General features: G+C 39.3%; 4 protein-coding genes across 9 annotated transcripts; 3 read left to right on the top strand and 1 right to left on the bottom strand.

Annotated features, from left to right (window-relative positions):
* Positions 1 to 2997: 2997 nt before the first annotated feature.
* Positions 2998 to 45296, top strand: MIA3 (MIA SH3 domain ER export factor 3). Of its 2 annotated transcripts, none has more exons than XM_083355913.1 (28): positions 2998 to 3222; positions 5407 to 5540; positions 8860 to 8946; positions 9676 to 12502; positions 14105 to 14377; positions 16449 to 16588; positions 22938 to 23069; positions 23963 to 23984; positions 24790 to 24878; positions 25144 to 25224; positions 25328 to 25417; positions 26595 to 26666; positions 26828 to 26932; positions 27546 to 27668; positions 27769 to 27871; positions 30393 to 30448; positions 30538 to 30628; positions 31535 to 31673; positions 34122 to 34223; positions 34307 to 34367; positions 34460 to 34495; positions 34669 to 34736; positions 34844 to 34941; positions 35037 to 35159; positions 38092 to 38160; positions 38254 to 38333; positions 39124 to 39262; positions 39746 to 45296. In XM_083355913.1, exons 1-28 carry the CDS (start codon positions 3069 to 3071, stop codon positions 40060 to 40062), a joined length of 5811 nt encoding a protein of 1936 aa, XP_083212039.1. In that variant the 5' UTR covers positions 2998 to 3068; the 3' UTR covers positions 40063 to 45296. The 2 variants fall into 2 exon arrangements, with proteins under 2 accessions (XP_083212039.1, XP_083212038.1); XM_083355912.1 differs by having other exon boundaries at positions 3003 to 3222; positions 35037 to 35168.
* Positions 45297 to 51720: 6424 nt separating this feature from the next.
* Positions 51721 to 85360, bottom strand: AIDA (axin interactor, dorsalization associated). Of its 3 annotated transcripts, none has more exons than XM_083355990.1 (12): positions 85065 to 85360; positions 74811 to 74880; positions 72220 to 72273; positions 61290 to 61344; positions 60179 to 60242; positions 59537 to 59643; positions 56965 to 56976; positions 55427 to 55549; positions 53678 to 53800; positions 53200 to 53317; positions 52764 to 52950; positions 51721 to 52174 (listed from the first exon to the last, which is right to left on the bottom strand). In XM_083355990.1, exons 1-11 carry the CDS (start codon positions 85172 to 85174, stop codon positions 52809 to 52811), a joined length of 978 nt encoding a protein of 325 aa, XP_083212116.1. In that variant the 5' UTR covers positions 85175 to 85360; the 3' UTR covers positions 51721 to 52174; positions 52764 to 52808. The 3 variants fall into 3 exon arrangements, with proteins under 3 accessions (XP_083212116.1, XP_083212118.1, XP_083212117.1); XM_083355992.1 differs by having other exon boundaries at positions 52764 to 52830; positions 85065 to 85358; XM_083355991.1 differs by lacking the exon at positions 52764 to 52950 and having other exon boundaries at positions 85065 to 85355.
* Positions 85361 to 86867: 1507 nt separating this feature from the next.
* On the top strand, positions 86868 to 110142 carry BROX (BRO1 domain and CAAX motif containing). Of its 3 annotated transcripts, none has more exons than XM_083362824.1 (13): positions 86868 to 86973; positions 93639 to 93770; positions 93868 to 93974; positions 95357 to 95453; positions 96374 to 96469; positions 97316 to 97388; positions 97990 to 98095; positions 100790 to 100879; positions 101230 to 101315; positions 102584 to 102665; positions 104120 to 104270; positions 106858 to 107017; positions 107358 to 110142. In XM_083362824.1, the coding sequence occupies exons 2-13, from the start codon at positions 93670 to 93672 to the stop codon at positions 107442 to 107444; spliced, it is 1236 nt and encodes a 411-aa protein (XP_083218950.1). In that variant the 5' UTR covers positions 86868 to 86973; positions 93639 to 93669; the 3' UTR covers positions 107445 to 110142. The 3 variants fall into 3 exon arrangements, with proteins under 3 accessions (XP_083218950.1, XP_083218949.1, XP_083218951.1); XM_083362823.1 differs by having other exon boundaries at positions 86872 to 86969; XM_083362825.1 differs by lacking the exon at positions 106858 to 107017 and having other exon boundaries at positions 86872 to 86969.
* A 2893-nt stretch (positions 110143 to 113035) lies between these two features.
* Positions 113036 to 120085, top strand: FAM177B (family with sequence similarity 177 member B). Its single transcript, XM_083349150.1, has 5 exons — positions 113036 to 113218; positions 114688 to 114846; positions 115890 to 115956; positions 116450 to 116547; positions 118664 to 120085. Exons 1-5 carry the CDS (start codon positions 113189 to 113191, stop codon positions 118859 to 118861), a joined length of 552 nt encoding a protein of 183 aa, XP_083205276.1. The 5' UTR covers positions 113036 to 113188; the 3' UTR covers positions 118862 to 120085.
* The last annotated feature ends 3102 nt before the right edge of the window (positions 120086 to 123187 follow it).

Genomic DNA, 123187 nt, shown 5'->3' with positions numbered 1-123187 from the left:
TCATTTACGTATTTTTCAGTGATTCTGGTGGTCTCTCGGTACATAACAGAATTGGAACCTAGATAAATTGAAGAAAAAGCAAGATCTAATAGGTTGACAAATAGTTTGTTCTTTTCCCAGGCTTTTTTCTTAGGTTCTTTCACTGCTGTGCAGTACTGTCTTATTTTATATTATGGACTGTAGTTATTTTAATATTGTATTAAAATATTTACACCTAGGCTAATATAAGCGCACCACTTCAGATTCATTTCCAGAAAATGCTTTTTGTAGAGGGACCTTTTTAGATGGTTAAGCCTAGTGAAGCAGGGTCAGGCCATCACCCAGAAATCCCAGGGCTGAAGGCTAAATTAAGAATATTTCAAAAGAAGGCAATGGTTAACATATGCTGGTGTCAAGAAAAGTATGTGAAACTAAACTTGTTTCAAGCAATATACTGTAATACAGATAGAATTAATCTCTCCCTTCAGCTGTGATCCTTGAAAATCCATTCTCCAGTTCCTTTGGGACTAGAATATTAACTAGTTCTTTCTACTAGTATCTAACCATTTATATCTAATCACTGTGCACAAAGAAATTTCTTCCATCTATGATTAAATGTTAATTGGCTCAGCATGTCCAGTGTTAATTGGCTGGTTTTTTACATATTACATGGACTTGGGGAAAACAGGATTGTATGATTGCATGCATTCTTTCACAGAGTATGGTTTCCCTACTGCTTACAAACGGAATTTTATTTTATTGTGATCCAAAGTAATCCAGTGAGTTTCTACCTGAACTTTGGTGTTCTTAGTCCTATGGCAAAATCCTAATCATTATCCACATTAAAAGTCAAACTAGCTTACAGCTGTATAGTAAAGCTTATTCTCTGATTTGGTGAACTATAAAGAACAAAGTAGCCATAGAGGAATTTCATGGATGTGAAAGTCTGCAAAGGAACTTGCATGCCGGGGACTTTTCAGTATACTTACAAAGTAAAATGGATTTGGGACTCAGAACCAGAAACTTTGCAAATAATTCTTTGTCTAATCAAGACCCAGGAATGATATCTCTGCATTCTAAAGCACTCCAGGGGCTTTATTATGTAACTTACTGACACTAACTGTGGATTTGTGTTTTGTATCATGTTTCCACTTCTGTACCATTTATCCAGATGAATGAAGAACCTGATGTACAACAAATATTCCGCTTTGTATGGCACAAAAACCCAATTGTAGATCAAAGATCCTGGATATCAACAAAAAGATTGAGGGCAATAGAAGAAGGGGACGACAGAGAATGAGGTGGCTGGATGGAGTCACTGAAGCAGTAGGTGTGAGCTTAAATGGACTCCAGAAGATGGTAGAGGACAGGAAGGCCTGGAGGAACGTTTTCCATAGGGTCGCGATGGGTCGGACATGACTTCGCAGCTTTCAACAACAAAATCAACAAAAAAGTAAGCCAGCTGAAAGAAAATTACTTTTATACTATATTTAGAAATTACATTTAAGGAATGGAATAGTAGGCAATTTTCATAATGTTCAGGTTCACAATGAAGATTCCCTGGAATGAAATAAAACAAAAAAATAAATATGATGTTTTTATTAGTTAATAATTAAGATTATTTATAGTAATTGCAGGTAAGAAAATAGCAATGATCAGAAGGATACAGTGGAATGCACATAGTCATATAAAGTGTGTACTTGGCACTAGGAACTCTGCCTGCTTTACACATTTTGTTATTTTAAAGGGCTCCTCTGCCAACCAACCAAAGGTGAACACAATTGCATTTCATAGGTAGCAGGCTCTCTGCTTCTTTTATGGGAGGACACAAATCCAACAAACCTCAGCTTTCTTATGTGAGATTCTTGGATGAATATATTTTCCTGTTCAATACTTGTGTACTTTTCCATTCAACCATATCTTCAGAGGTAACATCTTTCACCTGCTTAATCCTTTCAAGAAACTAATAAAATATAGTAAGCCAGAGGAGAAGGCTTTTTTTGTCTTGCAGCCTACTGTCTTGGACAATGTGCAGGAAAATTATTTTTCAGAGGTTAAAAAATGGATTTCTCTTTTCTTTTAGTCTAAGTCAGTGTTTCTCAGCCTTGCCAACTTTAAAACCTGTGGACCTCAACTCCCAGAATTCAATCTAAATTGTTTTACGGCTTGTATCTGAAAAATGATCTCCCACTCCCTTTTCATTTTTTTCTTTTGGGAGAGATCCCTCAGATGTAAAATCCATCTGTTTTGAGACTTTAACTGAAGGAAACAAACAAATCCAAATAAATTGTGGGACTCTGGCTCAGTAAGTTAAGGCCTAAGCTCACAACTATTTGACAAGTGAAAAATCATGAATCTGGTAGCACTTTTTCTGACTAAAACAACTGTGAGCTGCAGTTCACTAATAGAATGCATACAGTGGCAAAACTGATATAGGATTTGAAATGATGGGGGGGGGAAGAAATGGGAACCGGTTGGCAGATGCATCTTACATGTGAGATACATTATAACTGTATAAATTAGTAATTGCAACATGTTAAGTTCTACATCAGCTCTAGCACCTTTAGGCACTGATGAAATGAGCTGCAATTCATAAAAGCTTGTCTTTTAGTAAATTTTGTTCGTCAAACTATTACGAGACTTCCAATTTTGGGTGACTGTGACATAGCTCTCCTCCTATACATGTGTGATTGATGAAAGTCAATGAGATAACTTTTCTTTAATAATAGAGGAAGCTCACCTCACTTTATTTATATGGAATATATAGAGTATATCGATGTGTCTGTCTCTCTAGCTAGCTATCTGGAATACCAATAGCAGCAAAATTTGGGGATGAACAGTTGAATGCCTCTTAGCGAGCCAGGTACAGCGTTCCTTCCTCTGGGCTTTGGTGGGCGTCGGAGGATGCTCGGAGGGGGAAGCCAGGGCGTGGTGCGCCTCCATCCCCTCCGCCTTCGGGAGAGAGACCGAGTCGGCTCCAGCTTCTGCTGCTCCTCCTCTTCGCCATATCCTTCTCTCGGGCGGCTCTGCTGACGTGTCTGCTTTACTTCCCCCTCTCCACCAGCTCGGCAGCCCTCGTCGACTAAAACATGGCTGCGGCGCGGCGGCGGCGGCGTCTTCTTCTCCGAGCGCTCCCGCTCCTCGCGCTGCTGCTTTGCATGCCGGCGGCTCCCAGTCACGCCGGTCGACAGCCGGACCGCCGGTTTGCCGAATACAAGCGCTGCGCCGATCCCGAATGTAGCAGTAAGCGGAAGGGAGGAGGGCATCCGCCGGGTCCCTGCGACTGCCGAGCCGCGGCAGAACTGAAGCAGGCTGGAGACCTGTGGCATCCTCAAGGCCACGTCAAGCGGCGCCGCGATGGGGCTGCCGCCTTCCTCGCGGGCGCTGGGGAAGGGGGGAGAGGGGTGGACCCTAGCCTCTGCCGCCTTTCGTAGAGCCGCGCTTTTGTCTCCAGTGTTGGGGCTATGGGGGAACGGGGGAGGGAGCCGATAGCAGCGGGCATCTCTCCTCTCTCGCCTTGCCTGGTTGAGAAGAGCGAGGGACGCCTCTTGCTGAGCATTCCTGGCTTTTTCCTGTGCTACTTAGTGGAGTCGATGATGAAAGCAATCGAGTCTTGTTTGGGCCGCTGTAAAACTTAAAGCGATTAGGGCCAGGGGTCTTCAAACTTGGCCCTTTTATGACTTGTGGACTTCAGCTCCCAGAATTCCTCAGCCAGCAATTGCTGGCTGAGGAATTCTGGGAGCTGAAGTCCACAAGTCATAAAAGGGCCAAGTTTGAAGACCCCTGGATTAGGGTTTGTTTGTTTGTTTGTTTGTTTGGGTTTATTTGATAACTACAGGATTTATGGCCGACGTAAAACAAAAATCGCTTGGAATTCAACCTGAGAAATCTGCCCGCTGTATTTCTTTTGAGAGACTCTTGGACGGGTTGTCATCTGAGATACTGTGCTGTTGACAGAAAAAGACTTTGGTTAACCAAATGTTAAAAGACTTTTGAGGCTCCATTACCATTTTATTAATGGTATTTTCATGCCACTCTTATCTACTCTGGATGGCTCAGAGCCGCATTCAACAGAAATAAAAATTAAAAGCATTGGAACAGTGATGCAGTATATACAGTATATTGCACTAGTACTAACCAGCAGAGAAAGAGCGTAAGAGGAAATCTTATGTGCCCAAATGCTTTTTTTCCAGAGACAACCTTTTTCCTTTTTCTTTTGGAGACGGTGGAATGCACAATTATTACATGTAGAAGCAAGCCAAGTTGTCGGGGGGGGGGGAGGGAGACCACCATTAAGCAGGCCCTGCTGCAGAGCTCTCTTTCACTAGTAGACCAAACCAGGAAATCAACTTCATAGAAAGGTTATACCGTAACTATTGTGGAAAGTGGTTATAATATCAGAATCTTGCAAGTCTGATTGTGTTGAACCTTCTCCTCATCCAATAAATTAGGGAAGCATCTGCTTGTACCTGTCTCCTAATGTTGTCTTATTCTCTTGATTTAAAATATGTTTAACTCCTTTTCTTGTTCCTGTATATTTTCCTTGAGGATGTCTTGCCTACATGGCAGACCAGTACTCCACCAGGCAGAATTTTTTTTCAGAAATGGGACCCTCAGCAGGGCTGCTTTTCCAGAGTTTACAGAATATGCAGGTTCACTTTGAAGCAGGTAGTCTTGGAGATAGCTGTGCCTTGAACTGTGTAAGGCTTAGAACTAGCATCCTGAATTGTACCAGGATGCTGACTGGCAACAAGCCAATTGTGTTAGTGCTGCCCTACATGAACCTCGGGCATGAATGTGCAATTTTAACATTGGATAGGGGTGTAAACTTCTAATATAACCTGTTTGCCTTAATTCTCCCCCCAGCATTGCTTCAGTGTGTTACATGTATATTTAATAAACATGAATATTTTGTGCCTTTTTTTGTAAACAAATCTGCAAATTCTGCAAGTCATTTTAATGAGAAGCAATTTCAGTATCTAATTCGCATTTCTGTATTCCTTTTCTGTCTCTGTCATGAAATTGCTAAATATAAAAGAACATAAAAATATGTTCTTTGAAAATAAAAAGTAAGTGGGTGGTTCTTTAATTGCACAGCTGAATCTGTTGACAGATTATTCATTTGAACTGATGTTAACTGATAATGTATCTAATATTTCAAGTTCCTAGATGGAACTTAATTGTGGGTTGATTTAAGTTGCAGCTGTGGCTCATTGACTTAAATAGGGATTTTGTCATAAACGTCAACAAATCCTGGACTTGGTTTCATTGTGCTAGTAGGAAATAATGAAAACATAATTTCACTATGTTACTATGGTGGTTTTCATTCTTAGGCTACATGGCATTCTTTTGTGAACATGATGGACTATTTCTCAGTGACAGAGTTCCTTTACTGCCTCTTATTTTTGTCTCTCTTTCTTTCAACAGTGTTAATGTGTCGAGGAAAAGCTGTAAAGGATTTTAAAGGTCCAGATTGTCGTTTTGTAGATTTTAAAGAAGGTGAATCGATATACGTTTATTATAAATTAATTGGAAGAACAAATGAGCTTTGGGCTGGAAGTGTAAGTTTTCTTTCTGTTTTTACAAACATTGGGGAACATGATATTTAATTAATGTTCAATTAGAAACTCAGTTGAGTTCACCAACTTAAAAAAAATCTTATAATACCAAAGTTTCCTAAAGTTGTTGAGAAATAATTGGATTACTGCAACTAATTCAAGGCTTCGTTTGTTAGTATTATAAGGACCCATTCCTTGATTTCTCTGCCTATTAAGACATGATATGAATAGTTCAAAATAGTTAAGGCATGATACAAATTTTGAATTGGATAAAGGAAATGGTTAGAAATAGCTTGCTTTTGGGATCCCATGTGTTTATTTTCTAGGACTTGTGAAAAATCAAGGATGCTGATTTTTTCAAAGTATGACCTTGCTTCTGCTTAGCATTTTTGTAAATGTAAAGCAAACCAGGAAGTCTGTTACCTCTGAGTGGGTTGTAAACAAATTGGGATAGTGTAATGGTATGTGGGAATGACTTAAGGGGGGGGAACGACATGCTGCCTACAGAAGAGATAAGAGAGGCCATAGAGCACATCTGTATAATGAACTATGAAAGAGATTCAGAAGGAACCCCCTCAGATTGCAAAGGAGACAGCAGGAGATTTGTACTTTCAGACTTTAAAAATTCTATTAATAATAGCTTTACAATAAAGTAGAATTAGTTCCTCTGATCATATTTCCTGTTTGGTCTACATAGGAAAACTGACACCAGTGTTGAAAGTACAAATTTCCTGCTGTTTCTTTCACAACCTGAGAACTTGGGGGAGATCCATTCTGAGCCCCTTTCTCTGCCCATCATGCATACATGATTGTTCCCTAAAGTCATTCTCACATACCATTACAGATAGTTACCAGTTATACTTTAATATTTTGGCTTGTTCTGAAATAACCACCATTTTAAAGTTGGGATAAAATGGTAAATTCTTGATTAGACGTATTATGGTTTAAGGAAAAGATTGAAGAACATAATCGCAGAGATAGATGTCTGATTTATGTCTTGATTTATGGAGTGAATACGATTTTCCAAACATAGTCTCTATGGCATTTTCCAAATTAGATAATTGGTTAACAGTTTCCTTTTCCTTCACCCATGCAGATCAATGGTCTTGAATCTGATTTTGTATGGACAAAATTCCCTTTCAGGAAAATATCTCTAATCCCTCTGTGACCAAATATCAATTTATCTGAAGAAACATCTAATTAGGAAAAAGAAAATGCCATTGCCAGTTCATTCTATTTCATTATATTTCTATGACAATTGTAATAACATGGTCTGGCATGGCAAGCTAGATTAGAGAGAGAGAGAATTTTTAAACATCAGCCTGCTGTGACATTGAAGAACACGTTATTAGCAAGTTTAATTTTAACAATTCAAGCATCTGTACTTAATTTCAGTTGAAAAAGTTGATTATAGTAACATTTCAAATATTATTGAAATAAGCTTGAGGATGTAAGTGTAATGATAAGTAAGTTGTAATGATAAGCTTCTTTTCCCCAACAATTTCTTAAAGGCATTTTTATCATCATTGTTATTTCTTAAAGGCATTGTTATCATTGTTATCCATGTCAAATGCTAAAGACTTTTAAAAGATTACTCTGTGACTCATATAGAGGACTTGAGTCCCACCTGTGGCATGCATGCCACCTGATGAGAATGATTGTGCTATTGGACACCATTCTCTGTTGTAAACATGGTATAGTAATAGCCTAAGTGATATTTAAAATAATACTAGTTAACTCAAATTGCTATGATATCTGTGGATTTTCTTCGGTACACATAATTTTTAACTCTAATATGGCCGGTTTTGTTTGTTTCTGGATTAGCATGATAAGCTGTTATCTTAGGCTGGTGCTGGAATTCCTTTCAGAGATGCTACTTTAGTTCAAAATGATTCATCTTTTATTCAGTCCTTTATTTTGCAAGTGAGGGTCAAGGAGATATTAGTAGGCTACTTTTTCTTACTAATAAGTCACTGGTGAATAGATCCGTAGAGGTGGCTATATTAGATGAGGGGATTCACTGTATCACTAAAAAGATTATTTTCCTGTGCCAAAAAATCCTACTGTGCTCTGAGTGCTATCTATATAATATTAAAACTCTTGTTTCTATAAACTTTCACTGGGCAAAACAGAACATTATAGGGCAATAATTTTTGAACTATGGTACTTTAGATTGGCTAATTTACAGAATGCATCCAAAATCCAGAATCTGGGACTCCAGTAGAATTGAAATTTGGCAAATTTTGTAAAATATTTTATGACATAAAAGTTATTATATAGCATTTTATGCCATGTCATAAAACATTTCCTGTGGTCAGTTGCTGATGTTTAATTCTTCCTATAATAAAAGCTATTACCAGAAAAGGACACCATTCAGGAATCACACTTTAATTACACCTAGTATCTGTAGAGAGTGTGTTTACTTTTAATATGCTCTGCCAGCATCTAATTGCCAAGGTTATCTAATCTCAGTGGCAATTCTCCACTGTTAATATTGTCTTCCTGATAACAGTTATAAAATCTAGAGCAGTATTTCCCAACCTTAGCCATTTTAAGGCATGGGGACTTAAAACTCCCAGAATCCCTGAGTCAGCATGCTAGCTAGGGAATTCTGGGAGTTGAAGTTCACACATCTTAAATGGCCAAGTTTAAAAGCACTGACCTAGAGAATATAGTATGAGCATAAGCTTTTTATAATTTTATTGAGAAAAACCTCTATTGTAGCTATGAAATGAATTTAGGATTACAGCTAGTCCTTGACTTACGACTGGTTGCTTAGCAACCATTCAAAGTTATGATGGACCCTGAAAAGGACTTACAATCCAGATTTGAGGTTCAACATCTGTATTCTCCCATTATCACATGACAGCATCTTGGGTGTCTGCAGCATTCCAGTTACATGACCACAATTTATTACAGGAAACCAGCATTTATTTCCAATTTTCCAGAAAAACCTGACCCATAGCGAACAATGGTTTCACTTATTAACTGCATTCACCCACTACTGGAAAAAGGTAAAATTGGGCATAGTCAAATGGTGATCCACTTTATGACCATCACAACTTACTACCAGAATTGTTGGCTCAATTGTGGTTGTTAAGTCAAGGACTACCTGTACAGATTTTGCTGTTCATTATAGTGCTTGTTTTACTAGAAAAGGAATTTTTTCATTTCAAGTAGCAAGCCTAACTCTAAAAGAAATTGTGTATATCAACAAAGAGGGAGGAAATGCTTTTGTAGCAATGTACACTTAGCTCCAATTTATAAATATGCATATGAAGTTTTCTTCTGACACTGTTCTTTACTTTGTTTTTGTGAATAGGTTGGAAATGAGTTTGGATATTTTCCCAAAGATTTACTTGAAATAAATCATATTTATACTCATGATGAGCTAGAATTACCAACAGATGTAAGTTATTTAAATTTGTGTGTTGCTTTCCAGTTACATAATAGAATTGTATGCAGACAATAGATTCAGAGTGCAGAGGAGAATGATTGATGGGGAAAGTAGGAAACTGCTCATCAAGTATTCATCTGTGTTTAGGTTAATCATTAACTGGGTGCAATTAGTTTTGTCAACTATTGGGGAGGAAGGGTGAAGAGAATTCTATTAATTTATGAAGTTTGCACAAAATGCAACTCTGTGATTCAACAACTGTCAGTCCTTTCTTTTTTCACCAGATATGTATGAAACTCTACAGCAGATTCAGTAAACTTTATTTTTTTACCTTACTGGACATAGAGAAAAGGGTGTTGTCAGGCTCCTACTATACCCGATTACCAGATTTTGTGATTTATATTTATGTTAAATGGCATCATTGCCTGCTTCAATGTAAACCAGTGCAGTCCAGTTCCATCATGTACATAGGATTGTATCTATAGCTTGAAGATAGATAAGTTCTGATATAGTCTAATTCAATACAGCTCACGTTCTGTGCAACCTAACACAATGCATAGTTATGAAATCCCAAATAAATTTGATGGCCTTTACTCATAGGTAAATATGAGAGGATTGCAGCACAGATCTTATTTATGTTTTAAAGAGTTTCTGACTGCTAGTATTATTATTTAGACACTAGGGACAATTTATGTAAATTGTAGTTAAGTAGTTAAAATTGAGATTTTTTGTTCCTTTCAGGAAACAGATTTTGTTTGCTCTGATGTAGGCAAAGATGATTTTGACAATTATGATGTTAACAAACTTTTAAAACTATCAGAAAACATGGAAAATAAAGAACCAGAGTTGGAAACAGTAAAGGAAGAAGTGATTGACTGGACAGTGCCTGCTGATCCAGAGACTGATCATGGTTTTGAAATAAGCGTAAAAGGCAATGAAGACTATCGTGAACACAGCAGGTTTCTCCATAAAAAGAATGAGAATATAGAAGAAGCTCTTGATTCCAAGGGGGAGAGCCTTGCTGTAAATCAGGAGGCAGACGTTTCTCAGGAAGACAAAAATGTACATCAGCCTTCAGAAGAAATGCTGCAGGAAACATTAAAAGTGCCAAAACACGAAAGTGCCCAAAATCGTAACTCTCAGGGTGAAACTAAACAATCAGATTATGTAGATAAAAATGATCCTGCTTATACACTTTTACACCACAAAGGATCAGAAGATTTGAAAACAACATTTGGCTCAACTGCAGATGCCTTTGTATCTGATGATGAAACAACAAGCCTTGTTACATCACGGGATGATGACAGCTTCACAGAAGAACTGGATGTCGATTCTTATGATATTGAGAAGCAACAAGAACCAGAGGCACAATCAGAAGAAATTACTTCGTTATCATTTGTAGAAGAAATCACATTGTCAAAAGACCCAGAAGCTGAAAAGCTGACGTCTGATGATGTATTTGAATCAGAAGCCAGCAATGATAGTGATGACGACGATGATGATAATACAGATGATGGTAATAATGATGATGATAATACTGAGGAAACTGCTATAAAACTGCAGCATGAAACAAAAGATGATTCTGCACGCTTAGGGGATAATTTTATTGCAGATGTCAGTCAGGATGAAAGAATAGTTGATAAAACTGATGGTGATCAAACAGGAGTAGAAAGAGGAGAAGAAGCAGCTTTATTTAGAAAACAGCAAAATATTGAGCATGTGTTAACCCATTCACATACTTCATTGGGAGATGGTCCTTTAACATTAGAACGTGATTTTGTTAAAGAACAGATACATGATGTAAATATCAAAGACCTTACAGGTGAAACAGATACAACTCAGTACTATGAAGAAAAGAATGAAAAACATGAAGAAGAGCTAACAAGAGAAGAACAACTGCCAAGCTCTTCTACACATAGTTTGGGTACATTTCCTCATAACTTAGAAGACCAGCAAGCTAAGGCATCTATGAAAACAACAGAAGAAATATTAAGCCCACCTCTAGATATCAAAGTTGATCAAGAAGGCCTTTCTCTAAATAAAATAATGAAAGATAATGAAAGAGGGGAAGAAAAAAGTGAGGACAATAGCTTGGAAAAAATGAGCAAAATAGATGAGAAAGATAATCAGCAAGTGAACATAGTACTAGATTTATCAGAAGACCTAATGAATAAGTCTCTAAGTGATTTGGATGATGGAAAAGCTAAGTATGAAACAAAGAAAGATAAAGCAGATTTTGAATTAAACAGGATTTTCAGTAGTAAAAAGCACTCAAATGTCTCTGCAAAGAGAAATATTTCCAATGAGAAAACTGTCGCACTGCCTATAGAACAGCCTCAACAAGGAAATGCAATGCAGGATTTAAATAGTGAAAAGAATGATGTTACCAGTGTCAAGAAAATGTTTGAGAAAAAAACTGTTATAGAAAAATCTAAGAGAATTACCCAACATAGAAATCTTACTCAACATAATGTTGATTACATTGAAGCTGATTATTTAAATACAGAAAAATCACTCACAGAAGAATTCCTACCTATAGATCTAGAAGCTGAAGATGATGATTTCATAGAAGAAATAGAAGAGGAGTTACTACAAGATGAAAATGCTGAAAGTGCAAAATTATCCAAGGGGCAGCTTATAGATGACCAGAGTTTCAAATTAGATACTGATATTCCAAGTCCTCAGCTGCAAATGCCAAATGATGCTATTTTAAAAACTGCTAATCCTGTTGACGAAACCGGAGAAGAAGCAATGACACTTGATCAGGCTAAGGAAGTTGTTGTTGGAGAAGAAATTGACGAGGCCAGTGATGAGACAGTGCAACTAAATTATAATTCTCAGCAGAGTAAAATGAAGGAAAATGAAGACAATGAGAAGATTAAGTCAATAATATTGTCTGAAATTAAAACGTCTCCACATGAGAAAAAAACTATATACGATAAACTAATACCAAGCAACTTAAATGTTTCGGAACCAGAAGACAGAGATTATGATTTCAGTCAAAGAAATGAACACCTCCCTACAGATTTTTCAGAAAAAGGTCTTAAATTGCCAAAAACCTCAGAAAACCAATTTCAGAACTTACATGATCCCAGAGATATGATGGAAAACACAAAAGAACTTACAGAGCCAGAATATAGTGAGTCTGTGTCCCAGCTCCTTATAATGAAAGAGTTTCTTGATGAAAAACGTATTGCACGTTTAAAAAAGTATCTTGGACAACAGCATCTTTTCAAAATAGAGCATTTATTTCATGACATGGAATTAGAGTTGATGCTTGCTCAAAAACACAGCGATAATCAAGAAGATACTGAAAAAGCTTTGGACCAGATCCTTGAATCTTCAGAATCTAATATTCTGGATATTCTGAGCAAAGGTTTAGATTCAAGGGAGTTGGAAAATAAAGAGGAGATTAAAGAAACAGATTTGTTTGATGAAGAAGATGCTTTAATGGATGATATTCAAGAGCTAATGTATGCATTGAGGCAGAAATACTCTCCAGTTAGCCAGAGTGTTCCACTTGCATCTCTTCCAAAATCAAGGATGGACTTCCCTGATCCAGTTAAAGGTAAGACTTAAGGTTGCAGTTCTGTAACGCTTTGTTGGAAATAAATTCCATTCCCTTTTTAACATATTTTGGATTGTGCTTCTGATCTGGTGAAAGAGCTAAAAAGAGCCAGATTCTCTTGTGATATAAGCAAATTTGATAGTAATCTCAGAATAAATGCTAACTTTTTATATCCCTTGTTTAGATAAAATGTTACAGATGGTGTTTAATAAAGTTGTTGGATTTCACATCTGATTAAATTACAACAATGATATGACAAATCAATTTCTTCCACATTTAAATAACAGAAAATTAGCTCATTTAAGCTGTTTTTTTTACAGTTTGAACTGAGGGCTTGGTGCAAATGTCTTTATTTCAGTGCAAATCCTAGTAAGATAAAAGATATTTTCAATTTTTATACTTTTGGGTGACAGTCGTTTTTCAGACTTAACCCTAACCCTAACCCTGAGGGATGGAGACATATTTTGCTACTCAAATTAATATATTAAATTGCTCAGGTGAAACTATTTTAAAGATATGAAGTAACTATATTTAAGCACAGCTCTGTAATTGTTTACATGTTGGGTAATATCCCAACATAATCATTCTTGGAGTTTAAATTAATGGAACACATTAATCCCAATTATTTCAGGGCCACCAGGACTGCTACTAGCATAAAAGATGCCATTATGCAGAACTCCACTTAGCTCCCCATATTTTTTTTTAAAAAATTTCAAAATGTATTAAATATTGCACTTGCTTCCAGCTCCATTCATATGCAGTTGCCTGCTGGTCCCTTCCCTCATGTGGCAACCTTGTGTGGTGCACAGTTTGCACCTGGATTGCAATGGTCCTGAGGGCTACTTTAAGCTTATGTAAGTTGGAGGATCTATTATATACTTTTACAAAAGGAACGACACTCCTAGCAATAAATTGTGCATTACTCTGGAACTCAGTATTATATTTTCCTAAAAATGAACGTCCAAGCGAATGTCCACCAAATGACATTTTTACAGTAGACAATCATAATTGGAATCTGCTTTACTAAGGCAGTAAAATAAGGCTAGAAACTTGACCAACCTCAATAAAAATAATACTGCATATACGTCAGTTTAATATACCTATATACCTTGTATATTATTTTAGAATTAGTGTATAACTGATAAAAAGTTTGTACCAATTCTGTTGAAAACAACAATAATAATGTGGATAAAATCCTTGTAAAAGATTATAAATTCGGAGTTTTATTTTGTTCCCAAAATTTTAAAATATGTAATTAATATTTTAGCAATCTGGAATATAATCTTATTGGAAAGAATAAGAAATGTGTTATAGCTGAATAAGGTCTGGTCACTGCCTGCTTCAAGGACTACTTAGAAATTTGCTGCCATGAGTTTTAAGGTAAAAAAACGCAGGAGAAAACAGAAAATGTAAACAATAAAAAGAATCCACTTCTGCAGGTTTCTTGCAGGAAAAAGTACTTTTAATATCTCTGTGTGTATTCTGCCTAACTTCAAATGCTAAGTTAGAGATAACTAAAATACATTTGCAAGAAAAATGTATGTAAATAAAGGTAAGTAAAAGTGTGAACTTATAACTAACAGAAATCTCTTCTTACTTTAGCTAATGGGAAACAAACAGAATATGACAGACATACTTTGGAAACCCTGGTGGAAGACACAGATCAAAAGTCTGTACTAGACACAGAACAGGTATTTGAAAAAGAAGAAACTGTTCACATGGATCAATCAAAAGAGGATGAGAACATTTTGACAGACACTGGAATGGTGGTTAATATGGAAAACAAGGACATTCCTGTGGGTGACAAAAACCTGCCAGATGTGGATGATGTGTTTGGATCAGTTGCGTCAGGAGCTAAAAAGGATTTCATTACAGGTAACTTTCAGTATAGCTTGTTTCTTTATACAAAAATGTAATATAAAAATATCTGCAAGATTATAATTCAGGAAATAACTATTTTTAAAGATATATTCATTACGAGAGACATCCTCTTCTGTATGTACATTTTTAAAGAGACAAATGCTTAGAGCACGTGTGTCAAACTCGATCGCATCACATGTTGTATTGTGACATATCACGATGTTTTTTGCTTTGTGGAGCCAGGGTGGGCATGGCCTGCACATGATGCATCTGGCCAACAGGCCACCAGTTTGACACCCCTAGCTTAGAGGGATAAAAGTTGTTACTATGAATCAGGTTATATCAAAGTCATAGAGCTGTTTGATTTCAATTTAGCAGATTATGACAACCTAGTTAGTGTGGTTTATTAGCCATGTTTTATGGCTTAGGATATGGTACAAACCTATGAATCTGTTCTGTTCCAGCCTACGACCGGCCCTGTTTGAATGTCAGAGACAACCCCTTTTTATAGTCAACAGGCTGGAAAATACCCAACCAAATTTATTTACAAAGAGTTCAAACAAAAGTTAAATGAAAAGTTCAAGAGTTAAACCAAAAGTTCAAACAAGAGTTAAACAAGAATAACAGACGAGGACTCTAGCAGATCTTCAAACGGTTACCTTCAGCAACCAGCACCTCCCACACCTTCCCCTTTTATCAGCAGTCCCAAGGCGTGGCTTCTCATTGCCTTCTCCCGAGTTGCCTCATTGCCTTCCTCTGTTCTGCTCTGCTAGATTGCCTCCTGCTCCTAGCGTCCCTGAACAGAGCCAGCTGTGGATCATCTTCCAATCCCTTGTGCTCACACAGCTGAGTCTGATGAAGAACAAGACGGGAGGGGCCAGACTGAGAGTCCTGCAAAGGCTCTCCAAACCCTTCCTCCTCCTCCTCTTCAGAATCATCCGACTCAGCTGCCAGAACCACAGGCTAACGCTGAATCACAACAGAATATAATGCTTATAGTTAAATAAATAATAGCTAGGGACAAGTACAAACTCAGCAGTGAAATCAAAGCATTGTTTTCTCTAAATAGTGCTAGGTGTCCGTTGTACTTGCCTCATGATAGTGGAACAAGAAATATTTATTTTCAGGTTAATTGACTGGTTATGTGCCATCAACTTACTATCAACTCCTAGCAACCATATCGTTAGATTTTCTCTCTGACAATCTCTCCCTGACCTGGTCTTCCAAGGATGCAATGATAGCCTTGCTGTTGGTCATCCTCTTCTCTTTCTTTCCAGCTTTCCCAGCATTGGCCTTTTCTAGAGAGTTTGTCTTTGTATAACGTCCAAAGTAGGATAATTTGATTCTAATATTTCAGTTGAATATACATTTAGATACACTTCTAATTAAAAATGATTTAATGAGTCACTCAAATCTATTAAAAAGTCAGTTCAATGAGTTATGGGCATTCTTTTGAACATAGTAAATTACAATTTCTAGAATTCCTCACCACCTATTCTGATTAAACTGTTAAAACTGAAATGTACAGTTCAGGATACAGTTAAAAAAACAGCTATGCAAGCTTCAGAATACAAACAGTGAAAATACAACTTCAAAATAGGTAGCGTATTTTTTATATTTTATGTGTCTGCTGAACTAAACTTATTTTATGAAAACATTTATAAACCACAAGGTTTTGGTTGGCTTCTACATACTAACATGATTAGTATTATAAGTTGTGTCAAGATGCTCCCAAATTATTCTTTAATAAAAATAATTTTTTAAAATTCCATTTATATCCCGCCCTTCTCCGAAGACTCAGGGCGGCTTACAAGCTTAGCAGTAGCCTTCATTCTATGTATATGCCTGCTTATTAGGGCTTTCGGGCCCCCCAAGCGGCATTATTACAAAGTCAGCTTATTGCCCCCAACAATCTGGGTCCTCATTTTACCTACCTCGGAAGGATGGAAGGCTGAGTCAACCTTGAGCCTGGTGGGACGCAAACCTGCACTAATTGCAGGCAGCTGCTGTTACTTAAGGAGGCATTAGCCCACTGCTCCACCAAGGCTCTTCATTAAAAGATTCAAAATCTTTGTTTTAATTTAAGGTCAAATTAATGCTGAGGATGATGCAATTCAAGAAGATAGTAATCTATCAGAAGGAAATTCTGCTGCTCCAAACATTCTATCTATCTTGGATGATGTAGTCCTGTCGGCCAAAGAAAATATGCAACCCATCACAGAAATTGTAAGTATTTTATCTTCTTGTTGTTGTTAGTTGCGAACTCATGTCCGACCCATCGCGACCCTATGGACAATGTTCCTCCAGGCCTTCCTGTCCTCTACCATCTTCTGGAGTCCATTTAGGCTCACGCCATCCAGCCACCTCATTCTCTATTGTCCCCTTCTTCTCTTGTCCTCAACCTTTCCCAGCATTAGGCTTTTCTCTAGTGAGTCCTTCCTTCTCATTAGGTGGCCAAAATATTTGAGTTTCAACTTCAGGATCTGGCCTTCTAAAGAGCAGTCAGGGTTGATCTCCTCTAGGACTGACCGGTTTGATCGCCTTGCAGTCCAAGGGACTCGCAAGAGTCTTCTCCAGCACCATAGTCCAAAGGCTTCAGTTCTTTGGTGCTCAGCCTTTCTTATGGTCCAACTTTCACAGCCATTCATTGTAAATGGGAAAACCATAGCCTTGACTATACGCACTTTTGTTGGCAGGGTGATGTCTTTGCTTTTTAGTGTGCTGTCTAGATTTGCCATGGCTTTCCTCCCCAGAAGCAAGCGTCTTTTAATTTCTTGGCTGCAGTCCCCGTCTGCAGTGATCTTGGAGCCTAGGAAAATAAAATCGGTCGCTACCTCCATTTCTTCCCCATCTATTTGCCAGGAATTGAGAAGGCCAGATGCCATGATTTTGGTTTTCTTAATGTTTAGTTTCAACCCAACTTTTGCACTCTCCTTCACTCGCAACAAGAGGCTCTTTAGTTCCTCTTCACTTTCTGCCATTAGAGTGGTATCATCTGCATATCTTAGGTTGTTGATATTTCTCCCGGCAATCTTAATTCCAACTTTTGATTCATCTAGCCCTGCCTTTCTCATGATGTGCTCTGCATATAAGTTAAACAGGCAGGTTGACAGTATACAGCCTTGCCAGACTCCTTTCTCAATTTTGAACCAATCAGTGGTTCCATGTGCAGTTCTCACTGTTGCTTCTTGACCCGCATATAGGTTTCTCAAGAGACAAATAAGATGGTCTGGTACTCCCATCTCTTTAAGAACTTGCCAGTTTGTTGTGATCCACACAATCAAATGCTTTAGCATAGTCAATGAAGCAGAAGTAGATGTTTTTCTGGAACTTCCTAGCTTTCTCCATGATCCAGCGTATGTTGGCAATTTGATCTCTAGTTCCTCTGCCTCTTCGAAATCCTGCTTGTACTTCTGGTAGTTCTTGATCCACATACTGCTGGAGTCTAGCTTGTAAGATTTTAAGCATACCTTTACTAGCATGAGAAATGAGTGCAATGGTGTGGTAGCTTGAATATTCTTTGGCACTGCCTTGCTTTGGAATTGGAATGTAAACTGATCTTTTCCAATTCTGTGGCCACTGTTGAGTTTTCCAAATTTGCTGGCAAATTGAGTGTAGCACTTTTCCTGCATCGTCTTTTAAGATTCTGAATAGCTCAGCTGGAATACTGTCACCTTCACTAGCTTTGCTGTTGCTCAGCTTTCCTAAGGCCCATTTCACTTCACATTCTAGGATGTCTGGCTCGAGGTCAGTGACAACCTTATCGTGGTTATCAAGGACGTTAAGCTCATTCTTGTATAGTTCTTCTGTGTAATTTTGCCACCTCTTCTTAATCTCTTCTGCCTCTGTTAGGTCCCTGCCATTTGGTCCTTTATCATGCCCATTTTTGCATTAAACGTTCCCTTCATCTCTCTAATTTTCTTGAAGAGATCTCTAGTCCTCCCTATTCTATTGTTTTCTTCTATTTCTTTGCACTCTTCATTTAAGAAGGCATTCTTATCTCTTCTAGCTATTCTCTGGAATTATGCATTCAATTGGGTGTATCTTTCTTTTTCTCCCTTGCCTTTCGCTTCCCTCCTTTCCTCAGCTATTTGCAAAGCTTTCTCAGACAGCCATTTTGCTTTCTTGCATTTCTTTTTCTTTGAGATGGTTTTAGTTGCTACTTCTTGTACAATGTTGCGAACCTCCATCCATATTTCTTCAGGCACTCTATCAGATCTAATTCCTTAAATCTATTTGTCACCTCTACTGTATATTCGTCAGGGATATGATTTAGTTCATACCTGAGTGGCCTAGTGCTTTTCCCTACTTTCTTCAGTTTAAGCCTAAATTTTGCAACGAGAAGCTCACGGTCCAAGCCACAGTCAGCTCCTAGTCTTGTTTTTACTGACTGTATAGAGCTTCTTCATCTTTGTCTTCAGAGCACATAGTCAATCTGATTTCTGTGTTGGCCGTCTGGTGATGTCCATATGTAGAGCCGTCCCTTGGGTTGTTGGGAAAAAGTGTTTGCTATGACCATCGTATTCTCTTGACAAAATTCTATCAGCCTGTGCCCTGCTTCATTTTGTACTCCAAGGCCAAATTTGCCTGTTATTACGGTTATCTTTTGGCTTCCTACTTTAGCATTCCAATCCCCCATGATGATAAGGACATCATTTTTTGGTGTTAGTTCTATAAGGTGCTGTAGGGCTTCATAGAACCAGTCAATTTCATCCTCTTCAGCACCGGTGGTTGGGCATAGACTTGGATTACTGTGATATTGGTTTGCCTTGGATTCGAACTGAGGTCATTCTGTCATTTGGGGGATTGTATCCCAGTACTGTTTTTCTTACTCTTTTATTGACTATGAAGGCTACTCCATTTCTTCTGAGGGATTCTTGCCCGCAATAGTATACCTGATGGTCATCTGAATTAAATTCACCCACTCCTGTCCATTTTAGTTTGCTGATTCCTGAGATGTCGATGTTCAGTCTTGTCTTCTTTTGTTTGTCCACGTCCAGCTTTCCTTGATTCATGGATCTTACATTCCAGGTTCCTATGGAGAAAAAATCTTTACAGCATCGGACTTTTCTTTCACCACCAGATACATCCACAGCTGAGCGTCCTTTCAGCTTTGGCCCAGTCGCTTCATTCTTTCTGGTGCTAGTAGTACTAGCCCTCTGCTCTTCCCCAGTAGCATATTGGACGCCTTCCAACCTGAGGGGCTCATCTTCCAGCGTCATATCTTTTTTTCTTTTGGTACTGTCCATAGGGTTTTCATGGCAAAGATACTGGAGTGGGTTGCCATTTCCTTCTCCAGTGGATCACATTTTGTCAGAACTCTCTGCTATGACCTTTCCGTCTTGGGTGGCCCTGCACGGCATAGCTCATAGCTTCATTGAATTATGCAAGCCCCTTCGCCATGACAAGGCAGTACTGCATGAAGGGATATTTTATCTTACTTGACATATATTAGTCGTAAAAGCCCAAAATTTCCCATATGCTTTCATAGAATTTGTTTCCATGGTTAAGACATCAGGGTAGAAACCAGGAGACTCTTGAATTTTATTCCTTCCTTAGGCACAAAGGCAGCTGGGTGAGTCTTGGGCCAATCACTTTCTCTAAGCCCTATTGAAAGGATGCAATAGCAAACCATTCCTGAAAAACCTTGCCAAAAAAACTTAAGGAACTGTCCGAGCAGTCTCCAAGAATCAAATATTGAATGGAAGGGGAAAAAAACCCAGTCATCTGGTCATCCTCTTCTCTTTCCTTCCAGCTTTCCTAGCATCAGGCCTTTTCCAGAGTGTTATAGAATTAAAATGCACACAATATTTGCAGCCTAGCCTGTACACTATTCAAATAGTAAAAACGGCACTTCCTTTGAAGAAAATTATAAACATGTAGGGGGAGAAAAGCAAAGTACAGTGTAGTATTTTTCAGTTTTAAAATCTAGTAGGAGATTGTTATGTAAAACAACTTGATATTTTCTTTAAAATTCCGTTTTGGAGCTTGCTTGTGGGTCTTTCTGTACAGCTTACTGGGTTTTTAAGCACATACTTGAAAACGTCCAGGTAGCTTTGCCTTCTCACTTTGGGGTCAATAGATCTGAGCTCAGAACATGGGAACCCGGAGATTATCTGGAACCTAGAATCAGCATTGTAAGTTCCCTTTCCTTATTTTGCTGGCTAGGTCATAAGGAAAATGTATTATTTTTCAGGAGCTCAGAAGAGTCCACATAACGCAGGAGTCTTCAAACTTGGCCCTATTATGACTTGTGGACTTCAACTCCCAGAATTCCTCAGCCAGCAAAGCTGGCTGAGGAATTCTGGGAGTTGAAGTCCACAAGTCATAAAAGGGCCAAGTTTGAAGACCCCTGACATAACGTATGATGGCTCTTCTTCTATAAAAAAAAAAGACCCTTCCTGTCATCACAGCTTACAAAAACAGAAGCCTCCACCCCCCCCACTACCAAAACTCTTTAGCAAAGGCTCGTTAAACTTAGCGAGCTCAAACGCTCCTCCCTGCCCCCTTCTTCCGGTCAGAAGCCGGCTGAGCTTCTCTGCTTCCGGGACCTTACAACCGTGACTTGCCGGCACGGGCCGATGACGTCGAGGGGTCGCGGTGGGGTCACGGTGAGGTGACGTGTCCCTGTGGAAACAGAAGCCGGGAAGGTGCGCGCGCGCGCGCGCGGGGGGGGGGGAGGCGTGCGCTCTTGCACCAACGGGAACGGAGGAGAGCTAGAAGGGTCGTCGCGGGCTGCTTTCTCCATGGCGTCCGTTGTTCCTTCCAGCAACAGTAGCGCCGCTCTGCTTCACGGGCCGCTCTCCCGGGGCTGTGCTTCCTTTAGGGACCGTCTTTTCTGGGTGAGGCAAGGGAAGCGGGAGCGACCGAGAAGGGACCAAAGGGTCTTTGCTCTGGGAGGAGCGGGGTTGCCTGCCAAATACTACCCGCGGCTACGGGCGGCGAAGGACGAGAGGGGCGTGTTGAGGGGCCTGGCGAAGACAGCTGTTTGTCACGATAGTGAGCTGAAAACAACCCCGCTCTCGGCGAGGAAATAAGCCAAAGTCGAATTGGGCTGCTGGGGAGAAGACGGGGTTCTTTGTCTTCCGAAAGAAATAAGTCATTTTAAAAAACTGCCAGAACACATAGGTCAGGGGTAGGCAACCTCGGCTCTTTTATGACTCATGGACTTCAACTCCCAGAATTCCTGAGCCAGCTTGGCTGGCTCAGGAATTCTGGGAGTTGAAGTCCATGAGTCATAAAAGAGCCGAGGTTGCCTACCCCTGACATAGGTAGTAATTAAAAAAAAAAGACTGCCAGAACAAAAGGCTGGCTTCGTACTTGGACAGATTGTGCCACCAAGTCGCTTTCCGCTTCTAGCCACAACGCAGCCAGATGTCCTTTATACTTAAGGGATAGATTTGTGGCTGTGGGTGGCCCTGAGTAAATAGAAGTGCTAAGGAAATCAAGCAGAGGTGGGATTTTTTTTGGGGGGGGGGAGGGTGGGGGAAGAGTTTGTATCCTTCTTTGCTTATTTCCAAATGCTGAAGGGAGTCAAAGGTTGTTAGCTACTGTGGTGGCAGAAAAATAATTTACTTACTTACTTATTGATTTGATTTGATTTGATTTGATTTATATACCGCCCTTCTCCTGGAGGACTCAGGAGAATTTCTGTGCTGGTAATTTAGTTCTAATTTTTAATGTTGGTGGAAACTTGATATAATTGTAGCTTGACTTCAGATAACGAAAATGGAAACGCGTAACCATCTGGATCGGAAAATGTTTGTAGCATACAGTGTAGGAAGCTGTCAGAGAATGCAACCGTTTTTAAGAGTACACATATCCACCTGAAAGCATAGAATGTAAGCATGGGAAGTTCAGGAAAAAGTACTTTAAATTAGTTCCATCTGTGTTTTCTTAATTACGTTAGGTATAGCATTAACATTACTTAAAAGTAAATTTGTTTGGCTGCAGCAGTGTCTTATATTTCTGTTTTAGTCTTAAAACAGTGGTAAACTAATTAGCTGTGGTATTTTTAGTAGCATCTTATGGATCAAAAAGAAAATATTACAACAAATTTTTTTTGAAGATTGTGGATGGGGGAAATAAGGCAAACATGATGCGCTATGCTAAAAAAAACCTACTTACTAGATTACGTGCACATTTTAAAAACTTAGTGTATTATATAACAAAGATGAAACAATACATTCAAAATCTGTGAAGGGTTAGATTCTAAATGTGAATCATCAGGAATAAAAAAACTAGAATGTAATTGACCTTAAGTTGTTACCATTAGCTTCTGATCTTCTGACTATAATTAGAATAATAATAGTAAAGAATGTAAACAAGAATTGTTCTAAACAAATTCAGAGTAGGAGAAAATTCCTTGTGTTGCTTGTTGAAACTTGTTATTCAACAGAGCATTGTGAATACACTTGACTCTGGCTTTATGGCTTTGGGGAATAAGAACATAATGGAAAGTTATGGAATTAATTTGAGTGAACCTTCTTAAATGAAATGTTCATAGTAGTATCCTGTATTTCTAAATGCATATTTAAATTATTTTAAATGTAGAGACTTATCCCCCTTTTTTTAGCTGGTTTCAACACTACCTGAAAACATGCAGCCTGGCCCTGACTTCCATGGATTTCCTTGGGAGCCCATTATCATCACTGCCTTTGCTGGAATTGCTACACTTGCTATTTTCTTCTGGAGAACCTGTCTATCTGTAAGTAAATTTTCAGCACTGCCTGTTTATAAGTAAACTAAATTAAATAAGCAAACCTGGTATACTAACAATTAGAGTAGATAATTAACTTCAGCAGTGAATTATAAATCTTTGCATATCAGTTGATGCCTTGTTTTATCATTAGAAGCAAAGCATAAAATATATTCAAAATGTGCTGTTACTAAAATACTTAGGTCATCTTTTTCATTCATCTGAAAAATGTGTTGTTGATATTTGCCAGCTTTGGTGTTGTTGCTTTTATGATTAAGTTTGAAACAGTAATTAAGCATATTTAATTCATTCATTTTTTATAATTTGGGCATTGGTCTGAATTTTCAGGATAAACTGATTTGGGTGAGTGTATTATCTGTGGAAACCAATTGTTGTAAGGAAGAGAACAATAACATTGAGGTTGTAAAATCATAACAGTAAATCATGGCTATTTATAAGACATATTGATGTGAAAGAGGATATCGGTATGCATGCTGCTATTAAAGTCAGCTTGAAATTACGATATAGGCAGTGACAAATGATTTGATAGGCAACAAAATTTGGGCAATCATTTAATCTTTATCTTGTTTATTATATCATGTGGACAATTCTCTAATTAAGCTTTGAAATTCTTTGTGTATGTGAAGAATTGTTGACTGAATTGTTTCTATATAAGAATTGAGTAATCAAACCTGTGACTTGTTTTTCTAGTAAGACATTGAACTTGAAACTAATTAGAATCAGCTTAGATGTGTTATGTCACTTGATGCTTGTGCTGGAAGCAGTTTATTTGAACTTGTCTTGGAAGCAGTATATTTGGTCAGCACTTGATTTTTATTGTTGAAATTCTATTAATAAAATGACTATTTTTATAACATTTTTATTCTTTTTATTCCTTGTAGGTTAAGAGTAGAATGTATCAAGGTAAAAAAAATTGCCCTTAAAAATTGTACTGTGACTAATTTGGGGGGCGGCGGGAATTGCTTGCTTAATATAAGTATGTGCTCTTATAAGTAATAGAATATGCCGTGCTGTCATGTGTACTTAATGCTATTTGGGCACGATGAGCTTCTGTTTCAATGTTGTGGGTCAATGACAGAGAAAATTTAGGATTTCAAAACATCTTAACTCTTTCTCAATTCTCTATTTCTCAAATAGCACTGTCCTGTTTATTTGAGTTATATTGGCTTTCTGCACTGTATTAATATCACTTGGGGAAAACACTTTTTCTTCTGTAGAGTTTTTGGACAGCTGAGCTGAGAATAGGAGACTTAAGAAACATTAATGTAATTTCAGCATTTTGACTACTGAATATTATTTCCAAAATTCCATTTTTTCCTCTCTGCCTCAGTCTTTCCAAATAAATTCCTAAATACACTGTCTTCACTACCTCACTATAATTTTGGCCAATTTGTTCTCACAGTGAGAAGTACCTTCCTTTTGACTCTGAAAGAAAGCCATAACAGGAATGTTTATCAGTTTGAAACATTACTGTATTATAAACTTGTAGAATTTTCCCCGTCAGTATTTTTCATCTAAAAATGCCAAACAGATTTGTACATTTAAATGATATGCTCCATAGTGGAAAATTGCCTGTTGTTTTCCAGTGATGAAATTAATGCTGTGGGAGAGGAGTACACGGGAAATTCATTGGTCAGCTTTTGTGGTATTACAGCAAATATTCCAGTTCTGCAACAAACTGTTCCACATTTGTCTTTTTTTTTCTTAGTGACAGAAGCACAGCTAGCAGAAAAAATTAAGACTCTTCTGAAAGAAAAGACAGAAATATTAGAAAAGTTGTCAGAATATGATCAAAAGGTATGTATGCATTCATATCTTTGAATTGTGACATGAGACAAATATCTGGAATAAGTATAAATGTCTTTCTGTGTGAATTTATTTATTTTGATTAATCTAAAATTTATCATAATTTGTAATACTGAGCAGGTAAGTAAACTGTCCTAAAAACCTTAAAAGTTAAAAGAATAAAATAAAAATAGTAGAGACTGTCAAGTAACAAGGAAAACTTGGGATTATAGGCAATTATTTGTTATTTACTACATTATTTTCCCATTGTGATTAGATAAAGGAAAGGGTAAAAGAAGCTGTGGAGGAAGGCCAGAAAGAAAATACAAGTCTTGCAGAGGAAATTGCAAAGCTTAAGGTATGTAGGATTGATGATTTTTGTTGTATGTGCAATGTGAATGTTGTATGTGCAATGTGAATTGGAATTCAGTTCAGTTCAATTGATATCACATATGTTACAGGACACAAATAACTTTCTGGATAACAGAATGAAAAATGTAAACACCATGCTAGAAGAGGAGAAAAAACACAGTTTGAAGAAACAGAAAGAAGTAAGTAATTTATTTGCCACAGAGAGTTTAATCAGTCTTGGAATCCATTAGGAAGAATAATATCCCAACTCTTATTTTTGCTCCTGCTTCTACTCTATCCTGAGATCTAATATTCACATATTTACTCAATTCATATATATATTATTGTAGTTACCGTATACTGATTTTACAATCTGCTTTTGTACTGTGGTATATTCTTTTGAGGATAACATAATTTTCTAGACATTTCTTTTTCTTTGCAGATTATTGATTTGTTATAAGAATATCATATACATTTTGTTAAAGCATAATATATATTATGTTTACATACTGTATTTTAATATGCAAAGTGTTTGTTGGAATTTATATAATAGTCCTGTCAAGTAGGCAGTATTATTTCTGCTTGGCAGGTGCTGTGAGAAAGAGTAAGAAAACAGGGCCATTCTTGTTTGAAGCTATTGCTAGTAAAAAAATAATACAAGTAGTGCTCAACTTGCAACAGTTTGTTTATTGACCATTCAAAGTTACAACGGCACTGAAAAATGTGACTTATGACCATTTTTCACAGTTACGTCTTTTGAAGCATCCCCATGATCATGTGATCAAAATTCAGTTGCTTGGCAACTGGTTCATGACCTTTATGATCTTTGCTGTGTCCCAAGCTTACTGTATGTGATCACCTTTTGTGACCTTCTCACAAGCAAAGTCAATGGGGAAGCCAATTCACTACACAACTGGGTTACTAACTTTATCAATTGCAGTGATTTGCTTAACAACTGTGGCAAGAAAGGTTGTAAAATGGGGCAAAACTCACTTAACAAATGTCTCAACAGCAGAAATTTTGGGCTCAATTGTGGTCATAAGTTGGAGACTGCCCGTATCCAATGCTCTATATTAACTATGTTATCATTTTTTACACTGAAACTAGTCAGTTCTTAGGCATATCTAAGAGCCTTTCTAAACCTTTCGTTGAGGAATTAAGGATGCTCTTTCTAAAATGATCTATATTGGGGATTTATAACCATTTTGATTTTCTGATTTAATCTAATAAATAATTGGGAATTTGGCTGATATTAATCTAAAAGATTGCTTAACTCTTCCCAAAAATATGTGCACAAAAACAAATCTGTTATTGCAATAACTGAATTTGACTTTATGTACAATCTACATAATAGTTTTTTTATTTCTATTTGCATAGATTATGGAAGCACATAAGTCTTTGGAGAAACTCCAAGAAGTCATTACTTTGCATTCTGTAGAGCTCTCTGAGGTAAAGCATCTGGATCTTTAACTTAAAGCAGCTTTTATGACTATTAAAAACAATATCTATAAACTTAAGGTTTGGGCAGATAAAATTCTTGCATAATCAGTGCTTGGTAATATGATTTTTAAAAAAAGATTTGTATCACAGATGTGCAATTATTGATACAGGTTCAGATAGCTCTTAATGAAGCTAAATTAAGTGAAGAAAAGGTGAAGTCTGAACTGCATCGCATGCAAGAAGAAAATATGAGGCTGAAGAAGAGTAAGGAGCAAGTGAGTTGTGCTTACCCAATTATTCCTAATAAATTACCTTTTTGAATATTCTAGCCTGTGTGTTAGGTTTGCTGAAGACTTGAATGTTATATATTTCATTGAGGACACCAGTATTGCCATAAGGCAATTAAGAAAAGGTGAGCCTAGGATGGTAATTTAAGACATGTTGAGGAAGCAAACTATTGGATATACAAAAATGCTGTACAGACATTATGTCCAAGTAACTAAAGGCTACTGCAGTTCAGGGCAGGCCTCTATGGAGAATTGCAGTTAAAGGAAGACATGGTTTTCTAATGCCAGCTTGATATTTCTTTGGAATTATACTTTAAGAATGCTTTTGCCGCTAAACACTCTAACTGGCCATTATATCCATTATTTTCCTCTGCTTAGTTTATTGTATGGTATATTGTTTATACTCACAAATGTTAAACAAATGCACATGAGTGTATGCACACCCTTAAATACGAGTGAAAGAAAAGCATTTCAAATCTGATCTTCATTTTAAACCATGTGAATATTTAGATGCCTGCAGTAGTTCACCGAGCACTTCATGTGAACCATGTAGGATTGTTTTGAAAGATACATTTTGATAAATTTTAACTTATTTTTTTAGCTGCTGCAAGAAGCAGAGGGCTGGAGCGAAAGGCACGCTGAGCTCAGTGAACAGATAAAATTATATCAGAAGTCTCAGAAAGACACTGAAGAAGCACTTGCCTATAAAGAAAATGAAAATGAGGTAAATTCAGTTTAGCTATCCAGTAGTTTATTCCATGGTTGCATCATTATATTGCTGTATCAATATTCTATTTCTTTTGGTTTTTTCCCTGCTGCTTTAGGTTTTGACAAACTGTGTTATGCAGCTGAAGCAACTTGATGCAGATTGTGAGTTGGAAGATAAGAAACAGGAAGGAAATGATCTGGCCAATGGAGAGATCTCAGGTACCTAAAACTCAGAAGACAGATTTCTTGTATGGTACTAACACAAAGGCCAATTTTGAACAATAGTTGAGCAATAGTTAAAGTAATAGTGGAGCCTACCACTGTATGAACAAATCTTATATTAATTATAGTGATTTTATTTAAAGGGAAAAACTTGTTCTGTCTCTCAAAACAATATAATTTCTGCCTTGACTTGAGTTCCTTACACTAACTGGCTCTGATAATCATCATTCCACTTTATGTGATATGTCTGTTGGAGCAAAATAACAAGTTGGTTCAAAATAATGTTATAAGTTGTTAAACAACTATTTTTCTCTTTGACAGATATGACTGTAGAAATGATGGCTCTTGGGTAGGAGCATGGCTTGTTCTCAGAATTCCAGATTTCCCTACCATCCCCAAAAGAATGAGGACCCAAATAGAGAGCATGTTGTATTAGCAATAGCACTTAGATTATATCATATACTTTATTATATATTTAGTGTTTTTATTATACTTTACTACCGTGGTCATAAGAACCTTTGGCGGGGGCTATAAAGATAAAAGCAAAATGATCATAAAACCACTAATAATGAATTATTAGATAAGCGCACTTCTTACATTCTAGTTTGCAATGTAATTCACAAGATAACTAGCTGAATTTTTAATTTTACCTTTGTATTTAAAAAGCAACATGGTGGCTGGGTTAATTGATAATTCAATAACATACAAAAGTCTTTAGTACAATTCTCAAGTTACCACATGAAATAATTCCTCCCTTTTTCCCTTAATATCTACTGTCTCATATTTAAACTGATACTGTTCTTATTATATCAATTAAGTAAAGATAGCATTGTTACATTTATCAATAAATTTTTAGCTTACACATATAATAACAACAACAACAATATAAGTTGGAAGGGACCTTGGAGGTCATCTAGTCCAACCCCCTGCTCAGGCAGGAAACCCTATACCATTTCAGTCTCATGGCTGTCCAGTCTCTTCTTAAAAACTTCCAGTGTTGGAGCATTCACCACTTCTGGAGGCAGGTTGTTCCATTGGTTAGGCAGGTTGTTCCACTGGTTGCAGGTTAGTTTATCCTAGTTACTTTGACGTTCAATCTTTATAGACAATGTCCTATAATTAGTTTTTCCCAATTTTTAGTTTCCCATCAATATTTAAATTTAACATTTGATATTTATAATTTCCAAGTTTTAAGTAACCAGTTTTCTTTATCACAATTCATAACAAAGTCTAATATTCAAAATATACATCTTATCCATTTGAATATATTCTATTTCCCACCATCTTACATCATCTAGTTAATAATACAGTATAACATCCTTATTTTCAACTAATTTCCAAATGTCTTAAATTTAATGACCAAAACCTCCCCTATTTCAACATCAAATATTTCCCCTTTTTCCCTTATCTACTGTCTCATTTTTAAGCTAATACAGTTCTTATTATATTAACTAAGTAAAAACATGTTTATTACATTTATCAAACAATTTTTAGCTTATACATATCTTAATTACTTTTGCATTCAGTCTTTATAAACAATATCCTATTTATTTGTTTTCCCCAATTTTTAATTTCCCATCAATATTCAAGTTTAACATTTAATATTTATACTTCCAAATTTTAAATGACCAAAATTTTCTTTACCTCAATTCATGACAAAATCTGGTATTCAAAATACACATCTTGTCTATTTGAATATATGCTGTTTTAATTAGTAATATAAAATCCTCTAATAAATCAAAAACAATAATTTTCTTCAGCCTTATTCTGGCTTTCTTCCTTAGCCAGCTTGCCTTCCATGTCAATGCTTTTAAGTCATCAAATAGATCTCCCTCTGTTGTTATATATATTATTTGAAGTAAAAGAGACCATCAGTCGCCATTTTTTTGGAAGGGCTAGCGAATCATCTCTCTATTATTCCAGATCTCCATAGTTCTCCTCATATGTCTGTCTTCCCTTCGGTCTGTTCTTCTTCTTGGTCCTCAGGTTTCTTCTGGTTTATATAGAAAGTCTTTTCCATTTTCAATGTTGTCAGTCCCTTTCCTAAATTTTCCATTGACTCTATTTGTTCGTCAGTTGAATCCTCTATCATAGTATTTAATTGTTCTAGTTCTTCTGTTATGTTCTGCGTAGTTGATTCTTTAATTGTAGTTAAAGTTTGAGTTCGTATATCTAGGCTGACATCTTGTTCTTTTCTGTAGCATCGTATTTCATCACAAGCTGAAAGAATGGTTTCATGTATTGCTTTCAACATAAAAAGAATCTGTTCCATCCATATCCATAGCTGAATTTCTATTGCCATAACCCTTTCTTACCTTAGTAGAAATGTTTAATTTGTATGATGATTGTGTGTGTGTGTGTTTGTGTGTGAGTGAGATGTGTATATGTGTATATAAATATATGTATATAAAATAAATTGGCTCAAAATGAAACTTTTATGAGAAATTATCTGTGAGCTCTCTTTTGAAAATATTATTTGCATGTTAAACACAATGAAATAATGTCTTTCTTTCCTTAGATTCCAGGAATGAAAAGATGAAGGCTCAAATTAAACAAATGATGGATGTTTCAAGGGTATACAACACATTGATTTACCTAATCAATATGACCCATGTTTATATTATAGCATAGTTCATCACTTGCTATTCACTAATCTTTTGCAGGTTAAAACAACATTATCTATCATTGAAGAAGAAAGAGATAACTTACGTTCCAAACTAAATGATGAAGTAGCAGCAAGACATGAATTAGAAGGTGTGTTCAGCAAATAAGAGTTTAAAATTATCATTTTAAATCAAGTATTATGCTTCATTCTGGAGACAAACAATGTCTATCCTGATTTTAGATTTTGATTTTACGTCTTAGCAATTCATAATATTTTGTGACAATAGAAGTTATAGCTTGTAGGTTAGCTATCTCTTAGCCTTGACTTCATATCCAGTAACCCAGAAAAATGCAGTTCTTACCGGAGAGCAGTTCCGAGTGAGCCTTGATTATTTGTTTCAGGTCCTGCATTTTGATTCCACAGAGGGAGTGCAAAACGTAGGGAGGAAACAGATTGTCTACCCACTTTTTTTCAAATTCTCAGGTTTTCAAGTATGCCCTGCCTGCTATCCTGAAACTAGAATGTATTCTGTGCTTTTGAGCCAGTTTTTAACTCCTGGCAACTGCCTAGACTAGTTTCTGCAGTTTTCTTGGCAAGGTTTTTCAGAAGTGGTTTGCCATTTCCTCCTTCCTAAAACTGAGAGGAGTAATTGGCCCAAGGTCACCCAGTTGGCTTTGTGCCTGAGGCAGGATTGGAATTCAACCTATTTCTAGCCTTATACCTTAATCACTATGCCAAACTGGTTCTTCAACAAGAATATGGGCCTAGTAAAAAGAAGGACTGTGCATAAGTCAATTTTATATTTTTTGTCTACTTTTAAGATGTGCATATGTATATATTGACTAATATAAGCCTCATGTTGCCTCTCTGCTCTCTTCCTCATTTCCCTGATCCATACTTTACTTCTGAGGACTGCTATCTTTTTTAAAAAAAAAATCTGCTCCTAAATGGCTTCATTCTCCGAGTAATATTTTGTGTTGCTACATCAGTCCACATAAGAAGTGTTAAAAGCATACAAAGAATGAAGTAATACTATTCAATTTATTTTATTGCAGAGCAAATCAAGAAGCTGGAGCATGATTCATGTTCCACACAGACAGTAAAATCTCAGCTGGAAAGTGAGTGTAAAATGCTCCACCAGAAAGTAGAGATTCTCAATGAACTTTATCAGCAGAAAGAAATGGCACTTCAAAAGTAAGTATTTTTAAATCACCATAGGGTCTATAATATAATATAATTAAGCTATAATATAATGCAATCAATCTAGCGGTCAACTCCTAGCCTCGTGGGTACAGCAATTTTCAACTGGTGGCATGAGTGATAATGTTAAGGCGTACCTGCTAGCAGTCCTGGAAAAATGGAGGAAACCTCACATGGCAATTGTTAAGAAAGCAAGCACACTCTCCAGTCCCGGTCATCATATGTAAATATTTACTTATCCATTGAAAAGCTATTTTATGTATGGCATCCTGCAGGATAAACAGTTTATAAAATTAATACATTCAGTAGAACGCTTACATATTCATGTTACAAAAGGAGAGTGTTTTTTTTTAATCCCATTTATATCCCGCCCTTGTCCGAAGATTCAGGGCGGTTTACAATCTAAAGCACAAATCAATGTGCTTAGCAATAGCCTTCATTCTATGTATATACCTGCTTATTATTAGGGCTTTCGCCGCCGCCCCCCCCAGCAGCATTATTACAAAGTCAGCTTATTGCCCCCAACAATCTGGGTCCTCATTTTACCTACCTCGGAAGGATGGAAGGCTGAGTCAACCTTGAGCCTGGTGGGATGCTAACCTGCACTAATTGCAGGCAGCTGGTGTTACTTAAGGAGGCATTAGCCCACTGCTCCACCAAGGCAGTATCATGAGAAAGGAAACCTAATGAAGTAGTAAGAATTGCTAGGTGTGCCTTCAAGATGTTTCATTAGGGAAATCGTATCCTGTATATGAAACCCTCTGGCGTCTCAGGGGGTTGGGAGTGGGAGGCACCGTTTTACGGTGGTTCTCCTCCTACCTCCAGGGCCGCTCGCAGTCGGTGTTGACGGGAGGGCAGAGATCCGCCCCGAGGCCTCTTATTTGTGGAGTCCCTCGGGTCGGTTCTCTCGCCTCTCCTGTTCAACATCTATATGAAGCCGCTGGGCGAGATCATTCGTGGTTTCGGGGTGGGGTATCATCAGTACGCTGATGATACCCAACTTTTTCTTTCCACCCCGAACCAACCCAGTGATGCCCTCGCCGTGATGTCCCGGTGCCTGGAGGCGGTTCAGGTCTGGATGGGGAGAAACAGGCTTCGTCTCAATCCCGCCAAGACTGAGTGGCTGTGCATATCGGCATATCGGGCTAACCAGACTATTCCACCTCTAACGATGGGGGGTGAGGTGTTACCCCCCGTTGATAGGGCTCGCAACTTGGGCGTCCTCCTGGATTCACGACTCAATTTTGAAGACCACATAGGAGCCGTGACCAGGGGGGCTTTTGCACAGGTTCGCCTGGTGCGCCAGTTGCGTCCCTATCTGGACCGAGACGCCCTACGTACAGGTACTCATGCGCTCGTGACCTCCCGTTTGGACTACTGTAACGCTCTCTACATGGGGCTGCCCTTGAAGACCACTCGGAGGCTTCAACTGGTGCAGAATGCGGCCGCGCGAGTTGTAATGGGGGTCTCCCGATACTCCCATGTAACACCTCTACTCCGCGAGCTGCATTGGCTTCCGGTTGCCCTCCGGGTGAAATTCAAGGTGCTGGTTATCACCTATAAAGCCCTACATGGCCTGGGTCCGGGGTATTTGAGGGAACACCTGCTGCCGGCATCAAATACCCTTCGCCCAGTGTGCTCCCACAGGGAGGGTCTGCTCAGGGTCCCACCGGTAAGAGATTGCCGGCGGGTGACACCCAGGGATAGGGCCTTCTCAGTGGGGGCGCCTGCCCTCTGGAACCAGCTGCCAGTGGAGCTGAGGACTGCCCCCGACCTCCGGTCATTCCGCCGGGGCCTGAAGACCTGGCTCTTCGAGCTCTCGGGCCCAGGCTGAGGAGTAATTTATTTTAATCGGGGTTTTAATTGCACAGGGTTAGTTTAATCTTTTTTAAATGGGTTTTAACTTTTGTATTGCTGGTTTTTAACTCCCTGTAAACCGCCCTGAGTCCTCAGGGAAAGGGCGGTATATAAATGTAATAAAATAAATAAATAAATAAATAACCCAAAATTTGTCCATACCTTTATTGCATTTAAACAGGGTTGGGTTTTTTGGCTAGTGGGTTTCTTTAAGCACTGTGCTGTTACCATTTCTTCAGTGACAATCACAGCTCTGAAGTTTTGTTACAGAAGTTTCAGTTTTCTAAAGTAAGATGAGGTGTTTTCTTAAGGGATGTATTGGCATTTTAAATGAGCTTGTCTTTGCTGGTTTCTCATGCTGATGTCCTTTTGCTGGAAAGTAAAGTGCCAGCATATTTGATAATACTAAATGGAGAAGGGCACGCTCTTACTCCTTCCTTAACAAGAGGCAGTGCTCTTGTATCTTTCTTCAAGATTACTTCGACTGTCTTCCTACCACCTCTCTTCTGATTACTTGCTTTTTGGTATTAGCAGTTGAACGTAACTTGATGGTGCTTCATTATGCCACTTTTTATTTTGTCCTAGGAAATTGACACAAGAGGAGTATGAACGTCAAGAGAAAGAGCAGAAGCTCTCTGCTGCAGATGAAAAGGCAGTCCTGGCTATTGAAGAAGTGAAAGTCTACAAGTAATTCTCATATATAAATAGTCGACTTTTGATTTTGAGGGAAAGCATTGTGATTAGAAAGAACTTTTCATCTTCTTTAACAGGCAGAGAATTCAGGAAATGGAGGAAGAATTGCAAAAAACAGAGCGGTCTTATAAAAATCAGGTCTGGAGCTATTTCAAGACATTCTGAAAAAGAAAACTTTGGAATATAAGGTGAACTGCAAATTAAAACATTTTTTTCTTTCATATTTTAAGATTGCTGCTCATGAGAAGAAGGCCCATGACAATTGGGTAAGGCTATGTTTTCTTTTAAGAACAGCATTTCAGCTTTGAATATTTTGTTGCATTACACTTAATTTACTATAGCCTCTTGATATTCCTGGAAGCTGTTCTAGTAGGCTTTGATTTCAAGCGATATTTGACTAACAGTTTCTGATTTATGTACTTCTATCTTTTTTTTGCAGCTCATAGCACGTTCTGCAGAGAGGGCATTAGTTGAAGAAAAAAGGGAATCTGCCAGCTTGAGACAAAAGTACGCATGTTTTATACATGTGATCACTATTTCTAAGAGACAACATTAAGAAAGAGTTATTTTTTAAGCGGCTGGATTGCATTAATAATGTTCTTTTTTCTTATTAGAATCATAGAAGTGAATCAAAAACTAGCTTCCCTTCAGAGACCAATAATTGTGAAACCAACTGCAGGCCGGCCAGACCATCAGACTTTACCTCGCAGAGGTATAGTTGTTTCCCATGTCTTTAAACTTACCATTTCAGAAGAGGAAATAGATACTTTGCCATATTTCCTGTGTATTATTTCTATTTCATAACAGGTCCATTAAGTCAAGATGGATCTTTTGGCCCCTCGCCTGTGAGTGGGGGAGCTCCTTCCCCACCACTGATGATGGAACCACCTGGACGACCTCATTCTGCCAACCCAAGAGATGGATCAAGAGGTGAACTTAGTAAGCAGTCTTTTTTTTAATAATTATTCTGCAGCAAGAAATTGATACTTTTCTATCTTTTAAACTAACATACATAATTTAATATTTACTGTTTATATATTTATCTTTTTACTATTAGTAAGTAGCCCAGAGTTGCCTTATCATTGAGATGGACAGAATTTAAAAGTAATAAATAAATAAATAAAGGAATTTTCTGGGTTAAGTATAGCACAGGTAGTCTTCATTGTAAAACTGCCACTGGGACAGACAACTCACTCATTAAGTGACATAGTAAGTGGAAAAATTACATGCCTGCGACTGTGTTTACAATTTTATTTCAGCTTTCCTTTGTGGCATCAGAAGGATATGACCCTAAGCAGCTGGGTGAGCTCAATTGGCAGGGAAGGTTTCTGAAACTTAACTCATGAAAAAATCTTATACTTCTTCTCTCCCACTCCCTCGCCCTTTGGAATGCTCCCCCAGAAGAAAATCGTATTTATATTCATTGGAGAGGAAGGGATTACCACAAAATAAGCAGCACACACAGGGGAATACACATTGAAAAGAATGCACTACTGTGTTTTTCCGGAAATAAGACCTATCCTGAAAATAAGCCCCAGCTTGATTTTTACACGTGCGCCTAATATAAGCCCTACCCCAGAAATAAGCCCTAGTTTTGGGGTGAGGCAGACATGTAAAAATCAAGCTGGGATGCGGGGGTGGAGCTGCCCACGTGCCCTGCACCTGCTTACCTTAGGACCGTGGTAGCCAGGTCTCCCACGCCCAACACTTGTGCCACTGCCTGAGTTCTGCGGCCGCTTGTGGCCAAATGCCACTTGGCATATCGCACCACTGCCACCACTTGCTGCAGGAGACAGTAAGGCTCATTGCACTGCTGCTGCCACTCGCAACTAGAAGCCGCACAATGTGTCATGCTGATTGCACCGCTGCTGCTGCTCACAGCTGAAGTCTGCAAGGCTCATTGCGCTGATCTCCCTGCCGCCGCCGCCGCTCACAGCTGAAGGCTATGAGATCTGTCGTACCGATCACGCCGCTGCCACTGCTCGCAGAAGGAGGCCCCACGGTTATCGTGCCGATTGCATGCCAGTGCCATCGATCGCAGCAGCTGCGCAATTGGCATGCTGAGCCTTGTGGCTCCCTGCCGCAAGTGGTGCCAGCGGCACTATCAGCACAATGAGCCACGTGGCTTCCTTTGAGAGGCGGCTGGTACACAGTGTGCCACGTGGCGTGGGAATGCAAGCAGCCACAGAAGAACTCAGACAGTGGTGCAAGAAATATCTGGGCATGGGAGGCCTGGCTGTGGCAGTCCTAAGGTAAGCAGGTAAGACATTCCCCGAAAATGAGACTTGGTGGCTCTTGGAGGCCCAAAAAAATATATTTTCAGGGAAACACGGGTAGTGCCAAATGTTTGCTTATCATGCAGACCAAGATAATATGCACATTGGTCACAAAGTTACTTTTCATCACTGTCGTAACCGTGAACAGTCACTAAATGAGGACTACAACATGAAAGTGGACTGTCACTTGCACAGTGGGATTTGCTTTTTTTTTCCTTTTCCCTTTATTCCTCTTGAGGATATCCCCACTCATTTGAAATAGTCGTGGGGAATTTTGGTAGAAACAAACCTTGCTCCACTAATGATATTTGTTCAGTTGGATAGACCTGGTTAATATTTCTCTCATTTCTATTACTGTCGCTCTCCATTATGTTAACATCACCTTTGTATCTTGGAGGAGCTCATATCTGGTTAACCTTCTGCACTTCAGTTACTAAAGATTGCACTTTGGCAATATCTATTTTACACCATCATCTTAATCACCTGAAAAATATTAAACATTCTTCCCAGTAATCAAAAAGCTGCTCACCTTTGGCTTAGCACAACATATGGATCTACCCAGTGGTGGGATTCAAATACGTGAACAACCGGTTCTCTGTGTGGATGCCGCTTCTGGAAGTCCATTCTGGGCCTGGGCAACAAAAAAATTAGCTACCGGTTCTGTCAAAGTGATGCGAACTGGCTGAATCTCACCACTGGATCTGCCCAGTATGGCAGATGCTTTTCTTGAATTGTTAAATCCACTAACTAAATCAAGTGGTTCTTATATTTCTACCTCGTGTTAAGTCAAGATGAGAACTGGGTAGGAGATACTTGGAATCATTACAACTTAAAAAAAACAAGCATGATAATTTTTTATTTGAATTTGTGTGAGAAAGAAATTTGCCTACGAGTCTTCCAATGCTAAATCATAAAAGACCTTTACAGGAATACTTGGCTAAACCCTATATGTGAAGCTTCCTGCCACAAAGTTTAGATTATTTCTCTATCATACTGTTGATTAACTTACTGATTTTTAGTTCAGATCTTTTGGTTTTTGTTGCTAAACTTCATCAAGCAATTATGTACTAGTGATGAATTCCTTTTATAACACCTGTCGTATGTTTTAATTTGAATATCTCATGCATGAAAGGAAAAATACACATTTCTGTATATTTACTTAAATGTATATTCTACATTTTCTTTTCGAACTCAACTAATGCATAATGCTGTCTTTTTTTCATAAAGCAATCTTATAAGATGGTTTGGACAGAAAGATGATTAGCATAAAATCACTGCATTTTCAGAACTCATCTTGAATTCAAGCCTAATCTTTTCAATCCTAGACTAATACTTACTTCCTAAGCCACACTAGTTTAAAAATATATGTATCACTTTTTATAAGGCAGGTATAAGATATAAAGAAATGTAGAGTGGCCTCGTGGTGTTTTCCAGGTTGTTTTGGACACCCTTTGTTACTTCTATCAGTTCAGTTAATGTGAAGAATAGTCAGAACTGGGAGGTTTTTGTCTAAAGTATCTACAGGGCACTGTATTGCATAGCCGTTAATTGGCGACATAATAGCAAACTGCATTGTAATCCTTCAGACACTATGACTGATGGCCCTCCAGTCCAAAAAAGGCATTCTGAGCAATCAGGAAGGATATCTGCTCCAGGTAAGAATGGCAAGAGATTCCATCTACATTTTGAAAATGTAGCATCTTTTTTCAAGCAGTATTAAATGTGTCATTTTTCCCCCCTCCTTCCAGACCTTGGTCCTCCTGTAACAACACTGATCAACTGTGGGCCAAGAACATCTTCTCCTTCAACTGCAGTTCTTGATGGAATAGTAAGTGGGTAGTTGCTATTTCTTTGGGTGAAATGACATACTATACAGAATCTTTGTTTTGTTACCTTATATGTGCCATATCATCCCTTACTTATGTAACAATTTCTATTTGTCTGTCACTCATCTTTATATTGCTGGGTGGGAAAAAGCAAAATCTTACCAAAGAGCTTGAAGTCCCCCATGTTTCTGCTGCCCCACCTTCCTCCGGTGAAGCAACTGCAGTGAGTACCAAGAGGCTGGGAATGGTGCCTTTCTCCTGCATTTGATGGGGAGGATGTGAAAAGCATGGTGCTTCATGACTCGGCATGAGAGATGCGGTGCAGAACTCACTCTGGGTTGCAGTTCTTTCTCTTGGTTTTGCATTTTGTTAAAGCTACATGCATTGTAATAGCATTTGGGAAAACCATATTTTAGTTGCTTTAAGGAAAACATAATCCCATTGCTTCATAAATGGTGGCGCTTGACACTTAAGGCTTTTCTAACCCCTGAGGTCCTCTGATCATTTTCTTCTGTAGATGGGGTGGGATATGCTGGTATTATAAAGGAATGCACTTAGAAGAGTGTCTAGTTCAGATCTGGGTGGCCATTTTGAGAATGCTTTTATAGGATAATACCTCTGATGCCTGAAGACGGAAATATTCTTGAAAAAAGAAAATTTCCATAAAACACAGCTAAATTTGGAAATTTGAGGTCTTTTCAGCAACAATATTTCTTAAAGTACTTTTAATCTACAGTTCTCTAATTTCATGAATAATGCCGTATAGACAACTAACACTGCAGTCTTCTACAGGTTAACCTTGGTCCTAAGGGCCCACCACCTTTCCTGGGAGCTCCCATAATGACATCCCCAGCAGTTGGGCCTTTGCCACCTCCTATTCGATTTGGACCACCACCCCGCCTGCCCTATGGACCTCGGCCTATTCCTTTAGGTATGGACTGTATTGTACATTGTGCTTTTTTTCAGATTATTTAGCTTTATTGCTAAATAACTTTCGCATCAGAGTTTGCTAAAAATGCACTTTAAAAGAAATTCCGTTTTTAGTATTCCAAGAAATGTTATTTTGTAAAGAATATGAAGTTGTGTTATATATGGAACCTGCAAGGATTGGATGAGAATAGTAATACCAATTTTGAGTGTTATAGGCTTCCTTGATGGCATGTTCAGTCTTGTACTAAGTATAATTGATTTTTAGACAAAAAAAAAAAGGAAAATGCTTGGAAGCGTCAAAAGGCTATAAAGAGCCCCGATTCTTTATCCTTACAACCCAGAAATCTTTTGCAGCCTATTTTGAATATTTATGTGTGGGCGTAAAGATTAGAAGCGTGCTTTCCTAAAATGAAAAGGATGACAAATAATAACTTGATTTTGAACCACCCAGTTTCTTTTTTTTTCTTCCCCCCCCTCCTTTCAGTTCGTGGAGCTCCTCCACCGCCACCTATTCCTAGAGATTATCCACCTGGTCCTCCATTTGGAATGCGAGATTTTCCTCCTGTTCCACTGCCACATCCTGAACAGAGATATATCCGTGGGCCAGCTCCTTTCCAGCCACCTCTCCCCAGAGATTATCCTCTAGGTCCACGACTACCTCCACAAGGTTTAAGGGATTATTCTCCTCCTGTTAGAGACTTGCCACCTACAAGGCCCAGTGACTACCGAGAAAGCCCTCCGTGTTCTCAGTCTCCATCTAGCTCACAAGACTCTGCACATCTTCCCGAACAGAAACCATGACTTCAGATTTCTGGACTGATTTTGATCACGTTTCATGTGGTGAGGATTTCAGTGGCTTCAGCAGGACTCTTCCTTCTAAATTTGGTTTCAGCGTAGCTTTTTTCTTTTCTTTTCTTTTCTTTTTTTTGCAAAAAAAAAAATAATTTCTATAGTAATGTGCATTTTGATAAATCTTTAAATCGGACTTGTTCATCCTCTTTGGATGTACTTAGAATGTTTCTGTGATAAGCCTGAAGCCTGCTTTTACAGCTGTGAGCAATTCGCAGCTCTCCACGTGCAATATATAAGAAATACCTGTATAGTTAGTTTTTAAATAATGTAACCTATGTAAATGATGTTGTTAAATGATTTAAAATTATAATCTGAACATTTCCTGTGGAAACAGCTTCAGTAAGAAATGCTACCATTCATATATAGCCTACAGTCACTGTAGACAAATGGTTTACATAAAGAGAGATTCCAACTCATACTTTTTAAAGCATCTGGAATAAAAGTACCAGAAGAAACCTACATGCTATATTGGAAGGACAAATCTACTAATAAAGCAAGATTCTTTTTTTGCTATATACAAAATTATTTTAATGTCTTAACAAGTTGAAAGTAGTTATGAAGAGTAAGTATCCCAGAGTAAACATTGTTCCAATTCAGTGGATTCTGTACTAAGAAAGAATCAAGGTTAAATATACATGACAGAATCCTCTGCTGCTTTAGGAAACACTAAATCAAATATATACAAAGTCTGTTAATTTCAGCATAATTTACAGTGAATTGTAGCAATTAGTTTGTTGTTTTGTCCCAGCTAAAGGCTCAGGTAGAATTATGTCATTATTTTTATACGAAATAACCGGGCAATTTATTTTAAATAATTATTGAATCAAAGGATGCTAGAAACTGTTTTCTAACTTAATACTTTTTCATTATATCTGTCTTTAAAAATTCCTATCCCGTTGTGTAAGGGCAGATGTATTTTCTAGGAGTAGTATTGAATTATGCAGTTTTCTTGAAAGTAGGAGGGTGGATAGAATGACAAAGTGTGAAAGATAAGACAATCTTCATTTCACAAAACCTCTGAATCAAACCCTTTCTGTTTGTATGCTTATTTTGATTTATACACACATCTACGTATAATGATGCATATACATATGTGCCTGCATACATATACATATTCTACTTATATCTACTCATAATACTATTTCCAGATTGTATCAGTAGAAAAGATAGCCTAACTACAATTCAAAAACTAATTGTAAGTCCACCTATTCAGTGATAAAGCCTACAGCGGAGAAATTAAGAGCTAAATGTTGTTGGAGGCTTGGAACAGAGCCTAAAGTATACGTGCCTTTCTCTCAACCCACAACTGCCAAGACAAGTGATGGTTTATAGACAGTAAGCCAAGGAATGCCAATTGTTAGTCCTTATAGAATTACGGTGTGGGATTTTCAGCCTAAGAAAGACTAAACCATGATTGGAAGATTAAGCAGAAGTTCAACAGACATTATTTACCTTGAAACAAAACTTTCACTTCCTTTTTATGAAATGGTAATTGAGTGTATCGAATAAGTGGTAATCTTGAAAGGGCCCTTCTAGAACAGAGCATCTCTCTCCCTTGAATATAGATATTCTTCCCTATAACTTAAGAGTGATGACTTTTGAAAGATTTCTTAGAACTTCCTAATTTAATAGAAAGGCTTGATTATTTTGTAAGGTGGCCTTTTATCTTTGGAAATGCATTATTACTATTGCAGGCAGTTCGAGATTTTGAAATAAATATGGGATGAAATAGCTATGCAAATTTTCATATACATGTCTTTGAGTCAGGAGTATCAGAAGAATGAAACACTTAAATGTTTTTTCTTTCCTGACAGCATCTTCTCCCCCTCTCCTGCCTCTTTTTAGATTTGGTTTCATATTTTTCTTTCATACGTAGAGGAGGACACAATAGGATAAGGTATTCTTGATTTGATATTAGAATATTCAGGGAAAGTGACCACATAAAGTTGGGGAGAGTTGATTTTAAGAGAAACAAATGCTGGTGTATAATTGTGTATCTCTAACTCAGAAATCAATGGAAAAAGAACTTGAGACAAGTGCTAATGCCAGAGAAGGCCATTAGCACATCTGGTACAACATTTGAGAAATTCACAAGGCCAAACTGAAGGCCATCGACCTTCTATCATATTGGCTACAAATCAGGATGTTGAGCATACTGTTTGTGGTTTAAGAAATAATATACGGCCATTAGTGTTGTAGCCCTCATGATCCTTCATGAGATTATGCAATCCCCCTTTAAAACCATTGAAATTACCTGCAATTATTGATTTGTGCTTGAAATTGTAAGCCGCCCTGAGTCTTTGGAGAAGGGCGGGATATAAATGGGATTTTTTAAAAAAAATTACCATAACTATAACGAGGGAATTTCACAGTTTACAGAGTGTGGAAAAAATGTTTTATGCCATTTCTGAATTTCCTTCAATTTAGTTTCATTGGATGTCTTTGAGTTCTAGCATTGTTAGAGAAACAAGCTTGTCTCTCCACACTATGCAGTGTTTCTCAACCTTGACAACTTTAAAATGTATGGGCTTCCTTAGCCAGTAACATCTGAGCATCTCAAAGTTGCCAAGGTTCAAAAATTCTGGGAGTTGAAGTCCACGCATCTTAAAGTTTCCAGGGTTGAGAAACTATTGACCCTCCCTATGTCTTCCCTTTGTTCCAAGTGAAAAAGTCTTGCACTCTACAGTCTACCCTTGTGGGGAGTTGCTGTAGTTCCCTAACTACTACTTTGTATACTTCATTTTGTAACAAAAGTTTTATACAAAAATGTGGTTTCACCATAGATATTTTTAAGGGCATCATTATATTTGCAAGTTTTAATTACAATTTTATTTTACTTTTTTTTTCAATTTCCTTTTAATTCAAAGTATAGATTTTTTAAAGCAGCAGCTGCCAATTAAACTGGCGTTTTCGTCTACTGGTAGCTGTTCACTGTAACTCCAGGATTCTTTCCCTGGTCTGGGCTCTGCTACCTGAGATCTTTCAAATGCATAATTGCAAATGAAGGTTAGTGGTACATAACTTTGCTTTTACTATTTTGAAGCTCATTTGCCCAATTTGGAGGTCTTTTAGTGCTTTTTACAATCCATTTTTGATTGTACCATCCTGAATAGCTGATACCATCAACAAATGTGCCCACTTCACTGATAAGCCTCAACTCCATTTCATCTCTATATAAACTGAGGTTGAATACTTAATGTCACAGAGCCCCCAAACAAACCAGAATAAAAGCACTAAAAGTACAGTAAAATAAAAGAACATGAACACAGAGTAGAAGCAAGATACCGTAAAATCAGGTAAGATTGATACAGAACTTCAAAATTACAGAATACTCTGTTCTACACAGAATAGCCCCAAATCAATCCAGAATTCATTTGCTATTAGCAAAGCACACATTTTGAAGGCTGCAACTGCAAACTTAGCAATGGCTTATTTTATCTGGGGTCTTTGTTTTCCAGAAGGTCATTTATTGCAAATTCTGCTCATCCAGAAAATTACTAACAATGAAAGACACTAAGAATTCATTATGCATATCTGTACAGAAGTCATAAGAAGTTAACACATGGCCCACAGATGCGGTATTTCCAGATAGGCAGGGGCAAGTCCTTGGGTTTTCTGAAAGTTGTCCTTCAATGTAGTTGTTGGCGGGATATCAAAGAGCCTCAATTATAATCTGGTTAAAATGTTGATCTGATTGAAAGTAAAGTTTACTATCCCTCAACTGCATTCTATGTAGTGCTTTGTATTCAATTGCAATTCTCTTTATCTTTTTGTCTAATAACAGCCATAGCCTGTTTTTGTCCCAGCAACAATAGTGCCTCTGTCATAAAACCAGTTTCAGAACTGTCTCCAACGTCTTTTTCTTTTTCAAGATGGAATGAAAGTTTTTCTAGCAAGATCAAAATGTCAAACATTTAAGTTAATGGAGATCATTCTTTTGCCAGTATATGAAAATTCTTAACCACCCTTTTGTCTGAAGCCTCCGTTAGGGATACATATTGCTACTTGGAACAACTTTCATAAGTAATTAAGTTTTTTCTCTTTCACATTTAGTGTAATTGATACCTGGTAACAGACACATAGCACAGTTGAAATGAACCAACTGCCTTTAAGAAAAAGAAAAGGGTGTTGCTGAGCTCTGAGTATTCAACAAAATTTGGTTGTTATGAGCATTTCAATTACCCGTGTATTGCAGCATGAATCCTAATTCAGAAAATGCCTTCTGGAGAACTATATCCAGGAGGGTTGATTATTCAAATTATTGGTAAGAATCAGATCAAGCCAGCGCTTTGATCTAAAGTGATTACTTAGCCTATTGCCATATCTGAGGTAGAGAACAAGTGGACCTCTTCTTGCAACCATTCAACCATTCATTTAGTGATCATTCAGAGTTACAATGGCATTGAAAAAAGTGATTTATGACTTTTAAGTTGAGGTCATTGAGACACCCACATGATCACCTCACTCAACCACATTTTCTGCTTCCTGCATTGTGGTCATTAATCGGAACATAGGGTGCCAAAGTGGTGGGGGAGGCCCTGTGAGGCCTAACACAGGCCCAAACTTGCACTGCAGCACCACCCCAGCTTACATTTATTTTATTTTATTTATTTTAATTCCATTTATATCCCGCCCTTCTCCGAAGACTCAAGGCGGCTTACAAGCTTAGCAGTAGCAGTAGTACATGTGACCTGCCCAGGCCTACCTCACCGAAGCAAGGTGTTGGGCCTGCTTCCTAACTTGCTACATCCAACACCCTCCCGGTCGAGGGGTGGGGGACAGAATAGACAGGAAAAATGCTACTGCATCTCAGTCATAAGGTGGAAAAATTGACAAGTGCCCAATTTTGTTTATGTGACTGGGGGCACTGCAGTGGTCATAACTTCAGGCAGGGGTCTTAAGTCCTTTTATCAAGTACCACGAAACGTTTGTTGAATGAATAGTCATAAGTCAAGGGCTACCTGTATTTTAAGTGGGTGAAATCCAAACACCCTTTCAGAGTTGTGATCAGGGCAAGAGATTGTTCTGCTATTGTTAAACATTGGATTTCTGTCATCTTAAGTCTTTTCACCTTTGTGAAAATGGCCTGTTTATGATGCGAAGGACGTATTTGTTAATACAGTTAGCTAGACAAAAGCTAGCATAATTATATTGTCCATTTTTAAATAAACTAACAATGTGTCTCTAATGGTGGAAAATCACTTTTTGGAAGTTATCTAAAGTTATTTTAGATAAAGGGTCAAATCAATGCGGCCTAGTTTTGCAATAAAATATCTTTAGAATAACCTAAGATTGAGCATGATTGGTTATCACTTCACCATATAATTTTCTAAGCTTTACCATATTAATTTGCTTTGAGAGGTTATCCTTTGTTTTGAAAAGAACTCAACAGAACAGTGATTGAGTCAATCTCTGTCAAATCATTGTGCTATAAAGCCATTGTCAATTCTCAGTGACCACACAAATAGATTACTCTTAGTGAAGTTAGGTAAATGAAGTGTGAGAACTATCAAAAAGATAAAGTCAAAATTAGATATAAATCTTGTAATATTTGGATCTCTTAACATAGCTTTTCATGTGACAGCATTCTAGGATAGCATGGAAAGACAGTAAAATGAAAGTAATCGTTTCCTGTAATCTGCAAATGATCTGCCTCTTTTCCTAGTAATGATTTTTCTTCTTAGTATCAGCTGGCCCTTGTTACAATATTATATTCTTGTGGAGAGTATTTCGTTTGATATGAAATTGATATATCCAATAATTTGTCTGGGTGGAGGCTGTCTAATTTCAAAGGAAGCCTCTGAAATCTACATGCTTTATTGGCCCCTGGTCCTTCTTTGTCAGCCTTCATTCCTAGTGCCAACCAGGTTTCTCTCTTGATACTCCAGTATGCTACCCCTTGCTGGTCTGTCCCAGACTAAATCCCTTTGGATCAGTTCAGGAGAGACTCAGTATTTGCAAGGAATTGACAAAGTAGTAAAATCTCTTGTAATTGCTCCAAAGGACTGCCATTCCCATGATCTCAGAAGAAGAAGAAGAAGGACTTCTAGTTCCAGATCCCCTTCTGATATATTATTCTTTCCTGCCAACTCCAAAGCTAAGGCGGTAAATTATTCTTTTTCCTGTCATCATGAGCAGAGGATTTGTTTATGCCAGACTTGACTTCTTTGGAATATAAGATTGGTAATAAGTTGTTGTTGTTGGTTTTTTGTTTTTTTTTAGTGTTTCCAGTTGGTAATTTGTTTCCTTGCTAGTTTAGGGAGGGCAATAAAGGAGTTAGTCTCTCATCCTCACCAGGATTTTGACATTCATCTCCCTCCCTTTTCAGAGAATGTTTGCTTAAAATTGGCCTTGATGGAAGGACTTCATGACATTGAGCAGATTTCTGTTCCTCTCTCTAATTTAATCTGTGTCATAGTTACATTTTGTTTTGGATCACAAAATGTTCCTTCTCCTTTCAAGGTAAAAGTGATAAGGTTCCAGTAAAAATAGCCTCAAAAACACTTAATTGGTGTTATATGGAATTCTCTCAATACTTGCAAGGTGGATTTTGTACATTTATTCATTATTCTATCCCCAGAATAATAAGGTAGTAATTATTCTATAATGCCCGTGTCATCAGAGTAAATTTGATATTGTATCAGCTCTCACAGAAAATTTAGTAATCATTTATGTGAACATCATTTTTTCTCTTAATGTTGATCCTTGAGTTGCCCTGACATCAAATTTGTTCTTACTGCTTGACATTGGGTTTTGCTGATTATAACTTCTTGTTATAGAAATGGCTAGTACATATTAGTAGGTAAAAGTAAAATGTCGAGGCTATAATGTTGCTATCTTATTCTACTACGTTAAAAGGAGTCAGAATTCAATGTTTTTCTTTCTTTTTTCCCGTTTCCCCTACACCTTTTTTCTCCTTTTTCCTCCTGCATTTTCCCATTTTAATTTTTTTTATTTTATATCTTGATAGACTTAATAAAATTATTAAAAATATTCATTCTTATTGCTTAAAGAGTGGAATGGAGCAAGATTCTTTGGGGCTTCATTTCCCTTTTGAATTTATTTTGTTCTTTCTCTATTATGTCCAGTTTAATTGAAGATTTTTTTTCTTTCTACAGTATATCGTCAGCCAAATTCTTTTTCTAAACCAGTTTGGTTAGCTTCGATGTTCTGTGCCTTTTGTGGCCTCTGAACAGTTATGTGTAAACCAATTAAAAACTTGTTTTCATTTTTTGTTATAAACTTTATCCAGTTGGTTAAAAATAGAAAGCACAGTTTGAGCAGCTAAAGGTATTGTTTTAGCTATAAAAGTCTGTTGGTATTTTGTACTCACTCATACTTTCTCTGAATTAGCTTTAAGCCTTATTTTCTGATCTGTGGTTGTTGTTGGAAATAGTTTTCTCCCCTGGCATCTAAATTTAGTTTATACTTCTAATAAGGTTAATTGCTTATATCTGTTATTTAATGGTAGTAAATAAAAAGCATTCTGAGAACAAAATGAGCTTTGGATGTCAGCAGGTTGTCAATTTTCAGTTGTTTTGACAGTCTGTCCTATGATTTGTACAGAGCATATCCTGTCTTGTTTTTTTTAGACTACTTTATTTTCATCTCTGGATTATCTCCTTTTGAATCAGGTCTGAGAACAGCAGAGGTTGTACATCCATTGTTTTCATAGCAAGGTGATATAAATTCTCATTTAACATGTTGGGTTAGATCAGAATTAAGACAGTATTCTGCTCCTTCAGTCCTCTGGATGATCAAATTAATGAATTTAAATGATTTTTTCTATACAAATTAATGATTCCAGAACCAGAACCATTTTTCTGGGGAACTCACTTTGAACATCTCACCAATGCAAGGATTGCCCATTTCTGCTCATTTTCTGTTTTTAACAGTTGCCAATCTATGCAACCACCCCTCTTTTTCTTCCATGGTTCCTGAGTTTGCAAAGGACTATATCCAAGGCTGTTTTAACAGTCCAAATGTATCATATTTTTAGAATAGTGATCCAGCATGGATCATTGTGTAAGACATTTTCATTCTTTTTCATCAAAGACATGTCCCATGTTTGCTTATTTTCCTTGTAATAGTATTATCTCTGTGTTAGGGGGAGAGAGCACAGGGGGAGGCTCAGCTAATCTCAATGTACACATGTTGTACTTTGACAATAAAGGTTTATTATTATTATTTATTATTAAATCATTTAGCTGATCATAAAAAGTTCCTAAGAAGTTAGTAGTAACAACACAGTTCCAAAGAAATCCAACAAGATGAAAATAAAAATGAACAGAAAAAGCCAGTGCTGCTGCAAAAAAGTTCGTCAGAGAGGTCATAATGAGGAATATGTATTAAGTAGCCTGGAACTGTAGTTAGTATTTAAAAAAGTAACATGCAACATGAACTGACATTGAAAGGATACTAAAAACAGCGGCAAATGGCTTCTTCAGAAAGATTAAAAATAAAGATTCACTTGCTCAATGAAGATGACCTAATACAAAAGCGCTATTGCCAATTTTTTATTTTGGCTCATTCTTCCTCAAGAACAAACTACACATCCCACAAAGCAAATGCAAAAAGTAGGTTGAAGGGACATAATGGAAGCCTGAGATAAAGAAACATGGTATTTGAATTTTGATATCTGTCCAGATTGCACTTTAGAATACTGAAGGAGCTTGCTGATAGTTTGGCCAAATTATCATGTATTTGAGAAATACTGGAGACCATGTGAAGGTCACAGCCTAGGGAGGGCAAATGCCCTTGGAACTACAGTACAGGGTAATTAATCTGCCATTTCTCCCCAGTAAAGCTATAGTAGCTGATTTTAAAAAGTGATTAACATGTTATTGCCTTGAAAAAATGTCAACAGATTACTGACCAGATCATTTAAAAAAAAATAATCTCACTTCCTTAATACGATGTGGACATTTTGTAGATAAAATTATCCTGTTTGCAAGGTTCAGTCTCAGGATATTTACTCTTAAAAATGTTATCAGTTACTTGGATGAGAACAGGATGAGAATCCGCATCACATTTGCACACGATACAAATTTGGATAGAATAGCTATGACTATAGAAAAAAATCAAAAAGATCCTGATAAAAATGAAAATAACCAGAAAGTAGAGACCTAATAGAAAAAGCAGTTAGATGGAGAGGTTAGGTTGGAGGATGCTTAGCTAGTATCAATACTCTGGAAAATAATTTGGAATCAATTTCATTTTGGGTAAGTTTTGCTTTATGAAAACAAAGATGATGTGATGGCGGTATCTCATCCTGTTCTATATTCTAGAGTGGCATTTGTAAACTTTGTAAAGTAATGGATTTACCTTATGGGAATACATTTCTGGTGAATGTTAAAAAAAATGAGATAGAGCTGTTTGATGGAAGAACCAGATACTACCATGATGAGTTCAAACAGCAGCAGTATAGTCACTTGTGGGTGCCTTAATTTGGATTCTTGCATGGAACAGATTTGAAATTGATGGTCTAAATCAAGTGTTTCCCAACCTCAGCAAGTTTAAGATTTGTGGGTATCTTAAACTTCCCAATATTGCTGCTAAGCATGCTGACTCAGGAATTCTGGGAGTTGAAGACTATGCTTATTAATCTTGCCAATGGTAGGAAACCTTTGTTTGTAGTAAATGATATATTACTGTTAAGAATCATCAGTCTACTATATTCCAATACACGTAGTTAATTATAACCATGAAAGATACAGCCTTTAAAATGGTGATGTATTAGATATTAATAGCCAGAAATAAGATGCATAATTCATGACATTTGTACATCCCCCTAATATAGATAGCATCTTTAGGCACATAATGTAGTGTAAATTTAGAAACTGGAAGCAGTGTTCAGCTTTTTTCTTAGAGCAATTTAGGATGGATTCATTTCTTTTATAATCACCCAGTTTGTCTTAAAAATAATAATAATAAAGTTAGAAGGGTCCTTGGAAGTCATCTAGTCCAACCCCCTGCTCAGGCAGGAAACCCTATACCATTTCGGACAAATGGCTGTCCAGTCTCTTCTTAAAAACTTCCAGTGTTGGAGCATTCACAGCTTCTGGAAGCAGGTTGTTCCACTGGTTAATTGTTCTAACTGTCAGGAACTTTCTCCTTAGTTCTAGGTTGCTTCTCTCCTTGATTAGTTTCCATCCGTTGCTTCTTGTCCTGCCTTCGGACGCTTTGGAGAATAGCTCGACTCCCTCTTCTCTGTGGCAGCCCCTGAGATATTGGAACATGGCTATCATGTTCCCCATCGTCCTTCTCTTCATTAAACTAGACATACCCAATTTCAGCAACCGTTCCTCATGTTTTAGCCTCCAGTCCCCTAATCATCTTGGTTGCTCTTCTCTGTAATCTAGAGTCTCAACATCTTTTTTACATTGTGGTGACCAAAACTGGATGCAGAATTCCAAGTGTGGCCTTACCAAGGCATTGTAAAGTGGTATTAATACTTCACGTGATCTTGATTCTATTCCTGTTAATGTGTTCTGTACCAGCCTGCTACCAGCCCTGCAGAAAAGGCAGGGACAATCCCTTTTACAAGAAGGCAAGAGGCTGGAACTAAGCCTGCCAAATTTATGGACACAAAAGCAAACAGAATGAGACACGAACCATGAAACAGGAGCTATTCAAGCAGTTGCCTTCAGCAAACCAGCCCTCCCACGCATTCCCCTTTTATACAGTTCAGGGCGTGGCTTCTCTCTGCCTCCTTCCGAGGTGCCCCATTGCCTTCCTCTGTTTACTCCTGATTGACTGCCTCCTGCGTCGGGCGTCCTTGAACAGGGCCAGCTGTGGGTCATCTTCATCCACACTGTCAGGCTCACACAGCTGGGTCTGCGTCATGACCAGGTGGGAGGGGCCTGGCTGAGGGCTCTGTGGAACCTCAATATTATTCTCAGCAAGCTCTTCAACACCCCCCTCCTCCTCTGAGTTGTCCGACTGCCGAACCCACAGGCTGACCCTGAATCACAACATAATGCAGCCTAGCACTGCATTGGCTTTTTGGGCAGCTGCAGCACACACATAAAATTAAACCATTAGTTGCAGCCTATTCCCAACAGTAAAATTCTATAGCCGTTGAAATTATCTGGAACAAGTGTACAGGTAGTCCTTCGGTTATGACCATTCATTCAACTACCGTTCAAAGTTATGATGGAACTGAACTGAATGAATGGCACTTAACTATATGATGGACCCTTGGAGTTCTGGTCATTGCATTGCCCCCATGATCACGATTGTGATCCAGGTTCCTGGCTCATGATTATGATGTTACAGTGAGCCAGGTTCACATGGTCATAATTTCTCACATTCCTGCTGGCTTCCAACAAGCAAAGTCAATGGGAAAGCTAGCAGGAAGTTGGAAGTCAAGGTCACATGAGGTCCTCCCTTTAATGACAACAACCAGGATGACTTGGATTGCCATCGTTAAGCAACATGGTAATGTGACGTTGCACAACTATATGACCAAGTCATTTAGCAATGGCAATTCTGGCCCCAATTGCCGTTGTAAGCTGAGGACCAACTGTAATGCATTTACTAACTTTCAGAACAAATATAATGCACTTATGAAACTGATACAAACAAAATACAGTAGAAGCGTAAAAGTTTTTTTGATACTGGCATATCTTTATTGCTGTATCAGGTTTGGCAGACGGGGATTCCTCAACTGCTTTAATTAAGGGTTCTGATATATCTGTAGAAATCAAGTTACAGAACTGAACTTAATAACCGGCCCATTTATGAAAAACTTGCAACACACTTTGGAACATCTGAATTAAAAATATACATTCCAAAGAAAACTGGGCTTGGATGCAGAGCGTGGCTACTTGATCCACTGCTGTGCAGCATTGATGGTCATTTGTGACCACAAGGTAAATGCATCCATTCTTCCTTCCTCCTGAAAGACAAGTGCTACATACGCAGCTACTATGAATTTATGGCAAGTGGTTCAGTTCACAAAAGTCACTCTTTGTGCAGTGTTTGATGAAGGTGAAGATAAAGTGGCTTCTTGGTCAACAACTGAAGTTTCTTCCTCTTAAAATCAGTGGGTTTTTTGTACCTATAATGATAAAAAGAGTAAATATCAGAATTAATCTTAATGCTGTTTAGGAAGCGACCCCAGATAATTATTTTCTTACTTTAAAGGATTTTGTACAATTTGAAAAGCCAAGTTAAACCAATAGCTAGAACTCTTAATTCTAATTTCTACCACCACAATAATTGTCCCATTTAAATTCAGTGGTACTTGTTTGGTATAAAACTGTCTCTAGAACGACTAATTATTCAGATAATCATTTAATCATTCTTTCATTTTTCTCTCTACTGGTTTTCTTCTAAATTAAGCCAAAGTAGTTAAAGTGGTTTCAGAATCACAAACACATAATCTAATATCTATTCTGAATATTACATTTTGGAGGGGGGGAAAACCCTTCAGATCTTTTAAACATGCACACTTTTATTTGGGTTCAAAGCTAAGATATACCTTAGCCACCATAAAATAATATACAAATGAAGCATTTTGGAAACTTAGCATTTTTCTTTGTATTCAGGAAGAAAATTAATAAAGTACACTATTTCCAAGCATAACTTTCAACCCTAATTTGTATAATAAAGATATGGATGCCTATTTTATGCAAAAGTTTACTTACATTTAGAGATATGCATAGAATTTTTGTTTTTGGACAGTCCATGTCTCAACTAAAACTCAAATTTTGGCTGTACATGGAATAAAACAGAAATGTTTTGTTCTGAATATGGATTGAAATACACAGCTCTGGGGAAATACAACAGCATGTAAGGGATTTTCTTGGCAACGGGACATGTAGATAGCAGCAGCTGGAGTGGAGAGAGAAGGTATGGAGAAGATAGGAGGCAGGTGGATGGACCCATGCAACACTGATGATCAGAGAAGATGATGCATACTCATTGTATCATACTTGCACCATAAAATCATCCCTAATTTGTTTTGCACCAAAGTCTGGGACCACCAAAACATTCCAGATTTTGCTTCTGACTGAACTGAAAGAGTTTAGCAGAAGTTCTGGAATGCATTGTTTGTTGTGGTTCATGCACACACTTACTTACAGTTCTATAACAATTGGTCCAGCTTTAATTTCATCCATCTCCATAAAGGCAAAGCACTTTGTGCTGGTGAACCTTTTCTTGGGTTTATAGTGTTTAAATTCAAAGAAAATAGCTGCACCTGAAAGGTAGAAGAGAGAAAAAAAAATCTGAAACACTCTTCAAATTACATCACTGTACTTCTTTATAGACAACATAGTTAATACAAAATTGTTAGAACTGCCTTGAGGAAAAATGATCCTCATTGAAGATTCTGAACCTTTGCAAAGAACCAACCTAAGAAGTCTGAAGGCACTATCATTTGATCTGCTCCCATTCCAAATCATAAATAACATCTTTAAATTTTTTTGAGTAGTTTGGTTAAGGTAACCAATTTTCCTGGGGATAGCATATCTGCCTCCTATCCAAGTTATTGATCTAAATTATACTTTGTCCTATTGATCACAGTTCAACATGATTTTCAAGTCTTCATGCAACAAACCTTTTGTTAATTTTTCAACATGTTTCTGAATTTCAATGTCCACATTAAAATGAATGTAAGTGTCCTCCTTTCTTGAAGCAACAGGGGTGTCCTGCACAGGTGTAAGATCTATCCCATTGAGATCTGTCCGAGAATAAAATTTAAGCATTAAGTAGGGGGAAAACTGTTGTGACATTTGGTATATTGAACAAGGAGTACTTTGATCTGTTCCCCTAGCGTCATTATATTCATGATCTAAAAGTCTAAGGAAAAGATTGTTTCTTTTTGTAAGCATTCAAACAATATCTTTTTACACAAGATTCTTTACAGGACTGTCACTTCCAAAAACATGGCAGTAATCATGAGTAACCAATACTGAGGTGTGGTTATGGTAAAGTAACTTTACTTATTTGGCCTTCTCAGTGCACATTTTCTGAGAAAGGTGACACATGCTTTCCAAATTAGGTATTAATAGAAAGTTGATCCATATGTCCAGTTTAGGGGAACATTTATTGAGCAGAAACAAAATAGACTTAGGACAACACTAATTTTAACCAAGTGTGATGGAAACCCATCAATACAGATAGCCTTCGACTTACAATGGCAGTTCGGACCAGAATTTCCAACATTAAGCAATGCGGTTGTAAAGTGCAAAGGCATTGCTTAGTAATGACAATCCCTGAAGTCCCAGATCCCATGGTCATTAGGTGAGGCACCTTCCTCCCAGCTTTCCACAAACAAAATCAGGCAGGAAAGGGCACAAGGCTGGCAGACAAAAAAGTGGGTGCTGCCAAGCGGAGAAGGAAATGAGGCACTACTGAGAAGGGTGCACGAGGGTGTGAGGGGTGTGGGGGAGGTAATGCCCAATCAGGCAGGGTACAAGTGGGTATGTGAGAAGTGCCACACAAGTTGAGGAAGGTGCTAAGGGGTACAACGCAGGTGTGGGGACAGTATGTGTGAGACATGGCAGAAGTGTACAAGAGATTTGGTGCAAGCTGAGTGCATGAGAAGCACAGATTGGGGAAGGTGCGCAAGAAGTGCCATGTGGTTGGGAAGGATGTGTGGTTCTAGCATGAGTGCAGAAGGACTGTTGAAGGATACACAGAGTAGCATGGAGAAGATGCACGGAAGGGCTAGGGGAGACTGCACAGGTGGGAGACACTTATCCAGCAACTTCCCCTTTGACTTTCTGGGCAAGCCAGTAGAGAACACTGCCAATGGTGATCACATGATCGCATAGTGCTTGGCAACTGATAAATGCAAATGGGTTGTTAAGCATCCAGATCATGATCACGTGACTGTGGGTGTGCTGGTAACTACTCACCATGACCAACATTAATTCAGCACCACTGTAACAAGGAATGTACTCTAACTGAATGGTAATAGATTGAGGACTAACTGTACCCTTTCACTATCCACCAGAAGTTAATCCATAAAAAATTGTTTTAAATTAGCTGATATGTAAATGGCAAATTAAATTTCAAGAACTCTGTATGCTAAATCAAAATGACTCATTATAAAATTAAGAAAATACAGGAGTTTTCATATGTTAAGACTTGCAAGGAATCAGGATAAGGCAGTTCTGAAAGGCAGCATATTGAAGAGTTTCCGTGGGGGAAAAAGAAATCCAATATGACAAATGTCAACATTTTAAACTCTAAATGCTGATTACCTAGTGGTATATTTTGCCAATTCGGTTCTAGCTAATATTGGATAAAAAAGGATCAAAATTACATGCCTACCCAAATCAATTAAGAAAAATATACCTACCTTTCACACTAACTGTGATATAGGGATCAATGCACTGCCCAGCATCTTTAAGACCAATTTTTTCTATTTTGATAGTTAGTAACGTCATCCCGGGCTCAGATGGTAATCTGGGTAATAAAGTACCTGAGGGAAAAGCAGACCAGAATAACAGTCATTCAGCATACTTTCGTTCTCTCTTGCTATTAATTCTGTCAACAAAAGATAGCTGATACTAACATCGTAAGATAAAATATCTGGCATAATTTATTAATATGACCTGATTTTAAATTACAGCATCTTGGGAAAAGTAGGATCCTTTTCATAGTAGGATCCTTTCAGTTCCTGCACAAATAATTTGTCAACTGTACTCTACGAGCAAATAAACACAGAAACATATGCTTCATGAGGAGACAAGTAGTTAACAGTTCGGATAGAGCCAAAACTAGACATAAGGCTTTTCTTTTTGAATATTAGTCTAAAACCACTTGCTAAATACCAACTTGGGGAGGAATCAAACCCAAATGCAGAATTATTGTCAAAGTCAAAGTCTATAGCACATCAAGATCCAGAGATAAACATTAACTTCCAGATATTTTAGACTTGTGGTTTTTAACTTATGATACATATATTCAGAGGTGAGGCATGGGTGAAGACATTGAAACTTAGTATGTTTAAAATTTACTGTAAAAAATAAATGCAGCAAAATTCTGTTGCCCTTTATTTATTGAAGGAGACATTTGGTGGAACAGTGGGCTAATGCCTCCTTAAGTAACACCAGCTGCCTGCAATTAATGCAGGTTCGCGTCCCACCAGGCTCAAGGTTGACTCAGCCTTCCATCCTTCCGAGGTAGGTAAAATGAGGACCCAGATTGTTGGGGGCAATAAGCTAACTTTGTAAAAATGCCGCTTGGGGGGCCCCCCGAAAGCCCTAATAAGCAGGCATATACATAGAATGAAGGCTATTGCTAAGCACATTGATTTGTGCTTTAGATTGTAAGCCGCCCTGAGTCTTCGGAGAAGGGCGGGATATAAATGGGAATTTAAAAAAAATGATTTTTTTTTATGATGTAACCCAAATTCTTTAGTATCATCACTGCTGGAATATAAGACATAAAAGCCAAAATTGGTCTTCTAGATTATAAGTCTACAATCCACTGCCATTGGCTATGATGGCTGGGGCACTGGGAATGAAAGTCCAAAACACTGCTCACTCTTGAAGTAAACAGTATGTCACATACAGGAGTAATCTGCATAAACTATTATAGTGTATTAAAGTAAGCTTACATTTCTGATAGAAAAAACTTTCTACAATCTTCACACATGCCAACTGATTTTTTAAAAGATGGATTTTCTCCATATCAAAAGCAATTCAGAAACCTGTACAATTTGATTCTGTGCATATAGGATGGACATTCATCGTGTACTATTTATTTGGGGAAAAATAAGAGCTAGATGGCAGATGTTAGCAATGTAACATATTTACAATGTTAAATAATAAAACAACAGCAATATGATTATCTTAATAAACAGCAACTATTAGCATTAGAACATTATCATACCTTCATTGGCTCCTGGATTAGATGAATGATGTAGCACATGGTTACACAATGGAGCCATGCAAGTAGAAGATAAGACAAGACCATGAATGATTAGGCAGCAAAATAATGCAATATGGGATCCGTGAAGAGAAATAGATTGTACAATGAAGTACGTACAATGGAAGTTACACTGTCAGCAAAACAGTCTAGTATCATATGTGTAAGCTATTTCAAACTTCATCTGCACATTTTTAAATGGCATCATCTCAGCACTATAGTATTTCAACCATTAGAAAATTCTATTTATCCACTTTAGTCAGCATACAAATGTCAGGATTGTACCCAATTATTCTCATCTGGAGAACTGAATGATGCGTGTGGGTTCATGGCAAAGTCTACTCATATAATATATGAATATATCCCCAAAACAGGATTTCTTGGGACTTAAGCTTGTGTTGGAAGTTTAGCTGTTTCATACATGACAATGAACATACTGTAGAAAATAGTAACTATCATTTATTGCAATAAAGGGGATTATTGCGCTAAATCTAGTATTGCATAAAAAGACTTTCAACAGAACTAGTATAAAGTTTATCTACTCTTCCTCTTTTAGCTTCATAAGATCTTAAAGATCTCACCAGTTCTCTAGAATACATTTGGTCAGTGGAAAGCCAATTGCAAGGGGTGTTGACCTCCACTAGTGCTGTTTCACTGTTGGACTGATCTATGGCACTTCCGAAAAAACATTTACTGTTGTTCAAAATTGGTCCAATTTTAGTGCTTTCATCTCTGCCCCCCCCCTTCAAGATTTTAAATCGAGTCTGAAAACCTCCAGCTACTGGCTACATATGACCAAAAGAAATATGCAGTTCCAGGCCACATCAGGCTTTTACTTCAAGCCTCTATTTTTTATCAGCAACTGATTGCAAATAACAGTTTTTCCTTTCCAGAGCTTTTATAAAATTGTTAAAATGCACAACTGGGGCTACTTTGAAACCATGATTGTTGCATGGAGTATGTTTTGGGGTAAAGTGGGAGAATTGTAGAAGAAAATCTTTTCACCAATACAGAGCCCCTCTCTTAAAAAAAATCACCCATGCTTTTTTGCCTTATCTATGCAAACATGTAGCCCTGATCAACTTTCTTGCAATCCATTTGGCACTTAAGCCAAATTATCAGAGATCTGTATCCAAAGAGGAAAAAGTACTTTGGAGTGAGTGTAGGGTGCATTCATTGCACCTGTCAGTACCTCTCAGAGAAGCAATGCACATTAGCCATGCTTAAATCATACCCTTTCATTTTTTTGTGCTTAGCAAAGATCTATAATCAATAAACTTATTTAATCACTGGCTAATAATAATTATGAAGCACCAATTTCCATAAAGACTATGCATTGATAAAATGGTAAACTTCAAGTCCTATCTGAATTTGAGAGCTGACAAAATATTAGTATGGATTTTCATAAAGCAAGCCTTCTTGATATTGGGCAGGTTTTTCTAAAAAAAACCTCCATGATTTCTGCTTTGTTCTCTGTCCTTCACCTTACCTCCAGAAGATGAAGGACAATAGTTAACAATAATGGCATGTCATACAATCTCAGCACATAGGCATTATATCGTGTTTTCCCCAAAAGTAAGACCTCCTCCCAAAATAAGCCCTAGTTTTATTTTTTGGGGTGAGCCTAACATAAGCCATACACCAAAAATAAGCCGTAGTTTGGGGGTAAGGCAGATGCCTAAAAATCAAGCTAGGGTGGGGGGTGGAGCTGCCCCATGCGCTTTGCACCCGCTTACCATGGCAGCCAGGCCTCCCATGAATCGACACCTGCATGCCGGTCCACTTTTTCTGCGGTGACCCCAGGCCTGCATTTTGCTTCTAGAAAGGCCTCTGCTGCCATGAACCGAGCTACAGAGTCAATCCTCTGTCGATCTGGAGCTCCATTCTCAGCTGCAGAGGCATTTCTTTCGGCCACAAAAGTGGGCTGCTTGGGCGGGGCTGTTGGTGCCGCCACGGCAAGGTGAGACTGTGGAAAAGACATCCCCCAAAAATAAGAGCTGGCACCTTTTTGGAGACCAAAAAAAAAATAAATAAGATTGGGTCTTATTTTGGGGAAAACATGGTAGCAGTGGCATGCTGAGCTTCTCCTTACTCAGAAAGAGGTTTAGCTAACAAACATAGAGTTGCAGATTCCCCCCCCCCCAAATAACTCTTGCATATGGTTGGAGAGACAACAAGATGAAAAGAGGCCCGGAAAAGAAAAACTTATGAGAAACATTTGAAGGTACTGGGTATTTTAACCTGGAAACAGAAGACTTTATAGAGAGTTAACAGCTATGTTCCAATATCTGTAGAAGATGGGGCAAAACTATTCCAGAACGCAAAACTAGAAACAATGGATTTAAAGTACAAGAAATAGATTTTAATTGGACAACAGATAAAAACATTGTAACAGCAGGAGGTAGCTGCGGCTAGAGTGAATTCCTGCACCAGTCAGTGATTGGATTAGATTATCTTTAAGGCCGCTTCCAGTCCTTGCATTTTCTGTTTCTAAAACTGTAATTCCAACATTCTCGTTCTCAGTTTGGCCTCTTACCTGGGACTCTGGCAGGAAATGCATCTGGAGATCCTGCTCCAGCTCCACCTTCCTCCTCATCTTCTTCAAATTCTAAATCTTCCTCTTCACCAGGTGCTAAGATTTTCCTTTTTAAAAAGAGAAATTGAGTTAGATAGGAATCACCAGTATATCTGAATGTAACACTGGGAATATTTATGGCCTCCTATTCAAATATTAGAAGCTTAAAATTGAATGGCAGAATTTTTACATTCCACAAACCTGTATTTTGCAATTTTTTAATATAACTTTATTTTTTTATAGAACATAAAGACTGAGTCCTTTGGGAAAGGGCGGTATATAAATGTAATAAAATAAAATAAAATAAATAAATAAATAAATAAATAAAGACAAAAACTAACTTATATAATTGGTCAGAAAGAAGGCGAGACAGAGAAAGAATAAAGAGAAAGACAGACTAGGAGTGCAGAAAACAAACTATAGAAAAACAGTATAAAAGCAAAGTGACTTCTAACTTCTACAAAAGATATAAATAAAACTTGAAATTCAACTTTTAATATAGAGCTATAGGATTCAGTGATAGGTAAAAACTATTGATGCTTTAAAAAATGGAAATTTTGCAATTTCTGACACTGGTTCTTTCTGCATGCAATTCTTCCATACCTTGGTGGAACGGGCTGAACATCAAAAGGAAATTCTTTATTATAGGTAAGAATACTCTTTAAGACTGTAAGAAAAGACAGTAATAATTACCATCAAAATTCTGTATAATTATATAAAAAGAGTAGGGCTTAATCCTTGTAGTCACAGTAAGAAAGCAGTAAGTCCTTATTAGATTTTCCATACATTAACACGATTACTTAAATTAGCAAATGTTAAATATGAGACTTCTATATGAGCCGTAGTGGTGCAGTGGTTAGAATGCAGTGTTGCAGGTTAATTTTGCTGACTGCCAGCACTTCAATTCTGAACAGCTCCAGGTTGACTCAGCTTTCCATCCTTCCAAGGTCGGTAAAATGAGGACCCAGATTGTTGGGTGCAATATGCTGACTCTGTAAACTGCTTAGAAAGAGCTTTAAAGCAATGTGAAGTGTTATGTAAGTCCAAGTGCTACTGCTATTAAGTAAAAGTGATTAGAAAAATATTAGATGTCTGTCCTAAAAGGGTAAATTTAACTTAGTCAATATCTATGACTAATATTATGCAGGAACAAATTAGTTCATATGCAATTAAGAAAGTCAGAGAATTATAGTTCTCATATATACTAAGTACATTTGTATATACTAAGTATATAATGACTGTGTGTGTGTATCAAATTAAGACCATTCACCTAAAAAAACCCAAAGCTATATAATGTCACAGCAACAGTAGATATCCAATGCATCAAACACACCAAGATCAACAAGGAAGCAATTATGGTCTCCTTCGTCGTTACCACCCTCTTCACCTCGATTGACATTGACATTGACCTGGCTAAACAAATCATAAACCAACTACTCACCAAACACCATACCCACAATGCGGATGCCTTTATAGAACACTCCATGTCCACAGAAACCATGTACAGAAATGTAAAAAAGATACTATATAGATTGAGTTTCATAAAGTATAATGTAATTATTTGCAAGGGAAAGGCACTCTGTTGTATAAAACCTGAAGTTATACAGATTGGTAAAATCCATTTTTCTGGTGGGGGGTATTTCTTTAATACTTTTTCCATTGTAACTATTATACCACCATTTCTTAGTGTAATTAAAAACATGGAAATACTTACTTGATTCTAGTTTCTTCAGATCTTCCAGCTTAAATTCTTCCTGGGACTGGGTAGACTATAAGAAAAACAATATTTAACATATGCAGTTATTATTAATTGCTATATTGTAGTGAGTTACAACAGTTAAACAGTGGCAGTTTTGCAGACCTCAGGGATAAAATGTGAGACTATAAACAATTAAAAATTCCATCATAATTGAGTATAAAACATCACACACACTGTTCGCCTATTAACCTAATCAAGGGGATATCATGGTTCAGAGATCCTCAACATGAATTTGATTTGAACTGAGGAGGCATTCCAAAAGACCACCTGCCTCCAAACTTCATTTCTTTTCACTGCCCTAAAACGGGGAATGACTAGCAGCTTTTTTTCAATTAGATCAAATATACTAGGCCAAATGCAATGGAAGAATGTGGTCCTGCAGATAAACTGGTCCCATATCAGAGGCCCATAGCACCAGTATAGTGGGCTCCCACTGGGGAAGGCACAAGTTGCCTCATTGTGAACCAAGTACCACTTCCAAGTTGTCTTTAAAGGCAGTGTCACATAGAGCACATTGCAGTAGTTTTAACGGGGTGACAAGTATATGAGTCACTGTAGCAATGTCCTCCTGCCCCAGATAGGGCTACAACCGATACAACAGCCAAAACTGGGCAAAGACTTCCCTGGTTATGACTTCTGTCTGCTGTTCCAGCAGAAACCACAAGTTCAGGAGGACCCATTTAGAGGTACTACTGGAACAGATAGTGTCTTGATGGACAAAGAGTAATCCTGAATCTCAAAGTCTCCAGGAAGACAGTACTTAATTACCAGCCTGATCTGGGATAATGATGTAAAGCTGAATATCTTCAGTCCATTGATGATGCTGGATTCCAAACCATTAGATAACACATAGTGATAACTTACTATATAAATGTTAAAACGGGAGGAGGGGGGGGAGTCATCCCTATGGGATTCCACAAGAGTGCAGCCACAGACTCCTCTCCTCTCCTCCCCTTCCCACTGACTGGAATAATGTATTATGAAAGGAGCAGAATAATCGCAAAACACTGCTCCAGTTGTGCCTTTCTGGAGTTGGGATACGGTAAAAAAGATTGCCGGCGGATAACACCCAGGGGAAGGGCCTTCTCAGTGGGTGCGCCTGCCCTTTGGAACCAGCTGCCAGTGGAGCTTAGGACTGCCCCCGACCTCCGTTCATTCCGCCGGGACCTGAAGACCTGGCTCTTTGAGCTCTCTGGCCCAGGCTGAGAATTTTAATTTTAATTTTAACTGGGGTTTTTATTTGTTCAGGGATTGATATAAATTTTTTAATTGTTTCTAACTCTTGTATTTTTCGTTTTAATCACCCTGTAAACCATCCTGAGTCTTTGGGAAAGGGTGGTATATAAATATAATAAAATAAATAAAATAAAAATAAAAATAAAAATAAAATAAATAATATACAGTCAGAGCCGAAATTGTTGGCACCCCAGAAATTTTTCCAGAAAACAAGTATTTCTCACAGAAAAGTATTGCAGGAACACATGTTTTGCTATACACAGGTTTATTCCCTTTGTGTGTATTGGAACACAACAAAAAAAGGGGGGGAAGCAAATTGGACATAATGTCAAACAAAACTCCAAAAATGGGCTGGACAAAATTATTGGCACCCTTAACTTAGTATTTGGTTGCACACCCTTTGGAAAAAATAACTGAAATCAGTTGCTTCTTATAACCATCAATAAGCTTCTTACACCTCTCACCCAGAATTTTGGACCACTCTTCCTTTGCAAACTGCTCCAGGTCTCTCTTATTAGAAGGGCGCCTTTTCCCAACAGCAATTTTAAGATCTCTCCACAGGTTGTCAGGACCCACCCCAAACCATGTCTTAGGAAGACAAAACTCTTGGAGCCAATTCCAGTCCAAAAAGAAATCTTTACTACGACATGCTTGGCTGTGGGAATATAAGACAGGATCTAATATTGTTCTACAAATTGAAACCTTATAAAGAGTTCCCTGTTCAACCCCTCTTCCCTAACCCCATTTGGTCAGCCCCCCATCATTTACCTCGTGTCATCCCTTTCGTGGGAAAAGGAACTTTAGATTTTTATGGTTATTGCTCTTTCCTTACAAATTCAAAAGGAGACACAAGCCAGATACCTCCTATCCTAACCCTCCCTTTTGTTCCCCCAGTTCAAAAGGCTTCTCTGAATCTTTGAAATGCCTAAGGCAGGCTGAATCCACATTCGTTCCTTCCTCCTCGGGAGATGGAAAAATGCATGGAATAATGTTTTAAACATACATTTATGAATATGATCTAAATGGATTCTGACACAGGTGTTCAATGGGATTCAGATCTGGACTCATTGCTGGCCACTTCAGAACTCTCCAACGCTTTCTTGCCATCCATTTCTGGGTGCTTTTTGACGTATGTTTGGGGTCATTGTCCTGCTGGAAGACCCAAGATCTCGGACGCAAACCCAGCTTTCTGACACTAGGCTCTACAGTGTAACCCAAAATCCTTTGGTAATCCTCAGATTTCATGATGCCTTGCACACATTCAAGGCACCCAGTGCCAGAGGCAGCAAAACAACCCCAAAACATCATTGAACCTCCACCATATTTCACTGTAGGTACTGTGTACTTTTCTTTGTAGGCCTCATTTCGTTTTCGGTAAACAGTAGAATGATGTGCTTTACCAAAAAGCTCTATCTTGGTCTCATCTGTCCACAAGACGTTTTCCCAGAAAGATTTTGGCTTACTCAAGTACATTTTGGCAAACTGTAATCTTGCTTTTTTATGTCTCTGTGTCAGCAGTGGGGTCCTCCTGGGTCTCTTGCCATAGCGTTTCATTTCATTTAAATGTTGACGGATAGTTCGCGCTGACACTGATGCTCCGTGAGCCTGCAGGACAGCTTGCATTCCTTTGGAACTTGTTTGGGGCTGCTTATCCACCATCCGGACTATCCTGCGTTGCAGCCTTTCATCAATTTTTCTCTTCCATCCACGACCAGGGAGATTAGCTACAGTGCCATGGGTGTTCTGAACCAGCCCTCTTCTCGCACCCCTAATCAAAAGAAGAGTCTGGAAAGCGTCCAAGACCAAAAGGCTTCTGCCAAGTTTTAATTACACTGTTACAAGAATACAAGAGCTTGACTTCTCAAACGGAAAAGTTGCTTTCAGCAACCAGCCCCTCCCCAAACACTTCTTTTATAGAGAGCTCAGGGCGTGGTCTCCCTGTGCCTCCTCCCGAGGAGTCCCATAGCCTTTCTTTGTTTGTCCCTGCTCGTCTGCCTCCTGCGTCGGGCGTCCTTGAACAGGGCCAGCTGTGGGTCATCATCCTCCGCACTCTCGGGCTCACACAGCTGAGAAGAGGTTCCCAGCTGAGGACTCTGCAAAGTCTCCAAATCATCATCAGCCGGTTCGTTTCCCTCCTCCCCCACATCTGAGTCCTCCGATACATCGGACCCGGCTGTCGGACCCACAGGCTGGCCCTGAGTCACAACACTATCCCGCACCGCAGGGCCCTTCCCCCGGGTCTGCCGATCCGGATGCGGTCGGGATGGGAACTGTTCGTGAAACGCAGTCACCAACGCAGGGGCATGAACGGCGGTCGCGTCTTCCCATGTGAAGTCCTCCGGCCCGTACCCTTTCCACTCGATCAGGTACTGGAAGCGACCTTTCAGCCAGCGGGAATCCCTGATGCTGGCGACCTCGTACTCGGGGGTGCTGTCGCCATCACGAGGTCCTGATGGGGGAGGTTCCGCTTGGCGAAGTGGACAAGCCGGTTGTTCGGGGACCAACAAGGACCGATGGAAGACGGGGTGCACGCGCAGGGAACGTGGCAGAGTTAAACGATAGGCGACCGGGTTGATGACGGCCTCGACTGGGAACGGTCCAAGGTAACGGTGGTCCAGCTTCCTCGCCGGCCGAGTGGATGGTAGGTTCCTGGTGGACAGCCAGACCCGATCCCCCACCGATAATGGAGGCGTATCCCTTCTCGACCGATCGGCGAACCTCTTGTAGTCGGCCTTGGCCTTCTCCAGCTGCCGTCGCACCAACCGATGGATCGCCTGTAACTCCGCCATGAATTCGTTCGCTGCCGGCTCCGGTGAGTCCACGGGAGAAAGGGGGAAAAACCGAGGGTGATAACCCACATTGGCCAAGAACGGTGTCATCTGCGTGGAGGTGTGCTGCGAGTTGTTAAAGGCAAACTCGGCTATGGCCAAATAGTCCACCCAATTGTCCTGCTGCAGGTTAACGTAGCAGCGCAGATACTGCTCCAAAATGCCGATGACCTTCTCGGTACCCCCGTCGGTCTGAGGATGATGCGCGGACGAGAGGCAAACCTTAATGTCCAACGCCCGCATCAACTCCTGCCAGAAGCGGGCTGTAAACTGGGCCCCCCTATCGGAGACGACTCTATCGGGAAGGCCGTGCAGCCGGAACACCTGTTGGATGAACATGCGACTAGTGGCGCGAGCTGACGGTAAGCCGCGACAGGGGATGAAGTGCGCCATCTTGGTCAACATGTCCACCACCACAAACACTGTCGTGAAGCCGGAGGATGGGGGTAGATCCATCAGAAAGTCCATGGACACAGCCCCCCAGGGTCTCTTGGGCGTTGGCAAAGGCTGCAGTAAACCAGGCGGGGCCCCTGTCGCTGACTTGGCCTGCCTGCATGGGACGCAGGAGGTGACATAAGACTGGACATCGTGTCGGACTCGGGGCCACCAGAATGTACGGGAGACCAGGTTCAGAGTCTTGAACAGGCCAAAATGCCCCGCAGCCGGGTTATCATGACATTGGCTGAGGACGAGTCCCCTGAGTGGCCCTCCTGGAACATAGAGCCGGTCACGATAATACAGGAGTCCATCCGTGACCGACCAAGGCGAATCTGGCCCCACCTCTTCCTTCCGCTGAGCCACCCACGCCTCCTGCTGCTGCGCCTCCCGGATCCGAGCCCGTATATCCACCGGCTCCCGCACCGCAGCAAAAGACTCGACGGGGATCACGGTCCTGGGCGGAAGCTTGTCTTCCACTCGGGTGTACTCGGGCTTCCTGGACAGAGCATCCGCTCTCTGGTTGTGCCCGCTTGGTATGTACCGCACCCGGAAGTCAAACCTCGCAAAGAAGAGGGACCACCGGATCTGGCGTTGGTTCAAATTCCGAGCGGTCTGCAGGCTTTCCAGATTCTTGTGGTCCGTCCGGACCTCGATTTGATGCCGCGCCCCCTCCAGATGATGCCTCCAAGCCTCGAACGCCGCCTTGATGGCCAGCAGCTCCTTCTCCCAGATGGTATAGTTGCGCTCCGACGGATTCAATTTCCGTGAGTGATACGCGCAAGGGAAAAGGGTACCGTTGGGCGTCGCTGCCTGGAGTAACACGGCCCCAATGGCAATGTCGGAGGCGTCCGCCTCCACGACAAACGGCCGTTGCGGGTCAGGATGCTTCAAGATGGGCTCCTTCATGAAGGCGTCCTTCAAAGCTTGGAACGCCTGTTGTTCGGGGGCGTTCCACTGGAACCGAGTCTTCTTCTGCAGGAGCCGGGTGAGGGGGGCTGTCAAGGCAGCAAAGCCAGGGATGAATGTCCGATAGTAGTTGGCAAATCCAAGAAGTCGCTGAATATCCTTCACGCGACGCGGGGGTTGCCAACTCTGCAACGACTCAACTTTACTCGGTTCCATGGCGATGCCCTCAGGAGAAATGCGGTGACCCAAGAAATCAATGGTCACCTGGTAGAACTGGCACTTCTCCAACTTGGCAAACAGCCGATGTTTCCGGAGGCGCTGCAGGACCTGACGGAGATGCTGATGATGCGCTTCACGCGACGGGGAGTAAATCAGGATGTCGTCCAGGTAAATCACAACAAACTGGTCCAACAGATCCCGAAAGATGTCATTCATAAAATGCTGAAACACAGCGGGGGCGTTGGTCAGGCCAAACGGCATCACCGTGTACTCGAAATGTCCATAGCGAGTACCAAACGCCGTCTTCCACTCATCACCCGGCCGAACCCTGACGAGGTTGTAAGCTCCACGCAGGTCCAGTTTCGTGAAGATCTTAGCCTCCCGGAGTCGGTCCAAGAGCTCGGGGATGAGGGGCAGCGGGTAGCGGTTACGCACCATGATAGCGTTGAGTTTCCGGTAGTCACAGCAAAGCCGTAACTCGCCCGACTTCTTTTTGACGAAGAGCACGGGCGCAGACACTGGCGAGGACGAGGGCCGGATGAAACCACGAGCCAAGTTCTTCGTCAGGAAGTCCCGCAATGCAGCCAACTCGGGCTCCGACATGGAGTACAAACGCCCCACTGGGAGAGGCGCATCAGGGACTAGGTCAATGGAGCAGTCGTAGGGCCTGTGCGGGGGTAATTGGTCCGCCTCTGACTCGCTGAACACGTCAGCAAAGTCGGACAGTTCGGGAGGCAAGGAAACCCCTGGGGAACCCTCCACCTGGCCGGCACAGATATGGCGGGTGTGGTCCACGCACTGCAAACTTGGGAAGGTGACCAAGTTCTGAGACCAATAGATCTGTGGATCATGCGCCCGGAGCCACGCCAGTCCCAAGACCACGGGGAAGTGCAGATCCGAAGTGACGTAGAACTGAATGGCCTCCACATGGGTACTGATGGCCATACACACGGGTTGCGTGGCGGCCGTGATAGGCCCGGACAGGAGCACTCGACCATCGATGGTCTCCACAAGCATGGGCGGATCCACTGGACACTGGGGAACAGCCCATTTGGCCACAAAGGCCGAATCCATAAAGTTAGTGGTAGCCCCAGAGTCAATTAAGGCATGGACCGGAATCCCCTCTGGCTTGCCAGGAAGGATCAGTCGTGCCTCCAAAATCAAATGCCGTGGAGGTTCACAGGCACCGGCGGAACAACGTCGCTCGGTGTGGATGTTGTGGGTCGCCCGATCTTTCACACCGTCTAGATCGGGCTCGGGCCGTTTCCCGATAGCAAAGCAGGGGACTTTCTCGGGGCAGGCTTGGTCACTGACGCCCGCTGACGCTTCTTCGGGCAAGAAGCAGCCAAATGTCCAGGGTCCCCACAGTAAAAACACAACCCCTCTGATCGTCGTCTGTCCATTTCCGTCACCGATAGACGGGACCTGGCGGCACCCAGCTCCATTGGCTCCTCCCTCTGGACTGGGGGCTCACGCACAACAGGGGCGGCAGGGGTCTGTGGGGTGGCACGGCGACTCTTACGCTGCTGCAGCCGGGCATCGATCCGCAGACAAAGATGGATCAGCCCATTCAGGTCTGAGGGAATGTCCACGCGGGCCAGCTCATCCAACATCTCCTCTGACAAGCCATCCTGAAAGGCATCCACGAGCGCAGCCTCATTCCAGGCGGAATCCTGGCTAAGCAGCCGGAAATCGCTGATATAGGCCTGTAGAGGGCGCTGACCCTGCCTCAAAGCTTTCAGGCGTCGGGTGGCCGTCTGCGCCTTAATCGGGTCCTCGTACATGAGGCGCATATGGTCACAAAACCCCCCAAAGTTATCCAACAAAGGGCTAGGCTGTGCCAACAGAGGCGTGCCCCAACGAGCTGCATCTCCCGACAGAAGGCTCAATACGAATCCCACCTTATCTCGGTCAGTGGGGAAATCAGCTGCTCTCACGCTGATATAAAGCTGGCATTGTCCCAGGAAGGCAGGAAACAGTTCTGGTTTACCAGCAAATTTATCCGGCATAGCTATCTGACATTTCCTCCTGGGTGGGGGGGGCAGCATGTACCTGAGCCTGCAGTTGTGCCACCTGAGTGGCCAGCAAGGTGAGTTGCTGGTTGAGCTGGTCATTCTCGGCAAGAAGCTGCTCCATCGTAGTATTAAGGGGTGGGTGGCTGAAAGCAAACTGTTCTGAACCAGCCCTCTTCTCGCACCCCTAATCAAAAGAAGAGTCTGGAAAGCGTCCAAGACCAAAAGGCTTCTGCCAAGTTTTAATTACACTGTTACAAGAATACAAGAGCTTGACTTCTCAAACGGAAAAGTTGCTTTCAGCAACCAGCCCCTCCCCAAACACTTCTTTTATAGAGAGCTCAGGGCGTGGTCTCCCTGTGCCTCCTCCCGAGGAGTCCCATAGCCTTTCTTTGTTTGTCCCTGCTCGTCTGCCTCCTGCGTCGGGCGTCCTTGAACAGGGCCAGCTGTGGGTCATCATCCTCCGCACTCTCGGGCTCACACAGCTGAGAAGAGGTTCCCGGCTGAGGACTCTGCAAAGTCTCCAAATCATCATCAGCCGGTTCGTTTCCCTCCTCCCCCACATCTGAGTCCTCCGATACATCGGACCCGGCTGTCGGACCCACAGGCTGGCCCTGAGTCACAACACTATCCCGCACCGCAGGGCCCTTTCCCCGGGTCTGCCGATCCGGATGCGGTCGGGATGGGAACTGTTCGTGAAACGCAGTCACCAACGCAGGGGCATGAACGGCGGTCGCGTCTTCCCATGTGAAGTCCTCCGGCCCGTACCCTTTCCACTCGATCAGGTACTGGAAGCGACCTTTCAGCCAGCGGGAATCCCTGATGCTGGCGACCTCGTACTCGGGGGTGCTGTCGCCATCACGAGGTCCTGATGGGGGAGGTTCCGCTTGGCGAAGTGGACAAGCCGGTTGTTCGGGGACCAACAAGGACCGATGGAAGACGGGGTGCACGCGCAGGGAACGTGGCAGAGTTAAACGATAGGCGACCGGGTTGATGACGGCCTCGACTGGGAACGGTCCAAGGTAACGGTGGTCCAGCTTCCTCGCCGGCCGAGTGGATGGTAGGTTCCTGGTGGACAGCCAGACCCGATCCCCCACCGATAATGGAGGCGTATCCCTTCTCGACCGATCGGCGAACCTCTTGTAGTCGGCCTTGGCCTTCTCCAGCTTTACCAAAAAGCTCTATCTTGGTCTCATCTGTCCACAAGACGTTTTCCCAGAAAGATTTTGGCTTACTCAAGTACATTTTGGCAAACTGTAATCTTGCTTTTTTATGTCTCTGTGTCAGCAGTGGGGTCCTCCTGGGTCTCTTGCCATAGCGTTTCATTTCATTTAAATGTTGACGGATAGTTCGCGCTGACACTGATGCTCCGTGAGCCTGCAGGACAGCTTGCATTCCTTTGGAACTTGTTTGGGGCTGCTTATCCACCATCCGGACTATCCTGCGTTGCAGCCTTTCATCAATTTTTCTCTTCCATCCACGACCAGGGAGATTAGCTACAGTGCCATGGGTGTTCTGAACCAGCCCTCTTCTCGCACCCCTAATCAAAAGAAGAGTCTGGAAAGCGTCCAAGACCAAAAGGCTTCTGCCAAGTTTTAATTACACTGTTACAAGAATACAAGAGCTTGACTTCTCAAACGGAAAAGTTGCTTTCAGCAACCAGCCCCTCCCCAAACACTTCTTTTATAGAGAGCTCAGGGCGTGGTCTCCCTGTGCCTCCTCCCGAGGAGTCCCATAGCCTTTCTTTGTTTGTCCCTGCTCGTCTGCCTCCTGCGTCGGGCGTCCTTGAACAGGGCCAGCTGTGGGTCATCATCCTCCGCACTCTCGGGCTCACACAGCTGAGAAGAGGTTCCCGGCTGAGGACTCTGCAAAGTCTCCAAATCATCATCAGCCGGTTCGTTTCCCTCCTCCCCCACATCTGAGTCCTCCGATACATCGGACCCGGCTGTCGGACCCACAGGCTGGCCCTGAGTCACAACAATGGGTTGCAAACTTCTTGATAATGTTGCGCACTGTGGACAAAGGCAAATCTAGATCTCTGGAGATGGACTTGTAACCTTTAGATTGTTGATATTTGTCCACAATTTTGGTTCTCAAGTCATCAGACAGTTCTCGTCTCCTCTTTCTGTTGTCCATGCTTAGTGTGGCACACACAGACACACAATGCAAAGACTAAGTGAACTTCTCTCCTTTTTATCTGCTTTCAGGTGTGATTTTTATATTGCCCACACCTGTTACTTGCCCCAGGTGAGTTTAAAGGAGCATCACATGCTTGAAACAATCTTGTTTATCCACAATTTTGAAAGGGTGCCAATAATTTTGTCCAGCCCATTTTTGAAGTTTTGTTTGACATTATGTCCAATTTGCTTTTTTCCTCCCTTTTTTGTTGTGTTCCAATACACACAAAGGGAATAAACCTGTGTATAGCAAAACATGAGTTCCTGCAATACTTTTCTGTGAGAAATACTTGATTTTCTGGAAAAATTTCTGGGGTGCCAACAATTTTGGCCATGACTGTATGTTGGGATATGGTAATATCTCCCTCTCTCTCTGTCTACCTATCTAATATATCTATATATCTATATCTATATCTATATCTATATCTATCTATCTATCTATCTATCTATCTATCTATCTATCTATCTATCTATCTATCTATCTATCTATCTATCTATCTATCTATCTGATGGATGGATGAATGAATGAATGAAAGGAAAAATGAAGCCAGATTTCATATTCATTTTTGACCAGCTTCTTGGTAACAAAAAACAACAACATTTGGTAACAAAAAAAACCCATTATTCTCTGGTGCAGGGGTAGGCAACCTCAGCTGTTTTATGACTCGTGCACTTCAACTCCCAGAGTCATAAAACAGCCGAGACTGCCTACCCCTGCTCTGGTGGATACAACTGAGAACAGTATTTTTGTGAATATTACGACTTGATAGAAGATGGGAAGAAGATAACCATTATAAACTTTCAAGTTGTTTGAATGAAAAGATTAGAGAAACCAGTATAAACTAGCATTTTATATTGTTCCAAAGTCAAGTTCTTTTTAAAGATTCATATTATAAACCAATGTTTAATTTTTCTATTCTCTTGGACCCAGACACTGTAATAAATCACACACAACAGAAAGATGAGTGAGACTAGAATACATGCCCGAGTCAGATTTTTTTACAAAGAGTGTTTTTAAGCTTTTAATATTTAATGAAATCCATAAAGAAACCAGAAAACAGAATTATACCTGCAAAGCTGCACTCCTGAGTTCCAAGCATGTTGCAATCTTAGCTAAAGTTTTCTGCAACACAGGAAAGACAGATTAATTTGATGCTGTTGTATTAATATTTTTATATGAAAAGTAAACAAAAATAACTGTTAACGATATATGCTGAGGGAGCAGCAACTCAATAGGTAGAACAGAAACAAGAAAACCAAGTCCTTGACATAGCGTCTCGAGGCAGCAAACAGAAAAATCAAAAGTGCACACCCAAAAGCTGCTTGTTACATTAAGGTTTCCTATGGGTTCCCATACACAGGCATAAATACGTTCATTTTTTTAATGCAACTTCAGCACTGCGATATAAAAGATCTGGAAACAGAATGCCATTATGGAGACATACATATTCATACATTACTGCGAATCTATATATACAAAAGCAGAAACTCTCATTTATTGTACAGTAAGGATGAAGATACTATTTTTCCTCTATCATATTCTCACCTGCATATCCCTTACAATGAAGCAGAGGTAAATGAGCTTTCAGCCCACTGTCCTTTTCCAGTTTAGCAAGTATGCTTAAGAGATTGTATGTTCGCCTTTTTTAAAAAAATTACTGCTCCTTGAATTTGGCAAATACCCTTTGTTGTGAACCAGAAAGTTTTAGGATATATTAAAAGGCACTTGGGAGTTGAAGAATGAAAGTATTCTGAACAGATTTTCTTGAATGTTTTAGAGATAATTTTTTAAAGTAAAAGCCTCTTCTGAATTGTGGCAAGATACCAAAAAGTATTATTCACAACTGTTTCTCAGGAACCGCACCCAACACAAATATTAAAAAAATTAAAACACTACAGCTAGACTTGGCTACAGTAATGTTTTTCTAAGTGATCCTATCCCCAACAAGGCACTTTACTGTTCACCAATAAAAATATCTCATTAAACACATCAAATTAACAAAGTGAATCTTTATACCCACTTTATATTTTTCAAAAAAAAAAACCTTAAAAATTCCTTGATCACTAGATTTGTTAGCCATCACCAAACAAACACATTTCTCATTTCATGCAGAATTTTGTAGCTCCAATGAAATTCTATCTTTTCAGAAACTTAAATAAGTTTTTAAGAATAATCTTCTAAAATAAAAATATTTTCTATACTTTCTATTTTTATGATTTCATATGGCCAGAAAAAGAAAAAAAACTTTTTTCAGGTGCCAAAAACACAAGGTGTCAAAATTTAGCATGGAAAAAGGAAGGAAAGAAGGAAGGAAGGAAGGAAGGAAGGAAGGAAGGAAGGAAGGAAGGAAGGAAGGAAGGAAGAGGAAGGAGAGAGAGAGAGAGAGAGAGAGAGAGAGAGACAGAGAGAGGGAGAGAGAGAGATATCATAAAATTATCCAAATGTCAGAAGTTTTGCTACTCTAAAGAATAAGGAGCATTTCCTGGTCAACCCAACATATACATCAGAGATTACATCTTAACATTAACACAAGAGCTATTGCCTCCAACTATTTCATAAAACAACTCCCATTCCCCCTAAGAACAAATCCATGCCTTTGTAGGATGTACTTTGGCAAGGCAGGGAAATCCTCTTCCCTATGCCTCATCATATACTTTTTACATGAAGGATTCATTACTTAATGGCAGAGATCCAACAAAGCCTGAGAATAAGTAAAAGGCATTTTCCATCCATGTTACAGAGAATGGGGAAGAGGGGAGAAAAGAATGTCCACCTTCCAGCTGCAGCTTCCCAATCAATAATGTCCTCAAAGCCTCCAAATTCACAGGTTTAGATTTGGGTGGAGTAGGAGTTCATAGGATGAAGAACAGGCCTGAGTAAAATTCCACCAGTAATTTTTAATATTTATCAGAGCAATCTGATTAATGGCAAAACTCAACCACAATTGAAGAGGCAGAATTTTAACTCTCTCTTTATTCTCGAACAGCCTAACGTAAGAGGAATAGCGTAGCAGAATGTGGCAGCCTGTGGTTGAAAGAAAGATGCTTTTGAGAAAAAAAGCTGGTGTTGAATTCCTGATGGAAGAAACCTGTGGAGAAGAAGTATAGTGTTTCTGGTAACCTGTCCTCTGAAATATTTGGCTTTGAGCTTTCAGGACAAGAAACCAGACTGCTCTTCTTTAAAAAGTGTAATAATCCAGCAAAAGTGATATATCTCTTTGTTAAATTGATATAGAACAGGTATTTCAGAACACAGTTGTCCGCATTATAATTCCCCCCACCACACACACACATATTCACATTTAACTATGCTAATGTATTATCTAATGTAGTGGAGGCATGTATAACTAGTATACAGGAAAAAAATGTTTAATAAGATAAACATGTATACTCTATTATGATAACTTTCTTAGATAATTTATATTACATATAAATGCAATATGATAGGTATTGTTTCTTAGCAAGCTATTTTATTTCTTTAAAGAACTGAAGTATTAAGTTTGCTATCTGAACTTGGTGTATACAGATCAGTGCTACACGACCCCAGCTCTTGTAAACCATAGCCCAGACAAGCAAATTATCTCAATGACTGCAAGAAAGAGATTAAAAATGCCTTCTAAAAATAGATTCACCATGAAATGAACATACACCATCGTGTACCTTTTGATCTTCTGAGAATTCTGAATTGTTGGGCTGAGATTGTGCCTCTTTCTGTAGATGTCTTGCTAATCTGGAGAGAGATAAAGAAAACAAATAATTTAAGGGCTTTAAGGAGTCTCTAATTATAAAAGTACACTCAATGAGATATAAATTGAATAGTACGTTAAGCAAATTACAGGCAGAATGTACTTTGTGATCCCAAGAAGCCTATAAAATAAAAAAGATATATAAACCAACGTATCTATTTTCTACAAGAGTTTTAATCTTTAGCGATCTAATAGCCCTTTTGTTTATGCATGGAGAATGGAGCATATTCATTCATATTGACTATGAGGGAGATTCTGCCCTGGCAACCTTGCCTCCTTGCCCTCACCCCAAAGTAAAAATAAATAAACTACTGCAACCTATGACAAACCAAATTTTCCACATCTTCTCCAATTCTCTCAAAATAAACAAAAATAAAACAAAACCCAAAAACACCAGCATTTTTATAGCATCCACTCTCTTTGTAAATCTGTATCACATTTACATCTTCTATAAATTTAAATCCATCCCATAATATTTTAAAAAGGACAATTTTCTGCATTAAAGGTATGTAGAGAATTCAGGGGTGTCAAACTGCCGGCCTGCAGGCTGGACGCGTCATCCGGACGCCATGCCCACCCCATTGCCTGCAATGGCAAAATAGTCCCGATATGTCTTGCGATGTCATGCGACGCCGCAAGTTTGACATGTCTGATCACTAGTGTCAAACTCGCCACGTCACGTGACTTGTCGCGAAGTATCGTGACTCTTTTTGCATTGCCGGCAATGGGGTGGGCGCAGCTTCGGTATGATGAAACCGGTCCACGGGCCGGCAGTTTGAACCCTTGATATAGATGATCAAATCAACAATAATGCTTTCATTATTTTATAGAGAAACTGCTTCCCCCCAATCTATGCATCTATGTGATATTGGTACAACACTTCCAAGGGAACAAATAATACTATACAACACATTTGTAACTTTGTAATAGTATTCTTTCATGTAACAGGCAATGCTGACCCTAGATTGCTTTATACAGAGTTGCCAGAAACACATCTGGATAAGTAAATAAATATCTATACTTCCAGACTTTCCAAGTCATTTACTCCCAATATCAACAAATTGCATTATCCAAAAAAATCTCTGCCTCTTCCAAACTGAAACCTTTACAAATGTATTCAGATACCTGAAAAACTACTGGGTGAGAGGAATAGGAAGCAACCAGTGGCATGACTAGATGTGATCTTTCAAACCTAATATTTAACATGCATAGACTGGGTTGTTTGAGATTCACCAAAACACTAAAACAAATATAACTTCAGCCCCTTACCTGAAGCTTAATAGTATCTTAATATATAAAAATATATTTGCTACATAAAAACTGATAGATAAGTTGAAGTAATTTTTCTCTTACGAGATCCACGTAAGAGCAACACACATCACATATCCTTTTACATTTGGCTTTCCAGCTGATCTCCCTTAGTGCAAAGAGTGAAGCAGTGCATCCCATTGATTTCAACAGAATTTGCTTCTAAATATACATTTGGCATAAACATCTTAAGGTAATCTAGAGTTTTGTGCTTTCTTCAAGAACTATATAAGCAAGAATTCAATCTATTCTGAGGGGTTTTAGGGCACTTTTCCTTTTTCATCATATAGTTAACCATTTTATTTCCCTATTGCCACTTGTTTGATGCATCAGTGAAGTAATCTCTATTTGCTTGCCTCCTGGAATAAGCTTCATCTCTCCACGTTTTCAAGACTAGAAAAAAACAAAGATTGATATCCATTAGCTAATCACAAAGAACCACTTTGGTGTAGTGGTTGAGAAATCAGGCTAGAAACCGGTTGATCATGAGGCACAAAATCAGCTACATCACTTTGGTCACTCTTTCATCCCTAGGAAGTAGGCAAATAGCAAGCTACCTCTGAAAAATCTTGCCACAAAAACTGCAATAACTAATCCAGGCAGCCAGCAGGAGTCAAGACTAACCTGACTTTACACACACACAAACAATAACCACAGACAAATATTCACTTGTTTGTATGTTCAATTACTTTAATACCCAGTAATGAGACTTTCAACAGTTACATGTATTACGACCATCCAAACAGAACATCAATAAAGACAATATTTCATAAAATATAGCTATCCACCATTATTGAAATTTACTAACATGAGTTTTATACATGCAGAACAATGAATTATATGATGTTTTGGCCAAATGACATTATTGCTTTACATCTTTCACAATCCTCTATAACAGGGCTTTTCAACCAGTGATATGGGTACCACCTGTGGTACTTTGGCACCTGGCAGGTGGTACACGACCATCCTAGAAAAGTGGTAGTGGGGAGGGGAATGAGCTGAACCGGTGGCAGCACCGCACAAACCTGAGCGAGAGATGGCCGGAGCTGCAGGGCTGTCAGGGCTCAGTGGAAGCGCCAGGATCAGTGCTTTTTCAGGGCTGTCAGGGTTCAGCGGAAGCGCCAGGATCAGCGCTTTTTCAGGGCTGTCAGGGCTCAGCGGAAGCACCAGGATCAGTGCTTTTTCAGGGCTGTCAGGGCTCAGCGGAAGCGCCAGGATCAGTGCTTTTTCAGGGCTGTCAGGGTTCAGCGGAAGCGCCAGGATCAGTGCTTTTTCAGGGCTGTCAGGGTTCAGTGGAAGTGCCAGGATCAGTGCTTTTTCAGGGCTGTCAGGGCTCAGCGGAAGCGCCAGGATCAGTGCTTTTTCAGGGCTGTCAGGGCTCAGCGGAAGCGCCAGGATCAGTGCTTTTTCAGGGCTGTCAGGGTTCAGCGGAAGCGCCAGGATCAGCGCCAGGCTCTAGCTTGCTGAGCCCAGAAGAAGCACCGATCAGCTGGAATGATGCAGCATCTCCAGGGTCTTCAGATTCATATTTATGACGGGCACAGTGTCCCAGGGTCATGTGAAGTGACCAAAACCTGCTGCAACCACTCAGCAGAGTGAGGGAAATAAAAACTAAACACCCCCCTCCCACCCCGGCTGCCAATCCTCAACAGAAATGCTCACAACAATGAAAACCTTGGACAGGAGGAAGAGCGCCGCCGGGCGGGCAGGCAGGTGTCTTGCTTGGCTGTGGCTTGAGGGGCACTTTTTTCAGTGCCATTGTAACTTTGAACAGTCACTAAGCGAACTGTTGTTAAGTACTTCATCACTTTTTTCCTTTTTTGGGGGGTTATCCAAGTTTTTGACACCTTGCTAGGCGACTGGTGATACTCGGATGTTGCCATATCCTAAAAGTGGTACAATGCGTGAAAAGGTTGAAAAGCCCTGCTCTGTAACACAAATGGATGGCATAACAGAAAAGCTGATGAAGACTTCTCTAAAGACAGAGATTTGAAAAACTACTGCTACAGTATTCCATGTTGACCATAGGGAATTCCTAAATTTTATCTTAATATTCCTTCTAAACTTCATGTGTAGCAAGAAAGGTAACTGGTAGGATTAATACTAAAGTTATAGGTCAAGAAGACCCATAACAATAATGACATACTTTATAATTATAACAAATAATTGTCTGCTGCTTACTGACATCACTCTAGGCAGCTTACAATAAATGACAAAGAACACAATACGCTTTAAATGTCCCAACAAGCTCAGAATACTAAACGATGGGAAACTAGTTGATAAGTCACCAGGTATATTTAGGGAATAAACTCATATCACAGTAACTACTTTATGCAGATAAAATAAATGAAGGAAGAATAGAAAGAACTTAGAAAAATCCTGTTAGGTAACAGACCATAATTATTTCAGTTACTGTATACACAGTAATCTACACAAACACAAGTTATAAAAGTATCCAGGAAACATGAATATTTGTTATTCACATTAGTTTCTGAGCTGCCTCTAAACAAGAGATAAAATATTGCAGAAGATGCTGGGATATACTAAAACTATCTTTTAGTCACATAGATAATTATGATTTCAATAAAATAGCATTACTTTGCTAGTACAACATGCCTTTAAGGTAATAATAAAATGTGCTTCTTGAAGAAATTACACACCTGGTTTACACCAATGCCGACAGATATTGTAAACCAGAAAGAAAGAAAAAAGCAGCCAATTCAGGTTGCCAAACCCAATTCCATATTCAATGCAATACATTTTGCATAATCGGAAATGATCTCTATTCAACACATTTATTAGTAGACAGTACTAGAAATAGAGACACTTTGTTTTCAGATAAACTTAGAAATAAAAATACATTTTTCAAAAAATGGATTTTAAATAGTAAACATTTTTGTCCTCAATGATAACACAGAAAATGCAATATGAATATAAAATCTTAACAAGTTTAAGGAAGTTGACAAAGTACAGAATAAGTAAACTTAAGAGTTCTCTAAACGAGGTGTTTCCATTAGCAGCTGGCCTAAAGAACTGAAGCCAACGAGGGAGAATTCAGTGGCTTCTACTCTTCTAAGGAAGTGACCATCTCAATTTCTGTTTGTATCCTCTAACTTCAAGAACAGGCACTCAGGATTCCAAACACCATCTTTAAAATAGCAATAGTAGTTAGTGATCACTTAATTTTGAACATAAAAATGAACAATTGGGAAAAAATATAATTTTGAGAAAGAAAACTTGTCCTCCTTCCATAATACATTTTTAATACAGAAATTTCCACAGAGAATAGGATATCCATACACACTTTTATCAATTTCAAGTATATTTTATTGCATTTAGACCGCAGTATCATTCCCACTAAGCAAGTAACCCTTTCAATTTCAATGGGATCCACTTCTGAGTAGTTAGGGGAAAAAATCCTATAAAGATATAAAATGCAATACTATGTAATGTAAACGTGCCTTAATTTTATTTGAACATTTACAGTTATACCAAAAAGTTTTTAAAAATAAACAGCAAGCAACGGGCAGCCAAGAAACAGATTTTTAGTGCCTAATAGCTGCATAATGGGGGGGGGGAGAATCTTATCCAAAGTGTTCTTAATCATTTCAATTTAGACATTTTCTCCATAAACTCAGTCATGAAAAAACATATCTATGTATAGAAAGCAAAAATTATTTTTTTCAGAAATTATTTTCAATTTTCTTATACAGAAAACTCTCTGGCCTAATAGAAAAATGTTTGAGTTATAGATTGACAGTATTCAAGTGTTGTAATATTTTAATATTATAGAATGTTGCACTTGTAATTCTAAGGGAGATGTTAATACAAACATGTTAAATGTGTATTTCAATCATATATCAATTATACAGAAATTTGGGAAAAAAATCAGAAAATGTGCTTTAGAGTATGAACGTAATGCTAGTCTGCAACACTTTACAGCAGGGGTGTCTTTTCTTGGGATTGTAGTTATACTCTGCACCTGCTACACGATCACAGAAAATAATGCACCTACTTTAAAGAACTGCAGGAAGACGCTACAGTCATACTCCATAAACATTCCAAATATTTTGTGGAACCAAATCTGAAGCACTGTCACCCATTTTTTCATCATGTTTTCAAAAAATGTTATAAACTTTTCCACTAAAAAAAGTCCCCCTTCCTCCCCAAACTCTACTTAGTTAGCAAACCTTGAGAAAAATCACTGATCTTTTTTTTTAAGATGTGAAATTGATGCTGAAAGATGGCAATTTGTGCACGGCCATACAATGAATCAAACTGCAAAAGTGTAACTTGGAGCTAGCTTAAACTCCAGATCTGCCCACTTGATCGCACTTCTTGGAAATGGCTAGATTTACAACTTCAAGCTTATCATTTCCAAATTTCACTTTTCTTTCACAAATGTGTATATCATATCAACTAAAACTAATTTTGAAAATAGTTTTGCGTGAAGTTCAGAGGAAAATGATCTTATGCTCACATTTAAGTTACTTATAGTGAAACTGTTGAGGGTCCTAGCATCGTATTCAACGAGGTAGTCCTCAATTGCACTACATCCACATGGAAAGAAGTAAGCAATTGGGTACCACAAGGTTGTGTCTTAGGCTCAGTACTCTTCAATATCTTCATCAATGACTTAGATGAGGGAATTGAAGGAGAACTCATCAAATTTGCAGATGTCACTAAACTGGTAGGAGTAGCCAACACCCCAGAAGACAAACTCAGGATCCCAAAAGATCTTGACAAACTTGAACAATGGGTCCTATTCAATGAAATGAGTTTCAATGTGGAGAAAAGCAAAGTTTTACATTTAGGCAGGAAAAATCAAAGGTACAACTACAAATTGGGCAAGTCCTGGCTTAAAAACAGTAACTGTGAGAGGGACCTTGGAGTCCTAGTGGACGATCACTTAACCATGAGCCAGCAGTGTGCAGCAGCAGCCAAAAAAGCTAATACAATCCTGGGTTGTATAAACAGAGACATAAAATCAAGATCATGTGAGGTATTAGTACCGCTTTATAAAACCCTAGTGAGACCACACCTGGAATACTGCAGCCAATTTTGGTCACCATATCACAAAAAAGATGTTGAGAGTTTGGAAAAAAATTCAGAAAAAAGCAACTAAGATGATTAAAGGCCTGGAAACTAAAACATACGAAGAACGGCTGCAGGACTTGGGTTTGGCTAGTCCAGGGGTGTCAAACTGCCAGCCCGTGGACCAGTTTCATCATACCGAAGCTGCGCCCACCCCATTGCTGGCAATGCAAGAAGAGTCGCAATATGTCACGACACATCACGTGATGTGGCAAGTTTGACACCCGTGGGCTAGTCTAAAGAAAAGACATGATAGCAGTATTCCAGCATTTGAGGGGCTGCCACCAAGAAGATGGGGCCACAGTTATTCACCAAAGTACCAGAGGGCAGGAGAAGAAACAATGGTTGCAAACTGATCAAAGAGAGAAGCAACCTGGAATTATGGAGAAACTTCCTGACAGTAAAGACTAACTAACCAGTGGAATAACTTGCCCCCAGAAATTGTGGGCCCTCCATCACGGGAGATTTTTAAAAAGAAGCTAGACAGTCACTTGTCTGAGATGGTATATATTTTGGGGACTTTATTTAATTAATTGTTTTTAATCTGATTTTAATTTTTGTATGTTTGTTTTAATCTTCCCTGTACACTGCCCTGAGTCCTCCGGGAATAGGGCGGTATATAAATTTAATAAAATAAATAAATAAAAATATAGGTTCTCTTGCTTGAGCAGGGGGCTGGACTACAAGGCCTTCAAGGTCATTTCCAGCTCTGTTCTATTCAAACTATTCAATCATAACTAGGCTTTCTAAGGACACAGCCTTTAATAATAATGAGAATTGTTATTTTTACTGTTTGGACCAGTCTCTTTTTTTCACTTAAGAAAATGTTGAGAAGTAAGGGAGGAAAAAACAGTTAAATAACACTAGCTCAATCATTAAAACTACAAAAATCGCTGGAAATTATGCATAATTTGCAGTTTTGCACAAAAACTTCTTGTCACCTATCTTTACCATAACATTAAGTTTTATATTAAATCTATATAAATATGACATCAAATACATCTATCGTCATAGACATATTATATTGTTATTAATGTGCTAACTGGTAAGGTACTCTTCGACTTACAACAGTTCATTTAGTGACTTTCAAAGTTACAATGGCACTGAAAAAAGTGAGTTATGACCATTTTTCACACTTACGACCATTGCGGCATCCCCATGGCCATGTGATGCTTGGCAACTGACTCATATTTATGACTGCAGTGTGCCAGGCTCATGTGATCATCTTTTGCAACCTTCTGACAAGCAAAGTCAATGTGGAAACCAGATTCATTTTACAACTGTGTTACTAACTTAACTGCAGTGATTTACTTAACCAATGTGGCAAGGATTGTAAAATGGGGCAAAATTAACAAATGTCTCATTTAGCAACAAAAATTTGGGGCTCAATTACGGTCGTAAGTTGAGGACTACCTATGTTTCTTCTGTTTTTATATTGAAAACTACTTATTTGCCATCTTTTTTCAGAAAAAGCATGCAAATTAACATGTGATCTCTAAGCTCACCTTTATAAAACAATAGTGTCACTCTTTGATAAGGCAATATAGTTTAAGAAAATGTAATGGGCACCATACTTTAAATCTAAATATCTATAGATGCTAAGTATCAGATGTGATAATGGCCAGCAGTTACAAGCAGTTTAAAAGGGATTGGATAAATTCAGATACAGCTTTCAATGACTACTAGCTGATGCAAATACCACTAAAATAAAAATGCTTTAAATTCCAGTTAGAGATCAACAATAAAAAAGAGAGATTACTAACTGGCTGATTAGCCATATTATGAAACTATAAAATGGAAGCCTAGGCCTTGATCCGTAAAGCTCTTAGAAATGCATACAATTATAGATCAAGACTTCAAAATGTTGCACATTCCAACTGGATGGGCAAGGGAAATGCTATAAACATTTAAGCATTCAGTAACCTCCCTCCCAATGTAATCTTTCAACAGTTTAATTAAAGCAACAAATGACATTTTTGATTCCTAACTGCTCAGGTTAATCTATAAAAGTTAAATATAAATGTCTGATCTTTTATTAGACACATACAATATAATTTTACAATTCTGAACCAACAGGCTATAAGTGCACTTGCTAAGCTCTAGTCAGAAGTAGATATCATGATGTTGTAGCATAACATATGTTAGTCTTGGAGGTCTTGGAATAGCTTAATAGCAAACAAAAAATAGTATACAAGTTCTCCTTAACTGCAATTTAGGGAGGGACACTTTCGTGTTGGGAATAAAATTAATTTGTATATTCTGAAAGCAAAAAAAGTTAATGGATATCAACTACTCAATATGATATACAATTGTCAGAAGCCAAAGAAATGTTAATTTCCTCTCAAGAGCCAAGTTCAGAAATTTCTCTCAGCTAGATTCCTTCCCCAGCCAGGAGGTTTCTGAAGCCATGGGAGTTTTCAAAAGCAACAATTGGCCAGACAATATATTAATTGCTTCCTAACAAGCTATTAATATTACAAAATATCCTCTTGTGGCAGTTCAATAAAAAAATTAGCCAAGTACTATATGGAAACCTAGCTGGTTTATGAGGAATGGACTAGAGCTGCCAAATACACAATTTTAAATCCTTAAAAGAGAAGCAATCAATCCACAAAAACTCTTTTTTTTTCCCATTTCGACTACCGGTACATTATACACCCGGTAGTGCAAGTGATGACCCTGAAAAAGAATCCCACGGTTCAGATGAATGATCTAGAAACAACAGGTGGCTTCCAAGGCCAAAACTTCCCTTAGATATCCCAAAGCTGCCCAACCTAAAAAAAAAAAAACGTTCAGAGCTTGGGTGGGGAGGGGGGAGCCGCATATACATTAGCGGAATCATTTTGTTGGCATTTTATCTTTTTTTTTACAAAAAGAAAAACCCCAATACATTTCCAAGCACCAATCTTATGCAGATCGACAGCAAGAGCCTCAGCATCTTATATTAGTGCAGGTTCGCATCCCACCAGGCTCAAGGTTGACTCAGCCTTCCATCCTTCCGAGGTAGGTAAAATGAGGACCCAGATTGTTGGGGGCAATTAAGCTGACTTTGTAATAATGCCGCTTGGGGGGGGTGTGTGAAAGCCCTAATAAGCAGGCATATACATAGAATGAAGGCTACTGCTAAGCTTGTAAGCCGCCCTGAGTCTTCGGAGAAGGGCGGGATATAAATGGAATTTAAAAAAAAATATATTTAGACACAGGCACGGGGCAGTGGTGGAAGCGACGCTGGCCAGGAGGGCTTCCCCAATTCTGTAGCCTCGACCGCCAGAGCCCCCTCTTCGTCCCCTAGACCAGGGGTCGGCAACCTCGGCTCTTTTATGACTCGTGGACTTCAACTCCCAGAATTCCTGAGCCAGCAGAGCTGGCTCAGGAATTCTGGGAGTTGAAGTCCACGAGTCATAAAAGAGCCGAGGTTGCCGACCCCTGCCCTAGACCCTTCGCGCCAGACAAAGCCTCCTTAGCGGCAAAGTATTTACGACCAGAGAGACCCCTGGCATAACCTCCTCTCCCCTTGGCCGTCTTCTTGAAGCAGCCCTTCGCCCCTGGTCGCCTGCAGCTGCCCTTCGCCCCACCCAGAGGCTTTGTAGCGCCTGCCTGCCCTCCGGGTCACCCCCTTGGGGCTCCGCCCAGCCCCGCGGGTGCCTGAACCCCAACTTCTCGCCCCACCCGGAGGCTCTGCCCTTCCCGCGGCAGCTCCCTTTCAGCCAGCCCGACCCTTTGAAGCCGCTGCCGCCGCCGCCGCCGACCACCCCCCCCCACTCACATCTGATACTCGTCGATCGCTTCCACCAGCTGCCCCCAGGAGTCGAAGTCGGTCCCTTTTCGGAAGCTGGCGCCCCAGCGCTGCAGAAGGCTCCGAGTCGCTTCCGACATGGTCCCAGCTGCTAGGGCTCCATCTTCCTCCGCGCTGGCGCCGCGGAACGGGGGCCGGGGGAGCGAGGAGAGAAGGGCTCTCGCCGGGCAACGGCCGCTCGCTCCAGCCCAGCAACGCCACCGCCGCTCACTCCCCGACCAAGCCCATTTGCTCTCTCATCCAAACCTGGCAGTGGCTTCTAAACGAGTCCCGCCCACCAGCATGGTCGGTTGTACCCAAGCCGCCGCCTTCTCCTTGCCCTGCGCAGCGGAACTCGGGACTCTTATTGGTTCCCGACGGCGCGTGCGTAGATCAAACTCAGGGGGTCTTCAAACTTGGCCCTTTTATGACTTGTGGACTTCAACTCCCAGAATTCCTCAGCCAGCTTTGCTGGCTGAGGAATTCTGGGAGTTGAAGTCCACAAGTCATAAAAGGGCCAAGTTTGAAGACCCCCCCTGATCTAAATTGTTGTAAACTTGCAAAGGCCTCCTCGGGAGAAGGAGCTTCTTGGTTACTTTTGAGATTCTATTCCAGCGGGCGGCCGCTTGTAAAATACGACAAGCCGCTTCGGCAGAAAACTGCAGAACTTTCTAAACGTCCCAAGGCGGCAGAAAACACCGCCCTGTTAAAGAAATGTGGCTTTCAATGTGCTGCACCCAGAAGCACGCTGATTACGCTGTTACGCATTGTATGTCCCAAAGGTGTTTTTTTTTTCCAAAAGTAACTGGACTTTCTTGCCGTTGCCTCTTGAAAAAAGCACCTTTGGGACAACCATGACAGAATCTCCATAGTCACGGAATGTATGTGCAGTATGATCTTGAAAGAGGAGTAAATTCTGCACACTTGTTACTCTCTGTATTTACCTGAACTTTGGAAAAAAAAGCTTATGCAAATTCGAAGTTTGCATTCGGATGGGTAAATCAAACCTCAAATATTCTTGGGAGTATAGGTGCCTCGACTTGGCAGGTGAGGAAAATATTTACGTTTGCATTACGTTTTTCTGCGCGCTAGCTTTTACGACGTCCCTTGCCTTTACTCCTGGTAAACGCATCAAGAGGTGCTTTCAAACTTTCTTGATGTTCATTTGCCGCCGCCTTACATCATCACAAGCCAAGACAAATCAGATCGTCATCCCTTTCGGTGGCCCTCTGGCTTTGCACGCTCACGGCACTTTCTCCTTCACGCCTCAAACTGAGCCAGGAAAATTGGGGGGTATGGTTAGTCACCGTCCTTCTGTATCTATCTATACCAGGGGTCGGCAACCTCGGCTCTTTTATGACTCGTGGACTTCAACTCCCAGAATTCCTGAGCCAGCAGAGCTGGCTCAGGAATTCTGGGAGTTGAAGTCCACGAGTCATAAAAGAGCCGAGGTTGCCGACCCCTGATCTATACAGATGTAACAGGTGCAAAGAGGGTAGTTACCCGATTTCCATCATTCTCCAGCTCTTTTATGTACGGAATTTCAGTCGGTAAAAAGAAAAGGGAGACCCCGAGAGTCGACTAGTCCCACTCGCTCTGGTTTGTCGAGCAACTGAGCTGCATAGAAAGCCATGGCACTCCTTCGGGGGCATTCATGCCTTTAGCTAGCCGAGAGCTGCCCGGCCCGATTTCGATGCTACCATTACGTGAAGCGCTTCCGCCCGGTTAGCGAGACCTTGCCAGGTCCAGGAAGGCCACGTGACTTTCGACTATTGGTGCCTAGGGAGTCGGGCGGGTTTTTCTTGGTTTATTATTGCCGAGGTCACCCTACAGAAGTTATCCTTTAACTCCTCCACAATTTTTGGATCTCTGGGATAGAGTAGAGAATCTTCCGAGGTGGGTGAGTGGTAGGAAGCTTCTATTTATTATATCGTAGGCGCTTGTATTTTTTTTTTCTCCTCTCTTTACCGCACTTGAACGCTGGCAGTGATGACTCGTAGCGGCTTCCTGCTGCTCTTGGATTGTTTTCCAAGGTCCAGCCTTGCACCAGACGGTTGATCATGGAATTAAATGCATTCAGTATAGTGATTACCTTTTATTCTTTTGTGAAATATGCTCTGTTGAGAGTTAATGCCGAAACGATTGTTTTCCCACCTCCTTGCATTCCCAAGCTTTATTTCGTTTAGTCTTATGTATACACGATCAGTTGGATATTTCCGGGCCACTTAAGGAAAAAACCGTGTTTAAATAGTTACTACTTCTCGAATGAATCGTTCCCCTTTTCCTTTTTAAGATTTCTTAGCCTTATTTTACTATTAACGATCCACAAATCTCTGGACCTCCAATCACAGCGCAATTTCGAGAATGGAATAGAATTAAACCAATCATTTCCGCCTTTGTTGCAAGACTTTATTAACCTTAAACGATTTGTGAATATCGTTATTGTTTTAACTCAAGACTGCTTTTGTTTTTTCGTCCGCTTGTTCGTCTCATCCTTTACCTATTGTCTGGTGTCCTCAAGACAGGGATAAAGTTGTGGAGGCTCTGTAAAGACAAGCCCTTTAGGAAAATAATAAGAGAAACAGGCTTAATGTCGTTATAAGCAGAGGTGGAGGAAATGTGAATCCTTTAAAGTGGACGCAGTCTTAATTGACGAAAATAGGATGGTATTTTCAGGGAGGGGATATGAACATAGTAGAATCTCAATGCGTCAGGCTAAACAGCCCACAGAGAGTGAGAAAATAGAGGATTATTCCCGGGCAGGCTCCTCGGGATGTTTACAGCCCAGTTTGTACTTAAAGGAGAGAACAATGAGGCTTGCCAGCTATGAGTGGGCGTGGCCTCTGCTCTGTTAACTCAGCGGGTCCTCCTTCGCTATAATCAGTGAGACTACTTAGAGGTGCAAACAATCATTATCAGAAAAGAGCCTGACTTTGAGGCTTGAGGAAATCCCCTTAAGGCCTCGGCAAATTAATAAGGTTGGGGTGTGGTTTTAAACGGTGGATGAAAACCCCCCCCCAAAAGCGGTATTGTATATCCGATGGAAAGCCCATTCGGATTAGCATACTGTTTCTTATTATAGTCAGTTGTGCTTCGGAGAGTTCAGCAGGGAATTGCTACAAACCCGTATCAATGTGCTCACTGTACCGCAGCATCCTTCAAATATATAGACGCTAAGGCCTGTCGGTCCCTGTCAGTGACATGGGACTACTGATCCGAAGCACGGGGAGCACCAGGGTTTCCAACAGCCGAACATAACTCGAACGACCACTTTTCAAAGTAATTGAAAATAGCTGGAGAAAAAGAGAAGAGACCGGATTTAATCGAGGTGATCCTCCAAACCGAAAAGCTTGTCGATTAGAAATCATCATAGTGTCTTCAGCAAATGGGTTCAGGCGCGCATTTCCCAGTCGAACAGAAGACTGGAAGAGGCGAATGCTCTTCCCTGCAGTGAAGCTGCCCGGGCTTACTTTTCAGCAGAGCCACCGAGAGGTGGACTCGGGCCTTGCCGCTTTCCTTCCATAGATCTGGGGATGCGGCTCCTCCTCCTTGAACTGATTTCCGTAGATCTGTACGGTAGTGGCTACTGCTGGCAAGAGTCCGCTGGAAATCGAGAAGGTAAAATAGAGCAGCCCCACTCTAAGGAGAAAAGGCGGAGACAAAGTATGTGCTGAGAGAGTCTTGGATTTATACTGTTCGCTTTGCTGTCTGCTAGGAAGGAAGCGCAATTACTGTAGAGCCACAGAAGGCCTGTGTGTTGCAATGATGGGCAGAATTTCCGAGCACTGATGCAAGCTCTTTTTAATGGTTCCGGGTTTTTTCTTTTTTTTAAAAAAAAAAAGTTCAATACAGGTAGCCCTCGACTTATAACCATTCGTTTAGTGACCATTCAAAGTTAATAGCCCTGAAAAAGTGACTTATGACCAGTTTTCACCATTACCACCATTGCAGCATCCCCCTGGCCACATGATCAACATTTGGATGCTTGGCAACTGGCATGTTTTGGATGGTTGCAGTGTCCTGGGGTTACGTGGATTACCTTTTGCTACCTTCTCACAAGCAAGGTTAATGGGGAAGCCGGATTCACTTAACAATGTTACTTAACAACTGAAGTGATTCACTTAATTGTGGCAAGAAATATTGTAAAATGGAGCAGAATTCACGCTGCCTTGCTTAGCAACAGAAATGTTGGGCTCAATTGTGGATATAAGTCGAGGACTATCTGTATATGAAGGAGTATTTACCTTGTCTCTTTTAGATGAACATTTTGGCTGTTACTGTGTTTAAGCCAGAACATGGGAAAAACTTGATTCATTACATGTAGTGGAGGCAGGATAAATAAGGGAAACCTTTGTCTTGCTCATTGTTCAACTTTCTGTCCAGGACTAATAAGCAATGCGAGAATTTTCTTATGTAAAACTTGAGAAAGGAGTTGGTCTTTTTTACTATGTTGCATTGGGAAAATATCTAAGGTTACGCAGTACAGGTAATCCTCAACTTACAAACATTCATTTAGTGACCGTTCAAAATTACAATGCAATGTCCTGAGGTCACATGTTCATCTTTTCTACTTTTTGACAAGCAAAGTCAATGGGGAAGCCAGGTTCATTTTACTCACTTAGCAACTGTAGCAAGAAAAGTAGTAAAATTGGGCAAAGTTCACTTAACAACCGTCTTGTTTAGCACAGAAATTTTGGACTCAGTTGTAGTTATAACTCAAGGACTTGTGTAAGTCTTGCCCTGGAGATGCAAAGAATCCATTCCCTTCTTAAGAAGTCTTCCAATTTGATGCAGTATAATAATATACAAATCGGTCGTTCTTGAAGGACTTTTTAATCGGCAGAGGTTTAAAGGATTACTGAATAGAAATTACACTCTGCTTTGATATCAGACTTTGACCATGTTCCTTCAAGATTATTAGATAAAGTTGGTGTCCTAAAAGATAAAGATGAGCTAATTTAGGAGGGTAACACTAGCAGTTACGAAGTCCCAATGGCAATTCCAAAAGCAATCCTCCTGCAAATTCTGAAAACAGGACATGATACTGTGCCAAAAACTTTTTCGCCATTCTGTATTAGATGTTGCCAGTTGCCAAGCTCTCAAATTGTGATGACATGACCACAGGTGGTATGGTGGTTGTAACTTCAAAGATGGGTAGCAAGTTACTTTTTCAAGGGTGGTTGTAGTTTCAGATTGTCATTGCAGGAAGGTTTGTAAGTCAAGGACTGCTATAATTATCTTTAGTTCTTTCTGGTTGCTTCTAGTAACCAGCCTTCAGGATCTCCTCTTATGTTTTTCTTTAATCCACAACATTTTCCCAGGGAAAGATTTCTTATGCTTAAATTCAAATTATTCACATAATTTTAATAGGATTTTAAACAAATCACAGGAAATATTTTTACAGTGTAATCATTTCGTCTTATTTCTAGTCAGTCTGGCTCCTTAGTTTGTTTAAAAACTTTCCAAAATCAGTTCAATTCCAAATAAAGTTTTTAAATATACATAAAACTTCTTTCGCTAAGGATTGAAAGAAAATCATCCAATATAATAAAAACATGTCTTTCTGGAGATTCTTAATACCCAAAAGCAATATACAAGCCATATCCAATGGCTAAGAAACAATTAAGAAAGGAAGTAGGCAAATCCAGTGCCTGTATAGAAGATTCCAAACTGTAGCTCGGGCAAAGCTGACTCTTCCATCTTCAGAGCTCTAAAACAGGGGTCTTCAAACTCCGCCCTTTTATGACTCATGGACTTCAACTCCCAGAATTCTGCAGCCAGTGTGCCTGACTGAGGAATTCTGGCAGTTGAAGTCCATGAGTCATAAAAGGGCCAAGTTTGAAGACCCCTGCTCTAAAACATGCTGGAGACCAATGTTTTACAGTCTTGTCATAGGGAGCATTTGTAGGAAGCACTTATAGGCGATCCCAGATTATCGCTATAATCTCAGTTTGAGACATCTTTTTTAAAACCCCTCACAAAACAGCTAAATCGGCTGCTCAGTTATTGAAGAGCTGAAACAAATTAACCAGAAAGGTAACAGTGTAAATGGAAATAAAGAATGTATTGCGGGAATCAAATCAAGCAGGGACTAAAGTCTATTTGGAGCAATATTCCGTGGCAATGAAAATAATAATAATGTCTTATTTTAGATCTGCACTGTGTCTATATAGAACATGCCAACATTGTTTTTCTGCACTATGCAGCTTTTCTGCAATAGAATGATGGGACTGGAGATACGTAGCAGTTGAGGGTTTCTTCTGGCAAATTTACTGTGTTCTTTGCAGATAAAAGCAAATTTACTCAACCTAGAGTTCATGGTTGTTGTTGTTTGCCTCTTGTTCAATCTGTCTTACAGAGGGGGACTACACTCATTTTATTCTCTCGAGAACCATCTATGCTGAGCCTAGAGATTGATTGGTTCCAAACTCTGTGGAATGTGCATTTGAGTCTGAATCCCTTGTTTTCCAATAGTACAGTATACTGGCTCCTTCTGTTCTCTTGGAACAGAAACTGATGATGTAACCATGACAACTGCTTCTGCAGTTCTGAATTCTCATCAGTTTTTGGATCTCAAGGATGCAAAAAGTATATCTGAAGAAGTGAGGGCCAACCTCTCTTTGCTCAATTCTCTTGGCCTTTCCTGGCTTATTAAAATGTTCAGAAAGAACTGGTTCCATGTTTATGGAGGTAATTAATGCTTGAAGGTATAGGTCTTCCTGATTAAAAGAAGCAGTGATATGTCATTAACAAAATGTTTCTTCAATCTAGAAGAGTTAAACAAATATCAACCATTTTCAAGGAAGAAAGAAGGAAAAAGAACTTTGTCTCACATGTGTATGAAATTATTTTTGTTAAAAAACAATTTTATTCAAGTTTTAGTAAACTAAAACTAATGCAAAGTAAAGTAGAAGAAAAAAGAAAAAAGTTCAAAATCTTCAGAAAGAGAAAAGAAAAAAGCAACAAAGATAAAAAAGTGGCTTCCAATTTTCATCATACCAAGCATAAGACAATATGCTAGCTTTTCACTCTCTTTTAAAGTTACAAATAAAAAAACCCTCTTCTTCCCTTAGCCTAATTTGTATACAATGCAGAAACCATCCTCTTTCATCTTCATCTTTCACAATCCTCGTTCAGCAAAAAATCTATTAGGAGATATCAGAAATAGCAATAGTTGTATCTCTGATCAAATAGTCCAACTTTGTATTTTCCTTTTGCTCTGCACAGTCCTTTTACATCATTTCTATGGCATTGCAGGATTTGATCTTTCACCACCTGTCTTTAAAGAAGCCCACATTAAACTTTTCTACAACTTTAAAAGGAGTCTTCAAAGCTTTCACCAGCCTAATGTGTAACTCCCATAAAAAGGCATCATCCAGGACTGTTTGTCACAGCTGTTCCATCTCTATATAAAATTAAAACTTTTAAACATAAATAAAATTAAAAACGAACACGAATATAAAGAAAAAAGGAAAGAAGAAAGTGCAAGAAGTAAAAAAGTTGAAAAAGAGGAAAGAGAAACATAAAAAGAAGTGCCTTCCAAGATTCTTCACATAATGTTCTTATGAAAGGTTCCACCACTTCTGACAGCAGTGATGTCATCTACTGGTGTTTAAATCCGTGGGAGAAGCAAAACAAAAGTATTAAAAGAAACATGACAAACATAGTCATATTAAAAAAAAACACTACACACAACTGCACAGCATTTAAGAACTTCCTTGTTCTTCATGAATGACATTTTGTCTCCCCCATCACATATCTGCATTCATTTCTGACAACTCAAAAGCTCCATTTTGAAACAGTTTTTCTTCATAATCATAAGACATTTTACAATATTAAAGGATGCAAAGACTCTGCGGAAAACAGCTTTAAACCCATTATTTTATTTCTTTTCAGCAGGCTAAAAGGAAGAGGCAACAACTGGCTCTTAATCATGTGAAAATAATGTGGCCCAGAGCAGGAGTGGCCTGCACCCTGATCATATCCACAGTCCCATTCACCATTCATAAACTGAATGAAAATTAGCACTTCCCGAAGAGGAGCAAATGCTTTCAATCTCTGGTCATCATTAGGAGCATCTACAATGACCCTCCAAATTCTATTGAGACTTGCATTTACTGTACTTCTAATTTTGATTTTTTAAAAAAAAAGTTTTAGGTTTTAATTGTTTTTTATATTTATTCCTAATATTAATACTAAACAAGGTGCAACAATTATAATGCTGCCTAGAGTCATGCATCTGAGAAAGGCAGTTTTATAAATTGAATAACTATCTTACTGATTCTTAAAAGAAGTGATTTTCTTCCACAGTTGTCATGAGTTAGTCTAGAATATCAGTGTTGTACATCACATCTAATATAATGTTTCATATAGGACAACCCTTTGCATGTTTATTCAAACATCTGGCTAGGTTTATTTTCTTTCTGACTCTTTCTGTAACATAAAAATATATGCATATGTGTATGTCAATGTCTTTCCATAGAAAAGTGAAATGTATTAAACAGATTTTAAGTGTTATGTTTGAAGTTATATAAAATCAATAATTTTTTCTCCTCTTTATTTTAGTCTTGCTGTAATCTAATCTTTTAGGAAGAGAATGACTCACTGGTTTCATCGAAACCCTTTAAAGGCTACAGCTCCTGTTTCATTCAATTACTATGGAGTAGCCACAACTCCAGCTGCGACAAAAATCTGCAAGTAAGTGATTGTAAGAACATACACAAATGTGAGTTAATATGAGAAAACAATGCACATCTGAGAAGTATCTTTTTGTTTTATTTCTCCTTTAATATAGTGATTTAAGGTTATCAAGAGCACGGCTCCTGGAACTTTTTACTGATTTAAGTTGTAATCCAGATATGATGAAAAATGCAACTGATTCCTATTTTTCACTCTTGAAAGGTAAAAAGAAAAGTTCAATTATTTGGGAAAGTGAATTGTGGAAGTTGTTTTGACTGTGCTGTTAAGTTTTAGTCACACAATTGCCAAAACCTGACAGCAACTTTTAAGAAGCGTGGACTTTAAATTCCCAGAATTCCCTAATCAGCATGCTGGCAGTTGAATTCTGGGAGTTGAAGTCCATACTGTTGCTGAGGTTGAGAAACACTGCTTTAAACAACATCAACAGAGAGTTGCTTCTATTTTTATCAAGGTCTCTTCCACTGAGAACTTTCCCCATTTCCAGCCCATTGAGTTTATACTGCTCATTTTTATGTGTTTCTTTCCCCTTTCTTCTTTTTTTAACAAACAGATCTTAGTTTTTAAAACCATGAAAGCTATCTGCCACACGATATTTCAGTGCCGTATTCCTGTTCAGGGTACCATGCCATGCCTTCTTTTTCTTCTACAGCCATTGTCTCCGTGTACAGTGCAGTGCTCATTTCCTATTAGTCTGTCAGGGAAATCCCTTGAATTTTTTTGCACATGGTACAAATCGTGAAATTTACTAAAATTTCTTTCTTTAATTGATTTATCTGGCCACCTGCCTTGCAAATGCAACTTCAGGATGGCTAACAGCCTATTAAAACATTTTTTAAAAAAACAGCAGAAGGATAAAAGCCTCTTAAGGTTTGCCAAGGAAAAGCCAATAATAGTTTACAGGCTGTCTAACCAACCGAGTCCTATGGGAGAGCACGTTGAGATTTTCCAAAAGACAAATGGGGTCTAGATAATGCAGTTTTTAGCTACTTAAAGATTGTCTTTTGGAACATAAATTTGCAGTTAGCACGTATAGAGTATATGTTCTTTTGTTATAATATATAAACTGAATGTCTTCCTTGTGATGAGGCTTCACCATCTGTTCCCCCTTTCAGAAGCCATTTGGGGGAGGGCTTCTGGAATGATATAGGATAATGTAAGACCCCTCACGTGAGCAGAAGGACTTTCCATTTGTATCAATTTCTTTTGACATGAGGGGGCATCATTTTCTTCTTTTTCCCCCCTTTTTCTCCTATACTTAGTGCATTATCTTACTTGGCTCGTTTCCTAGCATTTTTTGTCTGGTGTTGCTGTGAAATGGAATGTCAATTACTTTGAATTTAACTAAAGAAATGATAGAATTGATCTCTAAATATAGTATAAAACTGATCCCCAATCAGCCAAGTGAAAAGGAACTCTGGGGCTAATTTTGAATACCAGGCATTTTAAATATTAAAAAAATTATACTGTATTAACAATCACATCATCAATAAAAAATATAGGAAAAAATGAAAATAAATGATTATTTAAAGTGCATTTTGATTTGTAGGGGATGTACTATTTTAATACTGGCATTATTTTAACAGGCTTTATAGTTCCACTGGATAACTCTTCACAGGATAGCAAACTGAGATACATTCAGAATTTTAAATGGACCGACACGTTGCAAGGACAAATACCAAGGTATACATATAGTATGATTTTCAAATCTTAAGGTAGTTTTTAGTACAAAGAGTAAATAACTTAATGGATTACTATAATGATGTTATGGAATTTTTTTAAAAAAATGCTCTTATATTTCTTTCATACGTTGAAAGAGCCATCTTATGACAGAACATATTTCATCAGTGGGATTACTTGAAACCTTGGTTTGCAGTTATCTCCATGTGTGATTTTTGTTATAACTTCATCTTTTTTCATTGTCTAATGGACTATACTGTACACACAAATACAACAGATTTCATAAAAATATTGCCCACATTACTGGCAAGATAATGACATTTAGAAGTGAGTATATGTTTTGTAATCTTTTATGTGGTTAGTTCTTAACATTATGTCTCCTCGGGATTTGTGTAATTAAAAACAAGCCTTTGTGTGACAGTATATGCTTAGATAAATTAATCTTAGTCAAGATGAAATTTATTTTTTCAATGTTATTATATTGGGTGAAGCAAAGTTTCCACTTCTATAAAAAAACCTGTTGTCTGTAATTTAATAGTAGCGCTCAAATAAATATTTTAAAAGAATGGTGGTAACTTGATTGACCGCTACTTCGATATTTTCATTCTGAAGGGAAGAACTGTAAAAGCACCACACTCTGGACATTCCTGACCAGTCTAAAACAAAACATGAATTGTTTCAGTCAGAACAAAGTTCTGCGTGAACATTTCAATACTTCGGAAGTTTGTTCTCATGATTTGGGGTAGGAAGGAATGAAAAAGAATTAAGCAAGACTCTTTAAACTCAATGTGACATTCCTGAAAATATATTTTGTAGCATTGTGCCTTATGTCTAAAAGATAAGTGGAAGCGTTGCAATGTTTTGTACTTCAGAAGTGTTATAAACTCTGCAAAAGACAAGGTTTTTTTCCTTTCTTCCCTTAGTGCCCAGCAAGATGCCGTGTTTGAATTAATTTCTATGGGATTTAATGTGGCCTTGTGGTATACTAAATATGCATCAAGATTAGCTGGAAAAGAAGAGTAAGTATTTTCACTTTAATTAGAGTAATGTCAGAAAGTTAAAAACATACCTTAAGCCCATATGAAATTGGTGGGTTTGGTTTTGCTAAACTGTTCATAGAATTGCAGCTTAAATTGCTATTTAGAGTAAAGTCATTTACTCTATAAAATTCATCTAAAATATGAAATCAAAAGAAAAAAATTAATATAGTAACAGTAACACCTGATATCACAATTAATGACAGAACATGATATGGTTCCATTAATAGTGTATATGATGAGTGTATGCTTCTCTCTTAGTTGGCTTTTTTTTTGTAAGATACCTTTCAGAAGCCTTGATTTGAGTGAATTCTGATTAGCTATAGGATCTTTACAGCCCAGACTAGTTGCAGGAAACTTGGCTAGCATCACTGTCTTAGTTTTTAGATGCCAAATAAACCATTTGGATTAGTAATGGATACCTTATTCAGTGATTTAATTAATTTGATTAAATAATGAATATCTTAGCCAGTAAAACATTAGCCAGAGTGATATTTGCTTAAAGTTACTCCAATTAAAGTACAACAGTGTTGTGATAATCAGATTTTTATTCAGCAGTGTGCATCATAGTTCTGCATCCAATAGTAGAGAGTAGTGGGTTAGATGAACCAAGGAGCCTGATATTTGTTCCCTGTACTACTTAATTTTTTTTATTCCTTAGAAATATGGTATATTATTTGCTGAGCAAACATGAAATAAAGGAAACAATACTTGGCTAAGCAATATTATTAAGCAAAAGAACTTGGCTAGCAATAATATTAACAAATTTGATGGATGATGTGTAAAATTCCTAAAGCATTTCAATACTAATGAATTGCTAATGTTTAGCATAACAGAAGATGAAGCAAAAGATGTCCATCGCAGTATGAAAATAGCAGCTGGGATTTTCAAACATTTAAAGGTAAAATACATATTTTTTCCAGAAAAGTTGCATTTTCTTTGACTTCAGTGCAAGATTCAAATGACATTTTAAAGCTGGCACAGAAGTCTGAATGAAAAAAGAAAGGCAGCATTAATGAATAATGGATAGAAATGTGCAGTGCATACGTGGATTCTGAAATACTTCTTCCAAAACATTTCTGAAGCATGCTCAACTCATTATTTCTCTTATTATAGTAGCTCATTAGGATCCACATATTATTATTAAAAGACATTTAATTTATAGGGTTAAAAATAGTTCCAGATTTTCAGGTAGAACACACAGACTACGTTCTTAGAATTGTTCCACTGCAAAATTTACATGGGGGATGCACACGTTTCCCATTATTCCTTGCGTAAATAGAAAGTTTAAAAAATTATTCCCTAAACAAAGTGGCTCAATGAAGGAGATTTTAAAATATTAGATGCCATTCTTAAATTGATAAATGTCTGGTAGAATGGTTGCAGTTTTAATATGGGTATGCTTGATAGTTATTAAGTTCTCATATATCTTTAGATGCTTCATTAGTTAATTAAATGCAGCCACAGTTTCCAATCCTAAACTGCGTGTTGTTGTTTTTTAGGAAAGCCATATTCCTAAATTGATCACTCCTGTAGATAAAGGAAGGGATTTAGAAGCTCGACTAATAGATTCCTATATTATCCAATGTCAAGCTGAAGCACAAGAAGGTATTTATGCAATAAATACAACAAAGATGATTGGGGGACTGGAGGCTAAAACATATAAGGAACGGTTGCTGGAATTGGGCATGTCTAGTTTAATGAAGAGAAGGACGAGGGGTGACATGATAGCAGTGTTCCAATATCTCAGGGGCTGCCACAGAGTCAAGCTATTCTCCAAAGCACCTGAAAGCAGGACAAGAAGCAACGGATGGAAACTAGTCAAGGAGAGAAGCAACCTAGAACTAAGGAGAAACTTCCTGACTGTTAGAACAACTAATCAGTGGAACAACCTGCCTCCAGAAGTGGTGAATGCTCCAACACTGGAAGTTTTTAAGAAGAGACTGGCCAGCCATTTGTCTGAAATTGTATAGGGTTTCCTGCCTGAGCAGGGGGTTGGACTAGATGACCTCCAAGGTCCCTCCTCCTCCTCATTATTATTATTATTATTATTATTATTATTATTATTATTATTATTATTATTATTATTATTATTATATTACTAACTTTGCATCTGAGAAATGTTGGGGACTTCCTCTCTGAGGATTTTAAAACAATTTGTTCTGCTGGAGAGCTGAATGGTAGAACATAGTCCAACATAATGTATTACATTGCCCCTTATTCCTTCCAAAACCAGCATTCACGGAATTATTAATAAAAAGCAGGATGTAATAAATTGCCTAATAACAGACACCTCATGAATTTTAGAGGGGAAAAAAATCCTAAACTGCAAGCCTGCCCACCTATAATAACAACATAATACTTATCCGGTACAAGTAGCAAAAGTATCTCTGATGATCTTAAAAATCTAACAGGGTCTCTGGCAGTGATGTGGTATATTAGGAATTATGCTCTAATTTTTAAATGCCCGAAGCAGAACTTTGGCTTAATAACTAATTGACAACCATGCATTTGCTTTGACAGAGATTAACCTGTGTATAGGTGCTTTACTGAGTACCTCGCCGTATACACCTGTTGCAGTTTCCCAAATAAGTACAAGCACATAGTCTCACATAGTAAACAGAAAAAGTTATTTATTTAGGATGGGATGGATGGGATAGTGTCATAGAAAATGGCATATATAAGTAGTCCTCAGTTTACGGCTATAATTGAGCCAAAAATTTCTGTTGTTAAGTGAGATAGTTGTTAAGTGAGTTTTACCCCATTTTATGACCTTTCTTGCCACAATTGTTAAGTGAATCACTGCAGTTGTTAAGTGAATCTGGCTTCCCCATTGATTTGGTTGTGAAAAGGTTGATCACATGACTTTGGGACACAGCAATAGCCGTAAGTATGAACCAGTTGCCAAGCATCTAAATTTTCAGCACGTGTTTATGGGGTACTGCAATGGTCATAAGCGTGAAAAAATGGTCATAAGTCACTTTTTTCAGTTCATAACTTTGAACGGTCACTACATGAACTGTTATAAGTTTAGGACCACCTGTACTACTTATGATTTAGGCGTCTTCCCATTGTTTAATTACTCAGTGTTCACCAAAGTATTAAAAAGAAGTCTGGAATCCATAGCACTGGATAAGGGCAAGGGTTTCAATGGCCTCTTCCATTTCCCTCCTCCGTAAATCAGTGAAGTCACACAGCATCATCGTTGATTCTAGTGCAGGGGTGTCAAACTCAATTTCATTGAGGGCCGCATCAGCATTGTGGTTGCCCTCAGGGGGCCGGGTGGGTATGGCCTGGGTGGGCGTGGCCTACTGCATGGGCGTGGCTAGAGTGCATATGGCCTACTGGGTGGGCGTGGCCAGCTCTACATCGTTTGCATCAAGGGTGCCTATAGGGGCCTGGGCAGGAGTGGGACAGATCTGAGGGGCTCTGGCAGAAGGAGGGTCTCTGGGCCAGGGCCAAGACAGTGGGGGCTGTTCCCTCACTGTTTCCAGGATGGCTTCGTGGGCCACATGAAACCACTTCGCGGGCCGGATCCGGCCCCCGGGCCTTGTGTTTGACATGTCTGTTCTAGTGCCTAGACCAGGGATAGGCAACTTTGGCTCTTTTATGACTCGTGGGCTTCAACTTCCAGAATTCCTGAGCCAGCCATGCTGGCTCAGGAATTCTGGGAGTTGAAGCCCACGAGTCATAAAAGAGCCAAGGTTGCCTACAGCTGGCCTAGACATTCCCTGTGAGCATTTAAGAACATCTGTCGTCTCAATAAAACCCATCACCTGTCCAATAAATATGCTTTAAGACCAAACTTCACCAGATGGGGATCTATATCACGAGGTTACTGTAACTATCCCCCTCTTCCAAATATCCATCCCCTATCAGTGTGCCAGAGCAAATTGAAGTCCTGCCTTGCATGCTGGCATAGTGGCAACCTGCAACAGAGCCAGGTCTGCCATCAAGATTGTAAATTCCCATGCCTTTCCCTTCCCCTCCTACTATCAGTCTGCCATAGGGATTTCCTATCCATACATATGTACAATGAAGATGAAAATGGAATCAGTTATAATTTCACACACAAAAATGTGCCTACACAACAATCTCTTTGAATATAAATTCAAGGACGGAGACTCAGTTCTCACAGAGGCTAATATCCCAACTCAGTTCTCAGAACATTATAAGTAAGAAAAAAGAGAAAGGAATATATATTGCATTCTGAGCAGGTTTTAGGCATTTAGAGACGCATAAATTAGAGAAATAAATGGAATACAAGGTGATATTTATAGTAGTTTCTCATTTCTGTCTTAGTGACAATTGCCAGAGCTATTGAGCTGAAACACAATCCTGGTCTAATAGCAGCCTTGGCCTATGAAACAGCCAATTTCTATCAAAAAGCAGGTATGTTAATATTATTTAATTAAAAGTTGGTGAATGTTTCATGCAGTTTTAAGGCACAGAATCTTATCTGTGGACAGAGCACCAAGGAAGTACGATGGATAAAAAAATGAAATCTGTATACAGGTAAACTTGCTTGATTATTATTTACTTTTCTTTTTATGGTGACTGAGGGCAAGAAATCAGCATAAATTTTTCACTTTTGAGGCTTGGAATATATCTGATTCATGGGCAAATGTATCTCTACAGACAATATTTTGGTTTAATCAGGGCTTTAACACTGAATTAGCAGATATTGCAAATAGATAAATTAATGAATAGATTACTGTTTTAAAAATATTATCTTTTCCTAGATCAAATGTTATCTAGTCTGGATCCATCATATACAATGAAGTGGAGAAAATACCTACAGTTGAAATCATGCTTCTATATGGCTTACGTGAGCATTCAGCATTTTAAAAACAAATTTAAAACTATTTTCAAAGGGCTATGAAATTGTTATATAAAATAGCAATCTATGTTATTCAAGCAATCTTTTGAAAGTCTTTTGGAGTTCATGTATTTATAAATCAAAGGCAGCTCAACTCAGAATGATTCTGAAACAATAAAATCCAAAACAATAAAACAATGGTGATAGCAGAGGATGAATATTCTCAGCATTTTAATACAGTTACATTCAGAAGGCACTCCGTCCCCTAAATCAGAGCTTGGGAGGAAAAGCCAGGCCTTCAAAACTCCTTTAAAAGACAGCAGGATCCAAACTACTCTTATCTTCAGGAAGTTGCTGTTTTTCCAGAAATCAGGTCCTAGGACAGAGAAAGCATGCATCTTGGGACCTATCAAATGATATGTTTTAAAGATAGCGCCTGGAGCTTTCACCTTTGTTGTATCTTATTGGACAAATAGTGGAATACATGTCGTCCATATACTACATCTTCCCTTCTTAATTTATTATACATACAAACTTTTCCTGATCTTGGGATTAAGAGTGAAATGATATGTAGTAGACTTTTGATTTAATGGACTTCAGGATAGTGGACTTTGGATTTGATTGATCTGCATATCTGCCAATCTGCATATCTGAATTTTAATCTAAATTTCAGGCAAGCAGACTTTTCTCCAAATAGTGAACCAAGCCAGTTGTTTGGTAAATCAGTGTTTGTTGCTTTCTTTCAAAGAATATTCCCTGTTATCTGTAAAGTATACTTTCTCATGTATGTTCTGTTTGAAAAATCCCAATTAATGGTAAATTCAACAGTCAATGGTAAATTTAAACCTTTTGAAGTAATGCACATTTCTTTGCCTCATGTCTGTTCAGCAGAGGGAGCAGTATATTGTCTCAAATAAAACATGGCAGAGTATAATTACCCATTTTTATGCATAATTTTTTTTTATTTTGCTCTGTGCTGGGATAGCTGAGAACATAGAGCAGGTACTTGTCTTTTTTAATGGATTTAACTACCATATATCAAAATCCTTCTGTTACTGTAAGTGTGTTAGTGAACATGTTTAGCTGGAACAGCCTGCCTTTATTTTGCAAAGTACTTTAGTAGTAAGAGCTATAGAAACAGCTAATTGCTCTCTCTTAGCTCTATGCCTTCCAAATCTTGAAGTTCACTCTTCTGTCCTCACTTCTAAAGTAAATAAGAAATTAAGGTAATTCCCAGAGCATGCCAAGAATATTAAATAAAGTCTTGTTTCCCCCAGGCCTATTGCTACCATGGTCAGACCCTCTTGGCCAGCGATAAATGTGGAGACTCTATTAGGTCTCTACAAGAAGCAGAAAAATGTAAGTGCTTTTTCATAGTTTATAGAATAAACTGCATTTCTCAACATTAAAATTAGTAAATACTCAAGAATTCATAAATTTGAATAATCAAAGCCTAACTTTAATTCTTGAGATGTGTAAGGATTACTGTGGTAGAATTGCTTGTGACAGTCTAGTCTGCAGGGAGAAGATCATATCCTGTTTTTTAAAAAAATTCATATAGGAGTTATATGTCATGGTTCCAACAGATGAAACCCTTCAAAAGAACTTTGAGGCATTGTTTTCCTTAAAGAATCTTTTATTTGGGAAACAAAGTATCGGCACTACATAGTTGAACCCAAACACTAAATTCCCTTCCCCCTGATACAAAGTAACAAAGTGCAATTCCCACCCCCAATAAACTGTCAAAAATTAGCTTAAAGCACCGACTTTCTCCTTAGCTCCACAGCCCGCCAAAATGTTATCAGCTTGTCCTTGGTTTCCCACCACAGCGTTATGTTATGGCTAGCTGAGCTTACATTCCAAACCCCCCACCCACCCACGATCTCTGCTGCACACAATTTCTAAAGCAAGAAAAAGCATGTTAAAGGAATAGAGAAAATGGCTGCATTTTCATCAGTTGTCAAAGCGGGAACATCCAGTGTTAGCAGCATTGACACTATATATGCATAAAAAATAGTGGTTTTGTTTTTATAATCAAGTGTGGAACAAAAAACATAACATAAAACAGTACTTTTTTTTCAAAAATTGTTCTTTTCCGGTGTAATTGTAGCTGCCACCCTACGTCCCTGAGTAGCTAATATCCTTGTATCTATCTTAACATTTTATTGACTGAATACAGCACCGTGACTGAATACAATAGACTATGAAGTGAAGTACAGGTAGTCCTAGACCAGAGGTAGGCAACCTTGGCTCTTATGACATGGACTTCAACTCCCAGAATTCCTGAGCCAGCTGGCTCAGGAATTCTGGGAATTGAAGTTCACGAGTCATAAAAGAGCCAAGGTTGCCTACCCCTGTCCTAGACTTACAACAGTTCCTTTGGTGGCCATTCAGAGTTACAAAGGCACTGAAAAAAGTGACTTATGACTGTTTTTCACACTTAACAACCGTTGCAGCATTCCCATGGTCAGGTGATCAGAATTCAGACACTTGGCAACTGATTCATATTTATGGTTGCTGTGTCCTGAGGTCATGTGATCAGCTTTTGGGACCTGACAAGCAAAGTCAACGGGGAAGGCAGGTTCACTGTGCAGCCACGTTACTAACTTGAACAACTGCATTGATTCACTTAACAACTGTGGCAAGAAAGGTTGTAAAATGGGGCAAAATTCAGTTAACCAATGTTTCACTTAGGAACGGAAATGTTGAGCTCAGTTGTGGTCGTAAGTCGAGGATTGCTTGTAATGCACTTTATTAAAACTTGTATAAAAAAGCTGCAAGAACGCAGACTGACTCTTTGTTTTCTTGTAAAGTTTATGCCAAGGCGGAAAAGCTATGCAAAGAATATGGTGAAAGCAAAGGGCCAGGGACTACAGCGAAACCATCTGGGCATCTCTTCTTTATGAAATTAGGAACTGTAGTGAAAAATGCCTTAGAAAAATCTCAGCGAGAAAATGGATTCATGTAAGTATATTTTTTTCAAACAAATACATTTTAGTCTGTTGTTTTTGTAACCTGCATTTAATAAATTAATAGACCACTTAACTTTACCATGTTTGTGGATGGCATAGAATATCATACAATGTAAAAATAGACATTCAGGAAAAAATACCTCACAAACTCTAGGAGACCAATTATTTTGGGAAATGACATTCATTCTAGCCCAAATCCTGGGGAAAGAGCCAGGTTTTAAGGGCTCTCTTAAATAAGATCAGAGCGGAGGTCATTCTAGAGCAGGAGTCCCCAACCTTTCCAGCTTGGCCCGGTATGGGGAGGGGAACGGCAGGGGGATAGTTCCATGCAAATGATAGGCATGCGCACACAGCCCCATTTGTCTGAGCGCAAGCGCCAACCACTTATGCAAGTGGAGTGCACGCACACTCTCTCTCCCGCTGCTTGCACGGCCCACTTCCAAACAGGCCATTGGCTGATAGTGGGCTGTGACCTGGGTGTTGGGGAGCCCTGCTCTAGAGGATAAATGTGTTCTGTACCAGCCTGCTACCGGCCCTGCAGAAAAGGCAGGGACAACCCCTTTTACAAGAAGGCAAGAGGCTGGAACTAAGCCTGCCAAATTTATGGATACAAAAGCAAACAGAACAAGACACGAACCATGAAACAGGAGCTATTCAAGCGGTTGCCTTCAGCAAACCAGCCCTCCCACGCATTCCCCTTTTATACAGTTCAGGGCGTGGCTTCTCTCTGCCTCCTTCCCCATTGCCTTCCTCTGTTTACTCCTGATTGACTGCCTCCTGCGTCGGGCATCCTTGAACAGGGCCAGCTGTGGGTCATCTTCATCCACGCTGTCAGGCTCACACAACTGGGTCTGCGTCGTGACCAGGTGGGAGGGGCCTGGCTGAGGGCTCTCATCAGCAAGCTCTCCAACCCCCTCAGCAACCTCTCCAACACCCCCCTCCTCCTCTGAGTCGTCCGACCCAACTGCCGAACCCACAGGCTGACCCTGAATCACAACAAAATGCTGAGAGAGAGTTGTCATTGCTAATAAGTGGGACTGGAGAATAACAATTCTGTGTGATTGAATTATATGAGCAGAAACTATAGAAAACAAATGGTGTCTCGTATAATCAGGTTCTGTGCCGTGAAGGGCTTTATAACTAGCACTTGGATTGTACCTAGAAACCTACTGGTACCCACTGCAGCTCATGAAACAACTATATTATGGGGGCATACAACGAGATGCCCATAACTGCCCCTGCCCCTGAGTTCTGGATTACCCGCAGCTTCCAAGTGGTCCTGAACGCAACCTTCTTGCAAAAGTGGGATAGCACTTTTACAGGTTTTCTCAAGCCAACTGGTTTTTATGATAGAATTGCCACACTGTCTGCATAAAGCTGTACAGATACCTGCCTGCGTATTGCTTTTAGGGAGTTACGTTCTTTATTTAAGTACCCCATTATTGGACTGTCTCATCAAATTATTTTAAAGGGACTGTAGAAGGAAACCTGAGGTCTAGTCGTGAAAGCCAGTTGGGCAGCCCTGAGCTAGTCACTCGCTCTCAGCCTTAGGAAGGAGGCAAATGGCAGACCACTTCTGAAAATGCCACCAGGAAAAACTGCATGGAGTTGTGTGGGAGGTCACCAGGAGCCAAGCGTGACTCAAAGACAATGTTCCCCTCACTCTACGAATATGTCTTAAGGGAATGCTGCTCTTTCCTTTCATTAGAATTAAGGATTTAGCCAAAGGTGGTATTGCTGATTGCAAACTGATGAGATTTGCTTCAAGTCTATTGCCTTGTAATGGTGCAGACACACAGTAAATATTTGAAGATGCCACTGGAAAGTGGCACCTTCCTGGCCCAGATGCACAATGTTGTTGAGGTTTGCTATTGGCTTCAGGGTATCGCCTTAACAAATTGGTCTTGGGAAGCTTGCAGAACGTAGTTTTTCTCAAACCAGGCACTAGCTTCACTGACAACTGCAACAAACCACCATTAAAAAGTGATGACAATATGCATCATAATGTCAGAATGCAAATGTAATGATAAGATAATATCTGATATATCTGATGTACAGTTGTATTATGATGCCCATACATATTTCTCCTTCTTCCCTGCGAATTCTTCCCAGCTTTTCTCCCTTTTAAAAAAAAACGAAAACATGCAACTTCTTCACTGAACTGTGTGTGTGTGAGTGAGTGAGTGAGAGAGAGAGACTTGCATTATTATTCAGTTCTAAATGAGACAGTTCTGCCTAGAGCAGAATAATTTTTAATCTACAATTTACATTATTGAAACCATAACATACAATGGAAGGCCACAATGAAGTAATTTGGGGAATCAATTTTCCATTCAGCCAGTTGGAGTGCTAAAACTCTTCTTTGTCTTGGATTCTGTTTTGACTTGTTTGTACATGTTGTTATAAAAATAATCTTTAGTGTGTTTAGCACCTGTCATATCTGTGAAAGTGGAGTATAGATTGTGAATTCCATGCAGTTAAGTTATGCAAGCAACATGTAGCTTTAATAGGTGCTAAACTATATGGAATTACATTGAAAAGAACTAGGACTGCTAACATCCAATTTGATTTTCTTTTAGTTACTTCCAAAAGATTCCTCCAGAGGTTCCCCAACTTGAGCTGAAAGCAAACTATGGTCTAGTTGAGCCGATTGCTTTTGAATTTCCGGCTGTGCATGCTCAGTGGTCCCCAGAATCCCTTGCTGCATTTGATCTCACCAAAAGGCCAAAGGAGGACAGTGTAAGAACACACATAGGTTACTTTTTTCACCAATATTCTCTGTAATGTTTTATATTGGTTCTTTCTTACTCAGGAGAAGAGAAATGCTGGGAATAGAGGGGAAAGTGAGAACATCTTGTGAAGGGTGGGGGTTTTACCTTTTCTCAAAGGCTATATTTATTTTATTTTATTTATTTAATCCCATTTATATCCCGCCCTTCTCTGAAGACTCAGGGCGGCTTACAATTTAAAGCACAAATCAATGTGCTTAGCAATATGTTGCCAAATTTTTAAAAAGTCTTTAACTTTATTGTAACCCCAATGCAACATCATTTGTTTTCTACTTTACTTTTATTAATAGGCTAAACCAAAGCCAGAGGAAGAAGTGAAACCTATGAAAGAACCAGATATAAAGCCTCAAAAAGACACCGGCTGCCAGATCTCATAAGATCCTCAATTGCAAAGAAGTACTCTTTGTGAACTCTGTTCTGTAAACTTTAGGATTATTGTTGCCTATCCTGTGCTAGTTCTTCTGGCTGCCTATACTGTAACAAATACATTCCTTTTCAACTTTGTGTGTGTGTATGCATGTGTGCACACGCACACATATGCACACACACACGCATACATACATACATCTTTTCATTGACTGGATTGAATGGCTTTCTTTCAGAAGAAGAAATTGAAGAGATTAAAGCTAGATTGAAAAAAGTTTGGGACCATAGTGGAAATTAGCATTTAGATGAGCAGGCATTAGATTCTGGAACAAATAAAGGTGAATGCAAGGGATGAGGTTGAGGCTCTGCGCAGGGGTTTTTTAAGGTCTGCACGACAATGAAGGAAACAAGAGAATAACGTATTACTTTGTTTTAAAGACAAATTATTCAAGCCTCGAGTTATTTAGAATAAACCACATTTTAAGCAAGAGTTAAATACTGTTGAGCACAGGAAAGTTCTAGACAGTATAAATTAAGTCCCTGCAGGTATACAGATTTTTGCACTTCAAATTTTACAAAGGAAATCATAGCAAAAGGGATTTCAGATCTAATGGTTGATTTTATGTGGGCACTTTCTAGGGAGTTACTTTTAAGTACTGCTGTGTCAAATCAGTAAGCATATTTTCCTAAATAAAGGAGGCTTTCCATAATAAATTCTATTTATTAAACATTTAGATTTATGACACAAGGTAATAACTGAATATGTGAAAAAAGCCCTGAGCAAAAAGTATTAAAGCATGTTAAATTAGAGAAACTGGTACACAAGAGTGAGTTTTATTGATGTAATTGGAAAGATAGATACCAGAAGATTCAAAAAGATGATACCAAGAACAAATCTCGTTTGGGAGTAAAAACTGAAATTCAAAGCATGCTTTTTATCTCTGCTTATGTCACTTGGTTTCCACCTCTGTTCACATGTGAGAGATTTGTCCTGTAAGACTTCAGTAATATTGTTTCATGGTATACAGAACTACAAACAAGGCTGTTTTGAGTATTTTGTGCAGTTACATTACTATATATCTTCCTTCTGTATGTACTAACTAGAAACCTGCAGTATGCAGTTTGTTGGCAACAGTTGTGTACTTGCTGCCAGCAGAAAACATTGCTGTTTTTCAGTCTCTGACATTAAAAAAAATCAATAATAGGTAAGTTACAGCTAAGATATTTAAGGACTTTTCACATGGAATTTGATTTCATTAAAATTTTAATTTCAAAATGGAGAATTCCAGATAATGTGTACTTGGCATAATTGACATCAAATCTGGTAATTTATATATTGGATTTGTTTAAGTTTATGGTAACTTCTATAAACTTCTCTGACTTGTTTTTTTTGGACCTATATTTGAAGACAGTGGGCATATTTAATGTAGTTTAGGGATATCACCTTGCACCTTTGGGAATCCTAATATCAAAATGTTTAGGCATTTATTTTGCCCCATTTGTGTTTATTCATTGAACTGATGTGTTTGTCCTATTACAATCCTATGTTTTGACTGTCACCAAAAATCAAGTCAATATTTTCCTGCTTACTTGAAATAAACAAGATAAATCAGTCACAAGAAAATATTTGAATTATGAACATAAATATGTTTGTACATATTTTACTAGATACGTAAAGATCTTGAGGATATCCAAGCACTTCTCAATAGTGATCAAATGGATCTGAGCTACACAATGTATAGTAAGGAACTGTAGTCTTGATAAACCTGGTTGGTAATACGTTGTATGATGCATTTCATTTAGAGTTATTGTACATTTTGAGAGATTTTATTCATTCAGTTCCACATATTTGCGCAGCCATGTTTTGTTTCTTTAACAGTTGGACAAAGGTTACAATATTATCAGTTTCACTATAAATATCTTAAAGGTTTGCAACAATTAAATAAGTATTACAAAATATAAATGATCTAATCTGCAGACATCAGGTTTTTTTTAATGTATTCATTTTTTGAGGGAAGGATTCAGAAAGTCATCTTGCTGTGGTAAAAAACATTTTGTTGCATCATTGTTAAGGTTTCCCAGGAAATTATTGGTTAACGATATGGGAAATAACATACTGTCAGAATTGCTAAATTTTAAAAAGCATAGACCTAATCAATAATTAGGATGGAAACACTGGGAAGCTTACATAAAATTGGAAGTTGAAGTAATGTTTATTTTTAAAAGGCTTCCTAACACATCTACAATTAGAACGTAATATTTGTGACGATTCAACTATTTTAAATTATTTTGGTTGCGTGTGCATGCATACACACATGGTCACACAAATCCAGACATACCCTCCCCCCACACACAATTCTGTCTTTTTCTGAAAACTCCCCAGTTATATTATGTTTGGAATATGAATAAATTAACTTTAATGCTTGGCCATTGCAGAATGCAGACAAATGCATCTTCACATGCTGTTTGATTGTTGTTGCATTTTGTCCTGATCCTGGCCTTTAGGCTTTAATTATATCAATAAAATATAAATTAAAGTACTCCTTGTTTGATTTTTCAGGATAAAGTATTTACCATTATTTTGACTCCTATATATTACAGAAAATATGATTTTGAATGAGACATAACATTTTACACTCTTAAGATATATGTATGTGTATATATAGGTTTACTTTCAACAAATGTACTTTTCTCATTAAAATGATCAAATTATTCACTATCAATATGTTCCATGTTCAATATTTTAAAATTGTTTCTTTGTATATTTGCATATTTTTAGATGAATTAGAGCTGGGTTTTCTATCTATACAAGATGGAAATTGGACGTACTGTTTACATGTTGAGTTGCTTTGTTTTACACCTGTGTGCCTGGGAGGCCGCATCCTGGGCTGCTGATCAGCTGGCAACTCTGTACGGCCAGCCCCAACCTCCGCCGATGGGCTCCAGTCCACAGAGCTCCCGGCGGGTCGACACAGCAAGGCTGGGCACAATGCCGGGAGGCCACATCCGGGGCCGCCGATCAGCTGGTGACTCCATACGGCTGGCTCCGACCTCCGCCGATGGGCTCCAGTCCACAAAGAGCTCCTGGTGGGTTGACGGCTTCCCGGCAGCAGCCCCGGATGGTGAGGCTGGGAGGGAGGTGGCAGCCCAGCGCTGGGGTTCCCCCCCTCCTTTGTGTGTTGGGCCCAAGGGGCTCGACGTAACCATGGGCCCATGGGGCTCGACGCAAACAAGTGAGCTGGGCAGGAGCCCAGGCAACACCGGCACTTCCGGCTTTTCTGCAGCGCAGACCCGAGGGTTGCTTCGTTCCTGCTTGGCCTTTCGCAGGACCCAGACTGCCTCCACTGGTGGGAAATGCGGTGCTTCTTTTTCCGCAGCGGTGGAGCGCAGGCGTCTTTGCCTCTGCTTTGTTCTGCTGGAGAAATCCTTGTCTTTCAAGAGAGGCAGAGGATGAGTCCTCAGGGAGGGCGCACGCCATCTGGCTACTTTGCTTTCCCCTCTGTAAAGCTGGGCACCTCGGGAAGAGGAGAGTGGGAAAAGTCTCAAGCCCCGGGAGGCAACATGAGGGCTGTGAGAGGTATCGCAAGCTCGCGAGGGGGGGGAGAGGAAAAGAAGATGGAAGAGACTGAGGCCGCAACAGAGAGAATGAAAGAAGGGGGAAAAAGGAGGGGGCGGTTGTGAGGTTGGCGCTCAGGGCCGCAACACAAGTGGTTTCAAACACCTGCTGAGGGAGTGGATGGCTCTGTCCCCTTCAGGCTTGTGCTTGCTTATGAAGTAAGAAGAGGGGGGAAAGGGCGACATGGATCCTGCATGAGAAGAAGTCAATCCGGTTGCTGCACAATGAGTCCTGGGGATGGCGGGGCCTCGCTCTGCGCCTGTGCTCTTCGCAGCGCCCTCGGTAGGGTTCCTGCAGGCCACCAAGCAGCATGTTTTCTGCGAGATGGGAAGGAGCGGAACGGGGGGGGAGGAAGGCGACGCCGCGTACCACCAGCCAGGTGCTCGCGTACCACCGGTTGAAAAGCCCTGTTTTAGAGAGTCATTGAGGCCACTTGGGGGTTTGTCTGTGTCCTCAGGGTCACCTGAATAGTGCAGATGGGTGTGGAGCCTTCTTGCAACTGCTGAAAGGACTGTGTTGTGGAGCTGTACTTTCTGCAGGATGTTTTCTGACCTGTGTCCCTTCACAGTTGAACAGAGGTGTAGGCTGTTGGGGGTTAGTCTGTGTTGTCTGCATCTCAAACTGAAGCGCAAATGGTTCCTGTAACCTGCAATTTTTCTGGGAATTCATTCAGTTAGAGCTAAAGAAGCTTTTTGGATGAGAAAAACAAGAAAGTCTAGTTGCCTTTTGAAAAAAACACCTTTGGGACCTGTGTTTTGTAATTTCTGATGCTGCATAGTGTTCTTTCCAGAACTGATGTATTCTTTTCACATAAACCATTCTCATTGGACTTGATTTGTAATGCTAAATCATTTTTTTCATTTTCAATCTTCATATATTTGCAGTGGGTAACCAATTTATGGTTGGTCATTATTACTATTGAAGGGCTATAGAAGGGAGAAAGAATTAATTGGAGGGCTATTGAAAAATCAAACAAAACAAATGTATACTTTTAGTTTCTCCACAGGGCACTGTTGCACTGTGAGATTTGTTTATTAAAACCCAATGTTTTGGGGCACAAGCTGCTATTATTATTCTTTTTGTTATTATTATTACAGCATAAGCTTTCATGGATCAAAGTCATAATGTGGAGAGAAGAAGAAACAAATGATGTTACAGAGAGACAGAATATAGAATGGTTTAGAACTGAAGGGTTTTTTTATTTCATGACACATATCTGGAAATAAATGCAAAGAGATTGGTAGAAAAACTTCAACAAGTCCATCTTTATTTGCACCTGCATCCAAAATTCTTAACTTTGCAGTGGGGTACCCCTTCAATCACTGCCCTCTATTGAAAATATCAAAAAGGAAATATATATGAAGACACACGTGTCTTATTCTCAAACAGTAACATGTTGTTTTCTAGGGTATTTGCAGAGAGGGGTCCAAAAAAATCAATGTGGCAACCCCAACCATATGATTGGAGCCCTGCTACATATCGTGCCATATTGTTTTTTTTAAATTCCTCCCCAGCATCCTTGTTTTCTCTTCTTATATTGTTCCCTCACTCACGTTAAGAAGTTAGCACGCAGCAAGTTATGTCACAATGTCTTAAAAGACATGGCAATGCTATAAAGCAGCCCATAGATGGCATAGCATCTACGGTTCCAGGTAATATGGCTTTTCAACATAACTGCAGTGTTTGTTTGTGGCTGATTAGACCTGTTGAAAAAGAATTGTACTCCCGGAACTTCTAAACCACAAAAGCATTTGACTTAAAAAGGCTGTGGCGGTGGGGAGGGGGGGGAATGGACCATAGAAAACAAGGTGCTGAAGATAGCTCCCCAAAATGGGAATGTATTGATTGTAATCATGTGTAGCCATTTTTTAAAGTCTCATTTTACATTCCTTTAGCTTTCGGGTTATCACTATAAATATTTAGATTTGGTAATTAAACTACGGAAGAGGAGAAAGTCCAGCCCACATTTCAAACCTGACCAACCCTTGTTGACAAAGGGATAGCCTGGTCTATTATACTGCTTTTTTACAGCTGGCCTCCTTTGAAATGTTCTTTTTTTCCAAAATTTCTCTGCATGGACTGTCAGTGATGTGTTACACATCTCCTATCTCAGCATTATTTTAATCAGATATTATTTCCATGATGGACAATACCAAAAAAACTCTGAAGGTGAGTTCTTGTTCTGCTCTTTCAAATCTTGATTGCTTTAAAGTCGATACAGGAGGAAATTCTTTGTGTTTTTCAAAAACTTTATAATCTTTGGTGCAACAATGACTTGAAAGATAATGCTGAAGAATACATTTGCAGTTTGGGGAAACCTGTTATTATACAACAAAAATGCATAAAATTATTAAAATGTGTGCTGATGTGCAATCTTCCTTCTTAATGGGATTGAAAATTTACTGCTGATAGTTAAGCATTGTTTTGAAACAAGCTGAATATAGCTGAAGGATGGATTTAGAGATGAAGAATCAAGCATGCTTCATTTTCTCTCGTTTCCTTTGGCCTTCAATCATAAGGAAAGTTAACTGGAATGCTTACAATTGTTTCTGTGTACTGTATATGGGTCATATTTATTTTTTTATTTTAATTCCATTTATATCCCGCTCTTCTCCGAAGACTCAGGGCGGCTTACATGATGGGTAGCAAGTAAGTACATATTAATCATAAAGACACTATTTGGCTTAGGAGTATCTGAATAATCCTTTGGCACAAGCTTTTTCAACATTGTGCAAAGAACAGAATTTACTCTTGATTTTTTTGTGGGCTGTGTGTGAGAAATGAGAGAGCAATGGAAGTTTTATGTGCGTGTATTGATTTACCAGCCCATCTGGAATGAACAGTAAAAGTACATATAGCTAACCCTCCTTATTTTCAAGCATTATTGTACATAATATAACAAATCAATGCCAAAATAGTAAATCTGATTTTTGGTTCACATTAAAATGGATAGTTTCATCTTCTAATGGTCATAACAATTGATGATATTATTATACCAAAGGTTCCAACTTATTTCAAAGGAGTATCTCTTTGTTAGAGGCCTGAAAGAACAAATGAATACACATAAATCTCCAGGAACAACACATATAAACACACCCTAAAAGAGAGAAAACAGCATGAAGAAATTGGGATTTATGATATAATAAAGCGTATATTTTGTTCATGCTAATTTCTTTGTTATTTCTCACCTAATTGGTTAATGTGTTTCCTTTTTTCATTGCTCAAATGTCCTCAACACAATATTTACAAAATTTAGATCAGACTTTCCTCACTTGCTTCAGAGGTTTTGGTTTAATTTTAGAAGCCGTCCAATGAAATTTTCAAAGCTGAACACGTCTGTTTTCATTCTGTGAGGTCCCTGTTGGTCGCTGAGCTTGGTTGCTTTACTTTTCTTTTTGGCAGACGTTTCATTACCTAACTAGGAGATAGGATAACATCATTGATGATGTTACCTAGTTTGGTAATGAAACATCTGGAGGAAAATAACCAAGATCAAAGAGCCCCAAGGACCCCACAGTTCAACCCTGAGCTACAAATATGATGTTTTTATTCTATTTTTAGAAGATGAAATAAAAACCAGAGTTTTCATCTTTTCCTAAAATTGTTTTGGCTGAGTTGATTTTCCTTTTCATGAACAGGAGGAAGTGAATGACAGAAAGGAACTGGGAGATAATACTCGAAAGGAAAATGAATCTCCTGGAAAGATCATCTATTTTGCAAATGGTGAAACGATGGAAGAGTGCAGTTCAGAAGAAGAAGATGTTGAGGAAAGCAATCAGAAGCCATTACTTGACACTGTGAGTTGTTGATGATGATGAGGAGGAGGAGGAGGATTAATAGTAGTAGTCAGGGCTTTTTTTCTCATAGAACACTCAGAACGGTGTTCTGGCACCTTTTTTGGATGGAACCTTGTAGGATAGGCAAGGCGGGTTGTATGACGTGTGAGTTCCGGCACCTTTTCCTTATACAAAAAAGCACTGGTAGTAGTAGTAACTATTTGAATGGCTGCTGAGACATTAGTGCAACTATGGATCCTCCTCTTTTTTATCACTGAAAATCAACAGCAACACAATTGCTGATCATTTCAGCAGCAATCACCTAGGAAATAAGTTTTTCCTGTAATCTGGGGTTTGTTACTGTCATTTGAAAAAGTTAAGTTTTTTACTCATTCTTTAGAAAGGGAAGAAAGAAAAGAAAGGAGCAGACCAACCCCAATAACACAAATGCTAAGAATTTTTCATGAAGTAAATGAGATGAACTTCAGAAATATTTTAGAATCAGCTCGTGGACCTTTCACATATCGTTTCTAAGTACCTCACTAGATGATAAATGATGTGCATGTTTTCAAATATGTGAAAAAAAACTATATGAAAGTATATTGTCTGCAAAAATCTTTATGTCTTCCTGCTGGATTTCTTGGCTGCTGATAAAGGCAATATATTTTACTCATGTAATATTAAATATTAAGTCATAGCCTTGAATGTTTTGTTTTGGCCCCACTTACCTTTCATTAGAAGCTCTGCTATTTTATAGACGTTCTATTTCATGGGCACAAGGAGGCTATTGTTTATTCATGAAAAAGGATAAAAAGGGAAGATAAGCTAGACAAATAATGTTGGTAGGGTGGGAGGAGGGGAAGGAATTGCCCTATTACTACAGTATTACTTTTTTGTTCAGGATTTTTTTTCAGGAAACTGATGCTTTTCTTTATATAATGTAAGAGTGAAATTTCAGCAAAAGTGATCTTGATCTGAAATGCATCCTCACAGTATGATTGCTTTATAGCAGCTATGGATGAGTCTCCGTATTGTTACCAACAGACCTCTGGCTTTATTCACAGGCCAATCTCTCTTGGGGTAATTACCTACAAATTTGGGTACATCAAATTGTAGCCACAGCACTTTTTGGTAAGTATATTGTTGTGTGTGGGGGAGGGGGGGTTTAAGTGTAAGTGATAGGCTGGTAAGATAAGAATTTTTAGTACGTCATCAGCAATTCCTAAGAAAACCTATGTTCTTACACCTTTATAAAGAAATTAATAATGGACTGTGCCCCAGCCATAGAATTTATTTTCTTCTTCCAACAACCATAAAGTAAACTGCATGTGATAGGAAAGAATTTGTGGACTAATACAGCAGCGTTTTCCAACCTTAGGAACTTGAAGATGCGTGGACTTCAACTCCCAGAATTCCCCAGCCAGCATAGCTGGCTGGGGAATTCTGGGAGTTGAAGTCCACGCATCTTCAAGTTCCTAAGGTTGGGAAACGCTGTAATACAGGACACTCTCTACTACTAGATGCTCTGATTATATCCATACTCCACATACACATTTGCATATCTGCACACACAAAAATCTATGACTTGTTCAAATTACTTTTTTTCCCCCAATATCCTTAACAGCTTGTGAATTTCTTGGTGGGAAATTTGTCGCATTCCTTGGACTCAATGAATCTAAATATCAGTATGCAGTGGATGAATACTATAGGACACAAAACAAGGTAAATATAACAAATGCAATGTAAGGGCAATTTGTTGACCACCAAGATTTGGGGATTAAATTTTAAGTTGTGTTATACCCGAAATATGAAGTATTGGGGCTCCCAAAATCCTGGAATGAAACAGAAGGGATGATGTAATGATTTTTAATTTTAGCTCTATTAAGAGGCTGACCCACCTAAATAACGTTAATGCTTGCACGTCATATATCACATTGCTCGGTTTGTGTCTGGGTGTTTTATCCTTGGGGTGGACAAGCTTCTGCCTTAATGTATTCTTGGGTTTAAACTGTCCATATTCTGGACAGAGGGGACCACTAGTTTGAAAGAGGGGTCAAAGAGGCCATCTATGTTAAAACTGGACAGCCCTCACTCAACCGAGGGGGAAGAGAAGGATCATTCTAGCTGTCTGACTAGAAAAAACAGAGAAAACGAATGAGGGATTGTGCCCTAAATTTCTAATATATTTTCATTTTAAAAATAGATTTGCTAGAATTCTTGTTATCCTATTTTCCATCTAATAAATGTCAGAGCTGTTATATTCTCATTCTCGGATTAACTGTTTCCCATCCAGTTTTCAAGGGGAAAAAAAGCCTGATATTAATAAAACTGTTTAAATATATGCTTCCTGTTGTCCTTAAACTACTCATCAATCACTGAATTGAAATCTGAGCTTAAATTCTATCATTACTAATCAGGTATTTTGCAAAGTACTACATAGTACTTTGATTCATGGCCCAGAATCTTGATCCTTGTAAGCTAAACTGTACCTTGTGAACAATTTTTTCTTTTAATAACTTTCAGAGAATTCAGAGCAAAATTACTGTTTAGCTGGTCATGTTGAGAAACCTGTTTGCTCTATAAAGTTGGTATTTTATTGGAGGCTCAGCTACTTAAAATCTGATCATGTGATAGTTTAACTAGAACCATATGCCACAAATGCAATTAGCTTAGGAAGAGTAAAGTAAAACCTGGCTTTAAAAAAAACAGTGAACGTGGATCCTTGAGTATCATAACATAGAAACTTTGGCTATGTTAACAGTAAAACCCAGAAGTATTTGTACAATCAGACAATAACAATGGCCCTTTTTCCACAGATGACAGATAGAGGGAAAATCCATCCTATTTTACCAAGTGGGATAACCGACACTGATTGTTCTATATTTTTTTTAAAAAAGAGCTTCTATATTAATTCTAGTAATCTAATAGAAGATCGTTCCACCCTCACCACACCCATAAGATCAACCCCCATAGAGTAGCCATGGTCAATGTTCCAAAAATGTAATATATGGGATCAGAAAAAAAATCATATACCTAATTAAGGTGACTTATGAAAAGAAGACCTTTGATGGAGAACACTAATGCAGACATACCAAAAAAGTTGTGTGTTCTTTCTATAACAGGGGTGTCAAACTCAATTTCATTGAGGGCTGCATCAGCATTGCGGTTGCCCTCAGGGGGCTGGGTGGGTGCAGCCTGGGTGGGTGTGGCCTACTGGGTGGGTGTGGCTAGAATGCTAATGGCCTACTGGGTGGGCATGGCCAGCTCTACATCGTTTGCATCAAGGGTGCCTATGGGAGCCTGGGCAGGAGTGGGACAGATCTGAGGGTCTCTGGCAGGAGGAGGGTCTCTGGGCCAGGGCCAAGGCAGTGGGGGCCGTTCCCTCACTGTTTCCAGGATGGCTTCGCGGGCCACATGAAACCACTTTGCAGGCCGGATCTGGCCCCCGGGCCTTGTGTTTGACATGTCTGTTCTATAATGTTCATACAGTATTATTAAGGCATTCTGTATGCTTCATTTTGAAGGAGCAGAGAAAATCTCGGTGCTGATACTTTTTTGAGTGCATAGTCCACCCTATTCCACTAAGTTCAAGTCTTTCCACATTAATTAGACTATGGATTGATTTGGTTATCTATGCATAAATCAAAAGTGTGTTCAGTTTCATTTTAAATCAGCATTGTCTAATAAAACACATAATATAAATTCTACAAAAGCATCCTATTAAAAACATATCCGAAAAGAAAAGTAATGGGAAACCTGTGGTTATCAGTCATTCTTGCCTCCCTCCATCAAGACTTTCTAGAATATATTTTATTTTTACAATGCACAATTTTTTCAGAAAAATGAAAGTGATGAAGATGGTGAGGAGATGTCAGAAATGAAGGAGACAACCACATCAAATGAAACATACCACCTAGAAATGAAGCAGCTAAGATATGGGTCTATTAATTGCAACAATATCCCATTCCTTCCTCAGAAAGACACTGTTGCAAATGTAAATGAACTTGAAGAAAGTGGGCTGCAAAATCTAAAATAAATCAAAATTACAGGATATAAAATGTGCATGGTTACTTTTGGCTGGATCAAAATATCTAATCCTCAGGTACATGTACTGAGAGGTTAAATCAGTTCTCTTGGTGGATTGTTTGATCTTTGTGGATTAAATTGGACTGTTTTAGAACACACTGCCATATATATCAACATTACTACTGTTATTATTTCTGGATTGTGCTTGGTTAAATTTTGTTTTTGGTTCTACCACTCAGAGTCATGTTATGGGCTGGGTAGAAATATAAATTGGTTAAATAAATAATCAATATATAAACCAATCTTTTTAGGGGAAAATCAAGAAAAAATACCATAGGAGGCTCTATTGTATAAGCTAATACTAATATAACAAACAGTGAAACACCTTCACTTTAATAGTCTGTTTATGAATTGAACTGCATTTGTTTTATGTTGTAACAGTTCAATCATTACACCTTCATGATTATAAATATATATCTTTCATGGGCATCTCTAGGCTAAGATGGGCTATATACCAAATAAATAATAAAAGGAACTAATGTTTATTGAAAACTCCAGTAATTATCGGCAGGATTCCCTGAAAGATTTTTCCAACTGCTGTTCCTGAAGCATATTGTTCTCAAGCAAAAGAGATTGTGGTCTAGGCCCTGCTCACATTCCAATGGGCAAGTGGATTCTGTGTGAGCTTCATGCATTCCAGAATTTATTTATAGTGTGGAAAATGAAAATATTGGCTATTGCTTTTTTATGCAAGGTTTAGGCCCAGGTAGACTGAATCAGGCCTCATGGACAAAGTATTGAACCAAAGTCTGTGCTATGCTTAATTTTGCAGTTTGCAATTGTATTTTATTTAATATGATTTTGCTAAGCTTCCTTGTTTCAAATATATTTAGAAGATAAGGACTGGAACAGTAAGAAATAGGGAACTGAAAGTAGCTGATGGATGCAGGTTCCAATGTACATGGAATATGTGGAAAGTTATGTTCAGCAGAAGATCAGCAGGAGGTCAGTAAAAAGTCAGCAAAAGTCAGTAAAAGTCAGTGGACCATCTGACTACAGTCTTAGAACAAGAAAGGGTATAAAGGGTTGGGACTGGACCTGATTGATTTGCCATTGGCCTATAGCTGTCCTTTTGGAATCTGCTGTGCCATATGGTCCTCACTTATTAATGTAAGTGACGTTGTGTTATTATGCTTGCCATGTTCCAAATCATTAACAAAATAAACCTCTGAATCTTAAAGTAAGAATTATTGTTTTGTGTTGCTGTCTCTTGTCTTTTCCATTGGGTTTTTCCACGACAATAGGTATTCCTCAGGTTATGGCTCCAATTGGGACTGGAATTTTAGTTATAACTCATGACTGTCATAAGTCAAGGCACCCACACTTTATGATTTTATGACTGTATTCAAAATGTTAACTAAATCATGCAGGCATAAGTCCAAATTCGTTCCTCTGAATGGGTACTTTTTGCCAAAAAATGACAAAAATAATAATCACAAATTGCTATCACATGACTGAGGAACACTGCAACCAGCTGCAAGTGTGAACTAGTTGCCATGAGCCCAAAATGTAGTCATGGGATCTTAGAGAGGGCATGCTTATGACAATTTATGATGGCCAGAAGTGCCTTATGGAGGAGTGATTTCTGATGCTGCCTGCCAACTTCCCACAAGCAAAATCAATGGGAAAACTGGCAGGAAGATGGAAATTACTCCCACTCCACTGCTGCACCCAATTAGTTGGTGGCAAAGTCTAATGGGGGAATGGGGATTGGCTGCTTTGGAACAGAGGCTGAAATTTGAAAACTCTTAATGGCAGCAGGCAGCAAGGGAAGGACGAGAGAGTGACTCAGATCCATGCTGGTCAGATAAGATTGGCTGTGCCGCACTGGTGGTTGATGGGTGAGCCCTCTTCCTCTCTGGGCAGAGGGGGCCCTCAAAGACATACTGGGATGGGGAAGAGATGCAGTTTTCTTTGCAATCCGCAGCTCCCTGTCCCAGTCTTGTTCTTTTTACAGCTACAGATTAGAGCAACTGTTTTCAATCTAGTAACCTTTAGATCTGTTGGACTTTAATTTTTATTATGCCCAGCTAACACAGACATCTTGTCTTGGAATTACAGGCTTGGTTGTCCAGTGTATCAATAGACAACCCAGATGAGGCAGGCTAGATTAGACTTTTACAAGCAAAAAATTAAAGGTTCTGAAAGTCTGTAAAGATATGCAGAAATAAAGAAAAGCTTTCAAATAAACAGCAATGCTGGATATTTGTGAAAAACTTCTCAAAGACACTGTCCATCAATTTTAAAGCAATGATTATATCTTTCACCTCAAGATGGCACTAAATAACAAGCTGCAACTTCTGGCGCACAGGCATGATAAAAAGCAAAGCCGGATACAGCTGATATATGGAGGGGCAAATCTCTAAAACATGACTTGGGAATTACATTTGGTAGGATACTCTGCATATTTGATAGAATATGCAGTAGAATATGCAGTACTTGCAGGGCTTTTTTTTCTCATAGAACGCTCAGAACGGAGTTCCGGCACCTTTTTTGGGTGGAACCTTGTAGGGTAGTCAAGGCGGGTAGTATGACGTGTGAGTTCCGGCACCTTTTTCTTTTACAAAAAAAGCCCTGAGTACTTGTATCACTCTGGGGAGGGGAAGACTAGCCTATTTGCTCCGTTATCCTCATGACTGAGTCTTACTCTACAATGGAAATCCTTAATGTGTAGGAACAACTGGACTTTTGAGTACTATTCTAATTCTGTGAATGTTACCACACTTAGCTAATGAAGAGTTCTGAAGAATTAAGAACACTTTCAGTAGGCCTGAGACATTTTCCTTGGTCCTAAAGAGAATGCTATTGAGTGAACGGCATATTCTGCTATTTTTATAACAAGGTGCTTAGTTCTCACTAATGCCACTTTCACTTATTCCAAGATTTTCCCAAACTTGGATGGCATACAACAGGGGTCCCCAACCTGTGGGCCATGGCCATGGCCATGGCCTATTTGCAAGCGGGCCGCATGACTGGCACGCTGGCGAGTGTGCATCCCCACTTGTGTGAGTGGTGCCTCAAAGCTTCTCTCTTGTATGAGCGGAGCTGTGCAGGCACACACACTGGCCCACCACTCATGGGGCCCAGTTCCCCTCCCTCTCCCCCGCCCAGCCAGGCCGCCAAGCTGCAAACGTTAGGGACCGCTGGCATACAATTCAACCTGAAAATGGCTCATTTCTTCTTTTTGTCCTGTGTTAAAAAGCACACAGCATGTTTCCTCTCAATAGTTTTGGTCCTGCAGTTGCTTTCAACTAGTCCAATAACTGTCATGCAGGCCACAAAGACATGAGCTACGCTAGCCCCCTTCCTTACAGCATGGAGACTGAAGTTATTCAAACTTCAGAAACTCTAAAAGCAGCTCCAATGTGACATTCAGTAGCTCAGGGAAAGATACTCACATTGAGACATTGTTGTCAGCAATGTCTCTCAATGGAAGATCATTCAAGATGGTTTCATCCTCTGGGGAAGATCTCCTTTAGCTTAGAAAGTAATAGCAATTATTCTGTACAAGGAAGGAAGCATGTCTGACAGCCAAAAAGAGTAGAGTAGATCTAGACTAGTCGCCAACAGCAGGTGGAGTAGCAATGGTGGATGAAGATATAAAGTAGGTGGGGATAACTGGGGAATAACTGTCAGGACTGTTTTTGTTTTTAAAAATTTGCAAATTAATTTGCAAATTATACAAATCACTAACTTTTGGTAAATGTGTCACCAAAATTCACACAAGTAGTTGGAGAGGTCTACAGGTGCCACAAAACCTGAAAAGAGGCTGCACTAATGCCAAGCACCTGTAAATCCGAACAAATGCAATGAGATTTATTTCTGAAAAGGTAACAAAAGGAAGACAATGAACTGAACTGGTTATATTCTCAGTTCAGCAAAATCATTTTTCTAATGTTATGTACAGAATAAAGCTTAGATTTAAGGGTTGAATGAATACATTAGACTGATTGTGTGTAAAATGCAAATGGCTAAATGGTTGTCTCTGATCAATCAAGAAGAAAATATATTTTAAATACACATTCTTAAATATTTTCCTTTTTTACTCAAAGTTTTATTGGTTTACAATACACGATACAATGGAAATACAAAAGTAAATACCGGTAGTGGAAAAGACAGGGAAGGGAAAAGGGAGTAGAGAAGTGAGATTGGGGGGGTGGGGGTGGGAGAAAAAAAAGGCATTGACTTCCGACTTCCTTTGGTGCAATAGGGTATCAACTTCAAACCTCAACTATACAAAATAATATAAACTAGCCATTTCAATAACATCAAACAA

The sequence above is a fragment of the Vipera ursinii genome (assembly GCF_947247035.1).
Source record: "Vipera ursinii genome assembly, chromosome: 1".
Lineage (NCBI taxonomy): Eukaryota > Metazoa > Chordata > Lepidosauria > Squamata > Viperidae > Vipera > Vipera ursinii.
Note: the sequence above shows the minus strand (reverse complement) of the source record. Positions and strands in the feature narration are given on the sequence as shown.

What these genes read in the sequence shown, in the direction of transcription:
- BROX (XM_083362824.1), top strand. Translation starts at nt 93,670, where the DNA reads ATGACTCACTGGTTTCATCGAAACCCTTTAAAGGCTACAGCTCCTGTT. An exon ending in GCTGCGACAAAAATCTGCAA is followed by an intron (nt 93,771 to 93,867) that starts GTAAGTGATTGT and finishes CCTTTAATATAG; the next exon opens with TGATTTAAGGTTATCAAGAG. An exon ending in CAATTTCTATCAAAAAGCAG is followed by an intron (nt 100,880 to 101,229) that starts GTATGTTAATAT and finishes ATCTTTTCCTAG; the next exon opens with ATCAAATGTTATCTAGTCTG.
- FAM177B (XM_083349150.1), top strand. Translation starts at nt 113,189, where the DNA reads ATGATGGACAATACCAAAAAAACTCTGAAG. An exon ending in TGTAGCCACAGCACTTTTTG is followed by an intron (nt 115,957 to 116,449) that starts GTAAGTATATTG and finishes TATCCTTAACAG; the next exon opens with CTTGTGAATTTCTTGGTGGG. An exon ending in ACTATAGGACACAAAACAAG is followed by an intron (nt 116,548 to 118,663) that starts GTAAATATAACA and finishes CAATTTTTTCAG; the next exon opens with AAAAATGAAAGTGATGAAGA.
- AIDA (XM_083355990.1), bottom strand. Translation starts at nt 85,174, where the DNA reads ATGTCGGAAGCGACTCGGAGCCTTCTGCAGCGCTGGGGCGCCAGCTTC. An exon ending in AATTCTCAGAAGATCAAAAG is followed by an intron (nt 72,274 to 74,810) that starts GTACACGATGGT and finishes CCTGTGTTGCAG; the next exon opens with AAAACTTTAGCTAAGATTGC. An exon ending in GGACCAATTGTTATAGAACT is followed by an intron (nt 52,951 to 53,199) that starts GTAAGTAAGTGT and finishes TCTCCACTCCAG; the next exon opens with CTGCTGCTATCTACATGTCC.
- MIA3 (XM_083355912.1), top strand. Translation starts at nt 3,069, where the DNA reads ATGGCTGCGGCGCGGCGGCGGCGGCGTCTTCTTCTCCGAGCGCTCCCG. An exon ending in TGTCAGAATATGATCAAAAG is followed by an intron (nt 24,879 to 25,143) that starts GTATGTATGCAT and finishes CATTGTGATTAG; the next exon opens with ATAAAGGAAAGGGTAAAAGA. An exon ending in GAAGAAGTGAAAGTCTACAA is followed by an intron (nt 34,224 to 34,306) that starts GTAATTCTCATA and finishes CTTCTTTAACAG; the next exon opens with GCAGAGAATTCAGGAAATGG.